Here is a 119,032-nt window from a genome sequence, read left to right on the forward strand (position 1 = left end):
AGTAAAAATCTACTCTTGACAAAGCTGTTACTACCACCATAAGGCAAAACTTCAGAAGCAGTTGTTTGTATGAAATTCTGTTATATCATTTCCTAATTTGGGGGAATGGTGGGTATTTTTATGTTTTTAAGACTTGGTAAGTTTGTGCAAAATCATTATTTATTTCACTCAATATTTCCTCGCCTAAATTTAATCCTCTGACGTTGGAATCATCTTCACAACAATTCTACTTTTACAAGTGGAGGATTTTATCTTTAAGGGAGAAACAAACCACCTGATCTGAGCGAGAAAAACAGTGAGAAAAAATTCCTGGTGTTAGACAAGAGTAGAGTAGTAAAAACTGGGATATGATAGAAGAAATTCTATGAAGTCAGCGGGAAGCCTGACTGTAAACAGAAATCAATATTTCATCACACTAGAGTATGGAAAACATATGGCAACATGAAAAATACGTCTCATTCATGTTGGGTTTTTTGTGGTTTGGTTTTTTTTTTTTTTTGTCATTGTGGCACCAGTCAGTAAAGCTGCTATTATAATGCCTCTATAATATGACAGTGACATATATAATTTTACTATTTGTTTTCCTCAAAATGGAAAAAATGCTCTAAATCCAGAGCATCTTGTTTTGTTCTATTTGCATTCTGGTTGGAACACTCACTAAATATCACTTGCTACTATTTCCTTCAGAATAGAAACAAGTAGAACCACATCTCTCGACTTTACAAGAGAGAATAACACAATTCTCTGAGAGCCCTGAGGAAGAAATACTTCCGATTTCAGGGCTGAAGGCAGAGGAGGTGGTCACTTCCACTCCTAACCGCCTGTCCTCTGCCTACATGCTCAGGTCAATGGCTCTCAACTGCAACTGATCTCTTGGGAATAAAGCGGTAATACAAATATTCATCCCGAAATTCAAACTCATTTGTAATATGCTGGACGACGCCTCCTTTCATCAGTCTGTCTCCATACATCACAGCTTCACCACGGTCAGAGGCCAGGCCAACTTGCATGAGCCAGTTCACCAGGTCACAGCCAAAGAAGATGCCAGTGGAGATCTTTGCACCACACCTGTATGTCAAAGGAATGATTCACCCACATGTTCTGTAAATCTGGTATCACCACTGCACGATGGGGAAAGGCAAGGAAAAATAGCAGGAAACAAGGAAAGACATCGTGATAGTTAAGAGCATGTTAGAAGAGAATTTGCAAGTTTTGTATATTAGGGACATGCCAATGTTCACTACCTTTTCCTACAGACATTTCAAAGAGAAGCAAAATGTATGTACAATGTTATTTTAGGCTTGTGCAAATAAACTTAAGTGAACAAAGTAGCAATGTTCCTAAAACCAGACACAATGTAATTTTATCTCATGAATACTTACTTCCCATGTACTCATTAGCATGACCATTTCTGCAACAATGTATCTGATCTGAGTGCGGCATGCCCGCAGCAACAGGGACTCAATCTGCACTTTTCATTCCATTTTATAATTTCCCTACAGCTTTAAACAGACACTAACTGCTTACATATTCTGTACACAAAAACCATTTAACTTGCATATCCGGTTAAATATTTACCACACAGGCAGTACTAAGAATAAACAAAACCTTTACAACAAGACTAAACTAATTTTCTTTTACGTATTTATGAGGCTATGCCGCTAGTATCTACCTAGTTGCAGTAAAAATATATCTACCTAGTTGCAGTAAAAATACCATTCAGAAATTTACCTGCAGCAATATATGTTTCTGGTTATCTAAAATCTGCTCTATGGAACCCAAGTGCAGGGTTTCTGAAGATGATTAACAGTTACACAAAGACAGCAAAACCCAAACTTCTTTCTCTATTTTTTTTTTTTTTAAGTTAAAAGCAGCAGTAACACAGAGCAAGTGTTAACATACATTAGCAGGGAAGCAAAAATTAAAAGAAATAAAAATCCATGATTACAAGGTCTCAGTTACAGTATGATTAAATCAAAGAGGATAGGATCAAGTTAAATGAATATTTAAAACGAGAAGATAAATGCTGTAACTCACAAGGAGACGTAAGACATGAAACTAGTTCTGCACAAACATAATATTAAAACAATGAAGCAACAAATGTCAAATTTTGATGTATTCTCAAGTGGATATATGATAAATAAAAACCACAAAATCCAACCAAAGGGCCCAAAGTCCAAGTAAGCACAACAGCAGCAGTCACAGTAAACACAACTGTAAAACCTGTCATATTTCAAAATATACATTTTCTGATACATCTTTTACTATCTGGCATGAAAAATGCAAGTCCTCAAACTGCCATAGTTCATTTTTCCTAAATGGATAACTTCATTACTTTATTTCTTATGACACTTGACTGACTTCTAAGGAGACTGAATGAAATCACGATGCTGTCAAATACAGTTCTGGAACGTGGTTTCAGACTATCTGATCATTAAAAGACCATCCCAAATTAATCGTACTTAAAAGATCACATGACAAGAAAAGTGTGTGTCCTGTTAGGACAATTCTTCATGTCTCCATTTCATATGGTAAATATTTAAACAAAGGCAGAATCTTTTTTTTGTTCCTGCTGCTTCTGTCTGCATTTCTCTTCTCATCCACCTACACGTACCTGGATACACAATCTTTGAGTTGGGTATCATAATTTGCCTCTGAAAGCTTTACTGATCTCATAAATTGAGGTTTAGGTCTCACAAGAGGGAAAAGCAAAAGAAATTGTATGAACTCAAAAGGCTTAAAGATCCTAAAATGACTATAACCTCACATACTAAGTAGCCTCTGAACACACATTGGCAACAGTTGCAACAGTTTAGCCTCCTGTAAAAGCTATTTATTAGTAAACATTCAGTTATTTAAGTACTGACACCTTCTTAATCTCAAAACAAAAGCAAATGAAGGATCTCAAGTTTGACAAAACTCACAGACACCACAGACACATGCACTTTATTAGAGGCATTATCATATACATTTCTTCAGAAAGATCTTCTGTCCTGAACTCCAGCTAAATGCAAAACCTGGGGCAGTGTCTTAATGATAGAAAACTTTTCATAATTTATATAAAACCTAGACGGGATAATGTGATAACTTGCACCTCAATGTTTCAGCGCGAGACCAGAAACATTTCTCTGTTACTGCTAATTTCTTAATCCTCACCTTGAGGTTTGAATGCCACAACAGGAATCGCCCACAGACAGATTAAACTGCATTTCATTATTTCCAAAAGGTGAGCTATGACCTTTGTAACAGGTTGTATGTGCAGGGAGAAACCTTACCTTCTGCCTCTGACAATACTTTTGACGCAGTGATCTCTATGATAACGAACAAACTGTTGACAGGTCATCCTGATTTCCTCAGGTACAGAGGGATCTGTATGCCCTGCTGCTTCTCTTCCTCCCCAGAGAAATTCAAGTCTTAAAAAAGAGAAAACCAGCAAATCAACTAGAGGCATTTTTAAGGAAACTGCAATTAATAGAACGGAACTCGTAGGAAGCTTATCACAACTGTTTTACTGGTTTTGTGCCCAGTAATTTATATACAATCTTCCTAATATACTTGTATGGCCTTTGAACATGGAGGGGTTTTATTCCTGGCTCAGTCAGAAGGAAAGACAGACAGTAGCTGGGAGCTACCTTTAGCTGCTGGATTCACATCACAGCCAGCTACCTCTAAGTTAAAGATGGCTTTGTACAACTTAAGCCTCCACAGTGAAAGCGTCCATCCACACAAAGTACTTGCATGAGGTTATGAGTACAGGACTTTAAAACAGCGATGATAGAATCTGGTTCAGCATTCACATCTAAATTTTAATTTATCAGATGAAAATATTTCTGAAGACCCATCATCTCACTGATCTAACCAGATACTTCACTATCATTTGCCAAAGATTTTGTCTATAGGAGACTGTGGGATTTTTGTCATTGGGAGTGTCATTAGGACAGCAGTAAAAAGTCACGCCCAGTGAGTTGCAATTAGCTCTCCACAACTGGGAGAGAAAATAAATTTGGAAGATCAAACAAATAGGAAATGGAATGCAACGGTACTGAATACAACAATTAAGCCTTTTAAAAATTATTATTGTTACTAATTAAGTTTATAGGTGTAAGTGTAAAGATTCTATTTACCTTCGCTTGAATGGTAGAATGATTAAATGCTTATCTAAGCCAAAAATACCAAAGCAAATGAAGCCCTGGGGAGAAAAATACAGCAAAAGCAAGGTTAAACAAAACCTTTGGTTTCTAAAGAACAGAAATAAAATGTTAAAAACTCGTTACCAAAACACATGTGAAAAGCATCCCTCTTCTCTAGGTATCATTCAAATGTATTCTTTTCTGTGCTTTGATTTTTCATTTGGGCCTTAAAAAGACAGATTAATACATAACAATCCATCAAAGAAACTCTTCAAGAAACAGTTCGGTAAACCTAATGCCGGGACATGCCACCTGACACTTCAGGATAACTGACTATCCTTACATAGCCAGTTGTTTAAATCTGTCATTGTTAACGTCAAGAAAAGAACTGACTTACTGTAACTTGAATGCTAGAATGCTCTCTAGTTAATTCATTTTTCTGTGCCACTTTTGTATCAAAACTACTATCATTACTTGATACTGCACAGCATCTTGTAGGCACATCTGTCCATGGATCTGTAAAACATTCCTCTAGTATGTTAATTAACACTGCCTTAATTTCATCTTCATAGATGACAAAGCTACCTTGTGGCAGTTTGTACTGAAACAGACTATGTGCAGCTGGAACAATTATACATCTAACTGTCAGGTATTAGTTAATGGTGCTGTAACTGAAACTGAAGAGATAATAACTTAAAGCCTTACAGTGAAAGTATCCATCTTACACCTATTTAGTTATACTGGTTTAACTCCACAAAATCCTACTCAATTTCCATAGGCATTTGGCATTTAGTTGTCATTTGTACCTTTGAAAGTGTTCATGCACATAGAAGACGTACTATGATAAGAAAGCTACCAAAGCAAAAGAATAAGCTTGAGGACAAAAAAGGCAAAACAGCAAAACGAGCTGGTGACTTGAGCACTGTTTGAGGACTTCAACTTACAGTTCTTGTAACAGCATCTGCTGCGACACCCACTAACAAAGTCATTTTCAGAACCAACATTGATAAGTACCTGACCAAAATTAAACACAGCACAGAAGAACTGCAATTCCACATATAGTCTTCCAGGCTCTTGGTTGAACAGCCACCACAAACAACTGGAAAGATTCTGTTAAGAAAAAAAACCACAGCTAAACCTACAAACCTAACCTGACTGTTAAAAACCAAAAGTACTTTTTTACTCTTCACATACCAATAGACAGTTTTCGCTGCCTGTCTTTAACAAATGATTCAGATAACAGCAAATAAGAAGGAATAAACACCTTAAAATACCATTTCAGTTAGGCTTAATAGCTGGGGAAGAGGGGGGAGGGAGGAGGGCTTGTGGGGGTTTTTTTGTTGTTTTGTTTGAGGGTTTTTTTGGGGTTTTTTTTGGTTTTTTTTTGTTTTTTTAATAATGCAAAACATACCAGCCTAGAGATCCTGCCCCTTTACATGTTTACCTAAGGAACTTGCCTTAAGCATACTTAGGTATTCAACCTAACACAGACAACATTAGCCCAGAGAGATTTGCAGTATTTATCTTCAGGCCTGTTTAGCTGAGACCCCTGCTTCCTGCATATTTTCTGCATAGTTAAGATTGCGTAAAGCTGAAGCACTTACCACTTCAGCTATTTTAGATGCCTAACAGAAGGAAAAAAAAACTCCAAAGTTAACCTCTTTGGGTGTAAAGGCTAATTCTTTGATGTAACTGGTCTCACTTCATAGTATCTATGTAATCATTCAGATACAACTAAAATAGAGGCTAACATTTGGGACACCTCTTAAACACAGAAGACATAAATCTGAGGAAATTTGAGAGAGGGAAAACTTCCATTTTGTAATTTAACAGAACCCAAAAAGCAACAGTAGTAACTATTACACTACATAGTTCTGCCACACTGTCCTGTTTTTCAGTATTACATATTTGTGCCATAGTTTTTCCATTTCAAATAAAAACATTTGCCCCCTAATCCACAAGAAGCTCAACTTTGAGCATTACATTCAAACAGAGAGAGTTGTTTCTCATCTTTGTCACAGTTAAAAACTCAAATTATATCCCTAATGCATTACATTCTGGTATTTCACACTTTTACACAGGAGCAGCCACCTTTGCAAGCTGGGATCAAGTCAGTAATGATGCCTGGCAACACCAACTTAGCTACGTTGCCTCCAAACCACCACTAAAAGCCACAAAATTGCATTTTCCTATTTCAAATAGTGTCTTACATTATTCTTCATTACTAAAGCATCTCAGAGAAATCCAAGTTCCAAATATAAGCATGATCAAATGGAACAATTTTTATACAGTCTCCTTCAGAAATAGAATTCAGTTTATGTTTTTGATTACTCTCTAGGGAAGAAGACTAGCTTTTGAGGAAAACGGGAAGAGAGGCAGTAGTGATGAATTGATTACCAAATGATACAATTCCTTCCCCCCCCCCCCCTTCAGGGTTGTCCAGTGTGACTTGCTCATTAATATCATCAATCTTAACTTGCCTTTAATTTATGATGTGGCACAGAAAAATTAATTTTATAAAATTGCTCTTCCAGTTAGGGGCCAAAATAAAGCATCTAATTAATGAATTGTTACACGAGTAATTGGAAGATTTTTACTGGGCTGTCTACATAGCTTTCCTAAAAATCATTCTACCTCAATCAGTTAAACAGCATGGGTAGAAAAAAAAGATATTTACAGCAAACAGGCCAACAATAAGAAGTAAGCACAGCAACACATGTCTGGCCAGCTGTTTGTCTCCAGTCTGTAGAAGCTGCTCCTCCTGAGCCAACACGCAGGTTTGAGCACTGCAACGACTCACACACTGATCAGCTGAAAAACACACCAGAATTTTTCATTAGGCTTCTGACTAACAAACTCCATGAGCAAACTTATTAATGGAACTTGCTGAGTTAAATTACCTTGTAAGTATCCGTACTGAAGTCACACACACAAAATGTAATATTAGCTTTGACAATAACCTGTTCAGACATCTATTCTCAAATGAAACAGGAGTTTACATGTGCTCCTAAAATAAAGAAACTTTTTGCAGCAAAACTCTTCTTCAGAAGGTTTAATGCAAACTTAAGTTGTGGCTAACATTTAGAAAACATTACTAGAAATGGTGAAAAAAAGATAGTCATTTCTCAGAACAGTTTTTAAACTTAGAATTAATTTCTGGAATAAGTATTTCAAATATACTGTCAGCTCTAATGTTCTCTAGATCAGACAATCAACCCTATTTATTTCAGTTCTGTGACTGTATTTTTAACTTAGTGTATCAGAACACGGTCACAATCCTACCAAAAGAGACAAGCACACAGAGAATGGATGCCTGTCTTCCAGCTGCAGTTCTAAGGAATTCTGAGTATCTTCCTCTAGATGGCAGTGAAAAACTTCCTGGCAAGGACCTACCTAAGAATTTGCACCAGATACCTGTCATAGCAGTTCAATGGAATAGTAGAAGCATTAGTAATTTTTGCAGCCAGTTACACAAGTGTACCCATTACAATTTGCTTTTACTCATTTTTAGTTTTGAAGTGTTCACTTGGTTGAAAAAATTTCCACTCAATCATAAAACATTTTCTACCTTATCTTTTAGGATAAGAAAATTAAAGTGGCCTTCCTCTATCATTCGAAAACATTCTTATGATGCTTGTCTGAATTATTTAATAGATAAAATAGTTGGCAATAGGTAGAAAGCTAGTATTTTGTGAGAGGAGACATAACTAAGTGTGTTTCAGTGCGAAATATTTAGATTTGTTGAAAGTTACATTGCATCCAAACAAAGCATAAAGATATGAACTTCCTTGCTAAGGATGCAAAAAACCAAGAAAAAGAAACTAGGAAAAAGAGAAAGGTTGCACTGCAGCTAGCTTTGATTATTGAAAGCGATGTATGACGAGAATGGGCTGAGCATGCAGTTTTCCATCAGGTGCTTAACAGTCACTTTGATCCATTTTTTCTATTTCAGTGACTCCTAAGGCCCCCTTAGTCAATTCTCTCTTTCTCTCTCCCCTAGACATGAATAGTACAGCAGCATGGGCATTTGATCTGATCTGCAGTAAGTGCCTGCTCTTCTAGATCTCATTCAGGTTTCTCATTCAAAACCTGTGCATGATTGCAACAAAGGCTTCACAGACCTTTTTAGAAGACACAAGATGTGACTATGAGAATGTAAAAAAATGTGTTTAAGTTGAAAATTTGAGGCAAAAGAGGGTTAGGCATTCAACTTTCCAGTGTCCAAACAAGGCAACGATGGAGAGGTAGAATCTGAATGCTCAGAAGGATGTATTAAAGTGGCTTAGTGGTAAAAATACAACCCAAAACAACTGTCTATCTTGAGCACTGAAAGATTACTAATAACCTTCAGGCAGAAGAGAACAAACACCTAACATATTGCCTAATACTTGAATTTAATATTAAATATAAGTTATCCACGTAGAGTTGAGAGAACAGCCCAAACAGTTTCTTTGCGAGAAAAACACTGTTAAGTATCGTGGAAGAGTTTGTAGTATTAAAACAAGGAGACACTACTGCTTTACCTGTCTCAATTGGAGGAACCTTGCTTTCAACAGCGTTTGACACTACTTTGCTCTCTCCAGCACAGGATAGTTCACCATTTGTTGTTTGACATGAACAGCAGCCTATTAGAAGTATACAGTAACAGGATAGTTAGCTTTCTTCACTACCATAACTTATTTTCCAAGAATAACAACATATTTTATACAGCTTTAACTACAGTGCTCAAAAATAACCCAAAAGGAGAAAGCAGACTTAATTTTTCCAATTTGCTGTGAGGGTAAATGGGTTGCACTACTAATATATAGGAATATTTAACATAGCACTACCACCATGGAAGCAACACAAGTACTTTTAGCTAGAGGGAAAACACACAGGACAAGGCTATGTACAAACAAGGAGGATTAGAAACACATTAAGTAGCAATACTGCTGGCATATAATGTATTCTCTGAGAGACAGTTTAGTGGGTAAACAATCTAAGATGTCTAGTGGACTGCATTTATCACATCCTTGTCAAGATACCACTACTTATATAAACACCATACACATGCTTCTTTTTCCTGTCCACTTCCCCCACGCTTACTGCAATAACCATCAAACTTAGAAACATAAGCCTAAATCCTTGGGCAGTAATATCTAGATTTTCCTCTGGCCTAGTATAATGCTTTAAGGTGTAAACAACTGTACTTCCTAGGTCAGAATTATATTTGGAACAATTTTTATCATATCCCAAACCATTTATGCTTTTACAAATCTACTTTCTCTACCTCTTTCTGTAGATGGCTGTGCAGAAGACCCTGGAGAAGGCTGTGCAGAAGACCCTGGAGAAGGCTGAGGCACAGCGGTTGAAACTTGTTTCCCCTCTCTCCCTTCCACTTCAACCTCCTCCACTTGGCTACGCGGTGAATACGGGTTCAATACCTCATAGCTTGACTCTTGCCTATTCCTGTTCATGCACATAAGTGAGATACCTGACATCAATATACTGATGAACAGGATTACTGCTGTGGTAATTATCTGTTAAGAGAGCAAAGAAAATACACTTCAATATAAAATAAAGGAAAACAGTTGCATATATCTGCCTTTCTAACTTTCTGTACATTCCTAAATATACTAACAAATGCAGCTGAATAAGTTCTCTATATTTACTGCTCTTGCATCTTGTGGCACTAAAAGAGCAATGAGTACATGAAACTAATTTTTCTTGCCTGAGTAATTCAGTTTTTGGGGTTGTGTTGTTTTTTTGTTTTGTTTTGGTTTTTTTTGTTGCTGTTTTGTTTGGTTTTTTTGTTTTGTTTTTTTTCTGTTGTGGTTGTGGGTTTTTTTTTTTTTTTTTGTTTTTTGTTTTTTGTTTTTTTAAAGCGGGGACCCATATTTCCCATGGAATCCAAAAACATCCACTCATCATCATGGTCTTTCCCCTCAGGATCATTAGTGCTCCAGTTTAACTTCTGTTCTGGTACCTTTTAATTTCAAAGAGGAACGTGCTCTGGTCACCCTCTGCCACAGCTCTAATTTCCATGCTTTCACCAATGGGGAGCATCCCATTAATTAACCTTTCCTTCTAATCATCTGCTACTGATACCCAGCATCCACTCTGAGGCTATTTAATACTGGTGAAAGCACCACATGTATAATCCCGAGAGACTCCTAGCCTCTGTATCCATAAGAAAGACAGGGAAAACAGGACAAATATCTATGCTAGTGCACTTTACATCCTCTGATAAGAGGAACTATTTATTGGTAAAAACAGTAGTTCAGGCTCAGGGATTTTCAACCCATGATTGTACAGAGAAATCTCCCATAGAGCAAGCAGCTACTGCTACACAGGCAATGTAGATCCTATCTATTACAGACCAAAAGCCATTAATTAGCTACTGGATAGTAATAATTTTAGATAATTATCAAGCAAGACTACAAATTAGTCACCAGGAAAAGGGCTCTGAAATTCATTACCACTCTGAAGCATTTCCTTGGGGAAGCCTACTCCCTCTTTTTCTTAGTCATAGTTGCCTAAACATGAAGGTCCTTGTTCAAACAAGTTTTCCTAATGGTTCATTACAGAAATACATTTTTGTATCAATCTATAAGCATTCTATAATGACACTGTTATTATGGTAGCCTATACTTTGACTGAAAACTACTTACATGAGAAGCAAAAAGAGAACACAATTTCTCAATATTGTATTGGACATGGCAGAAGTGATGAGGACAGAACATGTTCATACCTGGTGTTTTCCATAGAAAAAGGCAGAGTCAATACTAGAGTTGTTGTGTTCACCAACAATTAGTAAAATTCCCACCAGAAGTGCTGGGACTCTGAAAGAGCAAAATACAAACAAAGTAACATATTTACCATGCTCCCACTAATTCTACAGGGAAAAATCTGAATTAACTTACCCCCATCCAGCTATGATAATAAACCCAATGGGAATCTTTACTGTTTCTCTCTTCCTCAAGAGAAACAAAGAGAAAGACAGAAAACCTACAAAAAACCCCAAAAGAAATGCCTTGTTTATTATCAAAAAGGGAACTGATAATTACAGAATCTAAACACTTTATCATGTGACCTGCCCAATAACTGAGATATTCTTCTCAGACCTTCAAATAGTCCAAAATTCTTTTTCTAGTTGTATTCTGAGAAAGTAAAACAGAAGCACCTATTATCTTAACAAAACATTATTAACAATGAAGCACTGAAGAAATTCCAGCACACTTTATATTAAATATACACCTATAAATGCTTACAAAAGTTCACAAGTGTTTAGAAGTAATCATAAGAACATTTAAGACACAAGTAACTAGTTCGTTAACAGCAGTTGATCTAGACCGACAATCTTAAGTATTCAGCTATGACATTTCTTGAAAAACTGACTAAGTCCTTTATGAAGTCAATAATAAATTTCACAAAAAAAGTCTCACATATTTTTACATATAACTATATAATGGGAATGCCTATTCTACACACAACTCAGAAGCTCAGCAACATTTCCGATGCTGAAGCAAAGCTAGTATTCATTTTAGGCTACAGTAATCATGAGCTACCTATTTCAGCTAAACACAACTTACTCCACAAAAACAACACAGGAATTAAAACCTTAAACTTCTGGACTCAAGAATGGTATATAAGGTCTCCTGAATACCCAAAGTCTCTTTTTCTATCATACAGGTAAGATTTGCCAAGTTTCTTGATGCATCTTTCAACTCTGCCTACTTCAAATAGTCCCTTCATTAATCATCTACACCTGCAGAACACACACATTGGTTTTAGAAATTGCAATTGCCAGGGGAAAAAAATGTTAAAGCTACTTTGGTTATTTCCCTTCATTTTGTATTTCCTACTTTTCTGAGGCACAAGGTTGTTAAATCTTCTTAATGCTGAATTCTACAATAATTAAAACCTAACCCTAAATTTTAATTAAAAGCTGTCAATAAGCTTTGGACTAGCTGAAGGGCAACCCATCACATTCGCTCTATTTGTGATTGCTTCTGCCTTGAGAGCACGTTCTTGTCTGTTGCTAGAAGCTAGCAAGGCTGCTGTATCCGGCAAAGACAAACAAGACCTGCCCAGGTATAAGCTGACACTGAGCCCAGCATTGCTAGCGCTGCAGCTCGGCACAGCTTACAAGCGTATGCACATCTGTAGGATTACATACAAGGGAAAGGAACAGTTACTCTGAATAATATAATCAAATTATTTCAGTACATCAATCTTTTATTACAGCACCTAGGTTCTACCTAGAAAAATCGTACCTGTCCACAGGTAGGTGCTGTAAAGTGAGCTGTAGAGGAATATAAATACTAGGATCTGCATGGTGATGTCTTTCTCTTTAACAATGAAATTCCATACCACCATTCCAATGCAAGCAATAAACTGTAAAGAAAGGTAAGATGCCATCACTTAAATTGCAAGACCAGGATGACAAGAAAAACTGAACACAATGCAATATTGCTAAAATAAAATTCAAAACTCCACCCCCAGATTCACTGAGGTGTAATTTTATGAATTGGGTAGTTCTCTTAGCAGCGAAGCAGCACAGCAGTAAACTCAACATTACAGTTATGTCACTAACTAGGGTATCCTGTTTTTGGGGGGGGTGTGTGTGTGTGTTGGGGGCGTGTCTGACAGCAAATATATAGCTCAGATAAACTGGGAATAAGACAAGTCAGGAAAAAAATATATAACCTTAATCTTAATGTATCTTATAATAAGTAAAACGTAAAGCTTTTGTTAAGTACAAAACATTCATTTAAAATGATCTGGACATGAAGCTGAGGTCAACAGATGTTCGTTCAGTCAAGAATTATACAAAGTTTTCACCCAGAGATACCCCATATATGACAGTTTTAGTATTGAAGGAATCTGAAAAAATAGGCTGAAATATTATGGAATAGGTAACACAATATTTCAATTTTTATTTTTTTTTTTTTTTAAAAGAAAGCTAACTTTACTATTATCAACAAGAAGCACTTGCAATTCTCATATGTGACTTTTTTCGAATGTGGCTCCATGACCAGATCTCAGAGTTTACCCTTTCCCTCTCATGGCCCCCTCTCCCAAAAAAAGGCACAAAACACTTCAGAAAGCGCTACTGCACAGATGTATTGTGCAGTTGACTTCAAGGGAAGAAGGAACACGTACTCTATAGTTTTCTCTCAGTTTAAATAACAATTAGTATTAATCCTGAGCTATTTGGCTTTGCCCTTGCCTAGCCACCAGCCATGCATTCCCACACCCCTCCCTTGCATCAGCGCTGGCCCCTGGCCGATCCCCCAGCGAGCCACTCCAGGAACCTGCTGATCCTGGCATTGCTGACTTGCACGCAACACTATTAGGCAGTAATTTATAGTGCTAAAAAAACATTTCAGAAGCCACGCTCCGTTCTGATTGCTTGTCATTCCACTTGAGAACTGTTACTCTCATTTTCTTCAAGGTTGTATTTTAAGGCACATTGTTTAGACAACTGTTTAGACAAGTCTCACATTACATTCCCCTGCTCTTCTTAGATGACTACAAAGATATAACTATAGAAACCAAACTTGTAAAAATGTTAAAAAATAAGACTTAAAAGAACTCCCAAGACCATCTTCTTACTACTGACCTGAGCAACAAGTAGGTTTGTTGTAATCATATGAGGAAGCTGTTTGTATTTCTTACTCAGAAGAACAACAATAAGAGACCAGATCTAGAACACACAAGATAACATTGAATTTAAGACTAAAACAAACCCCAGAAGAACAACATGAGTATTATGGCAGACTATGGTGAAATTAACATATATAACAACAAATCTTCTTGACAAGTTTCTTAGCAACATGAATACTGTAGTCAGCTCCACATGATCTCCAGCTAGTCTCCATGCCTCAGAAAATATGTCCAGAAAAAAAGCAATGCATCTTTGTGTTTTCATGATAGTGAAATATTTCCATGGAGTATCAAAGGCTTCCCTCTAGAGTGCAGAAGCCAGGTTGTTCCTCAGGTCATAAGTGACTACAGAAGAGTCCGGCAATTTAGAATTTAAAAGGTTCTGCCCCCGTCATCTTTACTGAATCTCCCGAGATTATTCACGATGGCAGTATTCAAGTCTGCCTTCCCTTAAAGCAGTTTCAAGAAAACAGGACTTCAGTGAGACATCAACTTAAGAAAATTCCAACTTCCTCCAACACGGATGTTTTTATTTTAAAAAAGCAAAATAAACAAAATATCTGTAATTCCTATAAAGCCAAAACACAATTCACATTGGACTTCTGGGATAACAACCCCCTTTTTAAGAACTGCACACCCAAAATTTCTAGGAAAGGAATTTGATAAAGCTAAATTAAAATTTCCAAATTAAACATTTTCACTAATACTCATCAATACTTCATTAAATAAATACTCATTGATGTTTCTGAAGCTGAAGTTTTAATACAGCCTCCATTATCGTCATATCCAAGCACCTCACAAGATTTGAAGTACTTATTCCTTGTGAGTAAGCTAGTGCTGTTACTCCCCCCCACCCCATTATTTTTTAAAAAACAAAGCGGGACTAAGGACAAGTAGCTAATAGCTCATACACAAAATGTGTGTGTGTATCAGGCAGCCAAATCCCAAACTCTCAAGCCCTCTACCAGTACTCTAATTCACTTACCCATCTCCCTCCACAGTACAGCTTTCCAGCTGACCCATTGCTAAATCAAGAAGATTTTTAACTTCTTCCTCATCCTTCTGCAACAGGATACAATGAGGAAATGCGATTCTTATCCTACCATGACTCAATTTGCTGCTTATGTATTAACACTACCCTGACATGACAGTGAGCTTTTGTATTTCACTTCACCAACACCTACCAGAGAAATGAGGCTGACGATGCTTATGTCAAAGCTAACATTTTGGAGTGCAGCTGCCAGTGGGTTGGGGTCCATAGATGGAATGGTCAATAACCAGGCAGAAACATACATAATAGGTGCAGACACAAAAGTGCTTATCACCATGCCTGAGGTAATCTGCAAAAAGTGCCAAACAGAAACAAGAACACAGTTAATCAGATCTCAAGCTAAATAATCTGCTTTCAGGAATACAACCACTGGCAAAATTGCATCTTTGACTCAAACATACGTGGACCTTTAACAAATCACTGACTTATTTCTATGACAAATTACATAGAATTTGAGCCAGAAAGTATCCATTTTATACATACAAACAAGCTTCTGAAATAGTAGGAATACAGAGTTTCCTACTGCAAATTCTTACAGAGCTTTTCATGGGTGTCAAATATACTAACGACTACAGTCTACGGGTGGATTTACAATGTCACAACTTACTTTTGGATGCAAAGATTCACACCACAAATAAATAAGCAAACTTGCAGTTATGCAAATACTAATATGCAGCAATTAATGAGAAGCCGCCATATATTTCAGTGATTTATAATTTGGCTTCTCATTGTCTTTCTGCTTTCTAGAATCTGCACAGTCATGGAAACAAGAATTTTTACTCATACTATAGAACTCCATTTTAAAGAGATGTCCTCAGTTTGGTGGGCACAAAATTCTACCTTGTAAGGTTTACTTTTAGTGTCCTTTTGTTTCCCCTTTTCTTTAAAAAAAAAACCAAACCAACCACATATAGGTAACACTAAAAACAGTGGAAGTCAACAGGAATGTCTTAATGTCACTTCAAGTGGAAGAAAGGAAACAGTTATAAAATTTGTATCTTAAGATGGAAAGATAATCAATATCCTCTACTATAAAAAAAAAATTAAAATGCATTTCTATTGCAAGATTTAACTGAAGGAAACACAACAGAATCAATTAAAGCATAAGTTCTTCCGTAAGATTTCAGTATTAAGCTAGCAGTATTCTTACTGAAGTCGGTAACATAATTTCTGGTTTTTTCCTACAAAACAGTAACTCAAAGATAAGGTCTTTGGGAAAAAAAACAACCACCAAACCCAAACAAACAACAAAACCACAACAAACCTACAACAAAGATATGAGTTCTTTATATTTAGTTATCCTAGTTCTTCCTACTAGAGTCAAGAATAATAAAAGTATGAGGACTTATTTTGTACTATCAAGACACTTAAGACATCAGGAAAGAGTACTTTGCTTAATTAGTAATCTGAAATATAAATTATAATTGAGATCTAGGGAGTACAAGTAAATCTAAGGAATCTACACTACAGAAAATCAAATCCATCAAGCCTATTTATTTAAGTATTTCATCAACAAAGTTAAGCTCAAAATTAGTGTATGTTTGGAAAAAGCTAACTACATACAATTCCTACTTCCATATTAAATTGACTTGCAAATATTGCGACACCAGGTGCTGCTGGAAAAACTCCATAAAGAAATGCATAGTTTGATAAACTGGTGTGATTGACCACGCTGTCGCTCTTGTCCAAGAGTTCCACCATTTCTCTACATAGAAATGGCATCATAAGTCTGAAAAGAGAGGGAAAAAGTAGTTAAAAAAAAATATTACTCAAGCTATAGCACTTGACTCTTCTTTACTCAGAAAATTAACAAAAAGAAAACTTAAGGCTTCTTTGAATACTGTTACTGAAAAGCAAAATACTGACATCACTTTGAATGATTCTCTTTATTTTTACTGACATTTACCAGCTGCTTAAAATTTTTGTGTCACAAGTTAAAAAAAACAACAACCCATACACAAAAAAAAAATGGTAAAAATTACACCAGTCTCTGGGATATAAAACACATTCTTTGTATAAACCTCAGATTTAGAAAGGTAAAGTATACCCCCCCTCATTTTTCAACTGTTAGAGTAATAGCAGCTATAAGGAGTCAGCAGCTTTGAAAATTCGATCACTTTTATGTAAGCTGTCTGAAATATAACAAGGGTTCAAGATTAAGTATTCCATTCTGAAAGTTCTGGCCAGCAAAACACCCCTGTATCAATGCTATTCTGTTCACCTGTAGCAATACCCAAGATCTCACATAGACTTGCTATGTAAGCCTTACACAGGCTGATTATATAAACCCACCAGTAAAGCAGAGTGGTAACATTAAAAACCATTTCTTCTCATGCTTTTACAAAATTTGTCATTGAGCTGGTTTAAGTTTGCTAGTTAGTTGTACCTTCAAATTTTAAAGCGTAAACTTAATCACCAAACAGTTGTTCTATTATATTAATTATAGCTCTGTAGCAAATAAAATATTTAGTTCACCAGTAACTGCGATATATTCAAGGGATGGCATAAGTTCTAAATACACATTGTCATTTATTTGTGCTTAAAAGTCAGACAGTTTAAGAGTGTAAAGTGATCATTTTTAAGCTCTTCCAATACAGCAGTTTCAAACATTTATAGACAAAGCAAGCAAAACCAAGTAATTTAGAGATGTAGTTTTTAATCCAAAGAAAATGCAACCACTAATCAAATAATACTTAAACTCACTCTTGCCTCATTATTTAAATAGCAAATTTTTATTTAAGCTAGTAATTCCCCATACACCCAAATCATGACAGATGGCCTGCGGGCAGCCCAAGAAGCCACAGCACCCCTGAATTCTTTTCTCTGCAGAGGCTGACAACAGGTTTGTGGTGTGCAAAATTTCTTTTAAAGGTTAACAGCTGTATACTATGAGAGTTTGGGAAGCACTCACCCAGAATACTGGAGTGAAACACACTATCACTATAATGATTTTGAGAAAAAAGCCATCTGACCAGCACATTCAGAGCTTAAAACATCTAGAGAACAAAATTATAAAAGTACATAAATCAAACTTACAGTTTAGCTGTGATGAGAAGGATCAGTGCAACAAACATACCCTTTGTCAGTTTTTTTGTTTGTCCCACCATAGTTAGTCCAAGGTAAAAAAGTGCAGAGCCAGAAAATGAACTGCCCAGTCCGTCAAGAAAGCTTTCAAGGTATTCAGGAATTTTCTGGCCGAGAATAAAGTTTGAGGCAATTCCTATGAAGACCATGAATACAATTGGGTTCTGCAAAACTCGAAGGAGTGCTAGGCCCACTATTTTGATTTTGCTCTGTGACATAGTGCGATTATCCCTCCACTTCTGGATTTCACAGAAGATAAACCCCAGAGGGTTTAGCATCATAAGAGATATTGGAGCCACTAGGTAAATGTACTGGAGATATTCTGGGTAAGTGGTTTGATATAAAGCTTCAACTAGAAGACAGGAAATGAAAAGTGATGAGTGATAACATTTCAGAACAAAAATACATTAATATTGAAATTAAGTTTTGTTGTCTGAAAACTAGAGAAAAATTATTTCATTATCCTTCAGAGGTAAGTGCATTTACAATCAATAAAAGATGATGTAGTAAGAGAAGAATGCCCAATCGCTATTAGGCCACAGTTGTCTAATGAACACATTAAAGATTAACTATCCAATGCTATTTAATCATTCTATGAATATTCTACAGTTAAAGGAAACAAAAAAGTAATAATATAATAATCCCACATGCTCCTTGAGTCATCCCAAAAGCTGAAAAAAATATGGCTTTTTGCTGAATTGCTTTTCCTCCCCAGAAACACGCAAGTCGTGGAGAATTACGTGCACCTTTGCAGGACACAAGTTGCTTCTCATAGGAATCTTATATCTCTGGATTTGACCAGTTTTCAGGGAGTAAGTCAGATATAATCTTTCTACACTGATCCCGTACAACACAGCAAAACAACAACCAAATAAAAAAAACCACATTAGCTCATAATTATTAGTTCATTTTCTGGACTACTCAGGACAAGACTTATTGCCGTAGTTCTGGTTCCTCAAGGAACTTTTGCGCATTTGTTTTCATTGCTACTACATACTTGTAAGTCAAGGTAGAACTGCTTCTTATTCGTGCTAACAGCACTTCAAAAATCATGAAGAGACTCTGGAAAGATATACAAGATTCTATCCTAGGGTGAATTAAAAAAATCCCAACAAACAATATTTTTAAAGTAGGATTTTGCTTTCTTTTAATTATAATACCCTATATTAAGGGCACTTTTAAAGCTGCAAGGTCTTGCATCCTGCAGTATGCAAATATTTTTGGTCTCCCCATCATAATATAGTGACTTGATATTGAAAAATGGAGAAATTATGTATATGAAGCACTTCCTCAAATAAGCAGTAAAATAATGTTGAAATTGCCATTACTGCTTCATGTTTGCATTTTAAATGTGTTTTATAAACAAAGAGTTCAAGTGAAATTACTTTATTTTAAAACTTCTAGGTTTATACTGTTGTATTTCCTGAGTATGTATACCTAAATCCTCCAAAATTACTGTTTATCCAGTTAATAATCCAGAGTTCATCTGTATAAGAATGGCATGTTAATTTTCCAAACATCTTTGGAAAGATAGCATTTATCTTTTACCTGCCTTATAATGTTATTATTTCCAATAATTTTCAGAAACATGCGAAATGATGCTTTCTATTTTAGTTTTTCCTACCCAAGTTAGAGAGAAACACATTCTTCCCCAGGCAGAAGTATCTTAATATGCAGGTGCAGTTCTAGTTGTACTACAAAGAATATATTAAAAAAAAAGGAAAAGGAAGCACTATTGCATGAATATACCTGCGAGACCTTTCTATGGGATAACTGAGCACTCTTACAGTACTAGATAAAATTTAAGATTACTAAACAGCCAACTGTTGCAGGTATTTCCATTTTCCCCATATACTAAACCTGGTTTTTTTCGGAAAAGTTTTCCCTTGTGACTACATTTTTCAAAATCCAATTTTTTACCTTCATATTAGTTAAGCATCTGGAATGACAGGATCTACTAAGTGCTAAATCAGCATTTACTACAAACAGCTGCCTCTTTAGACTGAATAAACTGACATTCTCAATTAGTTGATTTCCAATATATACGAAAAAGCACTAAAGGATCTTTTCCTCTTACAAGACATAATTAAAGTACATATACAAGAGCTACCTGTCCTAAAATCCCGAATAAACTGATGAACAGAAGTACCAAATTTGTGGTTAGTTACTGCATTTAACAAGCCAGTTTTAAACACTAAATATATTCTGATAAATAAAACCTCTTTAAACATGCTGGACACGTTTTATGTAAGTCAGAATTTTCTAAACCCCCAAACCTTAAAGCAATGCTTTTATGCCGCTTTATACACAATGACCATTTCAATCAAATGCAACTCAACACAAATCACATGTAAATAACAACTGAGTGAAAAATGTAATAAATCATTACTTTTTGTTTATATAATACAATATATTAAGGTCTATATGTAATTTAACCAATTTATGAAGTCACAATGCATTTTCCTGGGTAGCATAAGGTGGAACCAATGTAGATTTCTGAGTCAGTGGGAAAAAAATAAGAAATCACTCTTAAGGAATCCTTAACACAGTGAAAATAATCCACAACTTCTATCTCTGATGAAAAATTTTCTTTTTATTTAAATCAAGGTGCCTGCTTGCTGTGCTGATGAAGAAAAAAAAATAAAAGAAATTAAAGATATTTTAATACTTTTTTTTTTTAAAAAAAAGATTTTCCAAATCATAGTTGCTCAAAATTACATATGAATCACATGCTAGTTGTTCATGGTTAATACAGTTAGCACCATTAAAGTAATGATAACTGAGCCATCATCCAACAGTTTGCAGTTACATTTGTCTATATTTTATACACATCCACCAAATTTGAAGAGAGTAAGAAAGACTCAGGATTATCCTCAGTGTGCTGCCCTGGAATAGGGAGAATAAAACTGCCAGCTCCTCAAATAATCTAAAATATGGAGCTACTTGTTGTTATGTATAATCTGGAATTGCATGTTTAACCTTCTCTTTTGTAACTGTATTTTCAATTTGGTAATCAAGTATCTTGCTTTTTGCTTTGCTAAAACAGACTTGCTTTCTTTTCTTGTTCTTAACCTTTTTTGGATGATAGGTGTGATCTCAAGAGAATTTGAGAGGCACAGAGTACTTTCTCTCCAGGGAGTAGCAAACAAATAAAACATAGTCCAGGCATCCTCTCCAAATGCCTTTCACTTGAGGTGTATTTTGAAGATCCTGATGCCTGCAGTGTGCATTCCCACACCAGCTGCATGGGTCAGCCTGGGGAGAGGCAGCACTGAAAGCTACATTAGCACAAAAGAGCCTCTCAGGCAGGTAAAAAGCACTGCAATTCAGGTAGTAGCAGGAGGGAGAAGCCTGCTACAACTCCAGATCACTTTCTAAGTATCATAGTATGTACAGCTAAAAGCATATTAACATGCCATTAAGAAAACCAATAAAAAGGAAAAAAATCTTCCTCAACAAAAGGAACAAAAATAATAGTCTTGCAGATTGGGATAAATTTAAGTTTAAGAACTGATATTGCTTGGAATTCAGAATATAGGCTTACAAGAACTAGAGTACACAGCTAGACAAGTTATACTCGGAACGCCTCTTTGTTTTTTGTTTGATTTTTAGCTCCACTGGACTAGTGGTTAGTTACACATCCCAAGAATGGCACTGCGGCTGCATAAAATTCCGATTTGAGATACACAAATGCAGGTTACCACAAATCACTCAGCAAGACAGACAGACTTCTTCCAAGACTATGTCCTAAAGCATGCCTACTGGCCGCAATAGAATAAAGATTAAGGGATAAAACACAATTTGCTACATAAATTATGTTAAGCAGCACAAGAATTAGAAGCTTCTTCTGAACAGATTTAAAGTGGGTAACACACTCCACAAAGAGCAGGTACCAACTTTATGGCTAGATGTTTTCTTTGAGCTCAACCAAGAGGTAATGCCAAATTAGTAAAAAATCCACTGCAGCTATTTCAGAGGCCATAGGTACAGGCTCACACTTGGCAAAGCAAAAAATTTTGGTCTTGAGGGAAACTCTGGCAATTTCCCATAAGGGCATTCTTAACCTCAAGTAAGTGTAAGGTAATTTATATCAATTTTGAAATTATATTTACTTTTTTTTCCATCTGATTTACTTTGACATGACGAGACAACAGTAGTTGGATTGTTTTAAATTGTCTCATTCATACCAGCTGACAGCTTTCTTCCCTTGCATAGTCTGATGTCAAGAAACGTGACTTGAGAAATGGCTGAGGTAGCTCATAACTTCAGTTTGGAAGTCAATTTCAAATTATGGAAAAATAAAAGCAAACACATCTGGAACACTGAAAAATAGTTTTAAAGAAGAAAGCATAAGGAACTACTTACCTATTGGATATCCCAGTGCAAAATCATTGCTTTGTGTAGCAAAAATAGGGAACAAACCTGCTTTGCTAAATCTATTCTCAGGACTGGCTACCAACAATGTTAAAATGCAGACTAAGAAAAACACAGCAGCTTTGGCAACTAAAATACTGTACAGGAAGGACCAATTCACATTTGAAAAGTTAAGTACCACCATGTTTTTGAACAGTAGAGCTGGGAGTGCAAAACGGGATACAAAATTTCCCAGTCCTTTGGCCTGAGTTGTTGTGATAATGTTGGCTCTTCCAGCTATGTAGCCACAAAGAATTATTCCAAAGCATTCTAACAAGGCTGGGAAAAGCCTGCTTATTGACATAGAAGGAGTACCACCAGTGGTATTGAGTCCAACTTCTCCAGGCAAAGAAATAGACATATTAGCTGAAGATGAGAGGTTGTTTGTATTGAAGTCTGGATAGTTATCCATTTCCTTTGACCACCACTTCCAAAAACAGAGCTTGAAATGATCTCATCTGTAAAAGAAACAAAAGTATTTATTAACTTCCAAAACTGTAAATATTTATGGTATCAGGCTTGCCGACAGAAGAGTTTACACTTACAAGTGCATTACAAATAAATAATGAGACAAATAATAAGTAGCTACAGAGAAACAACTCTGAGAAAGAAGAATGTTGAAAAATCATTCCATGTATACTCTGCTTTCAACTGTCAAATTGTTAGTTTTCTTTTCTAACTCCTTTTGTTTGCCCCAGGACATCTTATCTCAGGTCCTCCCTAAATCATGTGCTACTTGGTTCTTTTTCCTTCACAATAAAAGCCATTTTAAACTCCCAATATTAAAATCCCATCCTTGACCTCCCTTTAACTACTGCCGTTCACCTCCGCTTCCACACATTCAGCTTTACATGTGGTCAGGAGTCCTCTTTCACCTCCACCTTTAGATCCTATTTAATCCAGGTTCTGCCCCTGAAACAGCTCTTACCAAAATCCTGAGAGGCCAAAATCTTCTTAAACTCTCAGAATTGGTGTTCCATTTTCATCCTTTGTGATCATTGTACACCTTTATCATAATCATCCTCTTCTTAAAATTTTGCCCTTCCCATATCTTCTGTAATTACAGTTCCTCCTAATTCTTCTCCCATCTCTACTAGCTCATATAACATTTACATGGGAGAATCCCTCTAAATTTCTGTGGGCACCGATAGGGCTCCTTCCTTGTTCCTCTTTTGCCTCCCTAAGTCCTCTGCCTGTGCATTTTTATAAGCACTTATTCAATTATAAATAGATATCTCATTCTAATCCAGACCTACCTTCTACTATTAAAACTATCATTTCAGCCTGTCTCCAAGGCCTCTTTTGTGAATATCCTGTGAATACCAATTCAAATCCAATGAGACCGAAACTGTTCTCCTCCTATTCTCCCCAAAAGATGCTCCTTCACTTACTCTGTGCTGTGCACCTATTTTGCTAGAGGTGAGTAACAAAGATTACAAAATCCTCTAATTTAAGGGAAATGCAAATTTACTGAACTCATATTCATCTATAACTGTTGCAAGGAAAATCTTCATAGTCTATTGGTATTGGTTCTTTTTTTGTACATCCTCCTACAGACTCATTCTCCACACATCAAAAAAACCCTTGCTTTCATATTATTTTACAGTCTAAATTTATGCCCTCTTAATCTATCATGGAATAATGAAAGGAATAGCCCTTACAAGAAAAGAAGCACCAGGCAAGGAAGATAAATTCAACCAAGAATTGTGGCTTCTCCACCCTGGCACAAAAACGTTTGGCAAGGCCCTCGCTACTTTCAAGAAAGATTTAGAGATCAAATCATATTATCATCCTTCAAGTTTGTACCTTGCTTTGTGCAACTTTGACTTTTCCCAATGTTTCAGTATTGTGTGCTAATGATACACTTTCCAATTAGCAAGCAATCCACACGTGACACAGTGGCCAATGATCTAATTCATAACACTATTGCTTACCCATACATAATATTTTTAGGCCCATAACAGACATTTAAGCACACACTGAATTTATGCGCATCAGATATGTACTGTGACTCCTGATCTTCACTTGTTACCCACAATCCCCCTTGAAAGGGCTGACAATAACACAGCAGGTTCTATAGCAAGTAGACATGTAAATTCTGCAAATCACATAAACAGAGAGGATATCAAACACCAATATTCAGAGCAAGGTCTTGCCAGAAACAGATATGGGTTTGGTGATACAGCTCTGAAACACTACATACAAAATTTTGACATGACTAAATCCTAAAGTACTCTGGAAAGGAAGTCAAGATAAATTTTGTAGAGGTATAAAATAAAGCAAAGGCAGGCTGACTTGCCATAAACCATTTAACATATCAGTGGCAAAGATGAGATTCCCTGTTCCCAAACCAGTGCTTTGTACAGCACAATGGCTACATCTGTGCAAATTAACAACTGGTTTAAGAGTCTTCCCAGCTTCTTTATGTCCTATCCTCAGGAACAGAGAACTCATAACAGCCAGGTAAATAAGCAAGTAAATCAAGTCAGAGCAAAGGTGAGATCTTGTATCCTCTATGTCACACCCTAGCATGCACATATTCACATGCAGCATAAACTCTTTGACTTATGACTTTTATTTATGCCTGAGGCTTTTAGTAAGCAATCCTACAATGCTGTCATAATTTATCATCTAAATCTGTCCAGTAGCCCTGGCTACCTCTTCTCCCAAGGCAAATGAGTCTCACTCCAAGTTGGGCTTATTTTAAAGGTTGTATTTTTCTTATGCTATAGATGATACGTTCACCTAGATGTATTTGAACCTGGAGCTCAAAGCATTATCTACTATAGAACAATGGAAAAACTTGCAATAAATGAAGCAGACAACAAACTATTTCTTCTACTAGCAGAATTTAAGGAAGTTGTTGAGATTTGCAAAATGTCCAAAAGAGGATCAGAGACAGATTTCCTACACTGAGTTCTTGAAAGAAGGCAGCCACATTTTACACTAGCTGCAAGGTAAAAAGCGAGATTTTGGCACAGCCCCACCCCAAATTCTTCAAGCTTGCAGCACTGCATAGATGTAAGGCTCCTGGCAATGCAACATGTTTGACCTACTCTCTGCTCTGTTGAGATTTTTTTTTCAGCAATAAGATAAACGTGAAACTTTTTTAACCAAATGCAACATTTGATCTGTAGCGAAAGCGTATCCTGGCTGCATCTGTATCACCTGTGCCTTCCCATCCAATGCTGTATTTTTTTTTACCATCATGTCAATACTAATGACAAAATTTATTTTCTGATATTCTTACTCACAAATGCCACAGTCTAGACACAGTTACATAGTGGGAAAGACTTTTACCACCACATCTCCTTCCTCTCCCCTGAAAAGTGGTGTGAGCTATCCAGGGTTTTTGCTTGCACAGACTAAGCCTTCATAGGCGAGTGTATCAATATAGCTTCACAAGCCCATACTTTTAAACAAAAATTGTGCCTAAATTAATTAAACTCCTCTCTTCCCTCTGTATTAAAATTATTATTTCTCCTCATAAAATCGCTGTAAAATAGAAAAGTGCCCTTGTCCCCATTTTATAATTCAGGACTTAAATAAACATGCAGAAGGCTGACTCTTCAGTTGTATCAGTCAGTAGCACATGCTAAATCCTCTGTCTTCCTCACTAGATCAAAACTGACATGGATATACACCCACACATGCTACAACCATCTTTTGTAAAAGTGCCACAAATATTCCTGCGGCCTTCCTTCAGTCTATCTTCACCTTGAACTTTGTTACAAGGAATCCTGTAAAGTCAGTCAGGCCCAATTTTTGGTGAACCACATGAGTTTCAAAGAGAGAAACTGCATCACAGTAAAAGCTGCTACTGGCACCCCTCAGAGGGCTTTGACTGGGAATCATCTCTTCAGCTCCAGAGACGGGCACATCCCAAAACATTCACATTTAACACTGATTAACAGTCGGTATTTTCCAGAAATGCAAGCTCTTGCACAGGGTGCTGCTTAACACAGTGAATACATCTCTCAGCCCGTTTTGCTCTATAGGATACATTATGTAATTACTAATCGCAGATTTAACATACAGCCTTATCACACCTGGGGCTTAACTCAAACTAGCATCTCATATGAGCGAAAATGTCTTCACTCTACACAGAAACTAATCTGTTCTTACAGCAGACATAACAAATTAACTAGTCAAGTGACACTAAAATAAGGAAATATAACACAGTCCCAAAGGAAAACACTTAGCTTTGACTCCATAGGACATATGATTTGTGGGTATCCTTTCAGAAATTGAGGACAGATTTGAATCCTTGAAAACTCAGCCACAGCTGCGTTGTTGGGAACTGCAGGCCAATAAAGACAAAGCTTTTAGGAATAATGCTGCTTTATCTGCTGTTGACTCTGTTAAGCATACCTGCTTGCAGCCAGACTGTCAGCTTGCATTTGTACAGCCAGCACGAGAGGAAACCTGGTATGAAGACCAACAACAGACAGAGAGCAAGGAACAAGTGCAATTTACAATTCCCTTGAAATGAACTGAAGCACTGATACTTGCCCACTTCTCTAGTAGGCTGTCAATATTTGTAAAGTGTTAAAATTCACCAGACCAGAAACTCAACTCTCCAGCAGCTGTGAGTTAGGCAATGTCAGGTTCCTCTCTGAGTACCGAAATAGGGAAGTCGGCTCTTTTTCCAGCAGGAAAATCCCTTTCATCTTCTTTTTTAATGAAAGTCAAAGACGGTATGAGAGAATAGAAGAGATACCTCAATGTGCATCTTTCTGGACTCTCCCTCTCAAGCTTTCAGCTTATAATCACTCTCGGGATAATTCTGGTGACACTGGCAAGGCTGTGCACATTATTCATAAATTATGTCCCACAATGTGACCTCATTTCCTACTTTAATGCAATGCAGAAACATTCCAAGGATGACACATTATTTCGTTTGGGAGGCTGAAAGTGGAATCAGGGCAGGGAGAGTTACAATTTGTGGCAGCTCTAGCATCTCATCCTCAACTCAGACAAGAACATACCACATACATTTTCATGTAGAAGTTTTTACAGTAAGTCAAAGAGGAAGCAACTTTAGAGAGCTACAATGATAAAATTAAGTGGAAAGAAGTGACTACTGCAGTTCCTATTCTTGCAAGCTAACCACAATTTTTACTCTACTCTTTATGGGGCTAAGAAAGCAGATAGAGTATAATATTGTAACAGCAACTAACCCAAGAAGTGGGCCACCCCTAGATTTAAATCTAGATAGTGCCATAAGAAATATCAGACCTTAAGTGTCTTGGAGCAGTTTTTTTTCAAGACCACATTTCCTTTCTCAGTTTTTTTTTCTTTTTCTGTCATTACAAGAAAGCACCTGGGCAGCCAAGAATTGGGGAAGCCACGTGTAGGGGAAGCCCAGTGAAGCTGAGGCCCGCCCCGAGCACACCACTAGCAGGGCTCACAACAGCAACACTAAAAGCTACATCAAAATTTCTCAGCGTGGGTGTTCAGACAAGACCAACTGAAGAAACAGTTGCCAATAACACAAAATACCAAGCCGCAAAATCAAATGGAAAACATACCTCCTCTTAATTTTCAGTTAGGGTCATCTCAGGGCTTGTCAACAGATACACACTTTTGCAGCAAACAGCAAAACATTTGTCAAAAAACAGATTATATTTTACTGTCAGCACCCCTTAAGAAGCGCCTCACCCACCCCACCTGCCAAGTAGAGCTGAAACATCCTTTGACTCACAGCGAGAGCCACAAACGCCTCTCACCTGCCCCTTCCTTGCCCACCACTGCTCTCCTTTCCATGGTCACCCCAGCTACAAGCACACAGCATTTTCTCTCAGAAACACCCAAGAGACAGGAAAAAAAAAAAAGCAAAAAAAAAGCACTGTCCCGTGTGACAGCTGTCACATTACAAAATAACGCCAGAAGTCGGGGGAAGGAGCGGGCAGCTTACCTACTTCGCTTTCGGCAGGCGCCTCCGCTCAAGGGTACGTATAGAGGATTTGTACCCTGCCAAGGTGAGAACCTCTCCAAGGCCGAGGCCGCCGGTACCGAGGCCCAGGAGGGGCAGGGCCGGCCCGGCCCGCCCCTCCCCGCCCCGCCAGCGGCAGCTCAGCGCTGGCGGCCGCCTCAGCACCCGGCGAGGCCGGCTCCGGGGGGAAGCGCCGCGGCCGCGCACCGCCCCCCGCCGCCGCTCGCCCCGTGTGCCGACGGGCAGGCCCGGGGCCCAGCCGCGCTATGCCGGGCCCCCGGCGCAGAGCTGCGCGGCGGGTGGGAGGGATCAGCCGCAAGATGGCGGCGGTCGGGCCCCTCAGTGGCCGAGGCTCCTCAGCCGCCGGGCGAAGCGGGAGGGAGGGCGGCCGGGCCGCGTCCTGCCCCTGCCGCGTCCTTTACCCCAAGGGCTTCTCCTGCTTTTGGGAGCCGCCTTCCCTTGGGGAGCGGAGCAAGCCCCTGCAGCCTCCAGCTTCTCCCACCGGGGCAGACCGAACTCCTGCCGCCACCTGCCCTCAGACCAGGCCCCGGTCTAGCGGCGGGGCGCTACCTCCCTGCGGGGCTGAGGAGATTCGGGGCAGAGCCACCGCTCACACATACGAGGAAAAACACAGCCCCCGACTTCAGTGGGGGCCGGTGCAGGGCTCACCGGCATTTATCTGCCCGAGCCAGGGCTGCCGCCTTCAGTTGGTGTGGGCTGATAGTGGGGCTGGCTCCCGGCCTTCCTGCCCAGTGCGAGGGCAGCCCTGATCCCTGACATGTCTACATCAATTTCAACTTTTTTAGCAGTTCAGAGAGCTTAGAAACAAAACCTGAAACAAAACACCATGTTTTTCACATGGCATCGGTTCCCCAAGGCTGGTCAGGCAGTCAATGATTTCCCCACTGAAAAAGCTTGTAATTGCCAAAGATTTTTCCTGCTGAAAAAGAGGATCCAATTCTCTCATGGCTTCCCTTTTTGATGCAAATGAGGACATGGCGTTTTGAGCTCCCCATTTTCTAGGAACTAAAGCCAGATATTGCTGCCGCAAAGAGAGCAAGTGTGAAATTCCTCCTGTTGTACTCTTTCTTCCATAGTTTATTTGATCCAGACCAGCTTGTCTTACTCATTAAGTGTAGCAGACATAAGGCAATAGGTGTCTTAACCGGAGTAATTGAGCTTTCCTGGCAGATGTGATGCCATCCAGGGTCTGTGTGTTTGGTGGTTTCCCCCTCCAAACTGAGAACTTCAAGTGAAAAAAGAAGTGCTCCTCTTCCACTTTCATGTAACATCCAGAGGAGACCAAAACAGAGGAGAAGGGAGAACGAACTCAACCAAAAAAGTTGTATGTGATGGACAAGTTAGGAAGCACCATCTCAGATATGATCTAATACATTTTTCCATAGTCGGTTCAGTTTACAAGGTCTACTGTCAAAATACTTACAGGAACCTTACCAGAAACAAGTCATATACTATATATTAAGAAGAGCAATATCAGTAGTAACAATAAAAGTAATACTTAAGGGAATTAAATGAGAGGTCAGGAAAGGATTAAGAAAATCCCGTAAAGAACGCAGCCAGGGATAGAAACTGGTGGGGATAAAACTGACTGTTGGAAGCTTTTAGAAGGCACTATATTGTTGATACTGTATGTCTGCTTTCATTTTAATCTAAATGTACTAATGTGTAATGAGTTAATTTTTGTCTTGCTGCTTTTAAAAGTGAAGACCCTTAATACAGACTGCGGCTGACTTTTAGCAGCAATGTTGATGCAGAAGTCAGTGCCTGCCTCCTCTCTACCTCTCATTCCTGTCCTTGTCCTGTCCCTGCATTGGGCCAACATAGCCTAACCGAAAGATCAGTGAGGGGTGGTACCAAAGCCATGCCAACAAATGTATGTTTGTCGCTGGAAGGTGGTTCAGCCTGTTGGGTAACACTCACCTGGTGAGACTTTTTTGGTGCAAACACTAATAAAGAAGACTCTTTTGTTAATGTTTCTCTGTTTGGCACCTGACAAAAGCCACTTTGAAACTGATTTGGATTGGTTTTTGAAAGTACAGTATAATGGGATCTTTCAGATTTCTTGGCTTTCTGCCTCCTACTCTTCCCTATACAAATGACATGCCTTAGTGAGACATGTTCTGGGGAGCAGCAAAGCAGGCATACCAGACTGTACTAAGAAATCCTAGTGCGAATTTATGCCTTCCCTTCTCTTGAACTCATTTCTTCCTCTTAAAAAGATCACTAGTGGTTCAGCACTTAATAAAATATCTAAAATCTACTTCTCCTGCAGTGCGTTACTTTGCAAGAGCGTAAACTTGGCTGGACAGGCTGCTCATTGATTACTATTGATATCCACCAACCAACAGCATGATTTTCCAGGGGATGAGCAGTCACAGGAGAGGGGGCTGTATTTGCATCTCAGCTCTAGCACGTACGCACTCCTAGATCAGGAAAGCGCGCTTGACCTGGGTCTTGTGGTTTTTTGGGGAGGAGCACTGAGGAACAGAAATACTCAAAAGTATGAAGTTGTAGTACCAAAGGCACATGATGAGATTAAAAAAAAAAATAGTAAAAATACAATAAGTCTAATTAGAATTTAGATTAATTATTTAAAGCTGTGTGAATTATAGCAGCTAAGAAAAAATAAGGAAAAATTATATACAAGGAAATAAATAATTAGGTCTTAATATAGCATATTTCCTCTTGAAGATTGGAATATTTTAAATATAATATGAGCAGCCTAGCAACTATCTGTCATTGACATGCAGCCATCTCTGAGGTGAATGGAGAAAAGCAGCAGAGTTTCACCCCATACCGTGTTAAGGAACATGAAACCTTTGTTGATCAGACTGTACTACCAGAACAGCACCAGGTGTAACTAAAACACTGGATTACAGGACTAGTTCTCCGCTTGGTTGGGAACTGTTAGGAACACAGTTTGTTAGCATTTTTTAACCTGGATAATTAGCAACAACTTCATGCTGGAGTCAAGAATTCTTTCTAACACAGTACTGAATACACAGGATACTCCCGTGTATTCCCAAAGACTGTACAGAGTCCTGCTTCCCAGAAGAGGAAATGACAGTATCTTCTCACAGTTGGACACCTCCACCCCACTCACCCAATACTTAATCAAGCTCTGTAGACTTTTCCTTTAGGACACATGTTCTTCTCAAACCTTGAATGTACCTTTATTTTGGTTAAAGCCTCTTTGTGTTCCAGCACCATGGATTTAAAATAGAATCATAGAATGGTTAGAGTTGGAAAGGACCTTAAAGATCATCGAGTTCCAGCCCCCCTGCCATGGGCAGGGACACTTCCCACTAGACCAGGGCATTCAAAGCCCCATCCAGCCTGGTCTTGAACAGCTCCAGGGATGGGGCATCCACAACTTCTCTGGGCAACCTGTTCCAGTGCTTCACCACCCTCACAGTAAAGAATTTCTTCCTAGTATCTAATCTAAGCCTCCCCTCTTTCAGTTTAAAACTATTACCCCTCGTCCTATTGCTCCACTCCCTGATAAAGAGTCCCTCCCCATCTCTCCTGTAGGCCCCCTTAGGTAGCGGAAGGCCAGCATAAGGTCTCCCCAGAGCCTTCTTTTCTCCAGTCTGAACAGCCCCAACTCTCTCAGCCTGTCTTCATAGGAGAGGTGCTCCAGCCCTCTGATCATTTCGTGGCCCTCTGCTGGACTCATTCTAACAGGTCCATGTCCTTCCTGTGTTGAGGACTCCAGAACTGGATGCAGTACTCCAGGTGGGGTCTCACCAGAGCAATAGAGTTTATTTTCCTTTTCGTTTTAAGATCTTTGTAAACTAAGGGTGACAATCATGGACATCAGTTCTCACGGGGTTTCACCCAACCTGTAGAAATATCAAAAAGCCTCCTTGCATTAATTAAAAAAACAACATTTGGACTAGTAATGACCGTAGCCATAGTAGTGTGACTAATGTAAAGAAGAGGAAAGTTTTTTGTCTACAACCTACTGAGAGGTTTATGCAGTCCACCAGCTCTTGATCCAGCTATCCTCCACCACTGGCAACTTGGCTTTGGCAGTTTAACTGTAGATCACAAAAACCACCATTACCGGCATTGTCGAGCCAAGCTTTCCGATACATACTAAATAAACACAAAAATCTTAATCTGATCCTCTTTAGCATTCCCATACCACCCATTACATAATCACGAGCTGCTTTACCCCTTGATTTTTGTTCTGTTTTCACTCAAATTGGGTGTTTCCATCCATTTATGTGCCACCAAAGTAGTCAACTGAGTGTGTGGGAGAGAGAGTTCCTGTTTTTTGACCTGTGCAACAGCTCAACCAGTGAAAAGCAGTTGGAGCAACCATTCCATGAGTCATCCTGCTGACCTGTAGCTTTCATCATACTCATTTACCTACGACAATTACATTTATACAGGCTGACCCCACACAGCTGCAAGAGGCTTAACCCTCTCAATGAGAACAGACTTCAGACAATTTAGTTTTTAGGATCTAGCAGTGAAGACAAGCAAACATACTTTTCAAAGGTGTACAACTGAGCCGATTTGGACAGATCTCCAGAGGATCACAAATGTATCTCTCTACTTGATGTGAAGGCTACTTGTAAGTGCAAGCGCTTGTTGCAAAGCCTGAAATGCTGGAGTATTCTGAAGACAAGCCCTCAAGAATTTACTGAAAGCAAGTACATTTCTCCAGTTTGTTTCTGAAAACACTAAAAATAACAGTGTTTTTTTTTTTTTCTAGAGAGAGTCAGAGAACATGGAAGTTGTAGCCAAATTGTTAGGGTATGGTGATAACTGAAAGACAACACTGCCTTACAACAGGAAGTGTCAGGTGAGCTTCAAAGCAGCACTACTGATTGAAAAGGTAGCACCAACATCTCTCTAAATAACTTTTCAGTAGAACATTACAGAAAACTCACATTTCCAAGAGTAGACAGAAATAAGATGAGCAGACAGCAAGAATGTTGGCAAATGTATCAGGAAGAAATCTGTCCAGAAATCTACAGGTAAAATCTCAGTGTGATTTCCAGACAGATGGGCACCTGTTAAAAAACAGTGTGGAAAAGTTTGAATATCTTACGAACACAATAATTGCAACTATGGGTGGAGAAACTAGCACTTCTTAGGTAATTGCCTTATATTCAATTACAGGAAAAATACTTACTCAATGCTACTTTGTTATTGACGAAGAGCCAATTTTCACATGAAAACTGGAACTATGCCTACAGACAACACAGCCTTGTAGCCCTAGTACTGGAAGAATGGCTGTTCTCATACTGCTCATTGCTTACCAGCTAAATGGACAATATAATGCACAAGGCAGAGACCTGTGCTCAACCTCTGCTAAACTTCCTCAGCTGACTCCATCTGAAAATGCATGTCTGACTTTGATTATCTAAAAATGTAGTTCAGGATTTGGAAAGTTTGTTGTTTTCTAATGTCTGTTCTCTTGCATTTGTGCGTAGGATGTTCAGGAAGAACATGAACTGGTTATCTGTATCTAGATGTGTCTGATCACTTACACTGACTCACATGCGTACTGGAGAATAAACTATAGCTTACAATATACCTATGTTTGATGAGGCAGTTAAGCAACAAGAAAAACCTAAGGAAAATTAATCTGTAGACAGTCAATAAGCCCCTGGGTTTCTTCTCTGGAGGAGGGTGTCAAAGGGAAAGCACTTAACAGTTGCATGAAAGAATTTTCCAGACTTTGGAGGATTAAACACCATGAAAAATCCAGCATCTGTGTCCCTAAGAGCAATCTAACCCAGAGGCCAGGAGAATGCCTACCCAGATGCTGTTACCCATAAGCCTGAAGCTTGCTAACAGAAATGATGAAGGATGCGCTGGATGATTTCATTCACTTTGATTACCTTGCAACACTTCTGTAAAACACCTTCCTTCTCAAGAAAGCTATCTGCTCATCTGCAATTTCACAGTAGTACCCCTTATTATCTCCGTTGGCTATGAGAACTTAATTGATATTTTTGTATAGTATCTTTTGTAAGACAATGTGACTTTGCTGGTTTTGCAAAGTCCATGTTTACTGTGCTTTACTCACTCATTTCCACTTTGTTCTGTGGCTGAGAGAAGGGCACATGTTACTGGTATGTCACAGAGCTGTTGGTGCAATTGTAGTCTTCAAAATATTGTATCTGCCAAAAGAAAATACATGAAGCTAATACAGCCAGCCTGCAGAAAGCCAAACTAAAACTTCAGCAATATTTTTGTATATTCAGGTGTGTTGAAATGGACTGCTCTTGTAAGCAAGAGCAGTAAATGTTGTGCATGGTGAAATTCATCTCTCTAAAGCAAAAAATAAAGAAAAAAAAAGTTCAAATTAGATTGCACTGAATTCAGTAAACTTCAGAATAGCCCCATATTATTTCAATACTATGAGATTTTTTCTGAAGTTGCTTTCAAGGGGGACAAAACAATGTTGCAGAGACGTCCTAAATGTACAGATTCTATCATTGGTGCTAGGGTATCAACCTGTTACTTGGCTAAGCAAGAAAGTAAATTTGCTTAAGTCAAATACAAGTACTCAAAAATGAGTTAACAAGTTAACCACTCTGAAGGTGGGGCGGGGAGGGAAGGGGGGAAAAAAAGAAGTAGGCAAAAATTATGCAAAAAACCCCACTATTTTAAAGTAGTGAGTTTGAATGCTTCATCTCAAAAATGATTATCAAGTCTTGTCCATTTGTCTCATGTTATGTTTAGAGCTGATTCTACTGTATGTAGACATTTAAAATGCTTTTTAAATTTTCACATACCCACATGACTAACAGTATGTGGTGAAATTATTAAGAACAGTACATAAGAGTTACAGCTCTTTCTTGACCTAAGAAACCCCATTAATTCTTTTTGACATAGGCAGGTTATTACATGCTCCCAGCACCCTTAACTGTTGAGTCACTGTAAAACTACTCAAATGCAGCCTGATTCCTCCAAAATAAACAAACCAACCAAAAGAAAAAAGGAAGAGTTACCAGTATTGCACACAAGTTAGTAGATGCTGCTTTGCTCAGGAAAACCACATTAAAGCAGGCTGCACTGATTAAATAAGCTGTTTCTGGTGTGTGATCTGCTGCACCTGTTGCTTATTCAGCAAGCGATTGATCAGTAAAGAAACCCAAACAAATGAACACCACACACACATGCCCCCCCAACCAAACAAATAAACCACAAAACCAATTTTGGCATCACAAATTAAAAGCTTTGGAAATATTTACAGAATATGACCTAAATCTCTGTAATCTCTCTCCACTTACTAAGTTTCTGTAACTTCTGTAACATGCCATATCCCACCACTTTTCAAGCTGCTATTTCTTACATGAACACATGTAAGAACACAGTTTAAACGTAAACCAACAGACGTATTGGTTGCAAAGTATCGTTTCCTTTGGCAGAGATCCAGTATTTTTTTGTTTATTTATTTCTTCTTCATTTCACTGCTGCTATAGCATTCAATCCTTCCTGTTACTTTGTCACAGGAGAGTGTTAATATATCCTCTTCTTCCTGAATTATTCTGCATACAGCTACCGTACCTACACTTTTTGCATATTCCTCCCCCTGCAACCTGCACATTCTTCCCTGACATTGTTTCTTCCTCACACCTTTTCCTGATTATGTTCAGCGGTTTGGCATTTCATTTAAATTCATGGCCAATATTTTAATCTCATATGGATCGCCAGACTTACTGCATTTTCTATTTCTTTGACTCACAATACAAACAAATTTCTTTCTTCTGTTAAAGATTTGAGTAAATACTGGTTTTAAGGCTGCAATATTGTCAGAGTGGCTTTCTTACAATTATCTGTTACTTTGACTTGACATTTTCAATAAAAAAGTGTTTTGCTTTAATTCTTACCTTCTTCTCCAGCTGCAGTTAAACTTTATTTGTTAAATACCTTATTTGTTTAGGTCTAATAGCACACTGCTTTCGGTTGAACCAAAACAGAGTAGTCAGATGTGTGATTCTGTTGCATCATTTTTATGCCAATACCGGAATTTTACTTGCCTAAGAGTTGTGCAACTGCATGGAGGATCAGGCGTATACCTCTGGAGTGAACATCCTGCTGTCCCAATAGTCAAAGTGTGTGCAGTGATGAACTATACATCTCCATATGCTCATAACCAAAGAAATACAATCAAAAGTGTCAGTAGTTAAATACTAGGAGCACAGTTTATGAATTGCTGATCATGCAAGCAATGGAATGGACCTGTTGGAGTCCAGAAGAGGGCCACAAAGATGATCAGAGGGCTGGAGCACCTCTCCTATGAAGACAGCTGAGACAGTTGGGGTTGTTCAGCCTCGAGAAAAGAAGACTCCGGGGAGACCTTATAGCGGCCTTCCAGTACTTAAAGGGGGCTACAGGAGAGATGGAGAGTGTAGAGATACTACCCATACTATCAGGGAGTGTAGCAATAGGATGAGGGGTAATAGTTTTAAACTGAAAGAGGGGAGGCTTAGATTAGATACTAGGAAGAAATTCTTTACTGTGAGGGTGGTGAGGCACTGGAACAGGTTGCCCAGGGAAGTTGTGGATGCCCCATCCCTGGAGCTGTTCAAGGCCGGGCTGGATGGGGCTTTGAATACCCTGGTCTAGTGGGAAGTGTCGCTGCCCGTGGCGGGGGGGTTGGAGCTCGATGACCTTCAAGGTGCCTTCCAACCCAAACCAATCTATGATTCTGCAACCCCCAGGTTCTGACATTAAAGTCTCTCCGCAGCAAGGCGCAAGGCAGCCAAGGGCGCCCCCTAGCGGCCCGCCGGGAACGCGCCCCCGAAGGCACCCGGCAACTTCGTAGTTGCAGAGCCAGACGTGACCAGAAAGGGGAAGAAAAGGCGAGTAGTTTGCAAGCCGGCCAGCTCACGGAGCTGACCTTCAGGCTGCCAACGGAGCGAGCAAAGGTGGGTTTGCAATGAGCTTCTGCAGCTGAGTCACCGCTCGCAGCCCTGTGCCCGCACCCGCTGCCTTCACCCAGCTGCACCCAGTGAGCAGCGCTCCTCGCCCCAGGGGCCCCCTCGTTTCACCCCTTTGCTTCAGCAGGGCTTGGCAAACTCTGCCATTTGGACTCATAATTGTCATTTGCTTTGGAAACTAGAGCCTTTCATAAAAACCAAATAATTTTGGCGGGGGAGTGGGGAGGGAAATAAAAGCTAGTTAAAAAAAATAATAAAACAAGAGAGCTGTAGAAATAAGTGTTTAAAATAAAACTCCCTGGTGATGATTGCAGGGAATGATCTTGCTGTTAATTGACTGTCTAACATGCTCTTCCATAACATATCCAGCCTCTGCTTAAAATGCAAAGGTTAGATAACTTTCAGGACACAAAGCTTCTCTTGCACCTGGGGCAGAGTATTTCTCAGCACAAAGAAATTCCCAGGCTGGAGGTGTATCATACCTATTCCCACCTGCTTAGTTAAAAGCAAACACAAACATACAAACGTTCTCATTTTATGATGCATACTAGTACTTGAATTTATGTTAGAAATGTTTGCTGCTGAAAAATGGATCGACAATTTCCCCTTTCCCCCCAGCTACACAAGTGGTCAGTGTGTGTATGAGAGGGAGGAATGAAGGTCCTGGCATGGAGGGTTTGTGGTAATTTTCTTAAAGCACACAGCAAGATTTGGGGCTTTAAATCAGCATTAATCTGGGGCAAACACACCAACCCTGCAGTTGACGGGCATTTGGATGAAGGTGCAGCAGCACTCCTGCAGGCACAGCTGAGGAGAATAAACTATGTATTTAGAGAAACCAAACAGGATATCTGAATGTTTTCCAACAAAGGTCCCAGAGTTTCATAAGTAACCCAAGCTACTGGCCAAATAACAGAAGTGAAAGTTTCTATTTTAAATAGGGAGGAAAAAAAAAGTCAAGAGAAGGATGTGAGTGGTCTGCAGCAAGGGCTGGCGTTCAGGCAGCACAGAAAGTCCTGACGGGCTCTGCAGTCTCTGACAAGCAGCGCAATGGACATTATTTATGAGGGACGCTAAGTTCCAGTATCAACATACATATGACAGAGGCTGGGTTTTAAGCCAAGCCTTTACCTCGCTCTCTTCACTTCTGAGTGCTTCAGTCGCCTCGTGCTCTCACAGCTCGGGAGTGCTCAGCCTTCAGCTTCATGGGCTTCCCTGTGCTCACTGCTGCTCAGGCTCACCTCCAGCTCAGAATTCTCTAAAATTTCTGCTAGAATGGAGGACAGGAAAGACTCATTTTTCACATGCCTACTTCAGGTCAGGTAGGATGTGAGATAAAGAACTACCTAAACACCCATCTTTATGTGAACACAGAAACATTTTCAAAAGGGAATTGGTTATGTGCCTCATCAGGTGGGGTGTTCGCACAAGCTTGGAGCCAACCAACTGTGCACCCAAGTAAATGTAAAAAGTAGCCAAAGTGGTCCCCTTTGGGAAGGGAATGGTTTTGAGAAGGGAGCTGCACAGTGATAAAGCCCTGCCCCGGTTGCAGGGAGGGAGCAGAGGTTCCTGTTCTGGCGAGAGGAAGGATGACCAGCAACCAACAGCCCCTCTGTCCTCAGCCCCTCTGCCTGCCTTTACCTCAGAGGTGCTTAGGCAGGGATTTCTGCTGTATTCTAGCAAAAAATTAAATAGCAAGAACAGTCCCATATTCAAAATGAGAATGGTAATTATGTTGGCTAAACCCTAACATTCTGGAAGAAATAACGTTTTTTATTTGAGGAAGAAGAAAAGAATGGCAAAAACAGTGAGGAAAATTTATTACAAGTGCCTTATTGTACTGGAGTAGAAAGTTTGACAATATCATATGAACAGCATTCATGATAGATTTCTGTTTTACATTTTGAATGTAGCTTCTGCAGAAGCTGTACATTAAGTCATAAATATGTGTTTTAAGGTTGAAATAGTGATTATCTGAACTGATGCTTTTATTCAGTAGACGGATTGATGTTGGACATAGGTGGCATTAGCAGCAGCCACCCAATTTATTCTCTGTGTTTTAATCAAAGTATTTTTGTGTCAATCATCCTTTTCTCTGGATTATTGCTGTACCTGGGCTGCTGTTGAAATTTTTAGATAGGTTAAGAGCCTGATTGGCAATGCAGGATATACCAAGAGTGTGCAGCTCATAACTGTTTCAAATGATTGTGTCCCAATTCTGTTGAAATGAAGATCCTTGGGTATCAAAATTTTAATGTATAATATCTGTTTCCATTATCTATGAAAGAACAGAATAAACCAGTAGCTTTTTTTTTTTTTTTAAATTTAACAATTGAAAAATCCACTACAGAAGGAATGCATTTTGCAGTCTTTCCCAGACCATTGAAGCTGAAAGTTTAACACAACACAGACATTGTCTTTTCCATTACACTGCCACCTTACAGCCTTTGGGGGCTGTAAGATACAAAACAAGCAGTTTTGCCTCGTTTTGGGAAGTGGTAGCAGGGCTGCTTACCATGGGTCTGCTACACAAGAAGAGCACACTTACATTGCTAGGATGCAAATGACTGGGCTAACAAAGCTTGTATTGGGAGGTTTCCTCGGCACAGGAAAGACAATGGGAGGGAGTTGTCAGATGAGCATCTTTGGAGACTTATGGCAGCATTAATTCTTAGAGGACTGCTTTCAGGAGTTACAGAAAAGACAAGTTATTATTGATGAAGTCAAGTACATCATCCTACAATGTGAAACAATTGTTCTGCTCAGAGATGTCTTTATAAGAACTGTACATTAGTGGATGTAATCTGTGTGTTTAGAGGCTTTTACTAGCTCACATTAGAAACAGAAATCATTCTTATTGCTTTTTATTCCCAGCACTGCTGCAATATCTACTGTGTGGAGAAAAAGTGCCATCCTGTTTACTTTTATGGTTCACCAAAGTTTTTGATTAGCAGTCTGTATTTGTGCAAACAAAGACACACAGACCAAGCAGCACAGATACCCCAAAGACACAACAACCAGAAGTGGTTACCAAGGCCCCCACCTGCTCTGCAAAATTTTTATGGTGATACAATAGAAAGGGTGAGTGGAGCCCAGGCACAGCTCTGTTTGTAGACAGAAGTTAATGTGTATGGGGAAAAACATTTTTGCTTATGAAAAAAAAAAGATTTGCTTTTGAAGTTGACATGCCCCTGTATGCACCAGACCCTTACAGCTTGGAAGAGTGAGGATGAACTTTTTAGGAGGATTACAGAGAGTTCTATTCAACACGTGAAAAGAATGAGCTCTTTTAAAATTGTAAACCACACAGTTTCATTATGTATGAAATAAAACACGTATGAACTCTTAGAGTGTAATAGAAAATGAAACTTGGAATCAAGCTTACGTCATGTTACATATTTGGGTAGTTCTCAGAGAACCATAAGACAGCAGAAACAGCTGTTAAGAATTGCTCATTATACTTACTGTTAGCCAGAGAAAAACAAATCCTGAAGGCTCTTGATCTATTTTGTTAGTTAACCTAAGTAATACATTAATTGCTGTACAGAGATGTATGGGCCAATATTTAGCCCCAAATAAATAACTGGCCAGGACCAATTTACTCTCTTTAATGCGAAATGGAGTCAGACGGTGAGAGAGCAGGAGGGAGCAGCCTGTGCACACAAGGCAGGAAGGTCATTGGAAATCGTTGAACCGTGATCAAAGGAGTTGGATATTTTTGTGTGTGCTGTGTGCAACACGTGAGCCTTCCTGCAACTGCAGAGACCAGTCAGAACTGTTTTACAGTGTAGTCTGTGGGTTTATTTTAAAGCAAAAGCATTTTTTGAGTTAAATGGAGGAAGGACTATGTTGTGGTTATGACTAGGTCACAGCATGCTCAGTTCAGTGCCCTCTTCCCGAAGTCAAGCAAGTAATTTAGTTTTTGAAAACCAGAAAGAACCATGTTTCCTTTGGTAAAACATGAGACAGACAGTCCTACTAGCTGATCATTAGATTCATACCTCCGAGTTCTTGTTCAAGGTTACTGCCACCAAAATCTGCAAACAAAGGTCTCTCAGCCTGCTGAGCCAGCTCCTTTACAGCTCACAAACTCCCAGCCTCTGCCCTCCCTTGTGGCTCTTCTATTTATACAGCCCAGGCACCGGGACTGGTGGGCTTCTAGGCCACATCTCAGCCATCAGTGTCTGTGGCCTTTTAAGAAAGTCGAGGTCTCTGTCCCAGTCAGTCTATAAAATGAAAGTATCAACAAGCAGTCCCCATAGATGTTAAAGGATCCACCATCTGTGTTAGAGTAAACCTACTGCTTAAGTCCTTGCAAGACTGACAAGTTACAGCACAGACCTTCTTAGCTCTCTGGGGGTTTTGAATGACCTCTCTAATTTCTGAGAAGCTGGAAGTGCAGCCTCAACTTGAGCGTCCTTTGGACTTCTATCACCTTTCTGTGATGAAACTGGACCAAATTGTCTGAAAAGGTTAACATCCAAGATCAAGAATAGGGCTCCACAGTCAAAAAAAGGGTTTCATTTGTTTGATCTGTTTGATTTGTTTGATCTCTGGCAGCCTTCTGCCTAATGAGTGGAGATAAGAAGAACAAAAAAATCTGTGCTTAACTAGAGTGAATGCTTGCCTTGCCAAGAGCCAATGCCCGTAGCTCACACAACAGCCACCTACAACTACAGCGTCACTGACCACAGATGTTCAATCATTCTTTATCCTAAACGAAACTCATTATTTTTCCTTATCTGCAGGTGTTTAATCATCACTGTACGGAGGCCCAAAGTCCTCTGAGCATTACCGCTGTGCTGCTGCACAATGGCAGGCAGGAGAGGAGAACAGGAACCCACCCCAGCTCCCGCCAGGCTCACTCTTACGCTCCTGCTAAACCCGACGTGTGTTCCTGTCCAGGGAGCAGCTGTGGCTGTTCTCAATGTAGCAGTCTGCACCAACGAGTAAATAAAAGTCAAATTTATTTGGCATAGGACAGAAAAATAAGGAGAACAAAATCACATACAAAATAAATGTTAAGCAAAAAAATATTCACAGAACCAGATTAATATTTTATAAAAAGCTCAAACTTTAAGCATCTGATAAAAAAATGTTACTTTCTGCTCAACCTATGTTTTAAGTTATGTTTCACTCTCTTTCATAGACTTGTGTGGCTTTGGAAGTCCAAATTTAGACATCTTCCTTTGCATGCACTAGTTTACACTACAGAATATTTAGCACAAAGTGTATTTCAAAGAGGCAACGTACTGAAGGGCTACTCCCTTTTTTAAGACGTGCAGTTCCCATTTTTTCTTTTAGACTACCTACCTACCTGCTGCGTACTCACTCACTGAGAATATACATGTGCCCTGCTTCTGCTGAGTAACTCCAACACACCCCTTTTTGCCAATGATCTAGGTTTACACTTTAACTGAACGGTCCAGACATTTCCACCTTACAGGCTACAAGATCGCTGTTTTCTCCCAACATATATGAAGAACCATTCCATGAATTAGCTACACTTAATGTGTTATTGGATATCTCAGGGAACAGATTCCCCTTATGTTCTGGTGAATACCATTTGCAAGATTAAAGTTCATACAATACATGTTATACAGAGTCAATGTACCGCCATAACAGGTTGTTCACACCTGACTGTGAGACAATGGTTTTCACGCTATTGTGATGTGACATTACACATGTGCATATTTTATATCCTAATGTGTAGTCTAGTATTGATAGCAACGTTCAGCTAATTGGTTTTTATTTCCTTGAGCAACCTTCTCCTTTCCAGTGTCCTGTGGCTGAGGGGCCCTCTCTAGGTCTCTTGACATTTGACATTCTGCTTGAAATAATCCCAGTTTGATCACTTAACTCCATTCTTTGCTTCCAAGGCAAAAAGTACCCTTTCCATTTCCATATTTCTGCACGGAAAATGGTTGTGTTACAATATATGTGAAGCATGACAGCAGTTTAGTTCTCTCATCCTCTGCTCCAACAGAGACCTACTTCTACAAGTGACATGTAAACAATTATTGCTGCGAAGAGAAACTACTGCCCAGTTTTTTAAGTGACAATTTACGGAACTTCTTTAATAGTTCAGTCTGGCAGAAAAAAAGAAATCATTCTTATGATTCTTTTAGTGTTGGGAAATTCTGGCTTCTAAACAAGAACTTCGTGACCTTATTTAAGAATCAGTTAATTTACAGAAATACATGCTTCCTGAAGCACAAGCCGAGCTTCCTTTAACAACTCTGAACATTAATCACTGTGAATTCTTCTCCCCATGGCTGGTGCAGAAAGTCATAACAGACATAACAAGTGCTTTTCTTCTAAAAATGTTGAGCAGAAATTATTGTCACGTGGTACAAAAGTTATTCCCATTTTATTCACTGACTTGAATTAAACAAAAATGAACATCCATGGCCGTTGTCACACAATCTTAGTGATGACATAAAAAGATAGTTTGAGGCGTGAAGGTTTATAATACAATGCCATTGAAACAAACCTAGTAAATCTTATATGCAAGCAGTGAATCAAATGTAGTCCACTAATAACCTGTGCAACCACGCTGAAGTCAGCTGGGCTGTATGGACAGCAGAGCAAGGCACTGGTTTTGGGAAAGGATTAAATTTCCAGAGCAATACCAACAATTGGTTGTGAGGCTAACCAGTGCCCACTTAAACCTCACCTAAAGACTGATCCAATAGTCTCTCCGTACACTGAACTCAATCTGAATTTAGCAGACCGAGCGCTTTACAACAGCAGGACTTGGCTCAAACACTGTATAATGCTACTTGTCGGCACTATTTACATAAGGACTTGGAGGAGCAACACCCATTAGTTTTTCTAGTGAGACACAGAAAAGTTGACTAAAAAGTCATAAGGCACCATTGATTCAATCTGTTTTGTATTCTTCTTTTTTAACACTTCATAGTGAAATAAATACTTTAATACTGATCATATTGTAAATAGCTACTGATATATGAAGCAATATATTGAATGATAAAATGCTGCATTGTTCTGGAATATACCTAGGGATTCTTACTGCAAAAGATATAAATAGTAAAGTTGTTGTTAGGTGAAAAAAATACCTCTTTCTGCATTGTTGAGCTATTTTACATATATGCCAAACATCCATTCTGAAGAGGCTTCTATAGTACAAAGAAGTGTTAAAACCCAAGCAGCTCAGGTTTCATGGCTTGTTGACTTGAGGGCCTTTTACACACACATTTTAAAGTTGAGACAGAAACTGGTTTGCGAAGTCTTTGGTAGTGGTCCAAAATTTCTGGTCAGAAAACCTTGCTCAAAAGATCAAATATAGAATATTTTGAATGATGTGGAGAGTTGGCAGAACAATATGCAGCATTTTCATTGACTTACTCAAAGTAAAACAGTCATGCTGGAAGCAGGTAAGTTACAAAAAAGGTATAGTTTCTGGAGGTTTGGCTTTTTTTTTTGGTTTTTTTTGGCTGCATAGCTATTTGGATATGAATAAGGATTTGGCAGGTCAAGGTACCGAAAATCTTGTATTCTTAAATTCAAAATGTTGTTCCTTAGAAAGTTATAAGTGCTTCAGTTTAAAAACATGAATACAATAATTTATCCTTTAAGTTATTATCCTAAAAATCTTATTTGGACTTCTATTCACATAATAATATCCCAAAGAGAAAGGCACTTTAAGTGACATCCATAAAATACATACACAAATTCAGTATTGTGCTAGGTTTGATCCCGAGGTGCACCTGTCACATGGCGGTCCTACTAATATCTGTTTAAGAAACTCTTACAGCCATAATCCTGCAATTAGATGTAGATACATCCCTGCGCCTGCGCATTTAATTGCAGGTTCAAGACCATAAACAGTAACTTAAAATAGGTCATCAGATATAAAAATGTAAAAAACAGGTACATAATCAAATGCTATCACAGCTAACAAGATTTTGTAAACAAACACTGAAAAGGCCAAATTAAATTTGATCTGGCCAAAGCCAACTCTGTCTCATCCCCTTCACTGTGACTGCCCAGGCTGTCAGGGGGATCTGCCCCTCCACACCCACTGACAGAGCAAAAAGCTCTGTGCACGAATGCTTCAGTGGGGTCCAGACTCTCCTCACCTAAACTCCCTAGATTTTTAAGGACTGACCTATTCTAGCCGCAGAGCATGCTTAGGATCTTGTCTCCCATGCTAGAGAAACATTTTCTTAACCTACATGACTACCTTTTTTTTTTTTTTTTGAGCAACTCCCTGTGAAGCATGACTGCTGATACAGGCTTGACAGGGATGCCAAGGAGTACATTGAAGAAACAAAAACTGTTGAGGAGACAGAGGTGAAATTTTTCAGAGTTAATCTTCAGAAGTCCAAATAACAAAGAGCTATCATTCAGCAAATCCAGAATTATCATTTTCTTCTAATTTCCAAAGGCATTTTATATGAATTTAGAACCATTTGTAAAATGCACTCATACAATGAACTCTTTTCTCACCTACTAAGTTCAAAAGCCATTAAACATATTAACCAATTGTCACAATATTAGAATACTTTACTCTTCTGTTAATGTAAGCCTTGCAGCTCTCTGCAGAGACTCCCTTCAGCAAAGTTTGAAAGGATAGGCTTCATGGTAAACTCAGAAGGCCAGATCTTCCCATTTCTCTTGAACCAGTGCAGACAGCAAATTTTGGAGCTAATGCTCCCACTCCAACGCACAAACCCCACACCTCCTTCACTACATCAAAGGGCTTTCACTTCTACACATTTTTGACCTCAGCTGCTCTACTGTAATGCAAGTCAAATACAATCTCTCTGAGACTTGTGACCTAAGCCCCAGGAAGCTTTTTAAGTCAAACCCCATCTTTTAATTGTACCAAAGAAACAACTGGAAAGCAGTCGGTGGAACACTGATGTTAGCGATGCTGTACAGAATGAGCTTGCAACTACAGTAATTGTTGCCTTTGCACCAAGACTACTTTTTGAGGACTCTTCTCTTGTAGTCTCAGGTAGAGGACATTACAATAATCCAGGACACAGACGGCTGTGGGTTGGTCCACATCAGAGCAGGAAAGAATTAGGTGACTAAAAGCATAACACTATTAAAAAACAAGGAAAGAGGGATAAAAAAAAAAAGATATTTTTACGCTGCTGAATTCTTCACTTGTGCTTTTCTTCAGAAGATTCTCCACAGATAAAAACAAGGCCAGACATACTCCATCCTCGGGGCAGGATGTGCTATCTGTTGTTTAAAATATGGTTTGCTTGGCTAGGCTGAAGTGAAAAGATTTAGGATGAACTCTTGGTCACCATGTAGTAGGTCTATGGCTTGCAGAAGCAGATGGGTCAAGTTAGGCATGCAAAGAAGGATCCAGGGGACTCTTGGCTACATGGTTTTCCTCAGCAACTGTTTTTTTAAACAGAAAATAGATTGTACTTTACCATTCAAAGAATACAGCCACTGTACCCAAAGTGAATGAAACAGCTTTGTTCCATTAGATTCAAAGCCAGACCTCCCGTGGAGCTCTCAAGGGGACAGGGCTGGACACAGTAAGCATGATGCACGTATGTTGTGTATGGTCCACAAAATGCCTTTCATGACAGCCTGCAGCATAAGCAAATAAAATTTATAGCTTTGAGCAACTATAGTTCATAAGCTGCATCTATTACTTCTGTAATAGAGGCTGAAGTTTGTTCCAGCTGACAAGCCAAAAGTGGAAATAAAGCAAAACAGACATCTTTCCAATGATGTGGACAGGAGAGCTGACTCGAAGGAAACTTGAAAACAGACGATGCCCAAAGATGGGCCAGAACCCATTTCACCTTGGTATAGGGGGAAGTGGGGGGGCACCTCTTTCTTTTCGGCCAGAGCCACCTAAAAGAGAAGGAAAGTTTACATTCAAGCCACTAATTCAGTAACTGGTGAAGATCTACTAATTTTCTTGGGTAGGCATTTTACTAAAAAATCTTTGTAGAGTTTCCAGTTAGTTTATTAAACAACATCAGAACTTCAAACAGTGTAAAAAAAAGTTTGTAACTGACGCTATCCCCAAATGTCTGGAAAGCACGTGTATTTTAGTCCTTTGTCCCCTTCCCAAAACAGATTGATAGCTCTTGTTAACCTTACTCTTTCATGTAAACACATACCTTCTCAGTGCTACTTGCGACACATGCAGATTTCAATGAAAGTAGCAAGCTCTAAATACAGTAACATTTTAAAATTCTTCACGTTTTTCCCTATATGAAGATTTCCATTGCAAACTCATGAAAGGAAACATTAAAAATGCATACATTACTTTGCCTTTCTTCCTGGAGTAATATGAATGGGATGAAAGCTAACAGGGCAAAGTGAAGGGTCAGAGACTAACAGGAATTTCTGCTCCAAACAAAAACCTCATTATTTGGCAACAGGAGAGAGAGAGAAACATCTGAGTGTACCGATGATTACAGGATAACTATGAGCCACCGATGTCACTGGTTGTGAAAGAAGTAAATTATTCCTTGGGTGTATCAGGCAAAATATCACTAATGAAGATAGGAAACATTTATGCTGCTGTAGAAGACGGGGTTGAGAGCTGAACTGGAACGGCATGTAACACATTGGAAAAGACAAACTCATACTGAAATGTATACAGAGGCAACCCTGATGACCAGAGAACATACCTTGGAAGCACAGTGTAGTACATCCTGATTTAATCAGCCCAGCTAAACAAAAGCTGAGAGGAGGATATGACTGTTGTCTTAAAAAATATTAGGGGCTTAACGCACCAAGGAGGGAGGATAACTAAACTCAAGGATGATGTTGGCACAAGAATAAATGAGTTGTGCATGAATTTAGATGGGAAATGAGGAGTAAGTCCTAGGGGATTTTGTGGTTCTGGCTGCCTGTAGCAGAAGTGCTGACTATAATGGCAGAGGTGGATTCTTACAATACATGTTCCAACTTAACAAACAATTCTCCCCTCAAATACAAGTTTAAGAGGGCTTGTGCCTGTGAACCTGCATTTAGCTTTTTTTTGTGTGGTAGGGAATGGTGACCGGGCTCTTAGTCTGAGAAGTTTTGAAACCTCAGCATCCAGTCTCTTCCTCATCCAGATTGTTTTTAGGATCATACACTGAAATTCCAGCAACAGAGGTGGAACAAACTTACCTCTACTTTCATTTCTTGCTAGTTTACTGGGATAACTTCTGTTCATGGGTACATATGGCTCTGGAGGTGGCAAATCAGATATAGGATGAAAAGAAAATCTGCTTTCCCATTCATCTGAAAAAAAAATCCCACACAATTTACTCATTAGTTTTGTGACATAGCTTCAGGAAAGCAAATGGACACTAAGATCCGGTTTAATGCATGTTTTATATTGCAAAATGCTTACATAGCTGAGTATTGAACTGGCATCGTATTGGGAAGTTAGGGAAGAAGATGCTTTAGGTTAGTTCGAGAATGAAAATTCTTGTTAACTTTAACTGATCACTTGGCCAATCTAACGCAAAATCACAGATAAGGAAAATGGCCATAATTCTACTGAAATAAGTGCTACATTCCCTTCTACATATAATAGACCTGCTTTTTTAACACACACACGCATACATATGCTACCAGAAATGCACAGTTTCCTACTTCAGAATAGTATTCTGTTCCTGAGTACAGAATTTTCAGATATTCATACCTCCTTGATATATAGAGCAAAAAAGCATCATTAAAACCACACTGACCCATAAGTGGTGTTTTTTCTTTCTTGATTTTTATACAGGAAAAAGAAAATTTGGGGCAATTATGATAAAATTTATGATGACAGAGAAACCTTTATGTAACTAGTGTCAAAAAGGGGGAAATGTATCAGTTGAAACTATATCTCTTGAGATTACAAGGGCCCTATTGATGTGCTTACTGCGGATTCTAAAGAACAAGCAAGCTAATCAGTATCTTCATTGAAATAATAGGAAACGTTTTTGGAGCTCTGTTCTGCATTTCAATTTAGAGGCCCAAGTCAGAAAGTGTGGGTTACCTTAATCTTTGTCATTTCTTCACTTGGTTGCTTCAGGACTTTGCAACCATAACTTTCTTGCAATATTGTTCTATTTTATTGCATAATGTAGTGAACAGCTGAGTAAGTTTTGCCTGGCAGTTGTACACGTGGTTATTTGCTGGGATCCAGTTTTTCTATGTTTATTCCCAATGGTTGCAATTAGAAACCAGTGTGTAAATGAGCTGCAGGTTCTGAACCCTGCAAATGACTTGTGTAGCAAAAAATGTGTCTGTGACCCACCTGCCTTATCTGATGTGTGAAGATGCTTCAAAAGAGTGAGTTAGTTTTATTTTCTGCTTGCTTTTCTTAACCTTATAAATGTCAGAAATACCAATTTTGGCCTTCCATAATTAGCTGAAAGATTTATCTGTCCTTTGCAAACAGAGAACAAATAAAATAAAAGTATGATGAATCTTTAAAACAGCAATCTTGGACCTCACCTTTTCAATAAACACTAGCAAAAAGAAAGAGACTTGAGATTTTCAGCAGCGTTCTGACAATCTCTTCCCTCATCTGTTTTTCAGCTTTAGCTTTTGAGTCATCATCTAACTTGTTTTGACTTCCAAAGAGTCTTAGTGTAGCTATGGTTTGAATTCGCAGCAGAGTCAGAACAAGCCCCTTAGGCCTTGTTTCTGTATTGTAGCAAAGCAAAGCATGATGAATACGTTTCTTTTTTTCAGGCTATTTTTCAAAGGGTTATTTTGGAGACTGTATTGAGAGCTTTGCAGTTCTGCTCTATGTATGGAATATTTAGTCCGTTCTTACTTGGCAGGGTTAATTGAGACCCAAATGACACCCCTGTTGGTCAGAAATCAAAGGTCTGCACTAGAACCAAAGCCTCTATCCTGAACTTTTTTTGACATATTAAGACCAAAAGCCACTACACAGTCTCTATCAAAGGCAAACAACTGGGATGATGGCTTACCATCACCTGGATCCTGGAAGCCATTTCTGACAGTTGATGAAGGCGGTGGTGGTGGTGGCGGTGCTACCGAGCCTGGCCGGTCAGGGGGAAGTGGTGGTCGTGGTCCACCTCTCTGGTTCTCCAGCCCTGCCCGGGAGGGCAGCTGGGGAGTAGCGGGCAAAGCTCTTGAAGTGCTTCCATTCCTGCTTATGGGAGGAGGTGGCGGGAGGGGGCCTGGAGCAAGACAAGAGGCAAGCACACAAACGCCGTTTGCACCAGGCGTTATTCTGCCGGTCATAAGATGCTGCCTGTGTCCCAACGGTGTCCCGCTAACAAACCAGAGAGGGTGGGCTGGCTTAGGACCCTTGGCCCCAAGGGGGAATTGTCCTCAGCACCCACCTCCCTGATCTCCAGGGCTCTCTAGGGAGCTGGTGCTGATTTGAAGAGTAGAGATCAGAGGAGTACGCTGTATCTAAGCATAAATACACCTCAGTGCCCATATTTCCATTTCCCTCAGCTACAGAAGCCTCTGTAGAGGTACTGGTCCTTGAAGCCACTTTTAAATCATCCTAAATTACATTGGCCACAATGAGAAGAAGTTACAGCTGGAATTCAGGGTATCATGAAGGCCCAAATCATAGCCCATCTCTTTTTCCATGTACTATTGCAAGGCAAGAGAATGCATAGCAGAAGAGCTCTGCGACCCTCAGAGGCTCTTTGTCCATAGGGGTGGTCCCCTCTGGGGGTCACAGCCAGGTTATGCGGTGGTGCACAGGGGAATTCAGCCCAGGAGTGGCAGCATTAAGCAGCATGGCATCACCTCACCCATTTGTAAACGTATGTGCTGCATGCCAAGTTTTTCGGTAGTTGGAGGAGATCCACCTCCCGCTAAACTAGAAACAGACCTCACAGGTAGACAGGCATTCATAGTGTCTGAGCATCTGAGTAACTGGCGTGGGACAGGTCAAATATGAAGGCACAGCCCACATAAGAGAGGACCAGCACTGTCCTGAGGGCAGGGAAGGGCACTGCTCAGAGAGGAGTGGGTCAGTACAAGCAAGAGAGCTGCTGCTGCCAGGGAGAGAGCTACCCATGGTTAGGACACAAGGAGATGAAGCAGAGGGTGTGGAGGGCTATGTGTGTTCAAAGGTCTAGCTACCTCAGTTTGGCCAAGTTGGGCAACTGACAATTATGTTTATTTTTATGGAATGCTTCCTTGTCCTGATGAAATCTAGCTATAGACGTGCATTTTGAAAAAGAGACCAGCAGATACATTGTGTCTCCAGCAACAAGCATTGAAACATGCTTCAGGAAACATGCTGTACTTTGTGGGGTTCCCCCCCCGCCCCCCTTCTTTTTTTTAAAAATTACTTGTTTGCCTTCAGGGAATGGTTTCTAAGAAGCATTTAGCAACTTTCCAAATAGTTTTGCTTGCTCTCTCTCTAAACCTACCCAAACCAAATCATCTATATTGAACCGCTGCAGAATAGGAGTATTTGCATTTATAATTTATTGCTACAACTTCCTTCTACTTATTAAGCCAGCAGAGAGATAGTGCAGATTTGCTAAAACTATCTGCCTTAGAAAAGAGACAACCAGGAAAGCACTGGTGGAAGCAGAGGCCACCACAGAAGCAGCGCTTGGAAGTGTCTGAATAACTGAAGATGCTCTTTGCAACTTTCATTCATGCTCCCAGTCAAACGTGACAAGATTTCTCTGATTTATTTACTGCATTGTGCCATCCTTCAGGCTGGCAACCGGCTCAACAAAGCACGGTTTCGGGGCCAGTATTTTCTGTAGCTGCATGGCTGCTGCAGGTGCTGGGCTATAGAAGATCCAGGCTGGAAAGCAACACGGATGGCTGTCGCCTGTGGGAGCTCCCGTGACATTCAGCTCGATTGTCCAGGACTGAGTGGGTTTGAGATGATTCCAGATCTTTATTCCAAAGGATGAAACGAAAGGCAATTTTATGGAGCTTCCCAGCATTGCCTTCTGTGCAATGCTTCTCCCTTCCTGATGTTACAGGGCCTGGCTGTTTGGGGCTAAATCCTCTCATCTCCAAAGGGAGAACCATCAGGTATTAAGAGAGCTAAGTTACAATGTGCAATTCTTAAAAGTTATGAACAACAGTTGTCACAGAGGACAACGTGTATTATGAAATAACCCAAAGGAGACTATTCTATTTTTAGTCTCATTTGAAATCTGCGTATGGTAAGTAACAGCAGTTAGTCCCGCTGTAACAACTGCTATTATATTTAACAACTGTTGGCTAGGTCTTTTATTAAAATAATTTGTATTTGGCTATAAGAGTGTGTGTCTCCCAACACGTAGGAGACTACGTTCTGCAAACCTCCATTCATGAGAATGCCACCATTAAGTTGCGCCTCAGGAAGGCAAATGCTGTCACCCATCAGAAGCTAGATAAAACAGCTTCTTTGCATCAAATAACATAATGGGGAAAACCCCTGTTTGCAATCCTTTTTAATTACAGTAATTATAATGAAAGTTGCTGATATCTGCAAAAGCAGATGTGAGCAGGCTGGTGATGCACAGTGACCTTCCTTAAGCCACCGTGATGCCCATGAACCCTCACATCCAACTGCAGAATCCCTTGTGCCGAGCATCACTGCTTGTTGCCCACGCAAAGCACGGCAGCAGCCGGCGTCATGCGGCGCACATGGCGAAAAAGTGACGCCCAGCTGAGGCCACACGATGCTGCTCCTTCTGGGTGACAGCGGGTGAAGCACCTGCAGGGCTCTATTGGGGCTGGGTGGCTGAAGATTTTGGGTTCCGCTCCAAGGGGCATGGCCAAATGCTGCCCTTGGGCAAACCGAAAATTTCCCCTTTCCATAAAGAATTGTCACTTCATCTCCCAGCATCCATCTATCCAACCCCTGTCAGGGTACCACCTGCAGGACCCTCAGTTCCCCCCGCTGCTCCCTACCTGACCGGCTGGGGGGGTCTCTGACGGGCGGAGGGGGCCTCTCGTTGGGCGGGGGGGGCAGGGGTCCGGAGCGGCCCCCCCCGCCGCCGGGCGCCGAGGAGGATCCCAGCGAGATGTTCCTCTGGGGCAGCCGCGGCATCTCGTCGCCGCCGCCGGGGACGGGCGGGACGGGGGGCGGCCCCGGCCTGCTGGGGGGTGGTGGCGGGGGCGCCGGGGCGCCGAGGCTGGGCCGGGGGGCGGAGGGCACGGGCGGTTTGCTGTTCTGCGGCGGCGGCGGGGGCAGAGCCGCCTCCCGGGCGGAGGGCGGCCTGTGCCCGGCGGGCGGCGGCGGGGGCGGCGGCTTGTCCTCCGCCGGTCGGCCCGGGGTGGGCGGCAGCGGCGGCCGGCCGGAGAAGGGGGGTGCCGGGCTGGGGCCGGGCTGCCGGAGGGGCCCGGCCGACCCCGCGCTCCGGCTGCCCGGGAACGGCGGGGGCGAGGGCCCCAAGCTGGGCTGCCGGTTCAGACCCGGCACCGGCGGCGACCCCCTGTTATGCAGGCTGGAGGCGATGGGCCGGGGGGTGCTGGGCACCGGAGGAGGCACGGCCTCGGGCTTGGAGCCGACGTCGGGCCTCGGCGGCGGCATGCGGCTCCTCTGCGGCTCGGGAGCGGAGGTCCGCGGCCCCGAGGGCGGCCCCGGGAAGCGCGGCGGGCCGCTCGGCGGGGAGAAGGGCTTGGCGGCGGCGGAGCGGCCTCCGGGCGGCAGGGCGGGCGGGCGGCCTCCTCCCCCGGCATCTGCGGACATAGGAGAGAGCATCAGCATCCCGCCAGGCAGCAGCTTCGCCCGGGCATCAGCATCCCGCCAGACAGCGGCTTCGCCCAGCACTTTGCTAACGGGCTGTGTCCTAAGGCACCGCAAAAACCAAGGGGTCGGCCCCGGCATGGGGCATGCAAGCCTTCAGGGCCTGGCACCCAGGAACAGTTAGCAGCGGTTTTGATACCGCTGGGGAACCACTCCGGAGTAGCGGGTTACATCCTGATAATGCTTGTGAGGGACAGCTTGTGAGAGACAAAAGTAGCTGCAAGGTAACACAGCAGATGTGGCCATCGCACAGCAAGCAGTAACACAGGGAGGGAAGAAATGGTGAAGAACGAGCGTATGGTACCATCAACCCAAAAGCAGGGAAATCTTAGCTTTTAAATTACATTTAACAACAACAGTCCAGCAAAAGGCTCTTTTCAACTCGTTCTAGTAGCTGTTATCTAAGGATGTACTTGTGCACATCAGGAAGAAGGCAGCCAGCCTTGCAGTTGAAGAAGTACTGTTCTGTGATGCCAGGAACTTTTGTATTAATACACATTCCCAAAATAGACTGTGACACAATAGAAAATACCAGCTCTAAGAGACTGTTTTCTACACGTGCTGAAAAATTACGTTAGTCTATAAAATACGTAAGGTTCATAACACCCTACAAACCCCCATGGCCCAGTCATCCTTCCACAACCGTGAAATCCTAGGTCCTTAACCTTATGAACCTCACTGGCCCCAGATCTTCTTTGTTTCAAGGGGCATGAGGTTTTGGGCAGCTGTTTTGCCATCCAGAAGAATACAGTGCATGCCCCAGACAAGCCTCCAACTGCTGTGTGCATACCAGCCAGCTGGGATGCCTCATGTACTCCCTAAGTGGTAAATCATGCTGCTGGGGAGCTGACGCAGATGTACTTTCCATTTGGAAAGTAGATCCTTTTTCCTGGTGCACAAGGGAGGATTAACCTGGAATGCTCTTATGCTCCCCTCTGGTCCTGCACACCCACTGCTAAGGCAGGACCTAGTCTGCCTGACTGCACTTTGCAGGTAGCAATTCAACATTGCTTAGATCTTTAGTTTTCATCAATAACTAGGAGGATGGGTGGAAAGAGGAGCCTCACTTCTCCCTCATAAAACCTAGTATTAAGAATAAAATAAGATTCAAGTTGACAACTACATTTCCTAAGAGCTGAAGATATTTGAAGACTTTTTCAATCCCAGCAGGCAATTTATTGCAGTGCAATGAAGGTTTTAAGCAATGTCATTTACTTTTTCACACTGGAACTGCAAGGTCTTTCTTACCAGCATCTCGACTTGCAGCAGATCTGAGCTTTGGCATTCCAGCTTGAAAAAGGCCTCCAAGGCCAGGTGGTCCACCACCGCCAAAGCTGCCACCGCCAGCACCACCAAAACCCCCGCTGCTGCCACCACCACCTCCTCCGAAGCCGCCACCACCACCTCCACCAGGTCCTTTGGGTTCTGTTGGGAAAAAAAATCCTCCACGTTAGGCAGAGAAGCAAGACTGATCCTGCAAAGTAATCTCTTTCATTAGAGCAATGCTTGCAGCTGGGGAAAAATGGACAAGCTTTCAAAACACATGAGTCCTTGTTCAGGTTGGATCATCACAGCTACCATCACCACCACTATTGCACCACGGAAGCAGTGGTGCAATAAACATAGTCACTGTGTTTTATTGAGCCATCACTTTCTTTTAGTCTGCTCTGGTCTGGAAAGCAGAGGAACAGTCACTATGGAGAATTTGCAACAGCACAGATGGGAGTGACCTCTGAGGATATCCTGTTGTTTTTGTTAGCATCTTTGTAGCTGCTTCCCATTTCTTCATACCTTTGCTCTCTTATCCTTCCCCCTCCACTTCTCTATAAGCAGAGAGACAGGGCAATCTTATGGGAAATGAGGAAGGAAGGAGGAAGACAGAGGTGTCACCTCTTGGAGGTAGCTCTGGTGATCACTTCTGGGAACACACAGAGCTCTGTCACTACTGATGACATTGCAACTTATTTAAACAAAGCCTAGTGGGGAAAGAGATTTCATTCCTGTAGGTCCAGAAATGTAGTGACAGGATCATTAGCTGCTATTTTTTCCAATAGGCAGCAATTATTTTATCAGCCCTCCCCCCTCCTTTCTCTCTAATGTCAATATTTCTGCTGTGACAACACTGAGATGCTAGAAGTAAAATGAAAGTGTTTCCACAAATACAAATACAGGGAAAAGCCCTGCTCAGAACATCACTGCAAAATGAACAAGTTGGGATATCTGTGGAGAGCAGCTCTCAGATGATGGGCTACACGGCCGAGGATCAATTGCTTAATTTCTTGGCATCTCGATTTCCACAACTTTGGGTGGGTAAAAATTTCACTGACTTCAAAGTAACTAAAGCCTGTGGATGAAAAGCACTTCTAATAATCCCACCCATAAAAAAGAAGGAAGAGTGTGTTCATGGGGGAATGTTTCACCTCATTCTCTTCTTTTCTTAAGCATGTTAGCTCAGTTCAGCTCTGACTCACATAGGGTGTGAACCTCTGGAGAAATGCTGCTACTATGGTTTAGTCTTTCATCATGATTATTTAATTAATGTAAACAAGATAATAGGCTGCATCATTTTAATCTTACTTTAAGCCCCTTAATGCTTTTATCCAGCTCATTACAATAGCTAGAACATGTAACTTTACTTTCAGAGGTAATCTCAAGCGTTTAAAAACTAAGTACCAGGCTTACTGCAAGACTGTATCTATTTTTTCTATTATTCTCATTTGGCCACACTCCTTTGGGCATTTCCTTCTCTCCTCATCATCTTCCTATCAGAGTTCAGCCTTTAATTGCATGGCCAGACCTGGACTGAGTTGTATCACATTTGCTAATCAGTCTGTAGATGTGTCTTCTTTCCCTAGGCAATAAATGCTGTTCCTCTGACATAGCAGGCCCTTTTACCTTGCTCTTCTTCTGTTTCTCTTCTGTCTTCCCAATACTTTTGCTACACGGGCTTTTCCAGCTTCCTCTTAGCACCTGCCGAGATGTAGAGTGAGACACAGCAGCGGCAGAGCTGGATGGAGACCTTGTCTCCATTCAGGTAAGCAGAGCTGCTGCCCTGTGCCAGAGCACCTCTGGGGCAGGCTGAGCAAGGAGGCGCAGCCAAAAAGATAACACCCCTGCGTCACTCCAGGAGTGGCAAAACTGCGTGCAGCAGAGTGACACCCAGGTGGGGCTGTGGCTCCTGGCTCTGGTTTTGCTTTAAGTGGTACTGGGGCCATTAACAAGCCAATGATGTCGTGCTAGGGGTGCCTTTATTTTTATACTGCTAATGCAAAAGTAGAATCTAAAATTCCACTTTATTCTCTGTGCTCTCCTCAGTCCTGACGGGGGTTTTGTTTGCCTGATCTGCTGCAGTTCCTCAGCAGAGCTCCTAGTAGTGTTTGCATAGTTTTCCAATTTCAGCAAACAAGGAAATGAACTGCTTTATGAGAATAAGCAAATTAACACTTGCATTTCATAAGCAGTACTTGATTTCTCAGCTGACTTAATCCACGATGAACAGAATAATTTATTTTTATGCATGCCAACTTCTGGCATTTTATTTTACCTACTTCTCTCATGGCAGTTCATCTGATGATGTATAAAATAATTTTCTGCATTCAGATATGTAGAACCATTCACACATACTGGAACTCCCAACATGCAGAATCATACTTACTGTCTAGAATTGGAGCACTTCTATCATTAGTAACAGTCTTCTTTAGCTTTTTTCCTTTGGTAATATCAGATAATAGAGCATTTCGCCCTGCTTGTTCTGACCTGCTTAGGGATGGTTTTTCAGTATTTGCCTGCAAAATAAAATTAAAAATGAGGAGACAAAATAAACCTTAACTTCTCGCTACAAAGTTATGCTCAAGTATGGTAGTTACTTGAGACATCAATTTTTGTTTTACCATACTGGAGTGGCTAGCGTGCCACGTCTGGTTTTGTGAGTGATATTATAGGTAGCCAGCCTTGTTACTGACTCGAGGCCCCAAACACTGCTGCTATTCTAACCCACACTGTTCACTGGAAACAGAACACTTTTATGTGAATTCACATTTTTTTTTAACTCAAGATTTAGAGTCTCTGATTTTTTTAAAGCCAAGGCACAGCTGTGGCAAATTGCCATTTTGGAGACTGAACAAGAACAGACTACACACATAATTTGATTACACAAAAAGGTGGACATTCTTCAAAGTCATAGTGAAGACTTCTAATATACAAATTCTGGATAAATCGGAAACAAGATGGAACTTTATCTACTACTTTAGTTTTAAGATAAACGCTTTAAAATGGTGATCACCACCTCAACAATATAGACCTCTTCAGATAGACACAATGAAACCTTTAGAAGCATGAGGTTTGTCTCAATGGTCCTCTCTTTTCAATTTATGTTTTGGTGACACGGTTTTTCAAGGAAGAACCAAAAAAACCCCAACATACACATATATGCACACACACACACACATGTATATGGGTATTTCTTCTAGGAAGTGGTAGTTCCTGAAAAGCTTTTTAACTTATCAGATTGGTGTTATGGAAATTTCCTGAAAGGTGGTGACAGTTGCCATGGAGGGACCAACCATCGAGTCCGTATCTTGCTTGTGGTGGAAAATGAGGGAAAGACTCTTCAGTCGCACAGCCCAACCTATCTGTGTAACCAGCTGGGGTTTTTCTATGAAGTATCTGAGTACTTTACAACAGCATTTCAAGAAGCCTTTACTTTCTTGTCAGTGAGGTGTCTGACTGTTGGAGGGCAAACACAGCACAGGCTGTATTCCAGCTGAGGCTGACTTAAATCATGTCCCAAGTAGTCTCACCCACCATGCTGTGCCAGCAGTAGATTCTGTGCTCTGATACCACAGGCTGGCTGAGAGGACTATATGCTGGCTAAGAACTATCCTTACCCAATTTAAGCAATAGGATTGATTTTTTCCAGCTCAGGTCATGTAAGTACTAGAGTAGAACAAGCGAGAAGGTGGAAGTACATAGCTGGAGAAAGGCAAGGGGAGAGCAAGACTTTAATTCCCCTGACTTAGACAAGCTGTTGAGGAGCTGTGCCTCTCCACCCAGGATGCCTACACCAGATCAAACCACCAGTGTGGGAAGAAGAGGAGGATGGAGAGTCAATGTGGCTAGTGACATCCATATGGGCACTGGAAGGGAGTGGAAGTGATGGTCCCTCTTATAGGATCAATCATCAACTGTAAAGAAGTTTTCAGAGAGCTTTCCCCAAATATCATGCATGCTCTTGTCCACATCTCAATGCCTCTGGACGTCTCATTCAATATGACAAGCAGTAACAGAGAACAGTGTATAAGGTACATTTACCTACTGTAAAACTTACCAAGGCCAGTGTTGGGGGCGGAGGGGGAGCTGGAGGTGGAGGCACAGGCATGGTGGAAGGCTGAACTCCGTCTGGTCTTGCTAAGAAACCTGCACAGCAAAACACAGAAACACATAAGGCCCAGAGATTAATAGTTTTTAATAAATAAATTTCTACTCAGCTAAAAAACATCCTTGCAGCTAACAGGTTTATCTGCTACATTTTCTAAGTCTAAATAACCTGTAAAAAGCACGTCATGTTTCATTGTATGGAAACTAGCTGCATCCTTAGATGGGGACTCCCTACGTGATCCCCATTGCCATACAAACTCACAGACATACATATCCAGTTTTGCACACATACACAACCCACGCATTGCTATGGCAATGCACAAAAACGCAACAACAAAATTGAACTCTGTTTAATCCAACAATCTTGTTCCTGCAGAAGTTCTTCAGGATAATCCCACAGCAATACCATCAACCCTTACTGGAAGAAGGGGTCATGTCTTTAAGATGACACTCAGAAAGAGATGCTGACCATTTAAAGCCCTTAAATTGCTGGAAGAGTCCCCCCCATGCACATACACTGTTATGGGTAGGGTGGAACAGCAGAGCTCTAGGAAAGACTCATGCTTCTTTCTTTCTCCCTGCTTGCTCTGAAGACTCCAAGCTCCATCATCACCTATGAACACACCTTCTTCCTCCTCAGGAGCAACACACAGAGTCATGCTCTGTGCCCTTTCCCAGAGGAGGAAGAGCAAGCATGCAGCCCAGCCTCTCAGCCGCAGGCTGCTGCAGAGGGAAAAGCCTGGCTGCCAAAGCTCAGCCTTGCCCGAGCTTCCCTGACGGAGACCAGCCTCCCACTTTGTCCCCACCTCAAGCAAAACTTCCAACCTAGGGCAATCGTAGGAGGGTCACACCTGAGATGTAGAACTTCATTGTAATGAAAATATTAAATGAAAACAAAGAAAGGAGAAGCATCGAGGAATTTTTTTTTTTTTCAAGTCACAAAGGCCTTTTGTGGCATTTTGGAACACTGCTTGCTGGAACTGTGCCTATCAGAGGCTCCAGGGCTTTTCTAATGGTGCTATGGCATTTCAGCATGTGCTTTGCTCTTGCTCGTTCACCTGAGCCGGCTTTAGTAAAAGGGATTTGCCACCATTTATTTAATGTTTGCACAAGACAGGTAAACACAGTGGGAATAGAAATAAGGGTTATTCTCCAGACAACCCCGGGCTGACGGTTGAGGTCCCCAGGGCAGTAATTTACAAGAATACACAGCTCTTACTTTCTAAAGTCACTTAATTGTTTCTGATAAAATCAAGGAGAACTGTAATAGCACAGCATCTGTCAAATCAACTTCAGTACAGTACCCTTTACAGTTTAAATGAGCATTAGGAAAATGTTCTGAACGGAACAAAATGGCATTTGCAGTGAGGGTTTGAGGCGAGTCACCACCTACAAAGTCTATAGTTGGCTCTGAGATGATCCATGATACATGTGGAAGAAAAAGAATGGTTAGAAGTACAGATTTATCTCGTCAGATGCTCACGCTTCAAAAGAATTAGAATACAGCTATAACACCCCTCCCCCCACGCACACACACAAAAATTGCTGAGCTACCTTCTTCAAAGAAAGCTTTTCTGAAATAAGACTTTAATGGATTTTTTCTAAAATCTTTAGGGAGGAAAGGGCTTGGAAAGGAATCGGACACATCACTCCTAGCTCTGGCTATCTAGAAAAAAACATGCATTTCAAAGAGGCGTGAGGCACTACCACTGTCTCTAGTGTTTGCAGCTTTTCTTCTCCTGTACTGCAGAAACTTTTTCTCTTTCCGGTTACTGCAAAAGAGCAAGCGGAGCAGAGGGGAAGCTGGCGGATGGACAGACTGACTGACAAAGAGGAAACTGTGTGAAGCCAAGCCTACGCAGTACTGTGCAAACACACGTGTTCTCAAAGTCCTCTCATCAGTCATCTGGTGCATTACTGTGCATCTTATGGTGTCTCCAGAGAAGCACCAGCTTCACATTCTGAGGATCCGCTAGAATTCAGTTATATTCCTGTCTTCCGTATTTCTAGCTCTCAGTCATTACATAAAACTCTGCACAAAGCCTTATCCTCTCCTGATCTGCTTATCCTAAATGCAAAATTTGAAATCTGAAGCCTATTAAAAGCACCACAACTAATGCTGCTTTGTTCTTCAGCTTCCTGTTTAAAAAAATAGTCAACAGGAAAATTATTTCTTACAGCAGACCACAACCATCCTGTTTCTTAACACAGTCTTTTCACAGCTGCAGTTGTCTCTAGCTTAACTGTGCCATTAGGCTATTTCACCAAACTCTTAACTCCTTCAGCTGGCAAAAAAATAGAAATTCTGCTCTCTGCACTGCTTTGATAAGAGGCCAAAGCAGTCTGGATAATGCACTGTGAGTCTCCTCAGCACTCCATGTGCCATGGGAAAGTTTCTGGAGCAGGCAGAATACAGTTTGGTTTAATATCAGACTTTTAAATGAATTCCTTAAAGCAGCTCAGACCTGAATGCAGCAAGTGAGCCAGTTGGTCCTTGAAATGCTTTCTCTAAAAAACAGTATTTTTGTGAATGCTGTAACCTGTCTACCTCCCTGTAAGTTAAGTAATTGCTTTCTGCACAGTTATGCTGGTCTGTTCTACTTTTTTTCCTTTTACTGGATTGTTTTGTATCAGATTCATAAGGAATTGGTGGGGACAGAGGGGAAGCAAGTTAATGCTCGAAGCCCGAGTTCTCTAAGCGGAAGCCACTCACTACCCAGGGACACATCCAGACTCTCCAAAACCCTCCCTGCACACATGGTTTGCAAGAAGGTAAGGGGGAGAAAGGCACTGGATGCCCCCTCTTTCCCTATCCCATCTTCCAAAGGGATGACATCCTTGGATGTACCTGTAGTCACTGACTGCACACTAGCTGGTACCCTCTTCTGGTACCAGAGGGCTTTCTTGAGAAGACAGGAGTGGAAATTAGGTACACAGCTGCACACTGGTAAGCTTAGCGTTTAGCTATCGCTGAACAATCCCTGTAGCCCCCAGGGCAGTTACCAGGAGAGTCTGGAAAATGGTATTTTGGAAGCACCGGACAAGCTTCTGTAACAGGCCAATCCCAGGCAGAACTGGCTTGCAGTTTAATGCAAGCATCCTGCAGAGTTGTTTGCTCGTGGTGTTCTAGAGCACACATCTCCCTTAGGAGCCATCAGAAAAGAGATCATATAGCACGACTCAGAAACCTGCATTCACAAAAGTATAATGCATACGCTTAACAGAGCCAATGAAACACCCCAGTTTGTCAAATTTTTGCTTAAATCATGTTACAACTACTTCACTCTTACTTTTGTCACACTGACCCTGCTCCTGCAGCTGAGAGAGAATTTCAGAAACTTAAGCTGAAACTTTGCAGCAAGAAATAGAACCTCTGTCTTTGAAGCTCTAACTCACCCTTGCTGTTTGGTTGTTAGGTTTTTTACAATCTAGTTCTTTGACTTCTTGTCATCCAAAAAAACTGGCACGCTCTGGATTTTTAAATTTGATTGCTATAAACCTGTAGGCAGAATAATAACATACTGAAGAGATACAGGGACCTGGGGGCTTGCCCACACAGCACAGTGCAGCACTGGGGCTGACCCTTGGGATGAGTAGCACCTCTTGGGCTGCAGAAGCAAAGCAGCTGAGTCAGAACAGTGCCGAACTTGAGTTCTGCAGCTGCTCCTTCCCTCACTAATTCTTAGGAGCACTGTTTTGCACAGAGCATAGAGATGTCCTGAGATGTTAAGCGTAACTCTGCAATTAGAGGGAAGATTTGGTTACTGTCCTACACTTCGGCAATGGACTCAGTTCATCATTTGCTCTTGGTCAGTAGGAAAGAGCTGGCTTTAAGAAATGGACTTTATGTTCAGTTGCAAACAACTGACACAATAAAATACCTGAAAGAGTAACGGATCCACCCAGTAATAAATGTTACCTACCGAATCTGTTCATAACCTAGTTACTTATAACACTCGGTGGTGCAGAGTGTTGAAAACGAGCCAATGCCAAAGGATCAAGGCTGAAGGCATATCGGTACTTTGAAACCGAGGACACAGTGCTTGCATAATTTACACTACCGCCTAGAAAACATCATAGCTTTTAAGCAGCTATATGGACATGTTATATCTAGCTGAGCACTGGTGGTGCGGCAGAAAGGATTACGGTAACTAACCCGCACACATACAGCACAGCGCCGGCCCCAGAGTCCCCAACACAAAGCCCTGCCTTGTCAGGAAGAGAGAAGGATTTCCACAGCTGGCAGGAGCCATGGCAGCTGCTCTCCCGCTGCGGGGCGGGCACCAGCAGCACCGTGCACGCCGCCGGTTCCTCCGGGATCCATAGCCAGGAGCCGGCACCCCACCACAGTCCTCACCCTCGCTCTGCACCCCCTCAGCTACAGCCCCCTGGTGCCTGGGCAGCCACCCTGCAGAACACCACCACCTTCTTGAGAGGGGTGTGCACACAGTCTGCATCTGCTGCCTTTTCAGAGCATCACCCCAGCCTTTAGCAAATGAGGTGCCCACCTCATTCCAGGTAAATCATATCATCACATAAGGAAGCTCTGATTTTTGCAAGCTACCAGGCACACCTGGCACTCACTATCAGAAATGCTATTAAAATATTATGATATGCAACACATTGTGGTAAAAACTAATTTCATTCAAAACCCAAAGTATAAGACAAAGTATATGATGCATTCTGCAAAGAGCCCCTTGCTCTGTAAAGTAATCCCTAAAGAGCAATAAGCAAAAGTGGGACTAAACTGAACTTGGTGAAATACAAACTCTGGGCATTTCAGATTTAATTTGGTACTTCAGAAATCATTTCAGGAGCATGACAAATGCTGAAAAGAAAGGTGACGTTTAACGTGGGATGGAGAGTGTGAAAAACCGGCCCGCAAGTGCACTGTTTGCATCCAGTCAGCCATTTTGAGCTCTTTGAGGCACCCCCTCTTAAACACATTGAGTCAGAGGCAGACAGACAGCTCACTGTGGTTAATCATTTCCTGCATGATTAATTTCCAAGCAGAAAAAGAGGAAGGAACAAACAACTGTAGAAATAAAATAGAAGTGATAGAACTCAAGGGGGAAAAAACCCCCTAAAGTCACCAATTAAAATGCTGATTGGCCCTCTATGCAAAAGGACCAAACTTCCAAACTGATATTGATTTAGTTTGTACAAAATGCATTACTTCCTGCTGATGAAAGAAAGGAAAATTTTAAAAATCTGAATTTGAGGAAACTGGGCTGGATTACCAAGGACTTTAGTAAAGTAGCTCTCAAAACAAAAAGGGCAACTATCTATAAACACATTACAAAGTAGTTGGAAAACAACTTAAAATCAGTTTCATACAAGCCACAATATTTTTTTCATGAACCGTTTTTTAACGGGGTACAGAACTATTAAACCATTTTGATAAAAAAAAAGTTACTGTGTTTTCTTATGAAATTTGATCGAGTCCCCCTGCTCCCACTTTCCTTGGTGGACCCGTGTCATTAGGAAGTCTACACGTCCCAGGTTCCACCACCATATATTCCAAAAGCCAGAGCTGTTTGCATTAAGGGAGTTGGGTGGGGGAGTGTGGCAAGGTGTGAATGAGAGGCTTTAGAGGATGCTGAAGACACTCCTCCCATGCAACAAACACCATGCCAGTAAATCCCATCTGAAAAATGCCAGATATTTTTCTTCTTCTTTTTATTAAAGTTTCTAAAAATATAGAAAACTATAAATAAATATGTAGATAGACAGTTTTAAACCCTTAAAGAATTCACCAAGGACACCAAACCAAACCCAGTGCAGCATGAAGCCGCCTGAATACACTGAAGAATTCCGCTACAGGGTGAAGAAAGAATATTTAGGAGACTCTGTAGCGTCAGTCACTCACACAGAGTAGGGCAAAGCCTCTGACAGGCACTAAAGTAACCCAATACATGATCTACTTGAGACACCACAGAACTGCCGTATAACTGCTCTATACTCAGCAGTCCTCCTAACTGGGATAAACCTTCTGAAGTCCAGGAGCTCAAGAGAAGGAAAGGGACATTAAAACACTACTCTCAGTATTTTTGAGTCCTTTAACATCAGTGACTGGTCTTTTAAGGATGGCTTCTGGCTGAAACAACACACCTTTTGGTGCAGGGATTTCAAGACTGGGGGTCCTGGGAAAGGACATAAGGGTATGAGAATGCAGATTGTCCCATCCTGTCCTGAGGAAGTTGTGGTAGCAAAAGGAGGCACTAACGTTTCACCCTTAAAACCACTTGCAGAGAACCGGACAGCCAGAAGAGAGACCAACAGAGGAGAAGTTACTTTGGATGCATGAGACCCAGGGAAATTCTGGGGAGCTGCCGCTAGTAGAGAGAGGAAGCCAACGTTATTTGGGACTTTTCGCATTTCAAAGAAACTCTCCACAGTACCTGAAATGAGTGCTATGACTTTCCACCCAGAGTGAAAAATGCCACCCCCTACACAAAAATGCCAAGGTAGAGAAAGTGACTGGTACAAGTGATGCCGAAGAGCTCTCGCCCGGACCCCAAGTCAGAGCTTCCTTTCTTTTTCCACAAGCAGCCCTCAGAGGGGTGACAGACGATAGGCTTCATTTACAGATTTCATTACAGGTAAAGCAGATGAGGCCTATGTCGCCCCAAAATAGGACCTAGCCCAACCTGAATGACACAAAGGAGCTGGCAATAACAGGAAGATCTGCCATGGGGAACCTCACCTTTACAAACTCATCAGTGATCGACTTAGAGGATTTCACACCAAACTGCTGTGGTCAGGGGCCAACAAGGAGAGAAGAGGAAAGCAAGAGCCTGGATGTCTCTGGCAGGATGCACAGGGCTGTTCTTGGGGAAGAAACACGTCAAGCCAGTATCACACTGAGCATTTTTTCAGCCCTACTTAGGCTGCAGGGAGACGATATATTTTTTGTTTTGTTTTGGACATACCCTTTTCAACAAATTGCAGAGTTCCAATCTTTTACCTCTTAGAGCAGCATAACTGAGGTATGTGAAAGGTGCAAGTGCAGGGGGGGCTAGTGAGGAGCAGTAAGATAAATAACCACAAAAGCAAACAAAGTGCAAGACTAGTTTGAAAAAAATATGAGAGGATGCCAGGAGGTGCTTTCACACCTCTGTGTGTGTTACCCCAGGCACCTGCGCCCTGACAACTCTACAGCATCTCCATCTTCCTCCACCCCTTGTGCTCACCTCCCTCACCCCTGAGCACCCAGCCAAGCGCGGTGACACTGCAGGCAGCACTGGCTGCAGCTCATGCTGGGCAAATCCCCAGAGTCCGAAAACCCCCTGAACACTTTTAACCTACTTCTTACTATCACAGGAAAACAGTAATAAAGCAGGTTACAGTAACAAAGTCAGTGACAAGTGAACTATCAGGCCACTGAGCCAGCACACGACCGCAGGGCACCAAGAGCAGTAACTGCCGGATGCACTCATGGTCCATGGCAAGTTGCATCCAGCAAACCTCATCTGCCAAAGGCAACCAGGAGTTATATAGCAAAAAATCCAGCAGTGCTGCATCCATGGAAAATTACAGCTAAGAAATAGGCCGCTGTGGTGTCAGAATGTTGTTTTAATCCAAGTATTTTAAAAGGTTTTTTTACTTTTCAGTGACATATTTTTCAAGATCTGCAGAGGATCATAGGCAATGGCTAGCTTTGGAGGACTGCCCCCAGTCACCGATATAGTCACTATTTGGAAGCAGCAGCAGCGCTTTTGGTCAGTTAAGTGTTTGGATGTTGGGTCAAGAAAAGCTGTTAATGTAAGAGCAAATACAATATAGCAGGAAGTATCTCTCTGACTCACCGAAAACAGAAATTGCTTCCATCCAGTCCATGCTCCTATCATTTCTTTGAGCCAGTGCTTTCAGAGGAGGCGTACAGAAATATTGCTGTCTGCTCAGACTCCCCGAGTTGGCTCACCATCTCCACCGCAGTGACCCTGCCCGGGGAGCGGGACTTCAGCCCTGCAAACGGCGCCGGGAGCGAAGCCCCTGCACCAGGCACGGCAGGAGGGAGTCTCGCCGATGTTTTAAAACAAGCACGTGTGTCATTCCTCAGCAGGAGGTCGGGGCCAAACGCAGCAGAGAAACCTACAGTTACTGGGCTATATCCCAGCCCTCGGAGCAGGAGGACACAACTTGAGACATTGCAGCCTCCTACAGCTCTCTCCCCACTCCTGCCTCCCTGCTGAAAAATGAAAAGCCCTTCTCCCAGCCCTTCCACAAAAAACAGCCCTACAGCAAACAGATTCACCCCTCTCCCAGGCAGAAGCAACAGTTAAGGACGAACCTGTTCGTGCCAGAGCTCTTACTTCAGCTGTCCAGAGCGCAGCTGCCTGCAATATTCAATCACCCACCATCCAAGGCCACCTTCAGTCAACCCAAATGTTAGAAACCCAAGGCTGTGTCATCCTAGGCACACTGCCCAACACAGCCAACAAGGGATTCACCCAGGCTAGAGGTGACCTCATGTGCAGCCCTAAAGAAAGGGACCCTTGTAACGGTGCTCTGGAGAGGCTGTAGGGACAACCTCTCCCTTAGGGACAATATACAGGGGCAACAAGGACCTCACATCTCTATCTTATTCCCTCACCTGTTCCTCCTTGTGAACATTTTGTGTCCACAAAATACTGTTCCTAATACATAGCCCAAGAGCTTCTCTCCGATGGGGCTGCTTTTTCCAATGTCTCATTACTGCAGAGGTGATCACTCAGCATCATGAGGCTGTTCAGCAGCATGCGCTTCACTGCTCAGCTTTCTCCCCAAAACTTGAGCTGTCTTAAGCTCCAGGAGCTGTTGGTAGGGTGAACAGTCTAGTTTAGAAATTAAGGATTTCTAAGTATTGCCTCCGGCTTACTCAGTCCTAAAGCAGAACAAAAAGCATTGCAATAAGTTGGAAGAAATCCTGAAGAACAGGACTTTTTCCACCAGCTTGTCCTCACAGCACAGCATGGCTCATCTCCCTGACCGGACAGGGTCATGCGTGGCTGAGGGTGGCAGGCAGCCTGCACAGGGGCAGGCGGAGGGCAGGAAGGGATGTTTCCCCACACCTGGTGACCCAGCGGCGGAAAGGCATGGGCTGGCCCTCGGATCCCCTGGCTTGTTACCATTGGAAAATAACTTTTGTTCACATTAGCATCCCTGCCTTTTGCCGTTCCACCTATTGCTCCAGATTTTCTTTGTTTTTCCAGGATGTTACAGGTCTGACCACTTGTTTGCTTTGTGTAGCATGAAACCACTTCAGCCATTTGAATCAAGTTGACAGAAGTCTGGAGGACTTTTTCCCCTTCTCTCCACTGGTTTATGGCATAACAGGCCAAAAACTATCAGAAATTAGTTTGAATGGGTTTTTGTGGAGGCTTGAGCTGTTGCAACTTTCAAGCCAGCGTAGAAAGAAGTCATAGGAACCAAATTTGGTGAGCAAGCCCTGGGATTTTGCTAGTGGACTTCTGCTGACCCACTGGCATGTCGTGGATCCCCTTCACATCAGTGGTTATAAGGAGAGGGGTTTCTCTCTGCAAGTCCTGAGGCTGGGATGAGAAGAGCTTGTTTGGAGCCACAGGTTACATGGTGGGAGCTCTGGGACACCTCGCACCGCATCCTCTCCGCTCCCAGGGCACCAATAACATTGTGACCTGCTGTCTTCATTCACCTTTCTCTTCTGACCAACAGGATGACACGAAGCTGGAGTCAAAAGCATTTTACTATAATGAAGGCATACAGAAAAGGATCAAGGATCTCACAGACTGTCAGATTATTTTACTTCTCAGTAGGTGTAGGTTTAGAATTCAATTGGCTTCAGCATTCAAATAGGCTTTTTTAACAAAGTGTTTTCTTCATCACAATCAACTAAGTCTTACTAAACACGCAGTGAACTGTGACTGGTCTACTAAAGCCAGCATCTATAAAATAATATTAAAATAGCAACTACCTCTAAAGGGGAAATCTGAGGCATATAAGGGCCAGACATGTGGAATGAATTTAAAACACCATTTTCCAATCCCTCTCTCTTGTAAATATTGCAATATTCCTATAAGAATGTTGAAAAACTACAGCGCACAGAGATTAGTTCATATTTCACATCAAAAGCCTGAACAAAAAGTTAAGTGGCCTGGGCAGTCAGAAGGGAAAGAGCAACTACACAAGCAAGAGTGCATTAGAGTTTTTACAGCCCAGGTGTCGACATGAATTAGAGAGTAACTTGAATACCTGTCATTAGAGGAGCAATCAAAGACTGACCTGCCCGGAGTGTGGGAAAAACAAAACAAAACCCAGCCGCAGAGCTGCATAATGTAAGGCAGCCTGCGCCGCCAAAGACAGTTCAGAAAAACGAATACCACCTCAGAGCCAGGTTACTGTCAATAAAAGCCTCAGTTCAGTGCAGCAAGCCCCATAAATCGGTTTTGTGAGAAACAGGCAACCAGGTCTGGTAGAGATTTTAATTAAAAAGAAAAAAAGAAATCTGATTTTCCATTTCTAAGGTTAACTTTGAGTGATTTGAGGCTGCAGAGTGCCGAGACTCCAAACCTCCACTAAAATGGGTGGAGATGGGGAGTCTGATTTTACTCTCATTAGAGTTCGGTGAAAGGCTCAGGCCAGTTTTCAGAGGGGGCTGGATGAGCCCCATTGTGCTTTATGACTGTGTTGAAAGCATTTGAGCTATTTGGGATGATCAGACAAAGATTAAGAAGAGTGATTCCCACAAAGTCCCTTGATGTTCTCTGCTCTGCAGGGATTAAAACCAGATCATTTGTGAGGCACTGAATCATATTTGCACATAAGTAATGAATTTGAGGAGTGTCACACTGGGCAATCAAGGTTGGCGTTGGCTCCCACAACACCGTCTTTTGGATGCAGAAGGTTGGTGGAGCAAGGACCACAGCCACAGTCTGCACAGAGACACCATCACTCGTATTCAGCACTGCTGGCATCTTGCTTCATGAACTTTGGGAGAGCAACTGGCAAGATGTACCATCATCTGTCTCAAAGGACCACTACCTATTGAAAATGTCCCCGTAACTTTCCCTCTGTGCCCTGCTCACAGACCACAAACTGAATAGAAACTCACGTCAGACCTTACAAATTGACTGGATACTAAAAGAGGACTCATTCTGCATATGACTTGTGTCCCCTGTGTTTGCAAACCTTCTCTGACCTCTGATGCAAAAACCTATGAAATAAGCATTTAAATGGCAGATCAAATGCTATTTCAGTAACGTGGCTGGGAAACATTAAGTTTTTTGTAGACTCTGCTGAGCTATTACAAAACAATTACATTTTCATAATTCACATTCCGAAAGGAATTAATGCAAGTTTGCAAATAAAGCAATGGAAAGTTTTCAGCTGAGGTATAAATGAATAGACACAAAATATACCATTACTTTGCACACTTAAGAGTTTTTAGTCTTTACTAGGATTGGTATTTTATCGTAGATCCTCATCTTAGAATAGCTACAAAAGGAAACTTTATCTTACATAATTTATTTAATAACTAACTGGCAGTAAAAATAAGTATCGCTTTCAAAGCTCAAAAACCCTGACGTACGTGAAGCTGGGCAACGTACGCTGGGTATCTGCACATGCAGGGAGCTGGACGACAAAGTGTCCATTTGCACAAGCAATCAAAGCAACTCGCAGCATCCGCTCCTGCTCGCTTGGAAGAGGGCCGCTGCCCTCTGAGGTTTGGCCTGCTGTGTAGTTCATACTGCGCCTCAGAAAGCTTTCAGATGGGCTGCTATGGTTTCAGTAATTATTTTTAAAGGTTCTCGGCAATATAAAAACAAATCTGTGGAAGAGATTTTAAAATTAGGATGGAAATAATAAAGGGGAGGGAAAAGAGGAGGCAAAAAGTAATCTGAAACAAACAGAGGGTCTGCCTCAGCAAACAACCCCTCCCCTCCCCAAACTCCAGGACTTCAATCGCCCCTTTTTCATGTTGGAACCAACCTCAGCTCACCCCAGACTACTCAGATACTGTGGCCAAAAGGTGATTGTCGTTTCAAAAGGGTCTACAGAACTTTAGAAACTGCATCCAAAGCAATAAAAAAACCAAACAAAACAACCCGAACCCAAGGTGAACTAAGGATAAGAGCTTAATCTTAATCTTAAATACCCTACTGTACATATTTTGGTTTGAAATGGACTAATTTAAAAACAATAAAGAAAAGCAACAGTGTTACTGAAAACACATTATTTCACATGCGAATTTACATGATCACCTAATATCCTGGCAAATAATGTCTTTTTCCACTCCATACTAAAAACAAGTCCAAAATGTTATGTTCCTGCACCACCAGATTATTTGCCTGGTTGGAATTCAGCAAGAAACTTCTCCTGCAACTTACTTCAGAGAAATAGACAGAGGAAGCAATGTCCAATAAGACAACAACAAAGAATTGTCTTTCTTCCTGCAATACTAACCACGGAATACATCACATGTCTTATTCTGAGCTGGCAAGCACTTCCCTGCCTCAAGACCAGCTACTGGATGAAACAAACTGCTACCTAATGGAAATACATATAGAAAGTCTGCAGAGGATCTCCTGCTCTAGACTCACTTTTTGGGAAAAGCTGCTCCAGAACAAATTAGTGGTTTGGTGACCGCCCCTGCAGCAGGTCACCTCCAAGCCAGGGGCCAACAGGAGGGATGGGTGGAGAAGCAAAGGCAGGACAGTGCTTGGAGACACCCTCACTCTTTGGTCAGCCTGGAGATGAGCTCCAGATCATCCTCCTAAATTGAAACCACGTGAGGGAGTGGTGTTCAAAGAGGTCCCCAGGCAAGGAGCCTGATGCCCTGGTGGCTGCTATCTCAGACTCCCATTCACAGCTGGAGTGGTGAAAGGGCAGACCTGAAATTCTGCTTCCTCTGTTTGGATTTAGTTTGGCTCTTCGTGAAGCAGTAAAAATCTAACCCACGGTACATTGAATACCTCTCCATGTGTAATAGGAGAGACCTTAGCCTTCAGCATCTGGGTGTGCATATGTGCAAGTCACCCGCGATGTTCATGCGCTGTTCCTATCACCAACAATTTCCATTTGGTCCATTCTGGAAAACATCCTGAGTAATAGAAGGATGAATTTTTCTGTTAAGTATTTCCAATGCTGCCTTTTGGCAAGAAAAAATGTCAAAAGTCACTTGGAAAAGAAAGATGCAGCTAAGAGATGTTTCAATTATTTAATAAGCAAGCTGCCAAAATGCAAAGAGTAAAATCCAGGCAAGAGTAATATTTTTCATATTTATACCATTATAAGTCAAGCAGAGATCAGAGTATTGACCAACAACAGTTAAAATTTATTTCATCTTACTAGATTAGAGCTACAACAAAAATTCTACTCAAAATAGCTTTGTAAAGCCATTTTTTCCTAAATCTTGACAGTTTTGTCTACTTTTGCAGCAGGACTTGATATTTATGAAATACAGATATTTATGAAATATAGGTGAGAACATTGAAACAGAGGGTTCAGATTTTACAACTGACACTTTAGCTGAAGCCTCAGCCTTGATATTGGGACTATGAAATTTGCACATATGCATCTGAGTACACATCTGCAGCAGATGATGCCAAGCTAAAGACCTACAGTAAAGGGCCACAGTTAAGATGTCCATACTTAATCTCAGGTTTGCATTGTCCAGTTGAAAGCCCCATAAGTAAAGATAGATTTCATTTATGAAATATATTTCTTTACTTGTTTTGGCAATTACCTAATAGACGGCAAGATACAAGTTCTTGTTTGCATCAGTCTGTGGTTCTTTTAAATTCAAAGCAATTCTAATGTTATATGAAAGGCTAACTCAGTCTAGGAATTTAGATTCCCTGTTCTACCTGGAGAGGTACTAAAATTTGCGTATGTTGGTACACTACAAAATTTAATAATGTGCGGTTTGGGGGAAAGAAATAGAGAAAAGTGCAAAACTAATTTTATGTCCTGTTGAAGTCTGAGATATTAAGAGATTTCTATCTTAATCAGGAATTTTAAAAAAACAACACAGTTTTGTTCCTAGAAGTGCAAATTTCACCAGAGCCTACATTTGCTTTAGGTATTTTACATTTCTTTTAAAAGATGATTTTAGATTTTTTTTGATATCTGAAATTTAACTTTTGTGCCAAATTCACCTTTGATCTCGGAAAGGAAAAAAATAAGGTTTTGATAAACTGATGATTTTAATTAGAAAAGCTTTTCAATAAAAATATCCTGAAAAACTGTAACTGTGATCATTAACTTTGACATCCAAACAGCAATTTTCCAACTTGAGCATCTCAATCCTATTGCTAGAGACTTCTGTTTTCGTAGGTTCACTAGTGTATTGAGACACTGACTCAGCACAAGGACTCTCTTACTGACTCCTTACTGCCTTGATCATCCCCTGGTTCCAGGAGGGAGATGGGACAAGTTGGTGCCACTGGAGCTAAGACTGAGAGAACACAGATGCGGACAAGGAAGGAGGCCCAAAGTCCTGTAAAGGGGACTAGTTTAAAGCATGGCACAAATCAAACCAAAAGCAACCAAGGACAACAAAGTGAAAACGCCCTTCTGCTTTTTTCCACGTCTCCGATTACAGAAGTCTTCGCTCCAATTTATTTCCCTTTGGAAACAACTTTTTACAGCTGCACATGGCAAGTACTTAGCTAGCAAATGAAGAAGAGAAGCTGGAAAGAATGATTATTAATGGATTCTGCCAAAAAAATAGGCAGGGCAAAGCCTTCCCTGGCTTAGCACAAGACCTAGTCTTCCCCTGCGCAAAGAGGGGGCATGTCCTGCGCTGCCTTCCTGAGAAGGAAAAAGGTGCAGCTGCATTCCTGCTGCAGCAACCCAGGCTGGACCCCAAGTATACATGCAGCACCCCCCCACCCCTTTCTACTTGTGAAGTTGGTCAAGTCCACACACATTAAAAGACAGCATTTGCCCAAGTCATCGTTAGTTAAAACCAAGCGATTCCACTCATCTACCTGCATTTTATTTAAATTTTAGATATTTCTATCTCCAACCATTTTCCATGACCTTTGTCAACTAAGTGTTTCCATGCAGCAAGTGTAGTCAAAGGCAATGTGCTTTGCTAGTGCCTGCCCTGGAGGACACAGGTTTACCAGAGGCTCAGGGGACTGTAGCGACTTCGCACATGAGGTCATATCTACCTGAGTGCGGAGGTCAGACCTGGGTGGACATGCTAGGCAGGCGAATAGTCTAAGAGGGACAAATCCACATCTTGCCTGAACTCAGTGGGAGCAAGCCATTGCTTGAGGAGAGACAAGGTGCCCTGGCCAGCTGCTCTGGGGCTGGCAGCAGCTCCTGGTTCCTGCCAGGTTTTTGGAATTGGTGCCCAGCCAGCGCCACATCTCCGTGTTGGCTGGCAGCTCCAAGCCAGCCTGCTCCACAGGCTGTGCAGGAGCTGGTTTTGGAGGTTATATACCTCCATGCAAGACAGCAGGTCTAGCTGGCCTCCTGCTGGTATTCCAAATGCAGCTTTTTGCATAAAAAATAGTAGTTTGGCTCTGTTTAATCTTAAAAAAACAATAATAAATGTATGTATGGCATACTACCGCCAGGAAAAACCATACCCACAAAACCAAAAGCAGCCACATACCATCATTCAACACTTGCATTTCCTCTTTAGGACATTCATCAGCAAGTCCTCTTACTCCACAGGACTGCTCAAATTTAGCCTTGTTAATGCCGACCTACCAGAAGCTCAGAGGAGAAAACAAATCGGTCACTGCAAGCTGGAGCGCTCAGTGCAGGTGCCCTGAAACAGCAGGTATTGGAGGGTGGCAGCCAATTTCCCCTTTAATTTCTTTGTAATAAGAGTGGTTGTCACAGTTGTTAAACCCTGGCTAAAGTTAGCATCACATCTGCTGAATCCTGTAAATACGGCTGAAACCTTGATCAAACTGGCTGATCGGGCTGGCTAGCTTGCACGGGCAAAAAACAAATTAGTTTTATTTTAAGTAAGTTTGAATACTAAGTTTAGCATATGGCAGACTGAAATACAACTCCTAACACCTCTGCTTTCAAAACTAGAATTGGTAATTAAACAGAGAGTTTAAGAACCACTTCAAATCTGAGGCCACAAGCTTCTAGATAAAAAGAAAACTTTTTCCTCAGAAACCTGTTGTATCTGGATCAAACCCACAGCTGAAAGGAAGCTATGTGTTGGTTTTATCACGTCATAAGACATTATTACTCTCATGAAGTCTACTTTCTCTCTTAAACTGCAGTCCTGGCGACTGGCAGTCCTCAAACTATTGCAAGGATCACTGCTTTCTTCTGTATCTGCCAAGGTCCTTATAAACAGGCTGGCTCACAGAGGGCTAGGCTACAGGTGGTGCTGGTCCAGGCCCCACCGCCCAGAGAAAAAGCCCCGCTTCTGGGCAGAATGGGTAAGGCAACACCAGGGATGTCCTGAGAACAAAGCCTGAACTCTGCAGCCAAATGCTGCTTCAGGTGAGTCCTGATCCACCAGAACCAGCTATTAGGAAATGCTGTTCAATGCAGAGCAAACTGGTTTTGCATGGCCAGAGTGAATTTGAAGTTTGCCATTAGTACCAGAGTTTTGAGATCCACGATAAAATGAGCAGTTTTCTGTCTTCCCACAACTGTTCAGCTGAGAAAGCAGTACAGCCTGCTTTTTCAGGTCTCCCTCTTATACCAGGAGCAGACCTTGCCAGCTGCTAGAGATAACAACTCAATACTCTGCCACAGTGCACAGTATAATGCACTCATTTTATCTGTTGACTCCCAAATTAGAAGAACAAAATTTCCTCGGGAAACTCAGGAACAGCACGTGACCTTCCCTCCCTGAAAAGTAGAGTACAGGATATACTGTACCATACCTATGGAAGTGCCTATTGCCTATAATATAACTATTGAGCTTTCATCAATAACCAGAAAAATTTAAAGTCAACAAGGGACTGAATGGTGCAAAGCCTGACAACAAGTCCCAACAAGGGACTGAAATACAGAATGACAGACAGCAGCTCTTCACCTAAGTCACTATCGATTATATCATTCCTCACAGGTATTTATTGCTTCTCTCCCTAAAAATCTCCAGTGAGGGATATTCTGCAATATCCCTCAGTCACTTACTTTGTTAGTCTTACAGCTAATGAAGCTTTTCCCAGTACCTAATCTAAACCTCCTCTACTACATTTTCATTTGCTACTTCTCACCTGATTTACAACCGATGTGCAGAATAATTCATTCCTTTCCTCTTGGTGGATATTTGAAAACTGTTTACATGAGTCTTTGATCTTCTCTTCTTTAGGCTAAGCAACCATATTTCCTCCAGTCTTTCCCCATGGGCTGTATTTGATCTGTCTCTCTCCATTACTGCTGTTCCTAGGACATTTCATAATCCTGCATGGTATTTGAAATGGGTGAGGGTGACCCAATTCACCATCTTTATCTCAGTATTACATTATATGTTCTTTTGCAGCATCCAATTTACTAATTTGAAATTAAATATAAATGTTAATTTAAAAACACTCATATTTTCCTCTATATGCATACCTCCCTCCTGCAAACAGGCTATCCTTTCTAACTGCAGTGTCCAAACAGGCGTGTTTGGCTCCTGATCACAGAGTAGTACCACCTTTTTTGGTCCTCTAATATGGAATAACTCTCCAAATATTAGGCTTTGCACCAGTCCCCATCCTGGCAGCAGTACATCATGCTCGGTACGGGTTGTGGAGCCAAGAATGAAGCAATATGTTTGTTTGCTCCTAGGGCTAGCTCTTCACTCTCACATCTCACAAGCCCAGTACCCAGATTTCTCCAGCCTGTGGTATCCAAAGCAAGCGCACTGCTGAAATTGTACCAAAGCATCAACCCACATGAATCAGCAACAGACCTTATCAAGGAGAAGCCCGGAATGGCTTTTGTGCTCATGTCTACAGAGAACCAAAATCCCAAATGCCTCTGGGACCCTCCCAGCATCAGTTTCTACCTGGCCTACTAATCACAAAGAAGCCACAGTCAGAGCTTAGACACAGTGCATTTAAGAGAGGAAATAATATTTGATCTGCTGAACTGCACCAGCTCTAGGTCAGCACGTTGCAGCTTACCTACAGCACATGCTTTCTGCTTCAGCCTCTGCTGCAACCAAAAAGAAATATTAAAAAGTAAACTCGCTGTTATTTCTTTCTTTCTGATTCACTATGGGTCTCAATGAAACTTTTCATACTATTTCTGTTCATTAGCACCAAATTCTGAACATTGCAGACTTCACTGTGAAGCTTTCAGGTGTAAGGTCATTTGCTCTAAGTCAGGTCAACTACAAATTCACAGTGCCTGGTCAAATTGTATCTTAAGTCTCCTGACCTACATGTGTTACTGGAATGAAAAAAACCAAAACCACTGCACATGTTAAAAGCTTGTGTATTTGACAGAAAATTTGACGTAACCAAAGGCACCTAAATCTGAGATTAGGAAGGTGTGCCACATCAGAGCATTCCAGTAAAACTGGCATTGCCATTAATCCTGCCCTGGGGAAGAATGACTCCTGTATTGTCACAGTGCAAATCAAAACATGAGACGATTTTGTGCCTTCTGACTGTTATAGGCCAGGGATGACACAGGCTGGAGACGTGTTTCCCCCTGCCGCTGCTCACACAGTGTCTCCTCCCACTCCCAACCCTCTCCCAGTGAAAACCCCATGGGCTCTGTACCTGGTCACCAGCAGGAGAGATGCTTGCACAGAATAGAAGGCCTGGCAAATTCAGTCCAGAGCACACTTGCTGCTAAATCGCAACAACATTTCCCAGGCTGCACATTCCTGCAAGGAAGGAAAAAACGAGAACTATTAATTGTGAAACCGAAACGTTGGGGACCACAGAGCCTGGGTACGTATCTATTATGCATTTCCTTACGTAAGTAGAAATTCTGCATCAGAAACTTGCAACATGTAAGGAGGAGCCCACCTCCATCCAAAGAGGAATCAGAACAGGAAAATACACTGACTGTGCTCTCCTTATCAGTCCCTGAGGCCAACGGGCCCAACTTGTTCTCAAACAAATTTAAGGTAATTCCCTTAACTTCAGCATAGCTTAGTAAAAGTCAATATAAATGGTGGAATGAAAGCAGGAAAGCCTCAAAACGTGTGGATGGATGTGGTAGTAAAACTGAACAGAGTTACTCACTACTACAGTTGCCCTTCTTGAAAGAGCCACGGTTCACTGAAAACCTTTGTAATAAGGAGGTTTCTATAATTTAGGCTCGAGAAAAATGCATGCAAAAGCTGAAACAAATCAACTAAACAAAAGTAAAACCAACCTCCTTCGACCTCTAGATTCATTTAACAGCTAATTACAGGAATGATTTGCAGAACTTGATTCAAGTGCGTGTGGGGGAAGAAAGCGGGAAGGAATAACCAGCAAGGCGTGACAGAGACATGCTGCAAATAACACCCCAGCAAAAGATACCCCTGCCCATTTGATGTATTTAATATTAAAACAACAAAAAATGTCTTTAATAATCCAGTCAAAATAAAATATAAGAACGGTAACTATTCAGCATTTTATGGATTTACTTCTATTTAGAGATCAAAGTCTCTCCAATCCCTCACTGGTGTGAAGCCTTTGCACACACTCTGTGGTGAAATGGAACCCACAAGGGGATCCTGCTATAAACTCTGCAAAGCTGGTCTACGCAGCTCATGTTTGTATTTGCTGGTGTTGTACATTTTGACTCATTTTTTCTCTTGCAGAGAGTAGGTCAACCCTGTGCCATGGATCCAAGTGCACTGTGGACACAAAGTCAACAGAGCAGCGTGGCTGAGTAGCTTTTGGGGAGCAAAACTGGCCAGTGATTAAAATGGCATTCTGAGCAGTTTATCTAGTTTGTTTGCAAAGTTGAGGATACTGTAAAGCTGCTTTCATCTAACTTTGAAGCTCTCACACTTACAAACTTTTATACTAATACTGCCCAAGGGAAAGAAACCAAAATAAATATTTTTAAAAAAAAAACAGAGAAAAATTAAATTTTCTTCCATAGATGCTATGCACATGTACAAACACATACACACATTCTCCCTTCCTTCTGAAGTTCAGTAAAAGAGCAGGGTTTTTTCCTGAGCACAGAATTTGTCCCATCTGGTTCCATTTTTTACTATTTTCTTTTTTTGGTTTCCTTCTCTCTCATTCCAATCCATATTTATTTCCTTTTGTTTAGTCTGTGCTCTTTATTCCCCTTTCCTCTTTTTGCAGATTTCCTTTTTAATTTGTTTGGGAAAGAAACATTCTTTCTCTGGTTTTCATAATGCAAGCTGGTGGAACCGGCCCATTCAGAAATTCCCCCTCTCCCGCTCTTTTCCTCTTTCAGTCTTGGTTGTCCGTGCTCACTCTTGGCAGCAGAGTAAAAGTGTTAGGCTTTATTTATTTAAGACAGTGTATCAGTTTCTTTTTTAATTCAGTTTCAAATATCTGGCGCAAACTACTGTGTGGAGGCTCAAATATATTATTTACGAGCCATTATATTTAGCTTAAAACAACTCATAATCTATTTGGGATGAGCTACTATAAGGCAGGATTAGGCTGAAATGAAAATGTCTGCAGTGGGATTTTACTAAATTGGTTTTAAATCACATTCTTAGTTAAACAGAGTTGAGTTTCATAGTGCTCTGGTGAAGGCTATAAACCCTAATAAAGGAGAAAGGCCGGCTTTGGACAGAACTCTGCTCTCTTTGCAAAACTTGCCAGTTTTACAGAAGCAGAGAAGACCATCTAAGGCCAGAACCTTCTGCATGTGAAACTCCAAAGCTCAAAACCTGAGAGCAAGCTTTGCAAGGCTGCGGAGAGTGACATCTGCAGAGCTGTAAACTGCCAGAAACGGAGCACTGCTATTCCCAAATTGCTGAGACCCGCAGTGCCCTGCGGCAGAGCCAGACCCAGCATCTGCCTCCCCAGGCAGGAGGAGGTGAGGACCTCCCTGCTCGCTCAGCCTGGTTCTTCCTCAGCCACCATGTTCAATTTACGTAGATGTTTTTACACCGAGACGAGGATGAATGCACTAGGTAGCATGAGGAGGGTAAAACAACTGTGCAATTTAATCTGCTTTTTTACAGAATCAGGGAAGTGTTTCTAAAAACATTTGGGAAGAAGTATGGACAGTTTTAGGAATACTTGCCTAATACTCAAATCTCTGATTTTAATGTCTGGCATGCCCTTTGTACAGCATCTGTCATCCTCAACAGCTGCATTTCATGCTACATCACAGCCACTTCCACTGCCCAGCCCGGCAAGATGTGACCCTGCCTAGTGAGCCAGGGAGCCTCTGCACAGGGCAAGCACCTTTGCCATCGGCCACCACTGCCAGCACAGGCTGCGCAGCCATCACATCCTCTTCCCCCCACGCTCTCCCAGCACCACATGTGCCCCAGGCTGGAATTTAGTTTTAGTTCAGATTTGGTGATGCACCACTGCAATATTCTACATTTTGTCATCCTGAAGGTTATTTTCTTTCTAATTTTCACTCTGACTTTGCATTCAAAGTTTTTAAGTAGCCACAATTGCCTAGTAATATTTAAAAGTAATGAATGTATTTTTGTGTAGGAATACAAAATGTACATCCCATCAAATAGCCTCCCTCTGAAAGCTCTCAAGTTCTCCAGCACCAAACTGGTGCCAATTCATTCCTGATATGGCACATTCCCAAGCCAAAACCCTCCAGCACAGCAAAACTGGAATGGAATTTCTCAACAAAAATCACCAGCAATGAGAGAAAATCTTAACAAGAGACTACACCAATAAAATCAAACAGAACAGCCATATCCTTAGTACAGCCAAATCAAACAAAGTGAAGTTCTCACTATAGTCAATAGTTTTAACCTGTGCTTGAAAAAGCACTTCCTGGTATTTATTAACACTGAACACCTCTATTAAAAATCCAGAACTTTTGCTCATTATATGAAATTCTTAACAAGACAGGGAAGATTTCATTCACACTTCTACTGAGATTCAGGTCCACACTGCTGTTGTACAGCAAATAAAGGCTCCAAGCTTCTCACAAACCAGGCTAACTCACAGAAGAGCTTCCTATTTTTGCTCTGTAAGGTCCTGCTTTGAAAGCCCACGTCGCTTGCTACCTGCTAATGCGAGTGCCATATGGACCAATTCTTATCCCTCGCCCTGCGGTTATGAAAATACATATACAGAACCCCAGTAGGATGGCGAGAGACATTTTAAGAGGACTAACCTGTGCTATTTGAATCCGTTGGAGGTCACTCAGTTCTGAACTTCCCCAGCAGCTTCAGTCTCGTTTCCTGTAGAGCTGCATGTGACACCACACTTCCTCACCGCACCTTGCTAGATTCGCTTCGCTTAGTTTTAAAACTAGATGAAGAAATTAACTGTCCTTTACAGCATGTTTAAGAGCTTTCTGCTCTCGTGTTGAACCACTGACATTTCTACATAGCCAAAAAGCGCTCCTCTATTGCCTTCTGAGTCACTCCATGATTCAATGGACCTTTTTGTACTATTTCTTTGTATTAATACCAAACGCTGAATGTGATTCTGTTACAGTATGCTCAGGCTGCCCCCCCCCCCCCCGCTTCTTTTAAAGAGGAAACAAATGCAATAGTGGAGAACGTAATTACACTGCAGGCGTGGGAAATTTCACTTCCAGGATACTGGTTTATAAAATTTTCAGAATTGTAATGAATTGATGTATTCAAATAGATGTGGTTATCTGCAATTTTCAGGAATATTCTCCATTTGAATGTGGCAAACAGCTTTCACAGGAGTTTGATTCCTATGAAAAATAGTTTATGTCTTAAGAAAAGTAGATGTCCTCTTAGTTTTAGCAGTATGCATCTATATATTGTCATCTAGTGATGGGACAAAGAGCCATGAACATACATCACAATAGGAAGGAGGACAGTAAATTCCTGGATTAGAAGAGTACATTTACAGGATTAGTCATAAGGTGGTGATTTAGCAGAATTTTTTTTCAAAGACACATGAATTTTGGAAAGGCAATCTAATCCTGACACAGCCTGGTAATAAAGTTTGAAGACTACCACGTCAGAGGAGATGCAGAAGAGGGTCAGCAAAGAGAGCAGGAAGATGCTCCTTGTGGAGTATGTTAAACACCCTTCAATTAGGCTAAGGGGGGCAGGGGGGAGACATCAATTAAACATCCCTTTATTTAGTAAGAGCTGAAATAACAACAGCCAGTGCCTGGGGCACTGGTCAGCCTGGCGAGGACTAAGTGAAGGCAGATGGGTTACATAGCCAGAGGGGTTCCCTTGGAGACTGATTGCAAACATCTGTGCTGGGGCATGGATGGAGTTATCTGCACCTAAGTGTGGGTGTGAAGAACCCAAAGGCAGGAATAGAGTGAACAAACAGACAGCAATGCTGCACATCTGGGATGCAAGGCTTTCAGCAGCAACACTCCTTTATGGCTGTCCCCCCATTGCCATTCATTTCTCCCTCTGTGCCCCATGGTGCTCTCAGGTGTGTTTGCACAGTGGTTCCACAGCCCATGCCATGGAATGTATTGAGGAACTGATCTAGTGTGCAAAATCTGATGAGGTTTTTTTTTCTTCCTTTTTCTCCCTCTCAGGCAGCAGGGGACAACTGCTAGCATGAAGCTGGCTCTGCTGCTACCCAGGCTGTAACAGAAAACCACAGCTTACAGTGAGAGGCCCAGAGCAAACCAACGGGAGCTGCTTCTTTGCCCATTGGTTGATGCTTTCTATGTAATTTCTGTGTAAATTAAAAGGTTTCCACTAAAAATGTCATCTTTTAAATTAGACTGTGCCAGATGAAGACATCAGTGTTGTGAGCAGCCGCCCGGAGCAAAGAATTACCTCCTTGGCTGCTGCCTCGGGGCTTCCTACCACCGCTCACTATTTTACCACTATCAAATGAGCCAAATTAGCTCCAATAATTCTTATCAGTTGGTTAAAGTATCTTGACTGATCCCACTGGAAATCGAGTGGCAAGAGTTTCGTGGATCCCTCCTACCCACAGAGATGGGGGAGAAGTGACCTCTGGCAAAGAGGCAGCCACAAACAAGATTTCAGACAGCAGCACGTGCCTGCTGCCAGGGCCACTGGCTGCCAAGTTCTATGCTTGTGCAAGAGTAGCTGTGCAAGGACAATCCCGCCTCCCCTGGAAGTTGGCAAATGGAGTATAAAAAGTTGCCAGATAAAGGGACAAACTTGGGAGAGGGGAGGATCCATTCTGGTTGGCAAGGTGAGAACAACACAAATCTTCCCCATTCAAGGAACTTCAGCAGCTAAGGACTGAACAAATCATAGAATGATTTAAGTTGGAAGGGACCTTGAAGGTAGTCCAGTTCCAACCCCCCTGCCATGGGCAGGGACACCTCCCACTAGACCAGGTTGCTCAAAGCCCCATCCAGCCTGGCCTTGAACATTTCCAGGGATGGGGCATCCACAACTTCCCTGGGCAACCTGTTCCAGTGTCTCCTTTCTTCCTGATATCTAATCTAAATCTACCCTCTTCCAGTTCAAAGCCATTACATCTCGTCCTATCACTACATGCCTTTGCAAAATGCCCCCCTCCAGCTTTCTTGCAGGCACCCTTTAGATACTGAAGGCTGCTGTAAGGTGCCCATCAAATCATACCCATCTAAGAAGAGAGAGAAGTATTTTAAGTGCAAGCATACAGAGGATGCCCACACAAAAGGAAATACATGCATGACTTAAAAACAAACAAACAAACAAAAAAACCCCAAAAAACCAACTCCACAAAATAGATGCTTTTGCATCAAGACTCCTTCTGGGCACACACGCGCCAAAGCTCCTGCAGCTGTAGCGGGAGCACACAGGCAAACACACATCAGCAGATGCATCTGCTCTGCTTCCATTTAAAAGTTTTGGGCCAAACGGCCAAGGTATTATTTACACTGGAAGACACTCGAGAGCGCTGCAAGAGGCATGCGGCGTAAGCATTTATTTTCCCTTCGGTACGCGTGCAGAGAGGCGACACGCCGGACCCCGAGCTTCAGAGGTGCCGAGGGGAAGTTGAAGAGTTCAGGAAGCGCCATGTTTGCTCTCAGCACACTGCCTCTTTGTCCTCCCCCCGCTGCTCGCCCGGGGGCCTTCTGACAGCCCAAGTCCCTCACAGGAGACAGGTTATTTCTCTCCATTGAAAGAAGGGGCTACCTTTACAAAGTCACTTTTAATGCACCAGCCGCCGTGTGAGGATCTAGCAGTGTATATCGTACCGTGGCAGAGCTGTGCTTGGAGTCGCTGCTGGGGCAACTTTTATATCCCCCCCCGAGATACTCCGGGGTTGTTCAAGACAGGAGGAATGTGTTCGCCCAGCAGGTGACTTGCAGTGGTTTCCCAGTCACTTTTAAGCTATGCCCAAGCAAAACGGCCTCCCAGGGCATCGCTCCAGCCGAGGCCGGAGTGCAGCAGCACCTCGGTGGGGCCAAAGAGATGGAGACACAGGGACAGCAGAGGCAGCTGTGTGACACCAGGGGGGACTGGCCATGTCCATAGACCTCTCAGGCAGCGGGGTTTGCTGAGCCACCAGGGACAGAAGAGGATCTGTCAGCTCTGTCCACAGACCATCAAGACGTGAAGGGAAACATCTGAAGCCTGATAAATTCTGTCCTCTCTAAACAAACTGCTTATTTCTCCATCCTTCTCACAGATGAGGAATCTGTTGCCTGGTACCTTCCAGAGGACCAAAGCCTTGAAAGGATTTTCCTCAGTAATCTCACATGATAAGCCAAATGCTTGTAAATAAATAATGTTGTATCTCACCTTGTACATGCGCAAGACAAACCCATCTCTATGTTCTGAGTGAAAAGTATACTTGAAGCTCTTCCTTATGTACACCTGGGTACCTAATGGAGACATGTGCTAGTAACCCCGCGGAGGGCACAAGTTGTTTTTAAGACCGTAAACTGACTTCCCCTCACTTGCCACGAGATCAAACAGTGTTTGATTTATGGATAAAGGACCACCCTGGCAGCAATAACAAGTTCCACAGTGGCCTGACAGATAAGTTACACTGGGATGATAACAGAAACAGCTGTAAAGCTATTTACACAAATAATTTACTGTCCTGTGCTATGGGGATAAGAAGGCAATCACGGGCTCTGAGGTTTTTGGCTTAGATTAGAAGCATGCACTACCCTACATCCACACGTTTGGGTAAGCCTGGATCACCATGTCCAGTAAACCAAGCATGCTGAATCCCAGCATTCAAACCCACACATACCACTTGCCTTATAAAAATGGGTCCTGTTTATTCATTATATGGGAATTTATCCCCTTCACCAATACGGCTAAGACACACACACACCCAGAAAATAATGGATATAGTGGGGACTGTTTTCTATCTGGTACCTGTCACCAGCAAATATGAGCAATTAACATCTCAGTGACTGGGCAAAACAATCTGTACTGCTCCTGACCCCGAGCGGGCACAACACATGCGAGTGCAAGAGTAAGCCATCATGTGGAGCTGCTAATATGCAACTACAAAAAAAAACCCAACCCAAATCTGTTTGCCAAATCACCAGAGCCAAGCACTAATACAGAGGTGTTCAAACTTCAAAGCAGGAGCACAGTCGGCAAGAGTTTGCTGAAAGAATTACAACCAGGCATGGAAACTGGGACTTCTCAGTAGCATATAATCCCTGCTGTTTCCATTTCCTCTTGCTCATTATCGGCACAGACGGGGGCTGAAGATTAGTAAACAGTGGGTGTTTGGGGTGAATTAGAGCATGTGTGATGTAGAGCTAGGTATCCTGGTGGCATCTGTGTGACTTTGTAGAGAGATGCAAATATTTAATTTTCCCCACTACGTTTCTTCAGAATGATGAAATATTAACATGTTCCTTGGGGGTGGGAGAATCATATCAGATAAAACAGTCTATCTTGACTTTCATCTGGGTTGTGAACAAAATCTGATGGTCAAAAATCTTCTGGCAACACCCCCTTTGAAGCTGTGAGTGTGTGGAAGATGAGTTTTCACACTGCTCCTGTCCTGTTTGAAACAGGAAAAAAAAAATTCTGGGACAAAAACCATACAGCTACATGTATATGAATAATGAGATTTTCAGCTATTGCCCTTGGTTACCACAGGTTACCCTTTCAGAGGACAGCTATGTAAATAAAAGCCATTACTATGACAATGTAGTATGCCTAGAAACGCCTACAAATTTCTTGACTCAAGTGAAAACTGCTGAACTGACAAATCCTGCTCTCACAAAATTACTTGTCCTCCCTGCTCCAATAATAGAGATACTAACAGACTCCCAAAGAAAAGTCCTGCACTGCACATGTATTATGAAATATGTTATAAGATACACTTCTAAAAGGAGAACTCTATCTTTGTGGAATTCTCTTCATACCATTACAGATATTTCAAGTAACTTTAATTTGTTCTCAGGAACCAAAAAAGAGCTTAAAAGTAATGGCACTAGTCATTGCTTACAATACTTTCACATAAAGCCTAATTTCTTAGTTTGCAGCCTTTTTATACAGCAAGCTTGAGACGCAGTTTCTCTTTGACCTGGTCAAAGAGAATGGGATTACTCAACAGGTCCACCAACATAAGAAAAAATGTATGCTATCTTTCCGAACAGTATTTTCAGCAATTTCTGCTCAATAAAAATTGCCTTGCTGTTTTTCTAGAGCAGTTTTTTTTTTTTTTTAAATACCTTGCTAATGGCATGTCTAGGTCTTCAAGTATCTTTTTCAATATGTGAGCATTGCTATGATGGTAATATTAAAAGATATTTATTATTGAGCAAACTGTCTTTAGCTTTTAGCGCAAGTCCTAAAGTTTAGAAAGTTTCAACACAAAGAGGTTTTATATCCTAGGTTATTTCAATAGAAAGCACCAACTGTTTTTAAAGGTCACACTTAAACCTGAGTAATGCTATATATTCAAAATGCCCATCAGCATTTGCGTACATATATATACACACACATGTGTAAGTCAAAAAAGGTAAGCAAATCTGCACCTTAGAAATCAAGACCTACCACAACATCCACACATTTTAAAGCCACAAAAATAATATTCATTGACAAGAGCAATTTTACATCTGACACAGGCCATACAGTTTCAAGTGGTTACTTCTGCTTCATTTCCCCTTTACACTCTGAATCTTCATACTAGAAGCACTGAAACCTTTTCACTAGATAGAAAATAGAAAGGGAGCTAGCTACAAGCAGGATAATATGAGAGTATATATTGGCATGATTTCACTGGAGGCAAAAGAGCCATGCACCATTTAATAGTAGGAGCATCCTATCCAAAGCTCAGACCCTTTTTTTTTTTTTTTAAAGTGGAAATAAGTCCCAATCAGTGGGAACTTTAGTCCATTTCTTTCATTCTTCCCATGGGTGGTATATTCCACATCAGGAATATTTGGATGCCAAATATAGACACAGATCAGAGTCTGTGCATTCTTGCTGGGTGATTATAAAATAAAAGCAGCTTCTCTGCTGTATAAAGGATAAGACCTTTTATTCTTTGCTGCAAGTGCCAGCAATCCCATACTGACTGGAACTACGCCTGAGTGAGGTGAGCAAGATCGGATCATGCACTTTTCTTTCATTAATATTTATTGAAAACAATATTCTCCCAAGAATAAACAGGAGAAATGGAGGCTCAATATATGAATATGTATACCCACAGCATGCCACATTCTCATTTGATTATCTATGCAATTACTATGAATTAGGAGAGCAGTAGTTAAGAAACTATGAGGGAATTTCAGGGTCCATGAAAAGCATCCAGATAACAGCCTTGGAGACTAAGGCTCTCTGTTTCCTTAGACAGTCAAAAATTCATCCCCGTTGAGAGATCCTATATCTCACACATACATTAGGGGTAGCTACATGGGACACATCAAAGCGAGATCACTCACACTACCATGCCCAGTGTTGGCCCTGGTCTGAAAGGCTCACTCGCCAACCATCCAGGAACAGTTTCAATTCTCATTCACCATCTGACTACTTCATGATGGCTTTCAGCATGGAAGTCAGTTAACACCATTTTGAGCAGGAACTTCTGTGTCATAGACCTGGGATTACTGACTCTTTACACTTAGACTACACTAAAACTGACAGAAAACAATGTTTACTCACAGCTCACCAGCTTAGAGGTAAAGTACTGATCTAGGAATAAAATGCCCTATATTGCCAATCACCAAAACCTGGTTTCAGCAACTGCTGAAGCTGAGTCAATTGTCAGGAGACTGCACTCACAGGACAAAGCAACACCTCTACCTCACATGGGTATGGAGACACCCTGTTGTTCCTGCAGCTGGCCAAATAAAAGGAGCTGGGTTTCTGATTCCTTGGCTATGCAAGTTCCCATAACACACTTGAGAACTGGTGATCTGGAATGTACAGGTTGAGACCGAGTGCAAGCAGCAGTTTGGTATTCTGGCTCGAAACAGCTTGGCACTAGGTCTCCCTTGTGAGCAGAAGTTCCACACAAGAACATAACTGAGCTTGTAATCATCTGTCTGTATCCCACTCTGCATGTGTTTTGTTTCTTCTTTCCTCTCCCAATGGTAAAAGGCCAGGTACTCAGTAAAGAACAGAATAATTAAATTTACAGCTAAGTATATGGCTTATGGCTCTGAGGATGTTACCTATGCACAACAGAAACCCCCGGCTTTATGTATGTGAAGCATGGCTGCCTGAAAAGTTGCTGCTAACAGAGCAGAAATACCTTACAGTCCAATTTCTATACTATTCAGTGAAGCTGGCTGGCTCCCCTGCGAGGCTGTGCCATGGCGGTGACCTAAGAACAGTGCAGAGGAAAGCAGCAGGGGCCTCCTAAAACCCTCCTGCTCGGCCTGAAAAATTACAGCTGCCCCAGAGTAAGGGGGGGTATGATGACAGCATGGGCCCCTTGGAGGAGGCAGAAAGATTAGTCACGGCCATTTCGGTAGAGCCCACGCTTCCAGTTGGTCTGTGGGCCACGTCCCAGTAGAGCCAGCACATCCCAGCATGGTCCCTCATGGAGGATGAATTGTGAGACAATACTCCCCGGCTCTCATTGGCGATGCCTCGAAGCATCCCCACACGCTGCAGGAGTCTAAAGGTGTTTCTTCACCCGCTTCCCTGTTGCTACATGCTGCCAGCGGGGGCTCAACTATACCAGCTGTGATACAGGCTGTTTATACCTACTTGAGGTTTCATGATGTTAATAGTTTGGATTTAAGTAAACTTTGTGACATATTTAACTTTTGGCTTTTTGCTGCTAAATGGGACAAGGACTGTTCTCTCAACTTCTAATGCCAAAGCCAGTACCTTGTGCCACTCTTGGGAATTCTAGTTTTGAAGGCCTTTGATTGTCCATGAGGCTATTTCCATAATTATACCCTTAAGAACTATTAAAAGAAAATCCCTTATTTTATACTTGCCCTTATACCAGACAGGATTCCTTAGTGACAGGGTTTGAGATCCTGCACGTTACAGAAAATGACAGTGATACCAAGGGTCAATTGCTCTGTGGGAAATGAAGAAACCAGGACCTGAACACACCAGGGTTAAACACGGAGAAGTGAAACTGCAATTTGTGACAACTGCACTGGACAGAACTGAGGTTTATTGCATCAAACATGCTGGCAGATACTCTTGGTTTTTTTCTCCCTGGTACAGTCACATCACAGCAACCATCCAAAACTTTAGAAGAAAGATGTCATAGGCACTGAAGAGCAGAAGAAAGAGTGAGCCTACCTTCAGGATGGTGACTTCCAAAAATAACCAGCAGTCTCCACCAGAGAACAGAGGGAGCACCTCCAGAATCCTAATGGAAAACAGCCCAGAGGAAGCCCGGGAAACACCATCCTGACCTTGCCTGAAACAATCCTGCTCCACTGGTCTCTTCTGAGCGCTGATACCCCATAGCAACCTTAGATCAAGGGCAGGACTGGACCCAGGGTCACACCTACCAGCCCTTTTTTTCAGTCCAGAGTGATTTTTGGTTTTGCTGTGTCTCTCTGTTCTCACTTCCTAGGGCATAAAGTCACACTTAGCTAAGAAATGGTAGTGGGATACTTCCGTATCTCTATATAAAGGGAAGAAGGTAAAAATACATTATATATAACTTTTTTTTTTTTTTGCTTTCTCTTCTTGCAGGGTTTTTCCATTCTATTTGCATTTGCTTCTGTCCATACCCCACAGCGGATGGCCTGAAGCATTTCTTTAATGCCTCATCAGCCTTGCTGATTAGTAAGCAGATGGTACACAAATATATTTGCGAGAAGAATAAAAAGCTTTCAGTCTAAGCAAAAAAAGAGAAGTCATATACTGCTCTTACTGTAAACAACTTTAAACTCCATTATTCCTCCTAAGAGGGAACTTTCTTGGGGAACTTTTAAAGTAACACAAACCAGAAGACAACAATGACAGTTCTTTCCCTTGGAAGCACAAAATCCCTCAGTGTTCTCATTTAAGTACTGCACATGATGACACCCAACTGGGTTTTACCCTGCAATTCACTCGCATTATCAGGGATGTTCTGCTAAACAACTGGCACATTTTAGATGAATAAAGAGGGAACTTGTCCAGTTATCTCAAGCTGTTTGTCAGTTATGGAACATTTCATTTTCTAGTTCCCCATAGCAGCTCAAGTTAATTTATCTTCCTCTTGACTTCAGTCAGCATGCACACATTTTTAAGGATGCACAAATGAAAAAAAGAAAAGGCCATAATAAAACTTGGAGACACTGATCCTGCAGAGAGCTTCTAGGAAGAGGATAACCAATAAATTAGGAAATAAATATTGCTCTGGTTCCACTTAAGGGGACAAGTAAGTATAAGTATGTAGCTGTTTTTCAGAGTAAGATGCTTCACTTTGAAAAGCATCATCTTATTTGGAATTAAAACTAAACAAGACAAGAATACGAGTTGCCCAAGAGACACTAGTCAATTCAATTAAAAGTAATCTATTTTGTAAGATTGTGCCATGAAAGACATTTTCTGTCCCTCCCTAAACCACCTATTCAGATTAAATGCAGAACTTGTATTTGAAAATACAGTAGAAAGGTCCAAGGAAGAATTATTTCTCTGTGGTTTGTTGCTTTCTAGCATTAAAACCAAGTTTTGAGAGTTTCAGGCTCCAAGACACCACCAGAACAATTGATTGGAAAAGTTGTACCTTTAAGTTGTACCTGTATCTTTCTCTCAGTTTCAAAGTAGTATTAGTCTGGGGTGGTTTGATAATGCAACCTGGAGACAGGAATGATTATACACTGGTACGTGTTGCCTCTGTGGCCTCAGATGAATAGCATTCTCTCTAAAACTGAAACAGTCGCATACCTTCCTTACCATCACGTTGCTAGCGTTTGATTTTTCATTTCACCCCACTGGAATAGAAAATGCATCCTACTGGGACTTGGTCAAACACATTCCCTTAAAATCAAAGGGAAGATGCATGATCATATGAAAAACGAGAAGCAGCATCTCACCAAATAGAGATACATTTAAAGAGATCGACATATTGAGTCATGCAAACTCATTTCTCTGTGTGAGCATGTGGTTTGCTTACTTACAACATATGCAACACACAGCACCCTTCATGGTTTACATTTAATACTTTCTTTAAAAACTCTTTTCAGTAGCTTCAAATGTGAAAGCAAGAGTGAAAATTCTCTATTTTGCATTTCCATGCCAGAAAAAAAAACTTTTGGAAATACGTTAGGCAAAGCAGGTCAGTCAATGTTGGGTAAATCAGGAGGAGAGCGGTGACTGACGTGATGACCATGGGAGGACTGATGAGTTGAGGTAAACTGAAGAGAAGACTGTAGTACTGCACGGCTGATGCTGCCCATGTTTGCCAAACCGCACTCCAAATTGATCCAGGAGTGTCAAAGTAGTACCCTTGAATTACTGGCTGAGGAACATTTCCTCAGGTAGGATGTGAGGGGGAGAATAACCAATCCTCCCCTCCCAAGCATTTCTCATCATCCATGTCTTTCTATTAAAAAGCCACCTAACTGATTCTAATTACAAAACCAGTTACCATCCTGCTTAGGCTACTCATAAAAAGAACGTTCCTGATTCATGCCACCCTCTTACGCCTCTGAAGTGCTACCCCAGCAGCTGGATTTTGCAAGCTGCCTCCAAGCACCTACATCTTTCCTTGGGGACCAGGGTAATTTGAGGGCAGCTATAAGGTCCTACCACGTTCAGCACCTGCTGGTGAGGTGAGCTAATGAGGCACCGTCTGTTGTTCTCAGCAGAAATAGCAGAGACATCACTGATCTAGGGCAGCAGCTCTCAAACTTAACTGCTCACATCACTGCTTTAAAAAATGAAAAAAAAAAAAGAAAAAAAAAAAAAGGAAAGAAAAGATAAAAGAGCTGGGGAAAAAAATATGGAAGCTTAGACAAAATCCTCTTTCACTTCTTGAAAAGGGGCCAGGGCACAGCTCTGAGCTACTGGGTGCACAGACTGGTCAGGAGGGACGTTGTGTCTGCTGAAACTCATTTTACCTTCTTAATTCCCAAGAACAAGTATATTGCGGATTGTATTTTGCACATTTGATAACACTACACTCCCCCTTTCATGGTTTGTCTTGCCTATGGAGATCTTTAAATCAGCAAGAGAAAACAAGACAAAAAAAAAATAAATCTGAAAACAAAACCAGAGTCTGGATCAGAAAATTCGTTGCACAGTCTATGATTTAATACTCAGAACTACAGAAGATAAAGTTTTACATACCCTCAAGGTTAAGTAGGAAGAAACTCATGCTGCTAACCAAATCCTGCGGTGTGCTGAGCCAGTGTTACAAACCTGGGCCAGAGTCTGGCCCTGCCAGCCTTGGGCTGTCAGTGCCAGCATGCTCTCGTGTGCGCTGCAGGTATTTCCCTTGCCAAGAAATCCCAAGTTCTCAGTTCTACACATGTCCCATTGTAAAGACGCCTTTTCTAAGGTTTAAGACAGTGTGTTGTATTCAACCGTATCGCTGACCATGGCTAATCTGGGATACATTCATGAGCGCTCACACTTGTGCTTCCATGGCAAGCAGGTGTAGCACCCATACCTATCTCCCAAGCAAAGCCACCCAGACAATTCGGCTTTATGCAGCTGGCAGGCTCAGCTGCCACAGGGCATTACTCTGACACACAACTCTCTTCACAGAACACCAATGCACATGTATAATCGGACAACAGGTTGTGGTGACAATAAAATAACACATTATCATATCCAATTTCTATGGCTTAAAGGATTTCCCAACTTTCTGTGCCTGCTGATGCCCTCTTAGTATTTAGATACCCCTGTCAAGTGAGCTACAAAAACAACCCGTTATTATGGTGAATAAGTGATGGGCAGATCTGCTGAATGATGCAAGGCTCCACTGACTTTTAGTTATGCTTATGTAACTCCATAGTCTCACAGCTGCTAATAATTAGCAGATGACCTGCATAAGTGCTAGACAAAAAAAAAGGGAAAAGAGCTGCTTCATCACTTCAGAAACAAGCTACCAAAACAAGAGTAATTTTTTTTTTTTTTTAAATCTGCCATGATTTTCTTTTTCTCCTCTCAACAGAATTCAAACAAACACAGCATAACGAATGCAGCATAACTTATAACTGAAGATCTGAATGGTGCCTTGTTCGTAGCATTTGGATTTGAAACACAGATGCAGTTAACTCACAGCTTAACTCCTTCCACGGTACTCTTTAAAATGCTGATCTGTGTTCTTCTCAGCTTCCAGATTTTAAGAAGTTTTCTTCAAGCAATTTTTATTTTTTTTTAAACAAAGAGAGATTCAAACTTGGATTCAGTGTACAGCTTCCTCTGCTCTTTTCCTCTCTTAAAAATAAGAGATTAATTGTTATGCAGCAAACTGGGAATAACATCACTTTCTAAAAATTTCCTTTGCAGCTCTTGTCTTTATTTCACCAAATTCTTTTCCAGATCTGATGTTCTGAGTGTTTCCTGAAAAAGTCAATGCAATAAACTGTTCTTGAATACTAAAGCCCCCTATGAATATGATAGATAAAGGAAAAAAAAAATATCTTTCAGAGGGCAAAAGCAGTCTCTGTTGCCAAGTGATTTGAAAATAGTCGAGTAGGGAAAGGAGACGGTTTTATGTTTAAAGACAACATCTTTTAGCTACTAAGGCACTAGTCTGCCAGCCAGGAGATTGATGATTCTCTCTCAGCACTATTATTGACCTGCTGCTATGAGACTTTGGGCAAAGTCACTTCCCCACACTATGATTCTCTATGCACTCCAATTTTTTAAGTCTTTATTCAGGCTTCTCAAGGCCCTTTTTGGATGTTTTGAGACCACTTTTATTCCCAAATGTTCTGGGGACAGACAAAAGCAGCCATGCTTATCCAATAATGAAGAAACAGCATATAGCCAGCTGGAAAGAACTACTTGATCTCATCTAGTTCAGAGCAGGGCTAACCTGGCTTAAAGCAGATTGCTTGGGCCTTGTCCAGTCCAGTTTTTAAACCATTTCCAAGGACAGAGACTCCACAATCTCTCTGGACAACCAGTTCCAGTGGTTGGCCACCCTCACCGTGGAGGATCTTAGTGGTAATTTTCATAGGATGCAGCACAACGAGCAAAGGAATGAAATGCTTTCTTAGGGTTCACTTTGGGTCCTCTTAAGTCAGGGTCCAGGAAAGTTCAGAGAGAAGCCTGCTCCACACTGCCCGCTCTTCATGGCAAGAGGATTTCAGCGCTCATGGACAGCATTCACCAGAAATATTAAAGAGAGGGAGGAAGAAGGAATCACCCCACTTCCTGAAGTTATCACAAAAGAAACATGCACAAGCTATTTTGGGCTCACTGAAGCTGCCAAGAGCATTTATTTTAACCTCTGTATTACTTCCCATTAAAGAATATCCTGTAGTTTCTTCAGCAGGAGAGATATACTCAAGTTTAGCTTAAATGAGGAGGAGAGCCCTCTCACGAAGACATGCACTAGAGGACAGAAGGGCCCTTCACATGGACTTAGTCCCAGGAAGGAAGTGGCAGAAGCTACATACATACACACACCGAAGAGATTAAAGATGACAGGTGCTACACAAACAGTTTAAATCTTAGAAACTTTTGCTTCTGCAACATTAGTAGTTTGAGGGGTTACAAAAGCATACATTTTAACTCCAAAGTGTACTTATGTGTAATTGGAACCAAATGTAGAAGAGCAGTAATGAAGTTACAGCAGAGTTAAGTGTTACAAAACAGACTCTCAAACTACTCCTTGTGCTTCCCGTTTATCTCCTTCCAGGAATAAGGAAAAACTTTCTACTCTGAACTCCTTTGATCTCTCAGATTTAGTTCAAACTGCTCCCTTGCCGCTTGCATCGTCAGCCTTAGAGACACTCTTCACTGATCTTTGTGAACCGAGCTGGATGAGACCCAAGGACAGCTGCTCTTTCAGACCCGTGTGCCTGCAAGGCTGAACAGCCGCCGCAGTATCTTCAGAGCCCTGATGTTCAGGGTTATTTCCACTGAAAAAATAATCTTTTCACAGTTCAGATTTCACTTAGAACTCAGCAGCGGTGGCATAGTGCTTGCCGAGAATCACAACTGAGTACTAATGTAGTAAACAGTTCACCGATTTCCTTCCCCTTGCTCCTTTTCAGATATCTGGACATACGCACGCATGTAGCTAGTGCTATGTGAGAGCACTACACTGCTATCATACTGGTCACCACAAGCCTCTGAAACATTTTAAATGAAACCTTCTACTAAAGCATGATTCTAGACATCTTTATTAAATTTAGGTTTTAATAATCCCTCTTCTGGGCCATTTGCTGACTAACAGTTCAGCAGTTATTATTCAGTAACAGACTTTCACATGCATCTTTGAAGTAAGGAGCTAAGCAAGTAGGTGTTAATTGCACACCCAACAGGCAGGTGCCTTGGAGATCTGTGGCCATTTCCAGTATCCTCATCCAGTATCCCAGATCTGTTCTACCAACCCAAAACTTAACTAACTCCCAACATAAAGAATGGTCTCCCCACCCCTGCTTAGATACAGTTGAACCAAGATACTCAACAGTCCCTTTTTAAAACAGATCCAACAGACCAAGTGTTAGAGTGCACCACGCAAGGAAAAGGAAAAAGTGTCTTCATTCGAGCCAAGAATAAGAGAAGTCAGTAGAAAGAACACAAAAGCATTTAATTAGATTTTAATTTTGATAACACTTCATTGTTGTGAAGAAGCCACAATCAAAATATGTTTGCCTTGGCAAAAGCATAAACTTTCAAGAAATCTTCCCCTCTCCATTGCATCACTATTTCTCATGGTCTCTATACCTAAATCCATGATCCAGATGGAAATTTAATGCACAGAACATTTATAAAGGCTGTTGCATAAAGACATTCTACTAAAATGTATGTATACCAAGAATAATATACTAGCCTCTAAAGGAAACCTATGAATTCCTGTCCTTGTGTCATATTTGTCAGATAACACCAACACACATTCTTTTCTTTCTCCAAAAAAAAAAGCTTGGTGTTTATACCAGCAAGTCAGAAAACTACTAGCTGTTAGTACTTTATGCACTGTAGGTAATGGAGAGCAATTCTGCAGTGTGTTTCCTTCACAAAGGGATGAGAGTTGCTCCTGCTTCTCAGTGGCCTCTCCACCAGAAGGGGTCTGGAGGCCATCCAATATAAAGGTCATACCTGTTGTCACAGGTGGGAAATTGCTCCTTTTTAGCTAATATCTTTTTCTTTCAACTCTGACTCTACTGCACAAGTAAAATCCCCAAAGCAATTTTGTGGTAACTCTGGGTTTCTCCTCAGGAAAAAAAAAAAAAAAAAAAAAAGAAGTGAAGAGAAAGGTCTAATAGTCTCATAGCAATACAACCCCCAAAGACAGCACCTTGCTACCTGGTGCTGTTGAGAGAGTAATGTAATGCTTTAGAAAGTTAAAAGTGCAATTTCAGTTGAAATACTAAGGCAGTAGCAGAAGTTAGGACATAGCTAGAGAGCTTAAACTGTTTTGAGCCCCATATGCTGGGGTGAGTGATCTCGATGCAGAAGGCAGGGGAAAGGCTGCACAGGGCTGATCGGGGACATTGTACAGACAGAGGGAGTAGCTGCCCCTCCTCCCCTCTCTCCTTTTCCTGAGGTTTTTAACCCAGATTGCTGAACCTTTCAGTAATTCAGTTTACAGCACAACGCCACAGATAACTGGGAGAGGCTGAACGAGCCACAGTACAGGGGGAGGAACAGGTGACCAGCAACAAGAGATAAGAGAGGGGTGGGAAGAACAGGAGTGGAGGCAGAAATCCCTAGGCTGCCCAAGGGCAGCGTGTAGAGTAACTGCAGCCTCCAGGGTGCAGCCCCTGCCCCGAAGAGCTCGCACCCCAGTCAAGGCCAACCACAGGAACTGGCGTGCCTCTCGCTTCACATTCCTTGGAAACTTGCCTTAGCCAACTATGGAAAGAATCATTTCATGTACAACATGGAGAACTACACATTTGACAGGCAGATGCTAAGGGCAATGTCCCGTGCAGCTTGAGGTCAGAGGATGCTTAAAAGTCTAGAAAAGCGAGGGAGGAAGACACACATGATACCCAAGGAATGAAAAACAATGCTTTCTGGAGGAACAGTAACAGGGATTCAAGAGATACAATCTCGTATTTACTCTTGCCCTAGCAAAACAGATGTTTAAACAAAACTTGTGCACACATAAAAAGCTTTTCCTCTCCATTTGTAGCTTTCCTCTGTCTGTCCCCCCCAGTTTTCTCTTGGGCTCTCTTCCTGAATCTCCCTTTCTGCGTCTGTCCTCCCCTCACGTGCTCCCGCTGCACAGAGGGCAGAAGTGCTCTGCAACAGCTGTATTTCCTCCTTGCATGTTCCTTCCCCTCGCCTGCTCCAGCGGAGGGGAAAGTACACACCAGCTCAGCCTGTCTCGTGCTCCATCGCACTCAGGAAGGCACCCTGCCAGAGCAGGTCCCTCCATGGCAGCATGGCCACCCCGCCTGCCTTTACTGCGGGCAAGGCTCCCAAGCAGGCCACACTGCAGGTAACGTGCAGAGGCCAAGCAGGCTCCGAGAGGACCTCTTCTTTTCCACATGGCCTCTTGGGCCTCTGCACTGGGCTCCCGAACTGGGATTTGAAGAAGCTAATGGACAAAAGAAACAGAGGGAAAAGGAGAGAGAGAGAGAAAAAAAGGGTGTGAACAAGAAGCAAAACACACTGCCCATCTTCTGGAGGTCAAGACAACCCAGAACAGCTGCTTATTACAGCCCTCTCTTTGAGGAAGCATTTCAAGAATAAAAGAGCAATTTAGAAGTACCTCACTGTGGGTTCCTGACCAAGCACACTTTAGTACCAGAGACAAGTATTGCTTTTGTCTTAAATAAGAGGCCTGAGCAGGGCACGCGGCAGCAGCTGAAGAACACCTACTCTCAGAGAAGAGTCCTGCTGCGCAGAAGGTGTTTATTAAAAGATGAAGCACAGCCAATAGAGTAGCAGAAGCAAACAAAGGGGAAGACAAGCTAAAGCTTTAAGACTGTTCACTTGAGGTTTCCAAACTTGACTCCTTCAAAAAAGCCCTCAAGCTTGGAGGGCAGAGACCTGCTTTGATTGCCTTCACCGTAGAACATTAACTACAAGGTCCACCTCCACATTTGCTGCAGATGAAAGCACCCAAGGGAGGAAGGCTGTGACACAAACACCTCAGTGAGCAACCAACCGTAACGGCACCCTGCTTGGGTGCCTCTAACATAGGCAACAGTGCGTGCCACCACCCCAGTGTGGCTCTCCCCACCCTACAACGCCAAGCCGGCATTTCACAGCCAGGGATGGACACGGGTACCACCAGCCACCTCCTTGGAGGTCGGGGCCGAGGAGGCACATCCAGAGGCCAACCACCATCCTCCATCCCGGCCACGCACCCAACCCCGGGGTGGGGGAAAGCGAGAGGGAAGCGGGGAGGGATCCCAGCCCTGCCGGCGCGGCTTCGGAAGGCAGGAGGAGCGCGTCCCGAGAGAAGAGCGGTCTGGAAGAAAAGAGAGAAAGAGAAAACAGGCACGAAGAGAGACTCGGCAGCCGCTGCCCCTTGTACCAGCGGGGCGGCGGGGGGGGGGGGTCCGTGCGGGGCGGGCAGGGCCCCGGCGGCGGCGGTCGCCGCCGCCGGGGCCCTGCCCGCCCCGCACGGACCCCCCCCCCCCCCGCCGCCATAAGCGAAGCCCCATCCCGCCTCCCCACGGTCCCCTTACCGCGCTCCGGTCGGGTCAGACGGCGGGAGGGAACGGCAGCTCCCGCCGGGGCTCCAGCCGCTGCGGCGGCCGGGACATGTTGGGCCGGGCGCGGTTATTTATAGCGGCAGGAAGCGGCGCGGCTCGGCTCGGCTCTGGGGCGCCTCTCCCCCGCCGGCCGCGCCGCCGCACATGCCCCAGCCCCCGGGGAACGGGTGGTTGTGGATGGATGGATGGATGGATGGATGGATGGATGGATGGACGGACGGACGTCCACCCCACCTCCCGGGATGGCCGCCTCCCCCGGCTGGCGGTGCAAGAATTTCCCCCGTGGGGTGGCCCTTCCCCCGTGGGTGAAGGTCCTTCTGCCCCAGGTGTTCCAGTGGAAGGTAAAAGCAATCAGAGTTAATAAGATGACCACATTGCAGGGAAGGGTTTGCCGCGTAAACCAGCCTGAACTGTGAATATTGGTAGCTTTTCCAGGGGTTCATCCAGTCCTCCAAACCCTCATCAGGTCTCTGTTTATATGCATTACCCGCATCTGCAACCTCCTGGCCTCCAGTGCATCCTCCCACTCAGCACTGCTCTGGCCATCTGGGAAAGGCGCAAGGCCATTAAGCAGGGTCTCCTCTCACCCCAGCTCCTGTTTGCCCACGGAGCTCTCAACACACTTTATTTTCACAGAATCACAGAAATTTCCTTACCTGCCTCTCATGGCCTTGATAGCAGCCAGCAGGGGAGGGGTAGTGGAGCTTGGGGAATGGCAAGGCAGCAGGCAGACACACACACAGTGGAGTAGAAACATAATTAAACAGTGGGAAGAGGTACTTGCTTTTTCCCTTTTAAGGTTTGCAGTATACCGAGGTGTGGGAAGGTCAATTACCCCTCTCTACATGATGCCCCAAAAGGCATTTGTGTTTCTTACCTCAATTAACTCACGCAGAGTCTCAGCTTGACTAAGTTTTCTAGAAACAAAACTTCTGTTAATGTTTTTGGGTCCAGCGCTGAGGTCTTGAACGGAAAAATGCCCAAAGTACTTGTAATGGAGTAGCTTAAGCAGATAGGACCAAGGTTTGAAGGGCGAGAGCTGTGTCCTGAGCACCTATTTGAGCCAACACATTGATCCCACATGCTTTTGTCTCTGTAGGATTTCATATTTTGGAGGTATTTGGATGTTTTTTTGATTACTCCATGCATGAGCATGGTCCAGCCCAGCAGCTACATAATGCTATTGTCTAAAATATATGAATGTTAGGGACAGGTTTCCTGAATAACTTAAATATGTTCTTGATTCTCTTGTAGCAACATGTCCCAGCAAGGTCAAAGACAGAGTAACCCGTGTGCTGAGCTAACTTGCTACAACTTATTTTCATGTTTTGACCAGGAGATGAGCAGTTGCCCAAAGACACAGCATTATGGTGAGACACGCTGTCCTAAGAGCAATGGCATTACTGATTTGCCTTCAGCATAAGGTTTCAAACCTTGCCAGGCCTTTATGTAGGTCATTTCTCTGTTTCTGTGTCATTGAATGTTTGGAGTGTTGCAAGTTGGAGACAAAAACAGGTAGAATTTTTTCTCTCAACCCTCTTCTGATGCATGCACACAACCTAGACGAGCTTGCAAGCAAAAATTATGAAGCTCACAAGTGGAAAAAATACAGGTACTCTGTGTTTACTGTCTTTACAGACCTAAAGCTCCCTAAAGAGCATGACAAATCCACATGAGGTTCCTAAGCACGGCATAGTGCATTTGGGTCATTGGTTAGCTGAAAAGTCACGTAGAGGCAAACAGTTTCCTCTTTACTACGTACTGGATAAATACCATGTGGTGTGTTTATTTTAGGCTCTATATGGGATAAATAACAAACACTGATACAGATCTGTTCAGCTGTTGGAAGTTGGGAAGACGTGCTGTGGTGGGAGACCGGTGCTGGGATGACGGGAAACAATGACAACCCTTGCTGGGAAAGAGTTCCCCCTGTATGGGGAAATGCACTGATTGACCCCTCATCACCGCACTGCGGTAGCCTACAAACTGCTTTGGCCTCTTGCCTGCTGGTCAGTACAACCTGTCGCATGGTAACAAGTGAGATTGCCCTGTCCTTGTTGTAAATAACCCACCTACAGCCAACAGAACTCAGAATGAACATGGAAACGGTGGCTTACAGGCTGGCTGTTTTCTGTATCTCTGCCAGTCTTCCATACTTTACGAAGAATTGAAGTACAAGTGTTTTAGAGAGTCTTTTGAAAAGCAGTGGGTGATTGCTCTATTCATAGTTGGGGTTTGATTTCCAGAAAGGGAGAAAGTGCTCCAGAGCTTTGGTAGAAGCCAGTGTCTGCACAACTTTCATCTGAGAGGAGCCTGGCAGCCTTTGTACCAGCTTAACGATTTTTCAAGAAGAAAAAGAGGGAAGGAGGGAATTTACACCCAGGGGTGTGCCTAGGGGCATGGAGGCTGTGCTAGCCTTTATCTAGTACTAGTAAACAGTGTGAAAATATGAGGTCTTGCAACTGGATCCAAGTGCAGCAACATTCTAAAAGTGTCCAAAAAAGCGTATCTGATGTGCTAAACTATCAATGACTTTAAAGGTGACACCTCACATGCCATCATACCAGAAAACACACTTTTCAGGGAGGTAATGTGCTTCCTTTCTCCAATAGCAGCACAATGTTTATGCACTTTGTGGGCCCTGTGTTCCACATACTCTTTCGCCCTGCTGTCCCTACCCACTGCGGTTTGCTTCAGCTGTGGAAACAGGAACTGCTGAGTCAGCACGCTGATGAAACTCAGACTGCTTTCACACATCTCTGGGGAGATGGCCACAGCAAAGAGATTCACAGCAATTTATGTCCTGGAGAAAAAATGAGTACTTAAATTGTCTTACAATTGCCCAAAACAACAATCTGATTTCTTAGAGACTCTCAAACTGAAGGAGGCTTCAGGACCCAAGTACAAGTTGCAGGTGAGTGATGGCACCTGGCATACACAAGCTCATGATCATGCGTTTAGACTTCAGTGAAAGTCATCTTTCTGCTCGCTCTGTTGATCAACTCAACTATGTTTTACAAAGCCGAGATGCAACTGGCTAAATAGACAGAATAAGGCCATCAAATTTAGCTCACCCACCTGGTGAGGTTGGAGAAGAGCAGCCTGTTCCGATTACAGACTCACGCAGAGGTGAAATGGCTCCCTTGGAGCTGGTACAAGGTAATGGACTTTTAAAAATTCAAATAAGCCCCTCAGAAGGGTAAGGTCTCCTGAACAGCATGAGTGCCATGAGGAAAAGAGATTTGGGGGTGACCACATCTCTGGGACCAAAATAACCATGGCACAGTATAAAGTAGTTGGAGGTCAGATAAAGGGATGGGAAGGGGAAAGTTAACTGCCAAATTGTTTAAAAATTGGAAAGACAGTAAGATAAGAAGATGGAGATGTTCCAGAGAGCTGTTCTATTAAGGACTTAAATAGGGTGTTATCAACAAATGCAAAGTGAATAAAAGCAGCTTTAATAGCAAGGAGATGGCAGCTAAAAGAGGGACAAGTTAACTGCTCAGAGAACCATCACTGTCAAAGCGACACCTTCTCACCCAGAGGTCCCTGGTCTGCCTTCATTTAAATGAGGTCTGTTTACTTCACCGCCATGGTGTTTGCATTTCCTTATTTTTTTACACTTACTAGAGAAATTTAACAATGAGTGTGTGAGGCCTGTTTCTTGTTTTGCTTATAATCAGAATTGTTAATTAAAGCTCAGAGCCGAAATTTGCCTGTTGAAGGCAACCAGACAGCAGAGATGCATGTGCGGGTTGCATGAATATTATCCATCTAGGGCCACCTCCTTGGGACTACTGGTGCTACCCACGTAGGAGAGAGGAGGGTTTAGTGTTAAGATCGCAGGAGATACTACAGTGCTGTAATTGAGAAATCGTTAGACAATATGTATTTACACACTGACAGTAAATTAGCTTTGACAGTGACTGAGACAGCATATTTACAACCTCCAAAGCTACTATTTTAGCAGATGTACAGATGTGCTGACATGTTAAAAGGGCAGTAGCAGATGAGAAGGAATAGTCTGTATGTAGGCGAGGATAATGTCTTTCAGTAGACGAATACTGGTAATGGGGAATATTAGTGGTATGTCAGAAAAATGTATCACAAAGGTGAGCTAGGACCGGAGAATAAAGACTGGGACAGTCTGAGTGTTCATAGCAAAGCAAAAAAAAAAAAAAGATGCAGATGAACTGTGTCCTGAAGTGTGCTGACAGATGTTTGGAAGAGCATCTGTTTGGAGAGTCAGAGTACAATGCCCGGATTCTGCAACCTAAGAAGGGAAGTTGTTCGCATTTATTTTTGCCTGGTGTCACATCTTTTGAGACTCGAATAGTTCATCAAGACTTGGAGCAACAGAAAGGCAGACGATTTGCTGTGCCTCTAAGACGGATCAAGCTATCACAAATAAAAATTTTGAAATAAATAATTTCAAATTTTTTTCTGGGGAAATAGTAGGACAAAATCCAGCGTGGTAGGTAGCTGTATGAAGAGAGCTGGAGAAGGGAGCAGGCAGGCACACATGTGTGCACGCACGCACCCCGGCACACAAATAGGTGGAATTTGGAGGCCAAGACCTAGATCTGCCCTGAAGAAGCTGGGGAAGCTAAACAAAGATACTATGGATGCTCACCATGAATCTTGTTACTTGATGTTTATTTTTAATGCTGAGATTCAACCACATGCTGCTCTAAGAGGATTGTTCTGTCCATTTTAGTGCCAATCACAGTCTCCCATATTAAGTTCCAGGCACTGTTATGCTGCAGCTTAGCTCATCCCGAGCCGGGGAACTGCGTGACTCTCTCCAAGGGCTGAGAGCTGAAAACTTACACTGAAGATAAACAGACCTGCAGCAAGCACTCCATCTGTCAGCAGAGGTTTCGCCCAGCATACATCTTCAGCAATCGTTTACAGGGTTAATGATCATCCAGGGAGGCAAAGATTACAATCATCTAAACAGTAAGAGCTGAACACAGTGTTACAAGTGATCGATTGCCCCAGACAAACTGTTTGCTTTGCTTAGGACTGCAGCTCACCAAAACATTGTCCAGCAAACACTACGCAATGATGGAACTATTGCACAAGTGCCTAATTTTCCCTATAGAGCATTTCAAATGCCTGTTCTCCACAGACATGGCACATTCCTGTAGAGCATTACCATAATACAAATTATTTTATTATTATTTAAACTCACAGCAAATTATTTACAGCTGTTAGCAAAGTCGTCCTATTGGCTTGGACAACCAGCTGGGAAAGATGAGTAACTTCTATCAGTTGCCCCACCTCTCCTTATTTATTTTTGAGAAAAATAGGCAGCACTGTTAGTATTTCCACGCTGTTTTATTGAAACATACATAGGCTTGTTGCTTATGTTGGGTATTTACTAAAACCCAAAGGTCTTTGGCCAAAAGCAGCACTACTTTGTTTTAGCCACTAGAGCGAGCTGCTGCTCAACATTTGGATAAAATTTAGGTGATTATTTGTGTTGCTCAGAGGAGGAGGTGTCCTGTCATTTTGTCCCGTATAAGTAAAACTGAGATTCACACTTGCTCTAGGAATGATTTTTGTGATGCTGTGTCTGGCTTTAATGCTCATGATCTATTCGGCAGGGCAGGGGACAGTTTACAGTGAACAGAAAGAACTGTATTTAAATTTTTAAATTGTATTTAAAATGTCATACTGAGCACCCCAATTTGAAGGTCCCCCCATATTAGACATCGCTCAAAACGGAGAGTGGAAAGCAACCTTCCTAGAGCAGAATAACTGAGGACAAAGGTTATCCTATGGATGCTATCCTTTCCCTCTGGCCTAAACTTTTTCCTTAGGATTCAATTGCAGAACACCTCTGTTAACAACTGAAAATCCTAACCATTAATACTTAATGAATGTGGGGCTCCTTACAATGGGTATTAGCAGGTAACAATATGAGGGCAGCAACTGCAATACAGTCGCTGGGATGCCTCATGGTCACAGAGCAGGGCTTGGTGATAAAACAGGGCAAAAAATCCTCCTCTGAAAGTGCATTACCAGGGGACTTGATAGCAAAAAATATCTGTGGGACCCAACTGGCTGAGGCTGGATCCTTCCCACAGTAAAGACCAGTACCTCCTCTTGCTACATCAAGAGTTTCTACAGGCATAGTCAAGTATGACAGTCAGTCATTTCAGATTTGTGCATGAAAATCAAGTGCTTAGGCTTGGACTTTGAGATATTTCTGCTGGTTACATCTAGTGTTACAAGAGGAGTCATTTGTGACTGCCAATACAAAAACCGCAGAGCAGATATTGAAGCCAGCTTGAGCACTAAAGTTGGATACAGATTTACAGCTCAGCTAAAGCTTATTACACTGCTATTGATTTCACTGGAATTGTATCTGTGGGTTACAAAGTCAGACAGTCTTATTAATACATTAGCATTTTTAATAAATGGTAAAATGGATCAAAAGCTGGCTGACAGCCATTCAGTGTAGAAGTGTTTCTTGTTGGCAATGAAATGCCACTGAGCAGCAGCTCAGAAGTGCTAAGTATGGAGCCTTACGTTTTATTATTCCTGCTCTTTCCCAGCAAGGACCAATTCCTGTCTGTGAAACTTTCGGAGGCTGGCCAGGTTTTGATGGTTAAGATGCTTTCAGATGCTGACCAGGGTAGAAAATAGTTTCCAGTTGATGTTCATCCTTGCTGATTTAATTCAATAAGGCGACCAGCAAATACAGCTAATGTTCCTATAATACAAACTAACATAAATATGCCAAGGAGAAGATGATCAACCACCATCGCAACAAACTTCCATTCTTCTGCAGCCTGGGAAAGAAACAGAGGGGATGGTAAAATCTCTGCAGAGCCATGCTTCCTATGGGCATTCTTATAATTTACTCTCTTGAACAAGGGAAAAGCTCCTCCTTAAGTTCCACTATTATTGTGCAAAAAATACTAATTTTCTTCTCAAAAGCAAATCAGTGGTTGAGAAAGCCTAAGCTACCTAGAAATGCAAGTTTCAAGACTAAACTGTTTAGAAATCCTGGAAATTCAGTGAGCAATTTCATTAAAAAGAAATATTGAAAAGCTTAATTTTTAATCAAATGGTTGCCTTTGAAAGAGAGTTTAAAATGTTGAAAGCAAACCACTTATTTTGACCCAACTGGCTTTTGGGAAAAGCTATTGCTTTTTCATTCCCTTGGGATACCTAAGCAATAGTTGTTAATTTAGCTCTAGCCCCTGCTTTCCATGCATCATATACACTCTAAGGTCTGGGAAAAACCTTCTCTGAAGCTTTCTTAGGTTTTTTTTCCAGTTGTGGGACACTGTGAACTATTAGCTCTGTGACTACATTTTCACTGGATGTTGTTGTGGGAACCCAGCACTGTAAGAGCAAACAGAGTGCGAGGTGCTAAGGGCAGCGGGGCTCAGGATTTCCACCCTTTAACTCTGCTTTACAGAGTGACATGTACTGGCCTAAGACACCCTCTGCTTTTGCCTTAGTTGCCCCGTAAGTAGAAGAGGCTGTTGTAAAATATCTAGAGGACACTGATAATACTTTTTTGAGGTGGTTCATAAGTGCATAAATGAATGAAATGAAGTGGCAGCCTTCAGAAGTGACAACCTTCAGTTTATTTGGGGAACTTGACTTCTGAAACCCCCTGGAAGTGGTATCGGTGGTGCCCAGATGACACAAGCAGCTGGGCTCCACTTCCGAAGGGAGCACTTGCCAGTAACCCGAAGACCCTCTTTGTAAGCCAAGAAGGAAGCGAAGCCCAGAGGCGCTGAAGCCACGCCAGCCCTGCTGAAGATAACACTTTATCTGCAGAGAGGCACAGGAGTCATGGGCAACATGAGACTACAGCCAGAGCCATTCCACATGCTCCAGGAATTTAGTCACAGGAACAAACACTGTGGTGTAAATCCTGCCTGTGGGAAGGAGGTGCCTCCTTTTCAAGAGGGTGGCCAAATTATTGTCCTGGAGAACTCTTTCCATGTCTTCAGGCTAGGCTGCAGCTCAACAGGAAAGGTCTACAATCATTTAGAAAGGCAAAGTACCAGGACTGAATTACCTTTCCAAAAGCTGTGGGAGCTGTGATAACTGAAATAAGAGAGGGGGTTAATTGCACTGAATGTGCTAGAAGAAGGCCAGGCTAGGTTTTCCTGGGGAACACTGCCATATGTGACTCTACACGCATTTATCCTTCCTTTGGCTTACAATGTGGAAAAAGTCAGTAATCAAAGTTAGCTCATGACGTGCTTCACTTGCAGGGACTACTTGTAGCATTCAGGAATAAAACAAAACATCAAAATTGGAATTATCATTTGTAAATTACATTTAACGCTTCTCAGATAAAACTACTAGCCTTTTGGAGTTTGGCTTGCTTCCTGGCTTTTCAAAAGCGACAGGAGCTTGCTTACCACAGGGGGAAGATGCCTGAGTGGGAGACAGGAGGAATGTGTTTTGGAACTTGCTTACAGCTCTTGAAACTGCTTTGCTACTCACAGACACTCCATCCCTACAGCTTCACACACCACATTTAGAAAACCTTAGCACTGACACTTTTTTTTACCTTTTCTTTTTTTTGGGGCCAAGATTCAATTACCATCTGTGACAATTATCTGTTGTTCCTTGTTGACTGCATCAAGGGGAGAAGACTGTCCCCTGCTAAAGCCAAACCAGGGTTTGGAGTGTTTTTGTGAGGTGGGGATATTTTGCCAAAAAAATATGTAGCAATTTGAAAGCAAGCAATGAATCATGCACAAAAAATGCCTTACATTACTGGCTTCTTGGTCCGATTTCATCGTTTCCGCAATGTATTTGATTCCCTCTATAGCATTTTTCACATCTGGATTTTTGGTAAGCGGGGAGTAGAAGTTGACAGGCACAGAACCTGCCTTCCCAGAAATTTCAGAAATATCAATATCTTCTGCAAAAATATTTTTGTCTTGTTTATCCCTGGACGGTCGTTTCATCGTAGAGAAAAACATGATGTTTGGGATTGTGTCAATAAAGATCTGAAAAACAAAGTGGGAGAAGAGGACAGTTGCTGGGCTGTGGGGCTGCGCTGCAGATGCAGCTGTGCACTGAACAAAGGCAAGCCTCTCCGGTCCCAAATCGCTTCCCGCCCTGGATAAACTACAGATTCCCTTTCGGAGTATGTCACAGCTCGCGCCTCAACCACACTGGGGCTTTTGTCAGCCTTATGTCCCAGGGCAGACGGAGTCACCCGCAGGCCCGTTTTCTGGAAACCATTTCCCTCTGCCATACACACATCTACACATGAAGGGGGGTGTGACATCCCGGAGCAGACCCTCAGCTGGTGGGAGCTGACAGAGCTCTATCGACCTCATCTAATTTGGAACATATTGCCTATGAATTCGGCTTGAAGAATGGACTACAAAGGATCTTTTTTGGCTACTTACATTTGACTTTGCTATTATAAATGTTTGTTATACATGCATATAAGGTTTACAATAATTTCCTTTGGAGTAACAGAGGCTTGCTGCCAGAGCATATGCAGTGTTTGCCAGCTGAAATCTCCCTTCTGCAGGGGTTGTTTGGGCTGCAGAGTGAATCTGATGTAAGATGTAGCCTTAAAAGTATAATTAGAAATACATAGAACAATCTCCTATTTATGTCAAGTTTCAATATGAACCCAGGCAGGCTTTAAAAAAGGCAAGAATAACTGAATGGGTCCTCTTTGGTATCGTCTCCCTGGCAAAGAACTTGTAATGACCGACATCCAATTTTTTCTATATCTTGTGGTTACCATTTAGACCACTGTGCAAGGATCTCCTTGCTTCCCAAGGACTGCAGAGCAACTCCGCTGGAAAAGTACAGAGAAGATCGATCATAGCTTTTGCTAAACCGTCTTTTGCAAGATGGGATGGTGAACATAGGGATCCCCAATGGCCCTGTGCCCTGCCCTCACACGGGCTGGCGAACTCGACCACTGGCTGGCAGCAGTGCTTTGCCGTCAGATGGAGAATTAGACCAAGAAATGTAATTTGAGTCCAGCTGGACATTTTATTTTCCCTCTACCTTCAGCTGCCCATGTTTTGCTTCATCTGCGCCCTGCAAGACTCTACCCCAGTGGACAATTTTCTTACTTAAAGGTGCACTTTAGCAGTCTTGATGACTTTATGCATGCGCTAGGTAGTAAACACTGGCTCTTACGCCTAGAGAGATTTAAGGTGATGCATTTACTTCCCCAATTCTTGTTGACTTTTATTAGAAAACCTGCTAATAAAATATGGAGTGTTCAGTGGAAACCAGGAAACGTGCAAGGCCATAGAGCTCACCTTCCTGACCCAGTGTGGCATGGTGTGAGTGCTTGGGGAGCGGTGGTGGGTGTTGATGACGATGACCGTGATGATGATTGAAGCGATGACAAACACCATTGTAAACAACATGTATTTGCCTATCAGGGGCACTGCACTGGAGGTGGAGGGAATCAGCTCCACGATGACCAGAAGGAACACAGTCAAAGATAGCAGGACAGAGATGCTGAGAGTCATTTTCTCACCTGCCATAAAAAAAAAAAAAAAAAGAAAAAAGAAAAAAAGAAGATAATACAATTGCTGCTCCTATCATTCAGTCCAAGATGAGAGTTTATTTGAGAAGATAGGATGTGGATGATGGCTATTCACACAAGTACATCTGGAGTGCTATCATCTCTCCCGGCATCCAAAGCAGTAACTAGGCTGGCTGAACCTGAGAGCCTAACATAGCATCAGCTCCAGCATTAAGGTGGGAATCACCAGGTGTGACTGGGCTGAGGTATGGATGATGGATATGGGAAGCTTACTTGCTAGGAGCACTTCATGGGCTGTGCTTTTTGAATGATTAAATTTATGCACCTGGTTAAGGCTTGCTCCACAGCCTCCTGAGGGTTTGCTTGCCTTACACTCTGGCAGGCTCATGCTGGGCTGAGACGAAAATTGCACCTGACATCAGAGGTCAGTTGCCATTTGAGATCTTCCAGTATGTAGGACGTCAAAACTGAACCACAAAACATAATTCACGCATCTTTTTTCTATCTAGTTCAACTTTCCATAAAGTTTTCCACTTGAAAAAAAATAAAATAAAATACATGAAGCATTTCATAGAAGGGGCTTAATGGAATTGGCTGAATGGTCGCACCCAGAGGGTGGTACTCAATGGCTTTAAGTCCAGATGGAGAGCAGTGACAAGTGGTGTCCCTCAAGGGTCCGTGCTGGGACCAGTACTGTTTACCATTTTTATCAAAGACATAGACAGAGGGATTGAGAGCACCATCAGCAAGTTTGCAGATGACACCAAGCTGTGTGGTGTTGTCGATACACCAGAGGGATGGGATGTCATTCAGAGGGACCTGGACAGGCTGGAGAGGTGGGCCCAGTTGAACCTCATGAGGTTCAACAAAAGCAAGTGCAGGATTCTGCACCTGGGAAGAAACAATCCTCAGTATAAATACAGACTGGGGGATGAGGTATTAGAAAGCAGCCCTGAGGAAAGGGACTTGGGGGTGCTGATGGACGAGAAGCTGGACATGAGCAGGCAATGTGCTCTCGCAGCCCAGAAGGCCAATCACATCCTGGGCTGCATCAAAAGAAGTGTTGCCAGCAGATCCAGAGAGGTGATTCTGCCACTTTGCTCTGGTGAGACCTCACCTGGAGTACTGTGTGCAGGTCTGGAGCCCTCAATATAGAAAGGACATGGACCTGATGGCGCGGGTCCAGAGGAGGGCCACCAAAATGATCAGGGGGCTGGAGCACCTCTCCTATGAGGACAGACTGAGGGAGCTGGGGTTGTTCAGCTTGGAGAAAAGGAGGCTCCGGGGAGACCTCATAGCGGCCTTCCAGTACCTGAGGGGGGCCTACAGGAAGGCTGGGGAGGGTCTGTTTACAAAGGCCTGCAGCGACAGGACGAGGGGCAATGGTTTTAAGTTGGAGAAGGGGAGATTTAGATTGGATATTAGGAAAAAGTTCTTTACCATGAGGGTGGTGGAACACTGGAACAGGTTGCCCAGGGAGGTGGTTGAGGCCCCTTCCCTTGAGATATTCAAGGTGAAGCTCGACGAGGCCCTGGGCAACCTGGTCTAGTTGGGGGTGTCCCTGCTGACTGCAGGGAGGTCGGACTAGATGACCTTTGGAGGTCCCTTCCAGCCTGGACCAATCTATGAATCTGTGAATCTATGAATTAAGAATATGAAAATCTCACACAAGGTAAAATGAATGAAGTGGAAGAAATGGTTGTAGGGAGCAAGAGTTGCTCAGCAGAGACAAAAGAGGCCAGAATAGCCCAGGAGGACTCTGTGCCACAGGAGGTAATGTGTGTGAACAGATAACGACCTCTCTGCTCTAACCTCTATGGTGCAGAAGGGCCTCAGTCACCCCTGTGTCCTCACTTACTGCATGACGGACTAACACACCTACGGCAAAACATAAAAGTCAACTAGCTAAATCTTTGTTTAGCAGAAGTTGTGATTTCTGTGGGAAATCAGCCCAATTTATTTATATCAATAGTTTCAGCTTTCAGTGCTTACCCTTTATTTGCAGAATGTTTAGAGCCATTATTTTGAGCTGAAATGTCCCATTTTAGTAAGAGCTGCCCTTCGAGCTGGCTGGTGATTTCAAATACTGAGAATTTCCCAGAAACTTGTTAGAAGAACAATTTCAATGGCAGTAGAATGAATAAATTTACGTACCTGAATCTGTGGGTAGATAAAAAACTAACCCGGTTAGAAAGGAGAAGAGCAGGCAGGGAATGATGACATTCACGATGAAGTAGAGAGGCAGGCGCTGCATGAGGAAGTGGTAGGTGATGTCCAGGTAGGGGGTGTCAGGGCAGCAAGCATAGTAAACCCAATGCTTCCAGCCGCGGTAGTCCTTCATCACCCACTCCCCACTCTCCATGAAGTTACTCAGATCTGGACGATCACTCTCCTGACAGCAAAAAAACCCCACAGATTCTTAATATTAGATGATCTGAACAAAATCAAAACTTCGCGGTTGCTCAGAAACAGGATTCCCAATAACTCAGGCACTTCATGCATTTTTGTGAGCAAAACACTCTTACCTATGTTATTTTGCCTTAGAATATCATCTTTCACACAGCATTCAACTAAATATTTTACAGAAACAGTCAGGGATAGCTGACTGAAGAGAAAGATTGATTAAATATTTATAGACAGAGACATGCCTGCGGGGACAGGGAAAGAGTCCTTGGAAATGGAAAGTCATGACCAGGGAAAGAGCACCACACCCACCCACTCCCCTTAAAAAAAAAACAAACACAAGACCAAAACAAACAAGCAGCATAAGAAGTGGTGTGAAGTTGTTGGTGGATAGACAGGTAGGAGACTGCTGTTAGGGCACAGGAATCCGTGTATGCAGAATTTTAGAAGCCAAACCAGGAAATTTTGTGCTAGATCTCCAAATAGGGCTTTTCTATTTTATGGGTAGTGCCTGCTTATTTTTCAGTCAAAACAAAGTTATATTCTGTTCTAAATCTGAGATTTCCCTAAAAACACATCCAGGTCTTTACTACTTTTCCCAAACTCCTTTCTTACCGGGTTAATAACAACCACTGTACCATCATACGTCCAAGTTCCCAACTTCATACTGCAGTTCTGCTGGTCAAATGGGAAGTGTGTGACTATAATTTCACAGTAACTTTTAAAAATAGCTGGTGGTGTCCAGGTGATCAGGCCCGTGTGCTCCAGAAGGACTTTGGTGTACTTAACGATGGCAAAATCACCATCTGCACTGCAAAAGGAGCAAGGATATTAACAGCAACAGGGGCAGCACAATTAACATAGTCACAAAAGGATTTCTCTGGCTGCGGATCAACTGGTCTCCCCAGAGCCATCATGACTGCTCTTGGAGAAGCCTGCTCCAAGGCATGCTACCCACTGGCCCAGATGTTGTGGGAAAGCAGCCCCACCATAGTGGTGCTGCAGGGCAGAGCCACCTCTCTCTCCCCAGGCAGCTGGCACCCCCTTACTTGTTGTAAAGAACAAGGTCTGGCCTCCAGATATCATCTGAGGGGATGCGGATTTGTTTCACACCGCCGTAGTCCTCTGGATTCCACTTGAGGTTGACGTCTGTCCATTGCTAAAGAGGGAGGATTTCAGGAACTGAGGGCACTTCTGTGGGCACGCTTGGTACTTTCTAGAAACATGCACCTCCCTTACTTTGGGACATGCAGGTAAGTATAAACAGATGCTAGTGGGACCCTCAGCTAATTTTTTACAATAAGTTAAATTTTGGTTTAAGAAGCTTATAAAAAAGGTTAGAAAAAATATAAAAAAGAAATATATCAGAAGTCTACTGTTCGAAATACAACGCCAAATGCTTTTCTAGCACATTTTGTGCTTGAGACCACAGAAAGAAGAAATGCTCTGCTGGCTGACCCACCCGTCCAAGTTGACCCTAGAAGTGTAACAGAGCAGCTAATTCCTGGCTGTGTGTCTACTGCATTTATTTGAATCGGATGACACGGTTAGCAATGTTTAGAGTTACCTGTTTCAGGCGTACATTAGTTGTCACAATCTGATTTACTTCATCCTTAAAAAAAAAAAGAAAGAAAGAAAGAAAGAAAAGAAGGCAGTAGCAGCAAACAGCAGGATTAAGGGAGAAAAATTACTTCCTCAGAAAAATGACACCACTTGGCACTATCACGTAAGTCAGTGGTTCAACATGTACCACATGTTCATACCGTACCACGCTAATAAGCTGAATGAGCTGCAGCCCGACGGTGACGACGACGGCATCCCGATGGTCCTCCACTGGGCGCACCACCTTGTTGTAGTCCCTGAACAAGTCCTCGACGAGGCGAGTCTCGTCTTCATAGCACAGGGCCAGCCCAGCTGTGGGACAGCAGCATCAGTGAGATGGGACAGGGGACAGGCTACAACACCGTCAGGCTGAGGTGGGTGTGAAGGAAATACTGTCAACAGCAACCCACTGGTGGTGGGTTAACACCGAATCCTCTGAGTGACTCCTCATTTCAGGTGTGCATTATGTGCATTGCAAATACCGTCAGCAGGGCTAACTACCTATCTGATCTGGAGGTCGCCTTAGGAGCAACAACCTCCAGCCAGGAGATGAACAAAACCAAATAGCCATGGTTGCGGACATCAGACTGAGCATTAGGAGTCTCCTCCAGGCTCTTCCAGCCCTCAACTGTCCTTACATGCAATACTTGTGAGCAGTTAAGTGCAGAGAAGACCTAGAATCAGGGATTTTCAATGTGGCCGTCTCCACCTTCAATTCCACAGACTTACCTCTAACAGTAACATTAAAGGGCAGGGCCAAGCACAACAGTCATTGACTCCTTGCATCTGAAGTCTATGCGGGGCAAGAGCTCCTCTCCACGACGGGAGTTGCTCAGGTTGTGCTTGTGGTGAGAGAGAAGAAAACCATCCACAATGCACTCTTGTATTTCCCTCTCCCCAGGGAAGGTTTCAGCCCACAGAGAGCTGTGCCCACAGACTGCTCAGGGTGACTCATCTGTGCTGCATGACAGAGCCGTTGGAAGAAGAGCATCACGGGTGAAAATGGCAGGTTGCAGCTTTGTTTCAGTGCAGCTTTAGCAGCCCATTGTAGTCCCAAGAGGTGAGGGCTCAAATTCCCACCTCACAGGAAACCAGACAAACCCCATTTCCAGACCTCCTGTTGCAGAACCAGCAGGCACATCATGTGCTCAGACACTGTTACAAGGGAATAAAGCAAATGGAAGCAGGGCTTGGGCATGTTTTTGTATGTACTCCCTCATAAAGGTAGTGAGAAGGAACAGAACAGCTGAGCCTCGCTGCAAGCATTTTTGGCAGATCCCACCCTTGCCTTCCCCTCTCCCAGCCTGAATCCTGGGACGTTGAACTCAACAAGAATTTTGCTGCTGACTCCAAGCTAAGCCAGGATTTCCCCTTGTTTCCTAACTGCCTTTTCATCAGCTCCTTTTATATAGTTGAGCTGAGATGCCAAGGATTCTCTCTCGGCCTTGTCCTACCATGAGATGACATTAAGATACTTCCATGCCACTGAGAAAAGTTGTGGCCACAGGCAAGTGCTGCTCGCTTCCCCTGCCAGGGGGCTGGGTGGCGGTGGGAGGGAGTTGTCTTTCAATTTTTAAGTTATGATCACGGCATCATATCTAAGTCAAGCTCTTTGCTATGCTTTATTAATCCAATTAAAATCCTTCACATTGCTACCTTCTGGTGTGGCTTGGTAGGAATTTAGCATACTGCTTGAATTCATTGAAAAGTTTTTAGGATCACAAAATACTTATTCTTTCAAGGGACAGCTTAAAAAGAATTATCCTGGTACAACACATGCAGCTGCAAAACAATTCTTCTTCCTTGTCAGTAATTCCACAACTTAATGAAATTTCTTGTAATGAACTCTTACATTTCAGGCCATGTTTACTAGATCCTTTCACACATTTTGAAATACATGTAGCAGTAGAGTAAATAGGGGGCATAGCAAAAAGATGACAGAGAGAAAAACAATTAAACACAAACTTCTCACTTCAAACTATCTGATGTCTGAAATTACAAATATCTGAGCTGTTACCAATCCAAAGCTCTCATTACCCCAAAGCTCTCATTTAAACAATTTAGTCTGTTCATAAAACATTATCAGCAGGACAGGCTGCTCCCAGAACAGACATTCGCTCGTACCGACATGTAGGCAAAGCCCTGGTCCTGCACGCTCAGGAAGCAGCTGACCCCTGTTCAAGGCAATAGCTGGACCACCTTTACCTGCGGAGAGGAGGAGGAGTATGCGATGGGCCTTCATCATCCCAGCTCCTTCTTGCTGCAGTCATACAGACGGAGGGACACACAAAGCACCTTTAAGGTCTCTTCAGAGAAACATTGTGCTGTCTCCTGCCAGGGTGCTGGCAAAATATAACCACCGAGGTATTGATTTCCAGCACCTGTTTTTGGGAATGACAGCTGAGACCCACTGCACTGCCGGGTTAGAAATGGGAGCACAACATGTTTCACCAGTCAAGTATCTTCTGCAGTTTACAGAAGGCCATTTTTTCTAAGCGGCAACATGATTTGTGACTTAATAAACAAATAAATATATAAATGAAAATAAGAAAGAATTATCTGTAGAGTAAGCGAACATCTCTGTGAGGTCTCGGAAACTTCCCAAGCTGGAGACCCGAAGCTGTGCATCACCCTTTGTCCCCAGAGCAACTTCCTGATCTGGGATTTTGTTTCTCTGGGGGAAAACAGATCCCAGTCATTTATTTCTGATGCACCTTCGCCAGTGTACAGACTGTGTGCTGGGATGAGGCTGCTCCCTTTGCTTCATGGATGGACCAGAAATCATGGAATAAGTGAACACATACATTCAAGAAAGATCCATCTCCTTGAATTGCCTGGGATTTTCAGAAGGTGTTCTGTAGAGTCCTCCCCTTGAAAGCTGTTAACTAACCTAATTAACCTGAAGTAAGAAGGAAAACCCTCCCATAGATACCTATAGACTTACTGAACTGTGAAAGGCAAACGGTAGGAATACAATTGGCTTCTATAGCAGAGCAGATCCAGCAGATTCCTGCAGGGCGTGCTAGTGCTTGCTGATTATTGTCACAAATCACCTGGAAAAGAGGTGAAAAGTGAGGTGGTTGGTAATAATACTCAAATTATTCAGGCTAGCAAAGAAACTGTGAAGAATTTTTTTATATATATACATACACACACACACATATATATATATGATGACCTCCTCAGAGCCCACCGATATCACTCAGTAACAAAATCTTGAGATGGAAGGTTCTGTGAAGTGCTCAGCAGCATGAGAAAAGCAAGTCCATCTCTTCCTACCAAAGGAGATGTAGCAAACAGGAAAGATGCCACTATAAATCCATGGTGTCCTCAGTGCTCTTTGCAATTCTTAGTCCTCTGTTTTCAAAAGGAAAGTTGGAAAAGGCCCAGGAGAAAATGACAACAACATCCAAGGTACAAACTAGCTTCTATACCTGGAGCAGATAGATAGTATGAACCTTCAGTCTGGAAGAGAAGCCAGAGATAGAAAGAGCTTTGGTAGGGTCTGTAAAATCCCAAATAGTCCAGAGAAGGCAGATTTGGATTCACTTTCTGTCCCAGTGCAAAAAAGTAGAGGACATCAAGGGAAACTGAGAGTTGGCGGGCTTAACACAGTATGTCTGCAGTGAAAGTCGGTGCCACAGGAGTGTCTGGCTGCCAGAAGTTTGTGTGTATTCAGAAAAATTAGTTTGATAAATTAATTCCATACTATTAAATGCTGCCCCCTGCCTTCCCAAGAAGTCTGTCACAGAAGTCCCGGAGTCACAAATTCCAGGAGGCTGGGGTAGTGTCCTGGGCAAGTACTACCTAATGCTTAAGCTGTTCTTGCACTTTTCCCTAGGCACCTGCTCTTTGGAGGCGGGACGTTGCACTAGGTGCCCTGCCACGACCATTCCTACACACTGTTCCAAATTCCTTTTCCAGAAAACATTCCCCACAAAAACATTTCTTAGCTTTGCCTCTGGGTGACACCAGAAGAACTTTCTATTTCTTCTGGATATCCTTTGTGCTGTCTGCCAGCTGGTTTGGTGTTTCTTACTGGATACCTTTATTATTATTATATTTTTTCTTTTAAATCACTCACCCCCCTCCACTAACTTAGCATTCAGCCTCCGCATTTACATTTATCCTTCGGTAAAAACTATCTATCTACATAACTCTGACCTTGTCCCTGGCCTGTGCCTTGGCCAGCAGCTCCCATTGTTACAGATATCTTATTTCAAACAAGCGTCTGGCTGCTTCCAACCTTTATCCCAGGCCGGGCAGCTGCCGTGCCCAGCGGAGATACAATTGCACGGAGGCATTGCGGGAATGTTGACGATGCCCCTCTGGATCCTCTCAAGGTCTCCCAAAGCATTCCTGCCCACCCAAGGCAGGGCTGGCAGGTTCACTCTGAAACAGATGTAGGAGAGTGTTACCATGGTCTTCGGCAAATTATAGCTCTTGGGTAACATAAGTTTCTGTGGGTCTTCCCCACCCCCAGAAGAAAAGGTCTGGCTGCTTGGAATCAGCAGGATGCAGAATCTGTAGGAACCCCAGAAGGTCTGCAGCTTTCACGTGGGTTATTTATTTTGCAGCTGGGCTGAGCTGAGAGCAGCCCCCCGACCTGGGAGCCAGCTCCACCGCCCTGGCTGGAAGGCAGAGCTCAGGCTGGAAGAGGCAGGAGCAGGTATTTGGAGAAGGCCTTTGGGGAGCGAGAGCCTGGCTGCAAGGAATGTTCACTGGCAGAGACACAAGACTGTTTCCCTCCCCAGAAAATCAAGGCAGCCCAAGCTGCTGCAGTTAAATACGGACAGAGACGTGAATGCTGCTTGTTGTTAATGGGGGAATGTGACCCGTCGTGACCGAGGTGAAAAAGCAAGGGGAGGAGACGAGCTATACCGAGTGCCTGAATTTGATCCATTGCTAAGAAGGGTATTTTTTTTTTGGCCTTCAGAGTATTCAGAGATTTTTTTTTTTTGACAAGTTTTTTATTCCCACACAGAAAAACCCTTTTCCCCACCTATCTCAACTCCAAGCTTTCTGGCTTGGTTTGTGGTGCCCCTCCTAGACAAATACATTTCCCACCGTGCTAACCT

General features: G+C 42.3%; 3 protein-coding genes across 4 annotated transcripts; all 3 read right to left on the minus strand.

Moving 5' to 3' along the window:
• Positions 1-499: 499 nt before the first annotated feature.
• GPR155 (G protein-coupled receptor 155) lies at positions 500-22,744 on the minus strand. Of its 2 annotated transcripts, none has more exons than XM_074145227.1 (15): positions 22,279-22,744; positions 17,866-18,265; positions 16,393-16,558; positions 14,963-15,118; positions 13,735-13,818; positions 12,386-12,506; positions 11,033-11,117; positions 10,861-10,951; positions 9,400-9,649; positions 8,654-8,755; positions 6,808-6,941; positions 5,145-5,240; positions 4,125-4,189; positions 3,276-3,413; positions 500-1,068 (listed from the first exon to the last, which is right to left on the minus strand). In XM_074145227.1, exons 1-15 carry the CDS (start codon positions 22,736-22,738, stop codon positions 846-848), a joined length of 2,571 nt encoding a protein of 856 aa, XP_074001328.1. In that variant the 5' UTR covers positions 22,739-22,744; the 3' UTR covers positions 500-845. The 2 variants fall into 2 exon arrangements, with proteins under 2 accessions (XP_074001328.1, XP_074001327.1); XM_074145226.1 differs by having other exon boundaries at positions 9,391-9,649; positions 22,279-22,738.
• A 19,404-nt stretch (positions 22,745-42,148) lies between these two features.
• Positions 42,149-99,582, minus strand: WIPF1 (WAS/WASL interacting protein family member 1). Its single transcript, XM_074145403.1, has 8 exons — positions 99,410-99,582; positions 59,208-59,296; positions 57,537-57,666; positions 55,130-55,306; positions 53,044-53,814; positions 50,121-50,333; positions 48,316-48,429; positions 42,149-47,040 (listed from the first exon to the last, which is right to left on the minus strand). The coding sequence occupies exons 2-8, from the start codon at positions 59,256-59,258 to the stop codon at positions 46,985-46,987; spliced, it is 1,512 nt and encodes a 503-aa protein (XP_074001504.1). The 5' UTR covers positions 59,259-59,296; positions 99,410-99,582; the 3' UTR covers positions 42,149-46,984.
• Positions 99,583-104,082: 4,500 nt separating this feature from the next.
• Positions 104,083-116,280, minus strand: CHRNA1 (cholinergic receptor nicotinic alpha 1 subunit). The gene is made up of 9 exons (XM_074144744.1): positions 116,160-116,280; positions 114,121-114,266; positions 113,920-113,964; positions 113,402-113,511; positions 112,968-113,163; positions 112,104-112,341; positions 109,717-109,940; positions 108,190-108,429; positions 104,083-106,236 (listed from the first exon to the last, which is right to left on the minus strand). Exons 1-9 carry the CDS (start codon positions 116,197-116,199, stop codon positions 106,105-106,107), a joined length of 1,371 nt encoding a protein of 456 aa, XP_074000845.1. The 5' UTR covers positions 116,200-116,280; the 3' UTR covers positions 104,083-106,104.
• Positions 116,281-119,032: the final 2,752 nt, after the last annotated feature.

This window comes from Numenius arquata, chromosome 3, assembly GCF_964106895.1.
Source record: "Numenius arquata chromosome 3, bNumArq3.hap1.1, whole genome shotgun sequence".
NCBI lineage: Eukaryota > Metazoa > Chordata > Aves > Charadriiformes > Scolopacidae > Numenius > Numenius arquata.

Bases quoted from the DNA above. Each gene is read 5' to 3' on its own strand.
- GPR155 (XM_074145226.1), bottom strand. From the start codon at position 22,738: ATGGATAACTATCCAGACTTCAATACAAACAACCTCTCATCTTCAGCT. The intron at 15,119-16,392 runs GTATGTAGTTAG...CACTTTTTGCAG, and splicing joins TTAATATGGAAGTAGGAATT to ATTACCTCAGGCATGGTGAT. The intron at 10,952-11,032 runs GTAAGTTAATTC...TTGCTCTTTCAG, and splicing joins ATTATCATAGCTGGATGGGG to AGTCCCAGCACTTCTGGTGG.
- CHRNA1 (XM_074144744.1), bottom strand. From the start codon at position 116,199: ATGATGAAGGCCCATCGCATACTCCTCCTCCTCTCCGCAG. The intron at 113,512-113,919 runs GTAACTCTAAAC...CTCCCTCTTTAG, and splicing joins CTAATGTACGCCTGAAACAG to CAATGGACAGACGTCAACCT. The intron at 112,342-112,967 runs GTAAGAAAGGAG...TTTTGCTGTCAG, and splicing joins CAGTGGTTGTTATTAACCCG to GAGAGTGATCGTCCAGATCT.
- WIPF1 (XM_074145403.1), bottom strand. From the start codon at position 59,258: ATGCCTGTGCCTCCACCTCCAGCTCCCCCTCCGCCCCCAACACTGGCC. The intron at 55,307-57,536 runs GTAAGTATGATT...TTTTCCCAACAG, and splicing joins AAGTGCTCCAATTCTAGACA to AACCCAAAGGACCTGGTGGA. The intron at 48,430-50,120 runs GTAAGCCATCAT...TTTTTTTTTCAG, and splicing joins CTTCCAGGATCCAGGTGATG to ATGAATGGGAAAGCAGATTT.